The sequence below is a fragment of the Schistocerca gregaria genome, chromosome 4, assembly GCF_023897955.1.
Source record: "Schistocerca gregaria isolate iqSchGreg1 chromosome 4, iqSchGreg1.2, whole genome shotgun sequence".
In the NCBI taxonomy this organism is placed as follows: domain Eukaryota; kingdom Metazoa; phylum Arthropoda; class Insecta; order Orthoptera; family Acrididae; genus Schistocerca; species Schistocerca gregaria.
The window spans coordinates 75,197,464-75,320,212 of NC_064923.1; the positions used below are offsets into that span (position 1 = coordinate 75,197,464).

Sequence of the window (122,749 nt, forward strand, 5' to 3'; positions counted from 1 at the left end):
GCTTCTGAGTTGATGTTGGTCAATAATGCCTTTAAGGCGACAAATACGCCATTATCAACACCTTATTGGTTTTAAACGAGGTCGTCTGAAGGGACTACGAGAAGCTGGATGTTCCTTCTGCGATATCGAGGAAACACTTGATAGGAATGAAGCCACTCTATGTGACTGCTGGCAGAGATGGTCACGAGAATGTACTGCCGAAAGAAGACTGGGCTCCGGACGACCACGTGGCACTGCCTGAGAGGGAAGACCATCTTGTCTGGCGTATGGGTCTGGAGCTTCGTATTGCATCTCCAGCAGCTATTTGAGCAGCAGCTGGCACTAGAGTTACACAACAAACTGTCACAAATCGGTTACTTCAAGGACGCATCCGAGCCAGATGCCCTGTGGCGTGCATTCCACTGGCCCAAACCACCGCCAATAGCAACTACAGTGGGGTCAAACGAGAGCTCATTGGAGGACACGTGGGAGGTGTATTGTGTTTTCTAAAGAAAGCTGCTCCTGACTTGATGTCTATGATGGCCGTGTGTTGGTTAGAAGCAGGTGAGTTGAGGGCGTGCAAAGGACCTGTCTGCGTGCTAGACACAATGGACCTACATCTGGATTCATGTTCTGGGGTGCGCTTTCTTAATCTTTCATCCCTCCTACTCAATAAACAATGGGCTCCACAGGGACCAGTGCTAGCTCCCCTTCTCTACAACCTATCTACGAGTGACATGCCAGCAACTTAATCGCAAAAATTCTGTTATGCAGACGACATTGCAGTAGCCACTTAGAGCAAGACATTCCAAGAAGGGAAAGCTACTCTGTCAACGGACCTTCAACTTCTTAACCAGTATTATACGAAATGGAGGCTCTGTCCAAGTCCAAATAAAACTGAGGTAAGCATATTCCACCTGAACAATCATGAGGCAAGACGAGAGTTACAAGTAACATTCTGCAATGAGCGATTGGCGCACAACAGCCATTCAAAATATCTAGGAATCACTCTTGACCAGTCAATAACCTATAAAAAAACACCTAGAAATAAACAGTCAAAAGATAAAAAATCGAAATAACATATTAAGAAAGCTGGTTGTAATCTCCTGGGGAGCTCAAGCTAACACCCTACTCACCACAGCACAATCTCTTGTTTGCTCGGTGGCAGAATACTGATCCCCAGTCTGATACAAGAGCGCACACACGAAGAAAATAGATGTCCAGCTCAACACCACCATGAGGAGTGTCTCAGGAACTCTACAACCAACTCCACTTCCCTGCGTTCATGCCCTTTGCAATATAGCTCCTCCCTCCTCAGAAGGCAACAAGCAGCTATCCGAGAATGTCGGTGAAGATATACCTATCCGAAAAATATTGGATCATCTACCAACTACCCGCTTAAAATCCAAGAAACCTATGTGGGAAGACGAAGTCCTCAAATTCCCAGAAAGGTATGACATAGCAAGGGAATGGAGACAATACTGGTCGCTGAATAATCACCATCCTCTCATCACTAATTTTGATCCTTCGATACCGGTGGAAGGAATGCAAATGCCCAGAAGAACTTCGCGCAGACTTAATCGTGTGAAGACTAGTTACGGCAGGCCGGTGTGGCCGAGCGGTTCTAGGAGCTTCAGTCTGGAACCGCGCGACCGCTACAGTCGCAGGTTCGAATCCTGCCTCGAGCATGGATGTGTGTGATGTCCTTAGGTTAGTTAGGTTTAAGTAGTTCTAAGTTCTAGGGGACTGATGACCTCAGCTGTTAAGTCCCATAGTGCTCAGATCCATTCGAACCATTTTTTTTTTTACTAACCACGGCGTGTGTAAGGCCATTCTCCACAAATGGAAACTCACTGATGACCCACGATGCGACTGTGGTGCAGAAAAACAAACAATCCCTCACCTGATCTTCGAATGTCCTGCGAGGAGGTTTGAAGGAGAATGGAGGGATATCATGAATGCTACTCCACGTACTTTTCAGTGGGTGACCTGCCTAGATGTGGACTTGTAATAGCTGCAGTGGCTGTCTGCCTAATCTTTCGCAGATTATTGTTTGCAATCAATCATTTAATAATATATTTGTAATTCGTTTATTACATTAATTAATAGCATGTGTGCAATTTTACTCTGTAGATGCCATACGCTAAATAAATACCTCTGTGAGATAGGACGATCAATGCCTTCGTGGAAAAATGTTTGCGGTTTCCTATGGAACCGAATTGTATCCAAATGCAGGAACACTCTCGTGGTTATCTCACGCGCCCTAATTACAAATTTGTGTGTCAAGTTTGGTGAGCCAACCTGTTACGGTGCCATTCATGAACAGAATTCCAGGGGGTGTTTTCCAGCAGGATAACGTTCACCCACGTACCGCTGTTATAACCCAACATACTCATGTTGCCTTGACCTGCTCCATCACCAAATCTTCCTCCAATCGACCACATATGGGTCATAACTGGACGAAAACTCCGGCGTCATCTACAAACGGCATTAACGGTCCCATATATTGATCGACCGAGTGCAACAGGCATGGAACTCCGTGCCACAAACTGACATCCAGCGCCTGTAAAACTCAACGCGTTCGCGTTTGCATGACATTTGCAATGGCTTATCTCGCGCTTGCATTAACCTGTGATCTTGCAGTGTTATTCACTTAGATATGTTGCCTAGATGAATGTATTCCTGATATTTCATTACTCTACATTAATTATTTTTGGTGTTGAAATTTTTCCTCCATCAGTGACCTTTATCCCACTGTGAGATAAGACGTTCAGTGCTTTCCTAGAAAAATGTTTGCACTTGCCTACAGAACCATGGTTGTATCTAGGCGTATATACCTCTTCGTCCGAAACAAATCGACATCCACGAATGTCTTTCTTCAGGACTCCAAAAATAGGGGAGGCTTCAGGATGGTAGAAGGATGTCTGAGGGCTTCCTAGGGAAAATTTTAGCCGACAGCGTGTCGCCAAGGTTACTTGGAGTGTGCTGTAGGTGTACACTTGGGAACGATCAAGGTTCAATAGGCAACGGCAAATATTTATCCAATAAGGCACTGATCGTCTTATCTCACGCTGGGATAAATGTATTACCAGTTATGGCGATCAATTTTGAAATAATAAACAATTTACTTACTTTTTTGTAGCTATCTCGTTTTCATTTGACTGCCTTTCATACTAAATATTTGACGTTAAGCACGTGCCGTACAACGACATATTTTGAAAGTATCTTCAGTGGTAAAGCGGGAACTACCACAAAATGAGTAGCGAATAGAGTTAGTAGTAAAGAAGTAATAAATTAAAATGTTATGCTTGATGCTGAAGATTTACTGTATGAACAACGAAGACTTAGTAAGGAATAAAGAGCTTTCCTTTCATTATTTTGTGCGGTCGTAAACCAGAAAAAAATAAGAACAGTGCCTGAAATTATCTCTAAACCACGTTTAAACCGCTTAGCGCTCTCATTATAAAGCGCTAGATTAACAGAGTCTGGCTAATTTGCACCCTGTTTTATGAAAAGCTAGTTTTTGTTTACGAAGGCTAACTTCGTGCACTATGCGTCTTGCAGCGGTATAATTGCAGGTGCATTCAGTAGTATAATTGGTCGCACCAGGCAAAGGCTGGGATGGTTCCTTTGAAAGGGCACGGCTGATTTCCTTCCCCATCCATCCCTAATCCGATGCGACCGATGACCTCGATGTTTGGTCTCTTCCCCCAAATAATCCAATCCAATCCAAACCAGTAGTATAATTGAACACTGTCCACAAAATCCGTTGCGAATAGTAGCAAAGAAGTAATAAAATTGCTACACCACGAAGATGTGCTACAGAAGCGAAATTTAGCCGACAGGAAGAAGATGCAAATGATTAGCTTTTCCGAGCTTTCACACAAGGTTGGCGCCGGTGGCGACACCTACAACGTGCTGACATGAGGAAAGTTTACAACCGATTTCTCATACACAAAAAGCAGTTGACCGGTGAAACGTTGTTGTGATGCCTCGTGTAAGGAGGAGAAATGCGTACCATCACGTTTCCCACTTTGATAAAGGTGGGATTGTAGCCTGTCGCGATTGCGGTTCATCGTATCGCGACATTGCTGCTCGCGTTGGTCGAGATCCAATGACTGTTAGCAGAATATGGAATAGGTGGGTTCAGGAGGGTGATACGGAACACCGTGATGGATCCCAACGGCCTCGTATCACTAGTAGTCGAGATGAGGCATCTCATCCGCGTGGCTGTAACGGATCGTGCAGCCACGTCTCGATCCCCGAGTCACAGATGGGGACGTTTCCAAGACAACAACCATCTGCACGAACAGTTCGATGACGTCTGCAGCAGCATGGACTATCAGCTCGGAGACCATGGCTGCGGTTACCCTGACGCTGCATCACCGACAGCAGCGCCTGCGATGGTGTACTCGACGACGAAGCTGGGTGCACGAATGGCAAAACGTCATTTTTTCGGATGAATCCTGGTTCTGTTTACAGCATCATGATGGTCGCATCCGTGTTTGGCGACATCGCGGTGAACGCACATTGGAAGCGTGTATTCGTCACCGCCATACTGGTGTATCACCTGGCGTCATGGTATGGAGTGCCATTGGTTGCACGTCTCCGTCACCTCTTGTTCTCATTGACCGCACTTTGCACAGTGGACGTTACATTTCAGATGTGTTACGACTCGTGGCTCTACCCTTCATTCGATCCCTGCAAAACTCTACATTTCAGCAGGATAATGCACGACCGCATGTTGCAGGTCCTCTACGGGCCTTTCTGGATACAGTAAATGTTCGACTGCTGCCCTGTCCAGAACATTCTCCAGATGTCTCACCAATTGAAACCGTCTGGTCAATGGTGGCCGAGCAACTGGCTCGTCACAATACGCCAGTCACTACTCTTGATGAACTGTGGTATCGTGTTGAAGCTGCATGGGCAACTGTACCTGTACATGCCACCCAAGCTCTGTTCGACTTAATGCCCAGGCGTATCAAGGCCGTTATTACGGCCAGAGATGGTTGTTCTGGGTACTGGTTTCTGAGGATCTATGCACCCAAATTGCGTGAAAATTTAATCACATGTCAGTTCTAGTATAATATATTTGTCCAATGAATACCCGTTTATCATCTGCATTTCTTCTTGGTGTAGCAATTTTAATGGCCAGTAGTGTAAAATGTCATGCCTGATGCTAAAGCTTTATTGTATGAACACTTGAAATGTAGCAAGCAATAAACTTTTTTCGTTTTGTTATTTTGTGGGCCTGTCAGCGAGTAGAAGCCTAGAAAAGGATTGAAATTATGCTTAAGAGCTCTCATTCTCAAATACTGTCTGAGATGTGGGGTTGATCTGTTATTCTGTTATTTTGCGCAACGGATTAATCTGAGATATACCCTTTACCCTGTGGCTCCTGCAAGATGCAATTTCCACCCCCACACTACTACAGAAGTCAGACAGACGCTCCTAACGTTCTAAAGAGAAATGTCTGAAAAACCTTCAGCAATAAATATCTTCTGTAGTCGTCCGATGTAAGGAAATGACACAAAAATTCACAAAATTTCTTACGTAACTAGTGGGATACTTGGGTACTGGAGTAGTGCTAGTTAGTGTAAAAAAAACATGAAACTAACGAAAGTTATTATTTATTTTCCAAAAGTTCTGAAAAATCACAATGGCATTTTTAGTTATGAATTGAACAAGTTATATGCTGGTTCTTTTCGGAATGTGAAGTTACCTCTCAAGGACAGGATTCGCTAATGAAATTTCTATACAAAGTTTAAGGATTCCTATTCGCCACTAGTCTAACTATTGGCGTGGTACACCAGTCAGATAACCAGTCCACCGCAATACCACTCAAAATACGCTCGCAGGCGTTTAACTATAACTCTGTCCATTCACACTGCACAATAAGTGCGTCAGCCAACACAGTGAACAACACTTAATCACAAGGACTCAATATAGAGCAGCACTTCGATTCGCTCTCCCAGTGAAGTACTGAGGAGAGACTCGTTCCTCGCTCCAAGAGCGACAACGGAACGGCACCTCTCCACGCCATACGTGAAGGGGTATATCTTTCGTTTTCTTCCATTATTCCTTCAGCTCAAGGCGTCAGAAATATCGTCTGCCAACCGGCATTGCTCTTCTAAAACGGGAGAATGACGTTTCGTTTAAGGCGACCAATCCGGAAACCTGTAGCATTGGCGTTTGGCGTTTGCTGTCTCCCTGTGAAAATCTCTGAAACTGCGTGCTATGTGTAAAGAATGCGTGGGCTGGCCGCTCCCACACAATGTAGCGGAATTTGCTTTTAAGCTGAACACAGGACTGTTCTCCCCTTTCACTCGGGTCCACGCTGTCCGCTCTACGGGCGGTCATCGGCCGACATAGGCTGGGTCGTCCTCTGAAGGGACCGGCGTCCCGTTGTGCTGTTTCTCTCCCAAACTAAAAGCTTCTGTGACTGTCATGTCTGGAATGTATGTGTGTAAGGTAGCCTCAAGTATTTCAACCCCAGTGCACTTACTTGTTATTCGCATATCGTTTACATGAATTCATACAACAATGACTTTATCTTATCGAGTTTGGGTTCGAATGAAGCGTATTGATGTGCGGAATATGATTGTGAGGGCGGAATATGTAAGCAATGAAGGTCAGGAGACCACAACGTCTTACAACTGGATGAATATAGTCTGTGTAATTTGTGCTCCTTCATATATGCTACCTCAAGACACATACACAGTTTCTAACTTAGACGACTTACTTGACTTATTAGGTAATGAGTAGATTATGGCAGTATTTTAAATTTTTAAATTATGTCAGTAAATACACTAAGCTGACAAAAGTCATGGGGCACCTCCTAGTATTGTGTCTGATCTCCTTTTTCCCAGCATAGCGCAGAAACTCAATGTGGCATGGACTCAACAAGTTGTTGGAGTCCCCAGCAGAAATACTGAGCCATGATGCCTCTACAGCCGACCATAACTGTGAATGTATTGCCGCTGCAGGGCTATGTGCACGAACTGACTGGGTGCAAGGTGTGTACACAACTCTGCGGGGTTGCGCCACACTCGAACCCTACCATCAGCACTTACCAACTGAAATCGGGACTCATCTGACTAGGCCACGTTTTCCCAGTCGTCTAGGTTCCAACGGATATGGTCACGAGCCCAGGAGAGGCACTGCAGGCGATGTCGTGCTGCACTCGTGTCGGTCGTCTGCTGCCATTAACGTCATATTTCGGAAAGCAGATTGCTATTTGACCTTCTTTCCTTACAACAGTGGTCCCTTAGGTATGAAAAGCTACGAAAACGTGGGCTCAAAGCTATCCGCAATACGACCAAGTAACTAACAGAGTCGTATTTTAAACATTAAAGAACAATAACTTCCTCCAAATTTCAATACGTCACCAACTGGTACAGAAGCTGATCATTCAAGGAGATTTTATATTTCCTAACGGAAACATTCGTCGTACGTTCCGCATTGATTTCTGCAGTTATTTGACGCTGCGTTGCTGGTCTGTTAGCAACGGCAAAGCTACGCAAACGCCGCTACTGTCGGTTGTAAAGTGCAGGCCGTCGGTCACTGCTTTGCCCGTGGTGAGGGGTACTGCCTGAAATTTGGTATTCTCGGCACACTCTTGACACTACAGATTTCGGATTATGGACTTCCCTAGCGATTTCCGAAATGGAATGTCCCATGCGTCTAGCTCCAAGTACCATTCTACGTTCAAAGTCTGTTATTTCCGTCGTGGGGCCATAATCACGTCGGAAACCTTTTCACGTGAATCACCTAAGTGCAAATGACAGCTCCGCCAATTCAGTGTCCTTTTATACGTTGTGTGCGCGATTCTGTCGTCATCTATGCATGTGTATATCACTATCCCGTGACTTTTGTCACTACAGTGTAGATGAAATACTGAAAATAAAATTTTTGTTGTCGTTGGAGGCCATTAGATAGGCAACCGTTTAGGAAAACAGATTTTTAGACCGGGTGCCCTAGCGAGACGTGAAGTAACAGTGAATCACAGAGAGTGTAACCCTACTCCTCAGTCAAGGTCCCTAAGGCAGCGTCGTTCGAGTTTGAAGTAGCTGGTTAGAAACCTGGCGAAAGTTTTACTGCCAGCACTGTATAGTTGTTCTGTGCGTTCTCATATTTCCGCTCCGAGTGATCCATATTCGTAACACTTTCAAAAGAACCACTGGGAAGGTGTTGTAGCCCATACTGGTTTGCTTGAAAGAAGATTATTGTTAATGCAGTAAAAGATCCATGCAGTGGACACCAAGTGAAAACGCTACTCCTTATGTTTCAGATCTAGACTACCATAATAAAATGGGAAGGAACTGTTAATTAGAACTAAGGGAGAAGTTGTAGTCTAATTCACAATCGATTTATTGATCTTAAACTGGACAAGACAACAAAATTATTAAAGAAACATCATACAAAAAATATTTATTTAAGAAAAGCCTTACTAAAACGGGATCTATTGTGGACAATGTGATCTGCTGGGGATCGACACACGACACTATCCGGAACACTACTAGCTCTATCTCACTTCATACACGTGAATCCAGGTTATGGCATCAAACTACGCCACCACCAAGCATCTATATTCTACCATACAAAAATAAAGAAAACTATGGTTCGAAAGAACAGGGTGCCGAGAAACATATATTATAGCCCTACATCGCAGCAGCGAATACTTCACCGTCCTGCTGGTCAAGTCAGCACACCATGATGTGTTCGGCGACTGAAATCATGGACGGTGGCAATCTGTTATTAAGTGTGCATTCCCGAAAAATCTAAGTACGCGGTCTCGCATTCAGTTAATTCAGAACGTAGGTACTTCCCTATGAGCCTCTGAAATCCCGGTGGATTCCAGTGTGCAGGTGGACCTGTTTGCTGCTCTGTCAAACATATTTGACTCTGTGACACGACTGTGCATGTCGGAATACGTCAAATGTTTAGACGGCCAACTCAAGACAAATAAGTACATGCATGCATCATTCGTTGTGACCATGATGGTATAAGCAGTACCTCTGATGGTTCAGAGGGTGTCTGGCACAGGCTCCAAGTCGCACACTAGCGAAGGACGCAAGTCTCACCGTTTAGGTACAGACCTGCAGTTCTTTACTAGCGAAGCGCCACTACAAGACACTTGTACGAGAGTGAACCTTTCTCCTTTCTCTGTGTTTCCTCTTCAACTCTGTTCCAAAACCACATTTCTGTTTTTTTATTTCCCCCACTTTCTCACAAGCCAATCACGAGCTGGAGCCCGGCATTCTAAGCTCGGAGAATGGTCTTTGCACCACAAACTGATTTGACGAATCAGAGAATTTAATTTAGGTAATTGGCAGAAAATGAGAAAAAATTCAGCTTCACGGCCTCTTTCCCACATGTTAGCTGTGTCTTTAGCTAACACAATACAGGGTGGAAGCACAGCCCTCCATAAAGTGCTTGTTATCTCTCCTGTTGCGTCCATTTCAAAGTTTCCAAAGAGTGGCCATAAACCCGCCAAAGTGTCGTGCTTTGAGAAACATGTTTTCAAACAGAATCTGGATGTCTGGACGCCAGTCTCCCTGTCCCACGGAAGTTTGCAGAATCTCTTACATTTGTTTTGGCAGTTTGCTCCCTAACAAAGCACATCATCTGCTTTATTCCTGGCCTACAATGCGCTGTCGGGGACTTTTCGGCGCTGGCCCATATACCTGGACGCCAGCCTCCTGTCTGGCGCCAACGTAATGTGTTCTGCACAATGCGACCACGGCACGTGGCTGTCTGGAAATGTCTTCTCACTGTTCCCCAGAAAAACGCGCTTTATCGGCCCACCAATGCCGTGCCTTTACTGCTGTCGTTTAAGTCGGCACCCTGTTCCTTTGAACTCAGGTAAAGCTTACCGTATTTCCATCTCTAGAGCATGGAAACAAGACCATAAATCAGTGCCCACCATTTCATCATAATTAATGAAATCAAATCGCAGTAGATCGTTTTCCCTACACCGAATCAGAAGTGAGAGTGCCCTGCAATCTCTCATGCTTACGACAAATACACTTCTTGAACTGGAAAAAAGAACACATTGACACCGGTGTGTCAGACCCACCATACTTGCTCCGGACACTGCGAGAGGGCTGTACAAGCAATGATCACACACACGGCACAGCGGACACACCAGGAACCGCGGTGTTGGCCGTCGAATGGCGCTAGCTGCGCAGCATTTGTGCACCGCCGCCGTCAGTGTCAGCCAGTTTGCCGTGGCATACGGAGCTCCATCGCAGTCTTTAACACTGGTAGCATGCTGCGATAGCGTGGACGTGAACCGTATGTGCAGTTGACGGACTTTGAGCGAGGGCGTATAGTGGGCATGCGGGAGGCCGGGTGGACGTACCACCGAATTGCTCAACACGTGGGGCGTGAGGTCTCCACAGTACATCGATGTTGTCGCCAGTGGTCGGCGGAAGGTGCACGTGCCCGTCGACCTGGGACCGGACCGCAGCGACGCACGGATGCACGCCAAGACCGTAGGATCCTACGCGGTGCCGTAGGGGACCGCACCGCCACTTCCCAGCAAATTAGGGACACTGTTGCTCCTGGGGTATCGGCGAGGACCATTCGCAACCGTCTCCATGAAGCTGGACTACGGTCCCGCACACCGTTAGGCCGTCTTCCGCTCACGCCCCAACATCGTGCAGCCCGCCTGCACTGGCGGCATACACTGGTAGCATGCCGCGATAGCGTGGACGTGAACCGTATGTGCAGTTGACGGACTTTGAGCGAGGGCGTATAGTGGGCATGCGGGAGGCCGGGTGGACATACCACCGAATTGCTCAACACGTGGGGCGTGAGGTCTCCACAGTACATCGATGTTGTCGCCAGTGGTCGGCGGAAGGTGCACGTGCCCGTCGACCTGGGACCGGACCGCAGCGACGCACGGATGCACGCCAAGACCGTAGGATCCTACGCAGTGCCCTAGGGGACCGCACCGCCACTTCCCAGCAAATTAGGGACACTGTTGCTCCTGGGGTATCGGCGAGGACCATTCGCAACCGTCTCCATGAAGCTGGACTACGGTCCCGCACACCGTTAGGCCGTCTTCCGCTCACGCCCCAACATCGTGCAGCCCGCCTGCACTGGCGGCATACACTGGTAGCATGCCGCGATAGCGTGGGCGTGAACCGTATGTGCAGTTGACGGACTTTGAGCGAGGGCGTATAGTGGGCATGCGGGAGGCCGGGTGGACATACCACCGAATTGCTCAACACGTGGGGCGTGAGGTCTCCACAGTACATCGATGTTGTCGCCAGTGGTCGGCGGAAGGTGCACGTGCCCGTCGACCTGGGACCGGACCGCAGCGACGCACGGATGCACGCCAAGACCGTAGGATCCTACGCAGTGCCCTAGGGGACCGCACCGCCACTTCCCAGCAAATTAGGGACACTGTTGCTCCTGGGGTATCGGCGAGGACCATTCGCAACCGTCTCCATGAAGCTGGACTACGGTCCCGCACACCGTTAGGCCGTCTTCCGCTCACGCCCCAACATAGTGCAGCCCGCCTCCAGTGGTGTCGCGACAGGCGTGAATGGAGGGACGAATGGAGACGTGTCGTCTTCAGCGATGAGAGTCGCTTCTGCCTTGGTGCCAATGATGGTCGTATGCGTGTTTGGCACCGTGCAGGTGAGCGCCACAATCAGGACTGCATACGACCGAGGCACACAGGGCCAACACCCGGCATCATGGTGTGGGGAGCGATCTCCTACACTGGCCGTACACCTCTGGTGATCGTCGAGGGGACACTGAATAGTGCACGGTACATCCAAACCGTCATCGAACCGGCAAGGGAACTTGCTGTTCCAACAGGACAATGCACGTCCGCATGTATCCCGTGCCACCCAACGTGCTCTAGAAGGTGTAAGTCAACTACCCTGGCCAGCAAGATCTCCGGATCTGTCCCCCATTGAGCATATTTGGGACTGGATGAAGCGTCGTCTCACGCGGTCTGCACGTCCAGCACGAACGCTGGTCCAACTGAGGCGCCCGGTGGAAATGGCATGGCAAGCCGTTCCACAGGACTACATCCAGCATCTCTACGATGGTCTCCATGGGAGAATAGCAGCCTGCATTGCTGCGAAAGGTGGATATACACTGTACTAGTGCCGACATTGTGCATGCTCTGTTGCCTGTGTCTATGTGCTTGTGGTTCTGTCAGTGTGATCATGTGATGTATCTGACCCCAGGAATGTGTCAATAAAGTTTCCCCTTCCTGGGACAATGAATTCACGGTGTTCTTATTTCAATTTCCAGGAGTGTATATAGTCACCCAGTCTGTAATCGATTTCCAGGTAAATTAATTAGAACTATAGACATACAGATTATAGCACTATAAGCAATTATCGACTCTGATATATGAAATGAACGCTCATACTTACAAGTCAACAGCATTTACTTTAATTTCCTGGAAGGTGTCAGTTTAGATCTTGTGTCAATCAGGCCTAGTATTCATAAATGTGTAGGACAAACACTGGATTGCGTCATAGCATGACAATATGACAACAAAGAGCAAATGCTTTCTTTACTAACGATGATTATTTGCTGCAGTATCAAACAGAACCATCTGGTAAAGATTATGACCGCGACACTTTCAGTCACACGATCTTGTAAATGCTACTGCATTATACTGTGGGCGCCGTCACCTGGGTACCCCAGGGCCATGGGGTGTTAGGAAGCATGGGATCCGGCGACGACAAGCAACATGCACGGCGCTACAGTGCACACCAAAAACGCTTACTTAGCGGTGTACGTGTATTACAGTATCAGCCGAGATGTCTATAAAAATGCGAGATGCGGCTGGCACAGTTCCCAAGCTACACAGCTGCATGGAAGATTGTGATAATGCAACGCTAGCCTAGAGGGTTATCATAATATATGAATACATTTTATATTGTTTTAAGTAGAACTACGACGTGTGTTTTGGTGAAACAATACGCATAAACTACACTCAGGTCGCGCATATGAACCCTCTGCAGCAGTGCTAAACGGCTCAGAATATAATATTTTTTATACGAGCACTCACCAGAACACGCGTTTATGTAATCGGTTTCCACGTTAGATAATTAAAATCATAGGCAGATGGATAATATTCTGCACATGTCAAACACATTTGGTCGATTATCCAGAAAGATAAGAAAAAATTATGCGTAAAGATTCCAAATGACAGCACTTTCGCTCATAACCTCTAATAGTGGTTGTAATTACACTGTTTTACGTGAATACCGCGATGCTGTATGTAGAGTGGATGCGGTTTTATTGTCTGTAGTCATGACATTCCGCTAAAAGATACCCAGGCCACTTCGTAGCAAGAGGGTAATTACTGAAGTTTTAAAATAGTAATAATAATAACGTATGACGGTAAAATTTGTAATACCAGATGGCTACAGAAGACCACAAGTATGCAGGTAGATACAGCTATTACACGATTCTGACGATTCAGCTGCGAGATAGCCATGATCTACCGTTCAACATGGTAGCGTGGAGTGTACAGTAAACAGAAATAGGGCTAACAGCAGCAGGACTCGTGTGTGTGTCTCTCTCTCCAGAGTGCGATAATTCACATCCAGAACACTACATTGTATATGAGTCGAAAGCAGTAAGTTTCCCACTACTAATACCACCGGATAGAACAATCGAAAAAATGGTAAATGTACGACAAATGGGATTAAAAATCAGATAAACAGCGAGCAATAGTATTAGCACCTATTCTGAGTCATGTAGGTAAAAAGAGTGCTACCCGTGTTGTCCACAAAGTTCTCATAAATTCATCTATAGGATCATAAATATGCAATGGGTATTTTTGATTTTTCGCTTCCGAAATATTTTTTTACGTTTGTAAATATATGACCTGAGAGTAACATGTACTGCGTGGGGAATGCCACAATATTCACACAACTAGTGGAAGCATGTCTCTCAAGAATGCACCATGGTTCCACTGTTGGGGCATAAGTGTTATCACTCCCTCTCTCATATATCGACTCATTACAGTCCCTCTCGACCAGTTACCCGATCTGTATACTGATTTTTTTTTCTAAGCATATCTATAACGCCATGTCCACCCATCAGCCGCGCGGGGTAGCCGCGCGGTCTGGGGCGCCTTGCCACGGTTCGCGCGGTTCGGAGGTTCGAGTCCCCCCTGGGGGATGGGTGAGTGTTGTCTTTAGTGTAAGTTAGATGGAGTTAGATTAAGTAGTGTGTAAGCCTAAGGACCGATGGGCTCAGCAATTTCATCACATTTAATTTATAAAAAAAGTAAATTCATCCATCGATCTGTATAAATAACAAAATCCATACACTTTTCTCCCAAGGGCTTTATGAGGAGCTCTCTCTCTCTCTCTCAACCTTCAGTGCAGATCTCCATCAGTCTGGAGGTAGAGGGTGCTGTGATTGTAATAGATCACTCATCTGTGCAGCTTTCTAGGAAAGTGTACAGGAGACGTCTCCAGACACTTTGATCTAGTGCTTTGACACATACCGACTACACTCTAAGTATAACTGCAGGTGTCATCTTTGACCAGATCATATGTGGATTTTTTACCGAAATTTTGGCATTGTCCACATTTATCATTTTTTTTCATTATGTAAATGTACAAGAGTGTACTTGCTCTTATCGCTTACATAACCAGGCGTGGCTTGCTATTTTTCTATACCATACAAATTTGATGCAGAGTCCCAATCCGGCCAGGGATCGACTTATTCCTCCAATGGGCAACTTTAAGCGCCAAAACCAACGCTAAAACACACATACACACATATACACATGGATTGGAAAGGCATAATCGGAGGCAGCATCCGACCTAACATAGGAGGATTCATTTTTTGGACGTTTCCATGGATGATATGTGGGTGGAACCATATAGAACATAATTCAAGCATTTTTTTATGAAGATAGATCCATCAAACATTAACCAAGCCTGAACACACGTGTATTCGACCCGAACAATATAACCACATGTGGCACATACTCGATGCACAATTAATAACATTCCCAGATGCATTGCATTGTGGATCCACCATTAGAAATATCGAACACATCACGCAGGCAGATCCACCTTTCACATGCAAACTCTGTAGCACATTATTGAGTGAAGTTATGCGAAATGCGTAACGGAAAATAACGTGCTGCACAGAATTACACAATTATGCACATATATACTTTGCATAGAGGAAGAATAAGATATGGAATATGTAATGTAGGAACCAAATTTTGGTTTGTGGTATGAATTATCAGAAATTCCGTTTAAGCTGCAGATTCTTCGATGCACGTCGGTAGGGACCGAACAGCTAGTGTGGGTTAACTGAGTTTTCTGTTTATCATATTACAAATTAACAAGGGTCTACTGTACGATGTCAGTGAGTACATTTGAAATTAATTAACTCATAAAAGTACCTGAGTGTAACAATTTACAGGGATGTGAAATACATAGGTTGGATAGAAAGCGTTGGCAACACTTCCGAACGATGTGCGGCAAATGGCACGCCGCGCTGTCTGCAGCAGATAGCAGGTCAGTTGAAGTAGTGCAGTGAGGGCGACGGCTGTGTTTGAATCAGTTGCAGTAGTGTGTAGTGTCTGAAACTGCACGAGTCGTGTTCAAACATCCTAAAAGAAGGTCACTGCAGCCTACAACTGTAATGGTTCAAATGGCTCTGAGCACTATGGGACTTAACTACTGAAGTCATCAGTCTCCTAGAACTTAGAACTACTTAAACCTAACTAACATCACACACATCCATGCCCGAGGCAGGATTCGAACCTGCGACCGTAACGGTCACGCTGTTCCACACTGTAGCGCCTAGAACCGCATAGCCACTTCGGCTGGCACAACTGTAATTTCTTGCGACATCACGTTCGTCCGACACTGATGAGGAGAAGAAAGCGTTGGCACCGTCTGGCACAGCATCTCATCATCCTTCATGTCAATTCACGATGCCACAAGGCGAACACTGAGCAGGTGCTCTAGCGTACGTATGGGTGAGAGATACCGGAACATCCACCACGCTCACCCGATAGACCTAGTCGCCAAAATTAAGGAACCCCTTCGTCGCACACACCACAAGAGAAGACAATATCCGTGACACAGGGCAGTCCCTGCGAGTCATCGACAGATAATGACGAGCTGACGAGCTACGCGTGGGGGAATGTTATCGAGATGCGGAGCGATTGTACTGAGGACACGTAATACGCTAAACATCCGTCAGTAAAGTCTGGTATGAATTATAACAGTGATGCCACTATTTTGTATCCAGCCCACGTATAAAGATATATCAGATAGTCTCTGGTAGGTAAAGCAGGTTTGTTGGTAGGAAACCGGTAAAATGCAGTCGTTCTACAAAGGAGGCTGCTCCCGCAAACACACGGGCGTCTAATCTTAGAATGTAACCAATAATGTGGGCCATATACCAAATAGAAATATTGTCAAAGAAATGCTGGAAAATCTGAACAGGCAGATGTTTGAAGATAGACGCCGATTACCCGACGAAAGCACTGAGATGTTTAAGTACTCATTCTTCCCACGCTACGTTAATGATTGAAACAGGAAGAAACTCTAACATGTGCTGCCACGCTAAGTACCCTCTTCTCTTCCATGCACTTCACAGTGCTTTGCAGAGTATGTACGTAGCTATAGAGGTAGAGGGACAAAAACATATCAAAGAAACGTACAGCAAAATTCCCAGAGTAATCCGTGTCCAACTTTGTGCCTGCTTCATGGTCGTGACTTTGCGCATCGCTGAATCAAACACCAGTAAAACGTTACAGGATACCTGACTACGCCGCCATGTTGTCTAGACCAGTATTTCAGACGTTGTTGGAAACGACTTCTTGACACTGGTATACTAAACTATTACCAGGAGTATCAAATAGGTTTATAACTACAGAAAGTAAAACGGGACTTTTTTTTCTTTTTAAATGGCCTACAAGCCATCCATCCATTTCTTAGTAATTTAGGAATTTTGTTAGGTGTAAAAATTTAAGGTTACATTTTCACCAACTTCATAATGATTTTATGTTTTTAAAATTAATATACCATTTTGTAGAAGGAGATCGGTTACATTTAATGGATAATGTTTGAAGATATGTGCTTCACTGTTGTAAGAAATACGTTTGTTGCTTTGCCCTAACTGTGTGGAACAAGGCCTTGGAGGGAATGTATCTCTGTATTTGCCCATAATATATTTAGTACCCTTCTTCTCAGTGACGCTTTCCTCTGATATTCCATGTAGCCTTCAGGTCTGATGACAATATAAATGAGCCTTTTTTTATTGAGTGGTTTCCCTAAGTCACCGACCATTTCATTATATTTTATTTTAGCATACACTGCATCCACATAAATTTTACATTCTTCTGGTTTTGTTTTCTCAGTAGTTACCATAATGTCTGTTAACCTGTGAGTCAGTTTCCTTGAGGAGAGGTGGAGGCCTGAAAGCTTAGAGCAAGCTTTTACATTTCTAGCACTTTTATTTTCACAAGTCCGTCTTGATCACAGATTTCTTTACACTTTATGACCGGTTTCGGCATATCACCATCTTCAGATCTGTTGTAAATATAAATATTGTGTAAGCGACCAGGTTCAGTTAATTAAGATTAAATCTACACAAGTCTTAGTGATGCACGGAATATAAAATAGTTGTAGCCATGTATGGCAGTCATACATACAGTTAAAGTATTCTGATATAAATCATCGTCAAGTTAAACATGTGCGTGCTAATACTCAGACTGCGTCAGTATTTGCACAAAAATCTAATGCCAGCAGAGGGAACTTCAGCCAGAGAACATAGTAAACCAGTGTCGCCAATATAAAGATTAAAATGTGATATGCATTGTCCTAAGTTAAAAAAATTTTCTCCCTGGCTAAACGAGCGTCTGTCATTAAAAACATATACTGATATACCATATGTATCGGATCGGAGCGTGGAATGTCAGATCCCTTAATCGGGCAGGTAGGTTAGAAAATTTAAAAAGGGAAATGGATAGGTTAAAGTTAGATATAGTAGGAATTAGTGAAGTTCGGTGGCAGGAGGAACAAGACTTTTGGTCAGGTGAATACAGGGTTATAAATACAAAATCAAATAGGGGTAATGCAGGAGTAGGTTTAATAATGAATAGGAAAATAGGAATGCGGGTAAGCTACTACAAACAGCATAGTGAACGCATTATTGTGGCCAAGATAGACAAAAAGCCCATGCCTACTACAGTAGTACAAGTTTATATGCCAACTAGCTCTGCAGATGATGAAGAAATTGATGAAATGTATGATGAGATAAAAGAAATTATTCAGGTAGTGAAGGCAGACGAAAATTTAATAGTCATAGGTGACTGGAATTCGTCTATAGGACAAGGGAGAGAAGGAAACATAGTAGGTGATTATGGATTGGGGCTAAGAAATGAAAGAGGAAGCCGTCTGGTAGGATTTTGCACAGAGCATAGCCTAATCATAGCTAACACTTGGTTCAAGAATCATAAAAGAAGGTTGTATACATGGAAGAATCCTGGAGATACTAAAAGGTATCAGATAGATTATATAATGGTAAGACAGAGATTTAGGAATCAGGTTTTAAATTGTAGGACATTTCCAGGGGGAGATGTGGACTCTGACCACAATCTATTGGTTATGACCCGTAGGTTAAAACTGAAGAAACTGCAAAAAGGTGGGAATTTAAGGACATGGGATCTGGATAAGCTGAAAGAACCAGAGATTGTACAGAGTTTCAAGGAGAGCATAAGGGAACAATTGACAGGAATGGGGGAAAGAAACACAGTTGAAGAAGAATGGGTAGCTCTGAGGGATGTAGTAGTGAAGGCAGCAGAGGATAAAGTAGGTAAAAAGACAAGGGCTGCTAGAAATCCTTGGGTAACAGAAGAAATATTGAATTTAATTGATGAAAGGAGAAAAAATAAAAATGCAGTAAATGAAGCAGGCAAAAAGGAATACAAACGTCTCAAAAATGAGATCGACAGGAAGTGCAAAATGGCTAAACAGGGATGGCTAGAGGACAAATGTAAGGGGTAGAAGCTTATCTCAGTAGGGGTAAAATAGATACTGCCTTCAGGAAAATTAAAGAGACCTTTGGAGAGAAGAGAACCACGTGTATGAATATCAAGAGCTCAGATGGCAACCCAGTTCTAAGCAAAGAAGGGAAGGCAGAAAGGTGGAAGGAGTATATAGAAGGTTTATACAAGGGCGATGTACTTGAGGACAATATTATGGAAATGGAAGAGGATGTAGATGAAGACGAAATGGGAGGTAAGATACTGCGTGAAGAGTTTGACAGAGCACTCAAAGACCTGAGTCGAAACAAGGCCCCCGGAGTAGACAACATTCCATTAGAACTACTGACTGCCTTGGGAGAGCCAGTCATGACAAAACTCTACCAGCTGGTGAGCAAGATGTATGAGACAGGTGAAATACCCTCAGACTTCAAGAAGAATATAATAATTCCAATCCCAAAGAAAGCAGGTGCTGACAGATGTGAAAATTACCGAACTATCAGTTTAAAAAGTCACGGCTGCAAAATACTAACGCGAATTCTTTACAGACGAATGGAAAAACTGGTAGATGCGGACCTCGGGGAGGATCAGTTTGGATTCCGTAGGAATGTTGGAACACGTGAGGCAATACTGACCTTACGACTTATCTTAGAAGAAAGATTAAGAAAAGGCAAACCTACGTTTCTAGCATTTGTAGACTTAGAGAAAGCTTTTGACAATGTTGACTGGAATACTCTCTTTCAAATTCTGAAGGTGGCAGCGGTAAAATACAGGGAGCGAAAGGCTATTTACAATTTGTACAGAAACCAGATCGCAGTTATAAGAGTCGAGGGGCATGAAAGGGAAGCAGTGGTTGGGAAAGGAGTGAGACAGGGTTGTAGCCTCTCCCCGATGTTATTCAATCTGTATTTGGAGCAAGCAGTAAAGTAAACAAAAGAAAAATTTGGTGTAGGTATTAAAATTCATGGAGAAGAAATAAAAACTTTGAGGTTCGCCGATGACATTGTAATTCTGTCAGAGACGGCAAAGGACTTGGAAGAGCAGTTGAACGGAATGGACAGTGTCTTGAAAAGAGGATATAAGATGAACATCAACAAAAGCAAAACGAGGATAATGGAATGTAGTCAAATTAAATCGGGTGATGCTGAGGGAATTAGATTAGGAAATGAGACACTTAAAGTAGTAAGGGAGTTTTGCTATTTAGGGAGTAAAATAACTGATGATGGTCGACGTAGAGAGGATATAAAATGTCGACTGGCAATGGCAAGGAAAGCGTTTCTCAAGAAGAGAAATTTGTTAACATCGAATATAGATTTATGTATCAGGAAGTCGTTTATGAAAGTATTTGTTTGGAGTGTAGCCATGTATGGAAGTGAAACATGGACGATAACTAGTTTGGACAAGAAGAGAATAGAAGCTTTCGAAATGTGGTGCTACAGAAGAATGCTGAAGATTAGATGGGTAGATCACGTAACTAATGAGGAGGTATTGAATAAGATTGAGGAGAAGAGAGGTTTGTGGCACAACTTGACTAGAAGAAGGGATCGGTTGGTAGGACATGTTTTGAGGCATCAAGGGATCACAAATTTAGCATTGGAGGGCAGCGTGGAGGGTAAAAATCGTAGAGGGAGACCAAGAGATGAATACACTAAGCAGATTCAGAAGGATGTAGGTTGCAGTAGGTACTGGGAGATGAAGCAGCTTGCACAGGAGAGAGTAGCATGGAGAGCTGCATCAAACCAGTCTCAGGACTGAAGACAACAGCAACAACAACCATATGTGAAATTAGACTCATACTTCAAATACATAAAAAGTACAAGCAATATGCTTTACAGCACTTAGCCTGGTTGGGTAACATACAACTTTTATGAATGACAGTATAAAAAGCATAAAATAAAAAATAAAAGATCACAAAATCTTCTATCTTAACATCAGTTAACAGAGAACGAAATCATAATACAATTACTACAGTAGTGACCCTTAGTTAAAAATAGAAAATTGATAATCGTTATTATATTAGAGTGCAGTATCGACGGCGGTTATGTCGTGGCTTCTCTGCGTGACTTCCTTGTTTTCCTGTGGTTGAGCTTACGGAGGACGGCCCAGTCTCATCGTCGCCGGCGGCCGGCACACGCAGATCCGCTGGCGAACTGGAAGAAGAGGGAACTATAAGTCTTTTGGATCTTAGGTTAACTAAAAGAAATGGAAGACATGAAGTTAGCATATTTGGGAAGACAACAGCCACTGATACTACTATAAATGCTAGGTCCTGTCACCCCTGTAAGCATAAATGGGCGTACTTCAGAGGTATGTTTAGCAGGATGCTTAAACTGCCGCTTACCCCTGATGACAAGATAGAAGAATTAAGTGTGATTAAACAAGTAGCCATGGCAAATGGATCGTGACGTAATGAAACTTTATTATAAACTAATGTCAAAAATATGTGACAGGAAGAAGCCAATAGAACCAGAGGGCAAGAAGTTTGTGGTTATGTCATACAATAGTACGTTTTCTGACAACTGCGCAAGCCTTCGGAAAACCTAAAATAAAAATTGGGTTTCAAACGAAAGCTACAGTTTGTTGTAAGCTACGGCACAAAGTTGGCAACGACAGCAATAAATATATGAGATCTGGTGCTTATAAGATTAGCTTCCAGGACTGTGATAGATTTTAGTCAGACAGGAAGAAATTTCCAGACTCTTTTTAGAGCACATACATATAATCAAAATAAGAGTGCTTTCGGTACACATTTGGACACAGAAAGACATTCGGTAGGATGTATAGATTGTAATACTAAAGTTTTGCATAGGGCGCGCCTGCTCGAAGATATGGAGATTTATGTGCACAGGAAACAACAACAGGAATTACTGCTGAATGAACAGAACGAGTTTAACCTGAATGCTTACTCTGATATATTTAGAGACCTACTAGTTCGAGTAGCGTGGAGCACCCCAGCGGATCTGCGTGTGCCGGCTGCCGGCGACGATGAGACTGGGCCGTCCTCCGTGAGCTCAACCACAGGAAAACAAGGAAGTCACGCAGAGAAGCCACGACATATTCGCCATCGATACTGCACTCTAATATAATATCGATTATCAATTTTCTGGTTTTAGTTAAGGGTCACTAATGTATTGATTGTATTATGTTTTCGTTCACTGTTAACTGATCTTAGGTTAGAAGATATTGTGATATTTTATTTTCTACTTTATACTTTTTATACTGGCATTTATAAAAGTTGTATGTTACCCAACCAGGCTAAGGGCTGTATAGTATATTACTTGTACTTTTTATGTATTTGAAGTATGAGTCTAATTTCACATATGGTATATCAGTATATTTTTTTAATGACAGACGCTCGTTTAGCCAAGGGGAAAAATTTTTTAACTTAAGACAATGCATATCGCACTTTAATCTTTATATTGGCTACACTGGTTTACTATGTTCTCTGGCTGAAGTGCCCTCTGCTGGCATTAGATTTTTGTATAAATACTGGTGCAGTCAGATTTTTAGCACGCACATGTTTAACTTGACGATGATTTATATCAGAATAGTTTAACGGTATATATGACTGCCATACATGGCTATAAATATTTTATATTTCATGCATCACTAAGACTTGTATAGATTTAATAATAATTAACTGAATCTGGTCGCTTAGACAATATTTATATTTACAACAGATCTGAAGATGGTGATAGGCCGAAACCGATCATAAAGGGTAAAGAAATCTGTGATCAAGACAGACTTGTGACAATAAAAGTGCTAAAAATAAAATGATCGCGGACTCATATACAGATTTATGTCTTCATTTGATAAACTTCTACATTTCGTCATAATAAAAATATTTTTATTGTACTGTACTGTGTGTAATGCAAACGTACTGGTGCACTTGTAACCCGAGATGGGAAAGAGGAAAGCACAACTCACTCTGGAAACATCCGTGTACACTTCTACATACTCGACGAAGTTATCATTAAGACAGTTGGTTGCTACCTACTTCGTTCCCGCCAATATTCTCGACGGCAAATAGAAAAACTTGGCTCCCACAGCAATGAGGGAATTGAAGAGCAGGATCTCTTGTTCTTACTTTGTCATCAGAAGTAAGGACGAACCAAAATAGTGACCATTCGAGATATGCCAACGTATCCATATTGAGCATAAATTATGGTGAAAGGTGCGGACCGTCCTGCCGGAGGTTCGAGTCCTCCCTCGGGCATGCGTGTGTGTGTTGTTCTTAGCCTAAGTTAGTTTAAGTAGTGGTAAGGTTAGGGACTGATGACCTCGGCAGTTTAGGAGTTCACACACATTTGAACATTTTTTACTTGCAAAAAATAGCCGGACAAACAACGACAGAAACTTGAAATTGTTACCTTCACGAGCAAGGGTGACCGCATGTATGATGGGGATACAGTTAAACCATATCGTCAACAACTGATGTTAGCCCCCAATAATGTCTTATATCAAATTCCTCTTATCCTCAGTCGTTTTCCTGGCCTAAATGTTACCCAACATGGGGGAAAAAATGTCAAAAATAGTGCTGAATGTGAATATGCTTTGATTTTACAGGGTAATCATAGTTGCCATAGGGATTTTCTCTGCCTCGTGATGGATGGGTGTTGTGTGATGTCCTTAGGTTAGTTAGGTTTAAGTAGTTCTAAGTTCTAGGGGACTGATGACCACAGATGTTAAGTCCCATAGTGCTCAGAGCCATTTGAACCATTTGAACTTACGAGGAGTAAAATTCCATAGATCTTGCACTAGGGCAAGAGACACGTAATTCTACTGTAGAGAGAATGTTTTATGTACAAAGCCAACCTATAATGAAAAAGTCAAACTATAATAAACAGAAGACATTTATTTCGGTATTCAGTAGGCGACGCGCCTATTAACTTATATTGAAAAGCAATATGTTTCACCGCTGTAATATTCGCTGACTAACAACAATCTACGTCGTCCATAGAAATTCTAGTTAAGACAAAAGCACGTCAGTCGTGCGGTTCCAAATTTTCGGCTTCACGTCTCACCGCCCACATCAAAATTTTTCAGCCTTCTAAATTTTACAGATAGCAGTACAAGTTTCTCCAACATGGTAAGAAGTTTTTTACTAATGTAATTGCTGTGCGGTGCGCTTCATTATGCATAATGAGCAAAACTTTAGCTAAATCTCGAGATGTGTCTTACTCATACATCCCCATCAACCAAACAAAGACCTTTATCGCCATTAATGGTAAGAATGCACCCTGAAATCGTTTCAGGCAGCCCTGTTTCGCATCATGATGTATATTTTTATGAACGTAAAATTTTTATTTACGGCAGTGGCGGCGTAGGAAGTTGATGTTGGCAACGACCGACCATGAAGTAAATAAATTAATGCTGTTCCTGCTCTATGGTTGACATGTTCTTGTATGTAAGCTTGCTCAGTAAATTAATTGTCCTCGTGAAGCGAACATTTCACAAGCAAACATTTGCATTAGTATGAACGTCGCGTAATTCCCATCATTCAACGGCCGTTGCCAACATCAGCACACTACGCCGTCGCTCCCGTAAGCAAAATTTAACCTTCATAACTTTAACAGTGAGACTTAAAATTGAAGATCGGCTTCGAAATCAGCCTCACAGTTTTCTGTGTAGCTCCAAAATCGTCAATTTGACAGTTGAGCTCGCAGATACATAAGGTGTTTATTTTTACCTTAAGTAAGCAAAATACGCATTTCTGATTATTGAATCGAAATAACTGAGCCAGTTTTCGCTTCGTCGTGGTCTGAACCGTAATATTAAAATTAGATTTTCCAAATATAATTAGCTGTTCTGACCACAATCAAAAGTACTTTTTATGTGAACTACACAAAGTTGTATGTGGTGTATCTCAAACTGTTCGTAAGATTAAACATTTTGTTTTGGGTGCCATTCCGTCTCCAAACAATAGGACTGTCATATTAAATTGAATGTAGGTAGTCTTGTAATGCAACCGTCTCATAACCAGTCATATTTATGGAACAGTGTATCAATTGTCGGTATGAGCAACGTAGTGTCATTACAATTTGGATGAAACAAACACAAGTTTATGTATTTCTTATTAAAACGATACCGGTAACCTATAATGTACCTTCGTCCATGCGCTATTACTTCACGACGTAAACCGAAATTCCTTGCGCAAGCTGTTAACAGTGTTTAGTTAATTTTAATTATTCGATATTTATCGAAAGCCCCTAACCGCGTAACTAATGATTTAAATAATAAAACACTGCACCAGTTTTGTTTTTTATGCATCGCATGACGCGTAACAGTAATTTATTCCCAGTTTCAAATGCAACACCCACGCAGACTTCACACACAGTAACAATTTAAATACTGTACTTGAAAATAGGAATTAGTTCCTGAAGCGTGTCCGCCACGCATATAAAAATGTAACTAGTTGAGCGTTTTATTATTTAAATCATCAGCGTTTAGATTGTTGCACTTTATGAGCGAAAACAGAACTGTGTTGTTTGCACTCATTCTGAGCAGTCAACGTTTCCGATTTTCACTTTGTGTTGAGCTGATCGAATTCCTGACAACGAATACAACCGAGACCATCGCTTGTAGCATAATGTCGACAAGGTCAGTTGTCAAACTACAGTACTGGTAAACAATTAATATGTATCTGCAACTGGTGGAGACTACTTCGTACATTATCCAGTAGAGGTCATGCTACAGCACTTATTTATCATTGCCGATTTTCCTTCCGTTTGAGTAATGTTCATCCGGAACCGAACCACCTGTCAATCACGTCGGGAAGATCTCTGACAGTACAAATATAAATATCTTTTTCTAAATGTTCAAATGTGTGTGAATTCCTAAGGGCCACACCCATGCCCGCAGGAGGACTCGAACTTCCGGCGGGAGCGGCCGCACAATCCGTCACATAGCGCTTCAAACCGCGCGGCAACTCCGCGTGACATCTTTTTCTATCTTAAAATATTTGCTATTTCGAAAATGTAATAGGATGTAACCTAAAACTGAAGCATTCGGTGCCTGAAGTAGGCTAGCTATTGTCTTTTGGGTTCAAAGCTTATTTCAAAACCAATGTTTTAATTTTAGCTGCAAGCAGATGTTTGTTGTCAAGTTATTTAGTATTTGTGTTCTTGGAAAAAAAATGTGTACGAAGACTTTTTCTGAAAGAATGAAACGACAATCGATGTGTTAAAATACTGCCCCTTTTGACACCATATATTCCTACTTCCTGCACTGACAACTTGTGAAATACATTACCACCATCAGGTGGCACTTGACGTGTACAGAATGTAAGTCCTGATAGTACTTTAGTACACCGAAGAGGCTCGGAAAGAATTTTGATGTAGTGCATTATAACAGGGACAATCTTCCGCGATCCGGTTTTCCCCAGTTGTATCTTCACGAACCACTTGCCAAACAATTTCACTATCTGTGACTCAGAGGTTCATGAAATCTTGAGGACACTGAAGCATATGAAATCTATTCAAGCTAAAGAATCCCTTGTCTTTTCCGATTTACTTGAAAATACTGCAAGCAATCCATTGCATCTACCCATGTCGTAAAGAAGATCCATGACTCTCTCCTTCACCCACAGGGCCTAGAAATGTGAGCTGTGCATCAACGTATGTAGAGGTTAAGCACAGCCGAGAAGGTTCCTGTGACCCTTTGCTCCATCCCTGCACATGCACTACCTTCAGGGCTGAGACAACAGGTACTCTATCATTAGGATGAGGTGTCCCTACAACAGAGCAACAACAAGCATCGGGTGGTGAATACAATACCCACATGCACAGACCTTTCCAAACAATCACAAGAACCTCGTAATATGTGAATATCGCCCATATTGCAATGAACTGACGATTTCTCACATACTGTCTATAACACTACTCCGTAGCCTTCCCGTGTCACCGAGCGAGGTGGCGCAGTGGTTAGCACAGTGGACTCGCATTTGGGAGGACGACGGTTCAATCCTGCGTCCGGCCATCCTGATTTAGGTTTTCCGTGATTTCCCTAAATCGCTCCAGGCAAATGCCGGGATGGTTCCTTTGAAAGGGCACGGCCGACTTCCTTCCCCGTCCTTCCCTGATACGACGAGACCGATAACCTTGCAGTTTGGTCTCTTCCCACAAACAACCCAACCCCCTTCCCGTGTCACAATCACATCATCGTCTGAGAGGCAAGACTTTTACCGCGTTACCAGACATGACACAAGTAAGATAGGGCTCCCGAACCCCTTCTTGATTGTTGTGACAGACTGACTTGCAACATATCCAGGGTGTAACTTAGACTATAATGTGGCAGTGTGGTTGTGAATTGTTACAAAAAAGAGAAATGTCCATATCCAACAACGGCGCTGATATTGAAGTTGAACATCTTCACCTATTACTTTTTCACAATCAGTACCATCATACAGCCACAGGGATTTAGTCATTCTAACTGACCGCTCGATTGGATATTGTCCTCTGACACACGATTGCCTCCCCCAGGCCCATTCGAAAGAGTGTATCCACTTCATTTATGAGAGAGCAGCTACGTTTTCATTGGTGACTTGGCATTTGTTTGAGGGTGTGTAGAAAGTGGAAGAAAGCATTCGGCAGTTTGTCATTTATTTGAGTGCATGTGTATAGTGGGAAAATAGATTTACTTTGATTACGAGAAGGCAACCCCTAAATTGGGGACTAATATTTTATTTTGAATGCGTGTTTTTTCTTCTCATCCCACAGGTGTTGACAGGAACAGTATTTTCCTGAGATTGCTTAATACAAACCATTTCAAAATTTTTCAATTCCATCTTTAGACAAATTTTCGAAGAGCTTCACATCCTCCTCTACCTTTTTGGAGTTACTTGCTGTTGTGAATTTCGTTCTCTTTGATTAATTTGCTATATATTTAAATACTACAATGCGAGTCACAGTGGTTCCGCCCTCGCGCTCTCTTAAACCAAATTATAACAACAAATTAGCTATTCGCAAAAGGCAAGCAAACCGTGCAGAATTAGTACATGCAATGACATTAGCACTGGCAGAAAGTGGCAGTTCAGGAGTGTCACTGACTGACTGACGCGATGCCACAATCCCATAGGGGCTTCAACTGTCAAATACCTAAGCACACAAAAGTCTAGCTGCCACTCAGTCATTTTATGTTAATAAATGCATTTCTATTCTATGAGTGTTTTTAAGAGAAGTCTTTAACTTTGTCAAATGAAAATAATTTTTAAAATACACATATGTGCCCATTCTTCCACCAATTTATCAGAAAAATTCTGCATTTGTGAATAATCGATGCCTGTTGGTTAACGAATCGAAAACTGCAGCACCACAGATCGCTGTAGAGACAATATCGATACTGCCTAACAGACAATTACTATCAGCTGATTCGCAAGAATCGTACATGCAGACTGCTCAAACATAATTTCCTGTTTTGTCGTACAGGTGTGGAGTTTAAATGCAGTTATAGTAATATAGTGAAATACAAATGTATGTACACCTTACAAGAGGTATGTGGTACTTGCAGTAGCCCTACTCCAAAAGCAGCATTGATCAGTTTATCCATACCTCTGCCACGAGCGCTTCCATTCTGTTTTGTTTTAATCACTTCATTCACGCTCCATACCTCCAATTCGATGACGAATCAGGAAAGAACGCACGACAACATCTGATTTGGGAAGTATGATCTTGTAAGTACTGCAATCGTTAAGGTATATTGCTTCAAGAAAATGCTTAACATTTTGCCAAGTAATCTACATCTGCATCTACCTCTGTTCTCGGCGAACCACTTGGAAGAGCAGGATAGAGAGTACGTCCCACTGTACCAGTTACTAGTTACTTCCAGTTCCATTCTCGTATGGATCGCGGGAAGAACATGTTGTTTACATGCCTTCGTCTGTGCTGTAATGAATCTAAGCTTGTCATCACGATCCCTATGTGTGCGATACGTAAGGGTGTAGTATATTCGCAGAGTCCTCAGTTAAGCGGTTCTTGAAACTTTTTTTAAATTTCTCTGGAAAGTTGACGTCTTATCTTCAAGAGTCTGCCGTTCAGTTTCTTCAGCATCTCTGTTTTACTTCCCAAAGGGTCAAACAAACATGTGACCGTTCGTGTCGCCCTTGTCTGTATACGTTCAATATTTCCTGTTAGTCCTATGTGGTATGGGACTCACACATTTGGGCAATATTCTATAATGGGTTGCACGAGTGATTTGTAAGCAATCTCTTTTGTAGACTGCATTTCTCCAGGTTTCCTACCAATAAAGCGACGACTACCACTCAGCCTATGTGAACATTCCATTTCATATTCCTACAACGTATCGCGCACTGTATTTGTATGAACTGACAGATTCCAACGATGACTCACTGATACATAGTCATAGGATCCTACGCTTTCTTTTTGTTTTGTGAAGTGCAGAATTTTAGATTTATGAACATTTAAAAGAAGTTGCCAATCTTTGCATCACTTTGAAATCGTATCAAGACCTGACTGAATATTAATGCTTCTTTCAGGCCGTACTTCGTTAAAGATAACTGCATTATCTGCGAAATGTCTGAGATTACTATAACATTATCCACAACGTCATGAATATACAACACGAACAGCAAAAGCCCCAACACGCTTGCCTACGGTTACATCCGAATTTACTTCTAAATCTGACGATCACTCTCCATCCAAGATAATGTGCTGCATCCTCCCTGCTAAAAAATCCTCAATCCAGTAACAAATTTCGCTTGATGTCCCATATGATCGTACTTTTGACAACACGCGAAGATGTGGTATTGAGTCAAATGCTTTTCGGAAATCAAGAAATAGTGCAGCTCCCTGACTGCCTTGATCTAAAACTTCCAGGACATCATGTGAGAAAAGCGTGAGCTGCGTTCTGCGTGAGTGATGTTTTCGGAATCCGTGCTGCTGGGGGTGGAGTACATCATTCTAACCGAGACACTTCATTTACGACTCTTATGATTCTGTTGGTCGTAGTTGTCTGTTACATGGATGGCGTTGTTTCTTCAGCGACTTGTGCTTTAGATTCGCTCATACGTTTGTGCGCTCAGGTCCACAAACGAGGATGAAAGTTTGACGTCAACATGGCATGTCGATAACGTCATCGGGCAAACCCTCCGGTTTGTGTCGTAAACCGTAGTTAGCGTGTCCCCCCCCCCCTCCCTTTTTTTATGGGTGTGGAGCGTGTGGCACCCCAACTCCAGGGTTTTACCCGCCTGCCTCCCTGGTTGCTCCAGAGGCCCAGCGTCCTTTTAGACTTGTCAGAGTACCGGAGGAGTTCCACTCCTGTGCTTGTTTTTACCTCCTTATTTTACGATATTTTAAACCAGCATCCCGACCATGTACCAATATTTACGGATGGCTCTAAACATGGGGACTCTGTTAGTTGTGCTGTTGTTTTTCCTGATCGAGTCGTCACGTTACGGCTTCCTGCGGCGTTTACCATCTTTGATGCCGAATTGTTTGCGATCTTGCGGGCATTGGAGCAGATGAGATGTGTTCCCAGTCTTAAGTTCCTCATCTGTTCTGACTCCCTGAGTGCCCTTCAGACCATGCAACACTTGTACGCAGCGGATACGGTCGCCCAGAACATCCATGATGCCCTTCTCCACCTGCAACGCCAGGGGAAGGAGGTTTCTTTCTGCTGAGTGCCGGGGCACCAGGGTATTAGGGGAAACAAACTGGCGGATGTGGCTGCCAAAGATGCATGTTACCTCCCTCACGTTGTTGAATGTGCCGTCCCCCTCCATGCTGTTACCTCCCTTTTGCGTTTTCGTGTTATGCGTCAATGGGAAGAGGAGTGGCTGGCAGTTGGTAAAAATAAGCTGCGTCTGGTCAAGGCCACCATGCGGCCGTGGCGTACGTCCTACCAGTCATGCAGGCGGGATGAGGTTCTCCTCACTCGCCTCCGCATCGGGCACAGTCCCTTAACGCGCGGCTTTCTACTCCGGCGGGAGGACCCCCAATCTGCAATGCTTGTGGCGTCCAGATTACTGTCCGCCACATTTTACTTGACTGTCCTTTATTCTCTGATCAGAGGGCGGTGGTTTCCTTGCCACCGAATTTGCCCTCTATTTTGCAAGACAGCACAACGACTGTGGTTATGGTCTTACGATTTTGTGTCCTGTCCAATTTGTTGCCTCGGATTTTAGGGAGAGGATTTTAATGTGCTGATGGGTGACTGGCTCACCAGGTTTTAGGTAAGAGGTCCGCCAGTCACGATTACCTACTTGTTTCACTTCGATTTCTGTTCTCTTTTCCTTGTGTTTCCTTTCCTTTTTAGTGCGTTTCTTCTCCTCTAGTTTTGCCTCTGTATGTGAAGATTTGGAACTGCGTCAGGTCTGTGTCTTTTAGCCATTCTCCTTGTTCGCTGTCCGTCTTCGTCCCTTCACCGCAAGTGTTACTGTTTCTACGCGTTTGGGCGCTGATGACCACGCTGTTCAGCGCCCGGAAACCTCAAACAATACACACACATTAATGGGAAGGTGCTGTGTTCGCAGCGGGAGTGCGTGTCGGTGCACATCGGGCAGGCCGGCGTGCAGATCGGCAGCGCGTGCTGGGAGCTGTACTGCCTGGAGCACGGCATACAGCCCAACGGCCGCATCCCCTCCGACAAGGTGGCCATCGACACCGAGTGCTACACCACCTTCTTCTCGCAGACCGAGGCGGGCAAGATCTCGCCACGCGCGCTCATGATAGACCTCGAGCCCACCACCATTGGTAAGTCTGCCTCTGTCATGATGCTTCAAAATCTTTAAAACTTGCATGAATACATTGTGACGAATCATAGAGCGGATTCTGCTGTCATTCTTTAGAAAAGTACCTGGTATTTCCACTCGCGCAGTATACAGGGTGGTCCATTGATCGTGACCGGGCCAAACATCTCACGAAATAAGCGTCAAACGAAAAAACTACAAAGAACTAAACTTGTCTAGCTTGAAGGGGCAAACTAGATGGCGCTATGGTTGGCACGCTAGATGGCGCTGCCATAGGTCAAACGGATACCTACTGCTTGTTTTTAAATAGGAACCCCCATTTTCATTACATATTCATGTAGTACGTAAAGAAATATGAATGTTTCATTTGGACCACTTTTTTCGCTTTGTGATAGATGGCGCTGTAATAGTCACAAACGTATAAGAACACGGTATCACGTAATATTCCGCCAGTGCGAACAGAATTTGCTTCGTGATATGTTACCCGAGTTAAAATGGACCGTTTACCAATTGCGGAAAAGGTCGATATCGTGTTGATGTATGGCTATTGTGATCAAAATGCCCAACTGGCGTGTGCTATGTATGCTCCTCGGTATCCTGGACGACATCATCCAAGTGTCCGGACCGTTCGCCAGATACTTATGTTATTTAAGGTTCAAATGGCTCTGAGCACTATGGGACTCAACTGCTGTGGTCATTAGTCCCCTAGAACTTAGAACTACTTAAACCTAACTAACCTAAGGACATCACACACATCCATGCCCGAGGCAGGATTCGAACCTGCGACCGTAGCAGCCGCACGGTTCCGGACTGCGTGCCTAGAACCGCGAGACCACCGCGGCCGGCTTATTTAAGGAAACAGGAAGTGTTCAGCCACATGTGAAACGTCAACTACGACCTACAATAGATGATGATGCTCAAGTAGGTGTTTTAGATGCTGTCGCGGCTAATCTGCACATCAGTAGCAGATAAATTGCGCGAGAATCGGGAATCTCAAAAACGTCGGTGTTGAGAATGTTACATCAACATCGACTGCACCCGTACCATATTTCAATGCACCAGTAATTGCATGGCGACGACTTTGAACGTCGTGTACAGTTTTGCCACTGGGCACAAGAGAAATTACGGGACGATGACAGATTTTTTGCACGCGTTCTATTTAGCGACGAAGCGTCATTCACCAACAGCGGTAACGTAAACCGGCATAATATGCACTATTGGGCAACGGAAAATCCACAGTGGCTGCGACAAGTGGAACATCAGCGGCATTTTGGGAGGAAGGATAATTGGCCCCCATTTTATCGATGACAATCTAGATGGTGCAATGTATGCTGATTTCCTACGTAATGATCGTCCGAAGTTATTACAAGGTTTCACTGCATGACAGAATAGCGATGTACTTCAAACATGATGGATGTCCGGCACATAGCTCGTGTGCGGTTGAAGAGGTGTTGAATAGCGTATTTCACGACAGGTGGATTGGTCGTCGAAGCACCATACCATGGCCCGCACGTTCACAGGATCTGACGTCCCCGGATTTCTTTCTATGGGGAAAGTTGAAGGATATTTGCTATCGTGATCCACCGAAAACGCCTGACAACATGCGTCAGAGCATTGTCAATGCATGTGGGAACATTACGGAAGGTGAACTACTCGCTGTTGAGAGGGATGTCGTTACACGTCTTGCGAAATACATTGAGGTTGACGGACATAATTTGGAGCATTTATTGCATTAATGTGGTATTTACAGGTAATCACGCTGTAACAGCATACGTTCTGAGAAATGTTAAGTTCATAAAGGTACATGTATCAGATTGGGACAACCGCCGGCCACGGTGGTCTCGCGGTTCTAGGCGCGCAGTCCGGAACCGTGAGACTGCTACGGTCGCAGGTTCGAATCCTGCCTCGGGCATGGATGTGTGTGATGTCCTTAGGTTAGTTAGGTTTAAGTAGTTCTAAGTTCTAGGGGACTAATGACCACAGCAGTTGAGTCTCATAGTGCTCAGAGCCATTTAAACCATTTTTTGGGACAACCGAAATAAAATGTTGCAAACGTACCTACAGTCTGTATTGTAATTTATTAAACCTACCTGTTACCAACTGTTCGTCTAAAATTGAGAGCCATGTGTTTGTGACTATTACAGCACCACCTATCACAAAGCGAAAAAAGTGGTCCAACTAAAACATTCATATTTCTTTACGTACTACACGAATATGTAACAAAAAATGGGGGTTCCTATTTTTAAAAAACGCAGTTGATATCCGTTCGACCCATGGCAGCGCCATCTAGCGAGTCAACCATAGCGCTATCTGGTTTCCCCCTTCAAGCTAGACGAGTTTCGTTCTTTGTAGTTTTTTCGCTTGACGCTTATGTCTTGAGATGTTTGGCCCGGTCACGATCAATGGACCACCCTGTATATGGCAGTACTTCCCAACCTTTCTTAAACCTCTAACCGTGAGTGCAGTAGGACATTAGCTAGCACCCCTGCTCTCCCCTCCCCTCCCCCCTCGTTTCCACACTCCTCCCCGAGTATTATCACCATCTTTAGCACCTAACTCAACTGTAGAAAAGTAGACTTTTCCTAGAACACTTTTATTTTTTTAGTTTGTTTGTTTGTGTGTGTGTGTGTTTTAGAATGAATGACGAAGGATCGCAAGTGCTACCCATAACTCCTCCTGAGAAAACAAAGCTAACTATCCACAGTGAGCTACACACTTGTTACACAAAATACTTCCCCTGCATTACTCCTCTCCATTGCGATACATGCTTGACCTGCACACTGCAACCCCATTTAAAATCAGCCAAGTTCAAATGTGTGCACTATATTTACTGTTCGTAAATCACTCCATTGCTGCATTCCGTACTTCTGAACGGGCGGAAATTGAAAGATTTCAGGCTGTTAGTGCTTTGTGTCTGAGTACAATCACAAACAGTAGTAGCAGTAATAATAATACTGTGTATAGCGCTATAATAGCCCTTGTTGTTACTGCTGTGTGGTGCTGTCAATTAATTGATTTATCTGTTTCGAAGCGAGTAATGACGCAGTTTCTGGACTACTGCAGGTTCAAATGGCTCTGAGCACTATAGGACTTAACGTCTTAGGTCATTAGTCCCCTAGAACTTAGAACTACTTAAACCTAACTAACCTAAGGACATTACACACATCCATGCCCGAGGCAGGATTCGAACCTGCGACCGTAGGAGTCGCGCGGTTCCGGACTGAGCGCCCGGAACCGCGAGACCACCGCGGCCGGAGATTACCACAGGTACTTTCTACAAATTGGAGAAGACATTTTCGTGAGAAGTTTAACATTTGTTACGTATATGTCTCAGTTTTATCATTATCGATGTAGAGGACGAAGCACAGCACATGTCTGTAGTGGATGGACTACGTGAGAAACCTGTAACTTCCATCACATTAATGCTGCTAACTATGAAAAAGTAATTATTGATAACTTGTGTAATCACTATTAGTCTTACAAAATTGTGTAAATAGTAATGACCTTTTAAAAAAAATTATCTTCCAGACTGAAACACAATCTAATCGTTTGGTTTTTACCCATCAGAAAATTTCATTTTGCAACTCAGGGGATAATTACCCCCAGGTTGGAAACGTTTCTGTAGTTGTTGTGGTCCTCAGTCCGAAGACTGGTCAGATGGACTCTCCATTCTTCTCTATCCTGTGCAAACTTCTTCATCTCCGGTTAAATACTGCAACCTACATCCTTACGAATTTGCTCACTGTTTTCCTCTCTTGGTCACCCTCTACTGTTTTTACCCCATACACTTCCCTCCAGTACTAAATTGCTAATCTTTTGATGTCCCAGGATGTGTCCTATCGGCAGATCTCTTCTTTCGGTCAAGTTGAGCCCCCAATTTCTTTTCTACCCAATTCTATTCAGTACCTCCTCATTAGTTACACGACCTCTTCAGCATTCTTCTGCAGCACCATATTTCGAAAGCTTCTATTCTCTTATCGTCTAAACTGTTTGTCGCCCATGTTTCACTTCCGTACATGGCTACACTCCAGACAAACACCTGCAGAAAAGAGTTCTTCACACTTAAATCTATATTCGATGTTAACAAATTTCTCTCCTTCAGAAACGCTGTTCTTGCCATTGCCAATCTACATTTCATAACCTCTCTACTTCGGCCATTATAAATTTTATTGTCCAAATAGCAAAACTCATCTACTACTTTAAGTGCCTCGTTTCCTTATCTAATTTCCTCGGCACCAAATGGCTCTAAGCACTATCGGACTTAACATCTGAAGTCATCAGTCCCCTAGACTTAGAACTACTTAACTCTAACTGACCTAAGAACATCACACACATCCATGCGACCGTAGCAGCAGCGCGGTTCCGGACTGAAGCGCCTGATCCTCCAAGTCCTTTGCTCTATGTGACAGAATTACAGTGTCATCGACAAACCTCAAAGTTTTTATTTCTTCTCCCTGAAACTTAACTCCTACTCCATATTCTTTGGTTTTCTTTACTGCTCGCTCAGTGTACAGATTGAATAACACGCGGGATAGGCTACAACCCTATCTCACACCCTTCTCAACCGTTGGGTCCCTTTCACGCCGCTTGATTCTTATAAATGCCGTCTGCCTTCTGCGTAAGTCCTAAATAGCCTTTCGGTCCCTGTATTACCCCCGCCTACTTTAGAATTTGAAAGAGAGTCTCGTAGCCAACATTGTCAAAAGCTTTCTCTAAGTCTGCAATAGCCATAAACGCAGGTTTGCCTTTCCTTAACCTATCTTCTAAGAGAAATCGTAGTGTCAATATTGCCTTGCGAGTTCCTGCATTTCTTCGTACTTCACACTGATCTTCCCCATGGTCGCCTTCTACCAGTTTCTCCACTCTTCTATAAAAAAAAATCCGTGTTAATATTTTGCAACCATGACTTATTAAACTGATAGTTCGGTAATATTCACAGCTTTCAGCATCCGCTTTCTTTGGAATTGGAATTATTAGATTCTTCTTAAGGCTTGAGGGTATTTCTCCTGTCTTATACGTCTTTCGCACCAGATGGAAGAGTCTTGTCACGGCTGGCTCTCCCAAGGCTATCAGTAGCTCTAACGGAATGTCATCTATCCGCAGGACCTTGTTTTGACTTAGATCTTTGAGTGCTCTGCTAAATTATTCTAGCAATATCATATCTCTCATCTCCTCTTCACCTTCGTCCTCTTCCATTTCTATATTATTGCCTTCAAGTTCACCTCCTTTGTACAGACCCTCTATATACTCCTTCCACCTTTCTGCTTTCCCTACTTTGCTCTTGATGTTCATACAGCTGCCTCTCCAAAGGCGCCTTTAATTTTCCTGTAGGCGGTAGCTATCTTTCCCATATTGAAATATGTTTCTAAATCCTTACTTATATAATACTTTATTTAATAAAACTCGAAGTCATAAGAATATACGTTAGGTAATTTTTATATTTTTTTCACCCTTTGCGTTTTGATCGTTTAAATTTTTGGAGCGTTGTATGAAATTTTACTGCAAACTAAAGTCGTTTTTCTGGCGAAAAAATTTTTATTAAGTCGCAAATGGTTATGAACTTGAACTTGTCCATCAGTTCACATAGTCTGTCAAAGAATCGATCAACTTGTTCCTTGTTGTAACCTGCTGCCCGCTTCAAACTCGTGGATTCAGCTGTCGTCAGTCTTCATGTATTTTCATAAAATCATAGCAGAAGTCTTCTCCGGCTTTCATTTTGTCTTATTGCACCGATGCTTCATTTTCAGTTGCTCTGCATATTTGCAGAGATTTAAGAACTAATATGCACTCGAAGGCACAAGCTGGCAATCTAAATTTTTATCGTGTTAGTACAGTACTATTACCTGAATCAAATTTTTACTCTGCAGCCGTGTCCACTGATATGAAACTTCCTTGCAGATTCAAACTGTGTGCAGAACCGGAACTCGAACTCATGGCTTTTGCCTTTTGGACCGGCCATCCTGATTTAGGTTTTCCGTGATTTCCCTAAATCGTTTCAGGCAAATGCCGGGATGGTTCCATTGAAAGGGCACGGCCGACTTCCTTCCCAATCCTTCCCTAACCCGAGCTCGCGCTCCGTCTCTAATGACCTCGTTGTCGACGAGACGTTAAACACTAACCCCACCACCACCACCACCGCCTTTTGGATGCAAGTGTTCTAGCTTTCTTCCAGGATTGAAAGTGCCGCAAGTTCCGCAGGAGAGCTCGCGCTCCGTCTCTAATGACCTCGTTGTCGACGGGACGTTAAACACTAACCACCACCACCACCACCGCCTTTTGGATGCAAGTGTTCTAGCTTTCTTCCAGGATTGAAAGTGCCGCAAGTTCCGCAGGAGAGCTCGCGCTCCGTCTCTAATGACCTCGTTGTCGACGGGACGTTAAACACTAACCACCACCACCACCACCGCCTTTTGGATGCAAGTGTTCTAGCTTTCTTCCAGGATTGAAAGTGCCGCAAGTTCCGCAGGAGAGCTCGCGCTCCGTCTCAAATGACCTCGTTGTTGACGGGACGTTAAACACTAACCACCACCACCACCACCGCCTTTTGGATGCAAGTGTTCTAGCTTTCTTCCAGGATTGAAAGTGCCGCAAGTTCCGCAGGAGAGCTCGCGCTCCGTCTCTAATGACCTCGTTGTCGACGGGACGTTAAACACTAACCACCACCACCACCACCGCCTTTTGGATGCAAGTGTTCTAGGTTTTTTCCAGGATTGAAAGTGCCGCAAGTTCCGCAGGAGAGCTCGCGCTCCGTCTCTAATGACCTCGTTGTTGACGGGACGTTAAACACTAACCACCACCACCACCACCGCCTTTTGGATGCAAGTGTTCTAGCTTTCTTCCAGGATTGAAAGTGCCGCAAGTTCCGCAGGAGAGCTCGCGCTCCGTCTCTAATGACCTCGTTGTCGACGGGACGTTAAACACTAACCACCACCACCACCACCGCCTTTTGGATGCAAGTGTTCTAGCTTTCTTCCAGGATTGAAAGTGCCGCAAGTTCCGCAGGAGAGCTCGCGCTCCGTCTCTAATGACCTCGTTGTCGACGGGACGTTAAACACTAACTACCACCACCGCCACTGCCTTTTGGATGCAAGTGTTCTAGCTTTCTTCCAGGATTGAAAGTGCCGCAAGTTCCGCAGGAGAGCTCGCGCTCCGTCTCTAATGACCTCGTTGTCGACGGGACGTTAAACACTAACCACCACCACCACCACCGCCTTTTGGATGCAAGTGTTCTAGCTTTCTTCCAGGATTGAAAGTGCCGCAAGTTCCGCAGGAGAGCTCGCGCTCCGTCTCTAATGACCTCGTTGTCGACGGGACGTTAAACACTAACCACCACCACCACCACCGCCTTTTGGATGCAAGTGTTCTAGCTTTCTTCCAGGATTGAAAGTGCCGCAAGTTCCGCAGGAGAGCTCGCGCTCCGTCTCTAATGACCTCGTTGTTGACGGGACGTTAAACACTAACCACCACCACCACCACCGCCTTTTGGATGCAAGTGTTCTAGCTTTCTTCCAGGATTGAAAGTGCCGCAAGTTCCGCAGGAGAGCTCGCGCTCCGTCTCTAATGACCTCGTTGTCGACGGGACGTTAAACACTAACCACCACCACCACCACCGCCTTTTGGATGCAAGTGTTCTAGCTTTCTTCCAGGATTGAAAGTGCCGCAAGTTCCGCAGGAGAGCTCGCGCTCCGTCTCTAATGACCTCGTTGTCGACGGGACGTTAAACACTAACCACCACCACCACCACCGCCTTTTGGATGCAAGTGTTCTAGCTTTCTTCCAGGATTGAAAGTGCCGCAAGTTCCGCAGGAGAGCTCGCGCTCCGTCTCTAATGACCTCGTTGTCGACGGGACGTTAAACACTAACCACCACCACCACCACCGCCTTTTGGATGCAAGTGTTCTAGCTTTCTTCCAGGATTGAAAGTGCCGCAAGTTCCGCAGGAGAGCTCGCGCTCCATCTCTAATGACCTCGTTGTCGACGGGACGTTAAACACTAACCACCACCACCACCACCGCCTTTTGGATGCAAGTGTTCTAGCTTTCTTCCAGGATTGAAAGTGCCGCAAGTTCCGCAGGAGAGCTCGCGCTCCGTCTCTAATGACCTCGTTGTCGACGGGACGTTAAACACTAACCACCACCACCACCACCGCCTTTTGGATGCAAGTGTTCTAGCTTTCTTCCAGGATTGAAAGTGCCGCAAGTTCCGCAGGAGAGCTCGCGCTCCATCTCTAATGACCTCGTTGTCGACGGGACGTTAAACACTAACCACCACCACCACCACCGCCTTTTGGATGCAAGTGTTCTAGCTTTCTTCCAGGGATGAAAGTGCCGCAAGTTCCGCAGGAGAGCTCGCGCTCCGTCTCTAATGACCTCGTTGTCGACGGGACGTTAAACACTAACCACCACCACCACCACCGCCTTTTGGATGCAAGTGTTCTAGCTTTCTTCCAGGATTGAAAGTGCCGCAAGTTCCGCAGGAGAGCTCGCGCTCCGTCTCTAATGACCTCGTTGTCGACGGGACGTTAAACACTAACCACCACCACCACCACCGCCTTTTGGATGCAAGTGTTCTAGCTTTCTTCCAGGATTGAAAGTGCCGCAAGTTCCGCAGGAGAGCTCGCGCTCCGTCTCTAATGACCTCGTTGTCGACGGGACGTTAAACACTAACCACCACCACCACCACCGCCTTTCGGATGCAAGTGTTCTAGCTTTCTTCCAGGATTGAAAGTGCCGCAAGTTCCGCAGGAGAGCTCGCGCTCCGTCTCTAATGACCTCGTTGTTGACGGGACGTTAAACACTAACCACCACCACCACCACCGCCTTTTGGATGCAAGTGTTCTAGCTTTCTTCCAGGATTGAAGGAAGGGACGCCTTATTGCTTGAAAGAGCACTTTTCTATTCAAAATGTCAAATTTCCACTGGGCTTTTTTCCCTGAAGATCTACAATTACTATCCAGTGAAGTTTCTCTTATAAGTCACTGTTACAAATAATCGCGTTAGTCTACGATCACACAATCTGTTGCAAAGCAGTAGTAAATGCATGTACAAATTTAGTATACCTCGAATGAAAAATGAGGGTTATTCTGTATTTCTTCAACTCGTTAGAACCATGTTACACAAGAGGAGAGAATCGACTGTTACAAAATTAAATCAATTTTTAACTTTCCAGTGGCTTTTCATACTATTACTTTGAAAGCCTGATGTATCAGTACTAATGAAGACTTGCCAAAGTGTACTTTTGGTAATCTCGGTGCTTCAACTTTTCATTAGCTGATTTGTAAATTCAGCTGACGGAGATAAAATGCTGAGACGTTTCACTTGAAGAAAAATAACTATTGAGTCTTTATGTCCTGACGTTCAGTGATGATTGTCTTAATTACAAAGCAATTTTCTTCATAAAATTTGAATCTCTGAAAAAATCTTGCTGCAATTGTTTTCAAATAAGGATCATTACATTCGAATCATACAGCGGCAACTCAGAAAACTGAGCAAGCAGAACGTTCAGCTGGGCAAAAGTTCTGTTTAAACTGTCTCGCGGAACTCCGTAACAGAAGGTGCACAGTCCATAGTGTTCAATTAACTTGCTGTATTACACAGTGACCGCAGTTAATCACTGAATGAGAGCACTTGCCCAAAATTTTTGAAGTGCCACTGTAACATTTTGTCGTACTTCTTTCAAGAGCCTGATACTCATCATCATTCAGTAGTTTAGCAATCCCTCATACAAAATTAGTTCAAAATGTGAGATGGGGACCATTAGACACTAGACACGGAATCAACGGTAATTTCCAAGAATGATTGCCTATCGGAACGATACAAATCGAACGTATGATCATAACTCGATCATGGGACTCCGGTGGCGGGCGATGTTATCAATTATTTGTGATCGTCGCTTTTATCTGTTTTCCATCGTTACCTTAGTTGCTCTAAATTACATACCTCCGCGAATTATTTGTGAGTTACTAGGGAAACAAAGTTGATTTATGTCGTTAGTGTGTGGGATGTCTGGTGTTCTTGACGTTTCTTCGGCTGATTCTCTCACATGGAAAAATCTAATTCCATATTTATCCAGCGTAGAAAATTGTTTGACTTTTGTCACTGCCGGTCGAGAAAAGAAGGGACTGTGTAAACTGTGGTGGTGTGAAGTGTGTAAAACTTCACAAGATCAGTTCCGATGTTGAAATACCGTTACAATTTCATTGCGGAAAACGAACGAGTATCAGGAAGAATGCATGTTCAACTCTTCCAAATTGTCCTTCCACACCACCGTAATGGACTTTAACATGACGGCAACACCGACGACGAGTAAGGTAAGTCGTCTCCTTTGCAATTGCAAGTATTTTTGTAGCGCTCTTCCTTTGTCGTTGCTGTCGTGACCACCGTAAACATACTCATAACGCCCGCCACCGGAGTCCCATGATCGATTTACGATTACTCGTTCGATATGTATCGTTTGGACCCATCGACTTTGATAGGCAATTATTTTGGAAATTACCGAATCAACCACCTACATTGAGGACGTATCCTGGATACGATGTGATAACTCGATAGAGGACGTATATAAGACTTGAAATTTGTTGCAGCTACACTGACGGAAAAAAATTCGCTATACCAAGAATGATTCGTGCGACTTAAACGAAAGTTGATAGGCGTGTTTCTACATCTGAAAGATGTCTATTCGAAATTCGCGCCAGTCGCATAACAATGGCGCTAGTAACGCCACTATGAGGATGCATAAATTCAAATCGTAGCGGTTGTGAGCGTTAGCTACTTTTGAGATTGGACGCTGTGAGTTGATGTTAGCCTTTAAGGCGACAAAGGTGCCATTATCAACACCCCACTGACTTTGAACGAGGTCGTGTAATAGGGCTACGAGAAGCTGGATGTTCCTTCTGCGATACTGCAGGAAGACTTGGCAGGAATGTCAGTCGCCCTATAGTGTGCGTTCAACCGATCCCAAACCACACCATTTGCGACTTCAGTAGTATCGAGCGAGAACTCAATGGAGGACAGGGTGGAGGTCTGTTGTGTTTTGTGATGGAAGCTGGTTCTGCATCGGTGCCAGTGATGGGCGTGTGTTGATTAAGAGGAGGTCAGTTGAGAGCATGCAATCAACCTGTCTGCGTGCCAGATACACCGCATCTATACCTGGAGTTATGGTCTGAGGTGCGATTTTGTATGCCAGCAGGAGCACTCTCGTGATTATACCAAACACACTGAGTGCAAATTTGTATGTCAGTCTGGTGATTCGACCAAAATGCACTGCCGTTCATGAAGAGCGTTCCAGGGGGTGTTTTCCAACAGGATAACGCTCGCCCACATACCATTGTTGTTACCTAATCTGATCTACAGAGTGTCGATACGTTGCCTTGGCCTGCTCCATCAGTCTTCCATCGAGCAAATGTGGGACATCATCGGACGACGACTCCAACGACATCTGCCGTAAGCATTAATGGACCCTGTATTGACTGACCTAGTGCAACAGGCATGAAACTTCATCCCGTAAACTGACATCTGGCACTTCTACAACACAGTCCATGCACGATAGCACGCTCGCATTCAATACTCTGGCCGTTATTGTACCAGCACTTCACATTTGCAATGGCTTATCTCGCACTTATTCATCTTGCAATGTTAATCACCTAAATACCTATACAAATGTATTCCCGAAATTTCATTGCTCTACATTATTTTTTAATGTCGCGATTTTTTTTTCATCAATGTGTATCCTCAATAGTCATGAAAATTCGGTATATTAGAATTTCGCAATTTTTATGAAATTCACATCACATACTGGCGGAGTATCATTTTGAGTAGGGAGTCATATCCAGAAACGGTACAGGAATAAACAAGTAAAATCCCGTATTCCGCTCCTCCGCGTCTGCTGTGCGAAAAAACAATAGTAATTTGTTTTATCTCTGGGTATTGTTACATTTTTGCGCACCACCAGTTCAGCGACGTACCGTACGGACGATATTTATAATGTTTTTTTTTGTCAAAAACTGACATTTTGAGACCCGTGGCTGTAATACGTAAAGTTTAAAAATGAAACAGCAATCAGCCATAAGCATCATTTAACTAGGCTCATTTGGATCAAACCATGACCAGTTTCGGATTTCTTACAAATCCATCTTCAGATGGTTGTTATATGTTTCGGTGTTTTCTTGCTAAGGCCTCATTTTGTATCCGTTCATAATTTTCTGACTGATCTAGATTCCATCCTTATCTTCACGTTCACATGCTTGTGATGGTGGTGTTCTGTGTATTCTGTAATGCGATTAGGAAAAATTACTCTGTTCAACTCATTCTACGATGTAGAGGGTGACCCAAAAGTTCTTTAACATTTGAAAATTCAGTACTGCACAGAATAATGTAGGTACAGAGGTAAAAACTGCCACACTTTCTTGAAATGACATGGAGTTCTATTGAAACAAAATGCACAAAATGGCCGAGAGGTCTGATGCAAAAGGAATATTAGCATAACAATCGATTTTTAGCAAAGACGAAGTTCATTCTAACAAGTGCTCAACATGTCAGCCGTCATTCATCAACAATACCTGTAGTCGAGGAACGATGTTGTGAAGAGCAGATGATGCTGTAATTTACCGTCTAGTAAGGTCATTGGCAGTTGCAAAGCGATTTAGAAAAGATTGCTGTATGGTGTGGCAGGTGGCAGTTGACGCTAAATAACGAAAAGTGTGAGGTGATCCACATGAGTTCCAAAAGAAATCCGTTGGAATTTGATTACTCGATAAATAGTACAATTCTCAAGGCTGTCAATTCAACTAAGTACCTGGGTGTTAACATTACGAGCAACTTCAGTTGGAAAGACCACATAGATAATATTGTGGGCAAGGCGAGCCAAAGGTTGCGTTTCATTGGCAGGACACTTAGAAGATGCAACAAGTCCACTAAAGAGACAGCTTACACTACAGTCATTCGTCCTCTGTTAGAATATTGGTGCGCAGTGTGGGATCCTTACCAGGTGGGATTGACGGAGGACATCGAAAGGGTGCAAAAAAGGGCAGCTCGTTTTGTATTATCACGTAATGGGGGAGAGAGTGTGGCAGATATGATACGCGAATTGGGATGGAAGTCATTACAGCAAAGACGTTTTTCGTCACGGCGAAATCTATTTACGAAATTTCAGTCACCAACTTTCTCTTCCGAATGCGAAAATATTTTGTTGAGCCCAACCTACATAGGTAGGAATGATCATCAAAATAAAATAAGAGAAATCAGAACTCGAACAGAAAGGTTTAGGTGTTCGTTTTTCCCGCGCGCTGTTAGGGAGTGGAATAGTAGAGAGATAGTATGACTGAGCCGGCCGCGGTGGTCTCGCGGTTCTAGGCGCGCAGTCCGGAACCGTGCGACTGCTACGGTCGCAGGTTCGAATCCTGCCTCGGGCATGGATGTGTGTGTGATGTCCTTAGGTTAGTTAGATTTAAGTAGTTCTAAGTTCTAGGGGACTAATGACCACAGCAGATGAGTCCCATAGTGCTCAGAGCCATTTTTAGTATGATTGCGGTTCGATGAACCCTCTGCTAAGCACTTAAATGTGAATTGCAGAGTAGTCATGTAGATGTAGATGTAGAAGAGCACTGTATAATAGGTACGGCGAGACACTGCCGTCGGATATCGTCTTTTAGCATTGCTAATGACGTAGGATGATTGCGGTAGGCTTGCGACTTCAGGTCAATCGTAAATCTTCAACCCATGTGTATGTGAAAACTTATGCGACTTAACTGCTAAGGTCATCAGTCCCTAAGCTTACACACTACTTAACCTAAATTATCCTAAGGACAAACACACACACCCATGCCCGAGGGAAGACTCGAACCTCCGCCGGGACTGCAGCGCCTAAGACCGCTCGGCTAATCCCGCGCAGCATCAACCAATAGTCACACAGTGTCATCCCGCATCAAAGTGGTACCTTCCTACACGTGTTTAGCCGCTAGGCTAGCGATGATGCGATTCTGTAACATATCGTCGTACCTCGCACCTGACGCTGACAGTTTGAAAAGCTGCAAACCGAATATCCTCGAAGGAAAATAGATCACGATTGGTATTGTAAATCCACACCATACCGTGACTTTCTCGTCAGGCAGTGGGGTTTCCACGACAGTTCTAGGATTTTAGGTAGTCCAGATTCTGCTGTTGTGAGTGTTGCTGTCCAGTGCCATCTGTTGACCGGTTTCTGCACTCGTTTTGGTGTCAATAAATACCCATGTAATTTCAGGCACAAGTGTCAAGTTTTATCTCTGTCTACATTACTCCGTGAATTGGCGCATTTTCAAAGGTTAACCGATTTTTGGGTCCCGCTGTACAATGGTACACTGGTTATAATATATTAGGACTCTTTTGAGGAAATAACCCACGGCAGAAAAAAATAGTATAGCATCGAGTAAGATGTACAAACAGATGTTTCAGAACTTCGACTGACTACAGTTTTCGTTGCGAAAAATTTTCGCTGTCTGGGACGGCGTCGTTCAAGACTCAGATGTCTTCTCCGGTTTTATACAGTAGGAACACAGCACAGCGTTTCTGACATAGATGCTTGTCGTCTTTAACACGATAGTTCGACCCTTTTACATACAGGTGTGTCAATTTCGTCTTCCTTTAGACTAGTACCTACCTCAACGGAAACCATAAAACTTTAGATGAAAATAAAACTTTGGTTAAAAAGTAGGGAGTAATCAAGTAACTTGAAATGCGGAAAACTGATTTGGCAACACCTCGTTCTTACGACAGAGACGATAAAGCCCGACGTTTTCCTCTTCTGTTTCTCTTAGCTCACTCATAGAGTTATTCAAGTAACAAAGACTTCACTGCTGTTCCTTATGTCCGGTTCACACGAGTAGCAAAAGAGCTCGTGTTCCTTCTTTCTCTGAAGCAGGTAGGGGCGTCTGTTTACTCAAACAGTTCGCATGCAGCGTCCGAGTGCCACAACAGCTCAGTCCTTTTCCATCATGGCTGTTGTACTACGTTTGTTCAGCCATAATAATATTTTCTTCAGGATGTTCACACTAGCTTTACGTCGCCATACTGTTGTTTGCCAGAACACTGCCAATTGTCAGGCCAGTGCTCACAGTAAAGTTCTCTGTCACTATTCCTTTGTCTTGGGATCTATTACTCCTGAGATTTTCAAGTACGCGTCATGGACACTGTACAGGACAAAGGTCTCTTCCGCAGGAATAAATATCTTTGTAGATATCCGAGATGCGTAATGAGTCCTAGCTCAATCCATAGATAACCGATTCGAATCAGATCGTGTAGGAAATGTATATCGCAGTAATTCAGCTCTGTAAGGAGAAAAGATGACGTGCAGTTCCTGATCACCATACTCGACTCTACTCTCGTTGCTTTATTTCTAAACCTGTCTGCTAGAGACATAATTAGAGACACATGTGCTTATCTGGCAGATTGGACGTGAAGACTACCAACAGTCCAAGTGAATCACTGTTTAATTTACATACTTTCACCCTCTAACATCTTGTGACATATGTGATGACAACTTTGTTCACGCACGGACAATATTTGCACATCAAAAGCGAGACAGCTAAGCCACATATAATAGGCCCCATACAGCCCTCTCTTTAACAAGCCGGGTACTATTACACGGCATCGCAGTGCATTTGCTAGCTTATGAGGTTTATGGGTGTTTCAAAAGAAATGGAGTAATCTATCCAGTGAGCCCAGAGAGAGGAATGGTCTTTGTTGTGAACACTTCCGAAACTGCTATTCAAAAACAGGTGCTTGTGAACACATCCGAAACTGCTATTCAGAAACACGTGCAGCGTTTGTGACATAAATCTTCCGCAGATTCCCCCAACAGCTAAAAGCTATTATACAGTATGTTCCGGCTTTCAAATACCCACTGAAGTTTTCAGCCTAGCAAACATCTTCTGTTCTCCGCAGTAGTTCATCAGGAAAGAAGGAAGGAGGGAAGATGGTTTTACGCCTAGCAGACGACAAAGTTATTAGGGACGGAGCACAAGCTCTGTTTGAAGAGGAAATCGTCCGTCGCCTCCTCAAAGGGACCGTCCGCTATTTGTCTTAATTAGTTTAGGGAAACCATGGAAAACCTAAATCTTGATGGCCGCCCGGAATTCGAACCGCTGACCTCCCAAATGCAAATCCAGTATCTTGGACATCTCGCTCGGTAGAAGTGTTTCAGTTGCACTTAATAATGTATCTGATTTGTCACTGATTTCAGTGTATGACACCCTAGAGATCCAGAATGAATTGTCGCTCTGCAGCGGAGTGTGCGCTGATGTGAAACTTCCTGGTAGACTGGAACTGTGTAATGGGCAGGGACTCGAACCTAAGACTTTTGCCTTTCACGGGCAAGTGCTGTATCGATTGAGCTTTCCACAATCTGTCCTCACATGGGTCCCAGGTTCGACTGCCGGTCAGGCGCATTGTTTTAATCCTATAACTGTTCATACAAAATTACTTCAGTTCCACTTGAGAGTGTACAGTATTTGTCACTTGAGAGTAACATAGTATTTGTAACTTACTAAAATGTGTTTCGTGTTAGGAAAACGGCCCATGTCAATATGATTTAAACCTGTTTATATGGTCCAACCACCTCGATTTGAGTTTGCCGTGGTTTACCTCCGATCATTTCAAATGAATGCTGGGTTGGTTCATAGCACTAGACCGTAACTGACATGTCCACCTTCCTCACTCATTTTTTTAAGTATGTCAAATCAAGTAAAGTCTCATGTAATTGGTTATTAACTATATTCTTCATTGCAATTTCACATACACTGGTGCTCGTTAGAATGGAAAATAAGTCCCAAGTTACCAAAAACTGAGAAACAATATTTTCACTTTTAATCTCCACTTTCACCGAATTTTCTGGCTGCCCTTGTCCTGAACGGTTTATCTCCAGATTTCTACTATAGTGCCCAGTTCCCATAGACCTCCATGCCTTGAGGAAACTGACTCCTGTACTAAAATTGATGGTTGAAGTTGCTAAAGGAAGGAAGAAAGATTGGTTTTAACGTCCCGGTCGGTATTAATGGAACAGATGCAATATGTCACAGTATCTATGATGGTGCCGTCTGCTCAGAGTGTTTATTTTCTCCCAGCGCTTTAGGTTTAACTTGTTCTTTCGTCAATAAGATGCGCACCGCGATAATCTAGGGAGCACTGTGCCAGAACTGTTCGCTGATATAAAAATGCTCGGCCCCAATACACTCGCTGCTAACCATTTTCTAGCACATTATGATGACACTTTGCTGTAATTATGTTCTTTATCGCCCAAAATGGAATTATTTCCTCTTTTGTTTGGAAGATACCATATTTCGTCCGTCCTTGGTACCATAAAGTATGCGTATAAGGTTTCTTACGACTTACAAAATAGAACATTATCTTTTTTTCGATTTGTACGTCCTTTGTACCTGGAGCTGAGGAGACGTTATAAATAACTTCCATTTAATTCAGTATATCTAGACTTTGACTCTGTTGTTGGTTCAATGGTTCTCGTCGGCTGTGTGCTCATAAGTTCCTGACAATGTTGTCACAGTACCGTTCCAGCTTTTTTGACATTTTACCAGCTTCAAGCCCACCAATGTGTCTTCTCAGATCTTCAGTCTTGGTCATCAACCGCTGTTCTCATGGTGACGTAGGTCTGTCGGTATTTTTCCTTGATAAAGCACCTTATATCAGAACAGCAGCTGTCCCACTTTAGACCACAGGGTGCAAATCCCTTTAGCTGTTGCTGACTCTCAAATATGAAGGGATTAGCTCTCAGTTCATTATAATTATTCAACAGCTGTTCTATTTTATTTTTTATTTTTCAAATACACATATAGCCTAGGTACTCACAAGTCATTTCGCGAATCTTTTACATCGAATTCAGTCACTATCCTAATCATTTGTTCTCTGATCTGCTACGAGCTTTCCCGTTTCTGTCGTGTCAAACGCCTCATTTGATTCAGACATGATTGTTTGGTTCTCAGTGATAATTTCTTCATCTTCTGTTCTGGGGGAAATGTGCTCGTCTGGCTGAAGATTTCTTTCCACTTCCCGCTAATAACGTCTTGTCTAGCTTCAGGTATCATATCGGTGCTCAGATTGAACCTCACGTTGATCTGTCACGTACAATTATTTGTGTTTTTTGTATTTAGGTATTTATGAAGAATTCAAAGTTGCGCTATGAATCGGAGCCACGTTCAACTGTTGATCCCACTATTACTGCCTAAGCAAGCTGTTTCAAACATCTGCTGAATGCATGAATTTATTTATTTGTTGTTTTCTTCAAAGGTTCATTAGTCTTTCGATTTTGTTTGTTACAGCTCCCACGACTTTCTCTCTTTTGACACCCTCTTCATTTCAGAGCAGCATCCATCTTACATCGTCAATTATTTGTTGGATGTGTTCCAGTCTCCATCTTCCCCTACAGCTTTTACCCTCTAAAACTCAGTCTAGTACCATGGAAGCTATGCCATGATGTCTTAACACATGTCTAATGCTCCTATCTGTTTTCGTTAACGTTTCGTAAACATTCCTTTCGTATCTCATTTTGTGAAGAAACTTGTTGTTTCTTATTCTATCAGTCCACCTCATTTCAGCGTCCTTGATCTCTGATTTTCTCACAGAACGTGACTCGCTTCCATACAGCGCTGCAATACAGACTTCATTTTTATCAGTTTCATTCTCAAATTAAGGCCAATGCTTGGTTCTAACTTTTTTTTTTCGAGGAATGTTGTTTTCTCTTATGCTAGTCTGCTTCTTATTTCCTTATGCCCTTATTTCTTCTGACGTAACTATTTTGCTTCCACAGTAGTAGGAGTCCTTGACTTCTACTATATTATCCCCAATTTTGATGTTAAATTTGTCGTTAAGCTCATTCCTGCAGCTCCCCAGTATTTTCGTCTTCCTTTGATTTATCTTTGATGCATATTCTTTCTCAGTTTCTCCATTTCAAAAAGTCCTGTAATTCATTTATTCACTGTCACTGAGGATATCAAAGTCATCAGCGAATCGTAACAATGATATTCTTTCATCTTGATTTTTAGTCCCAAGTCACTTTTACTCACTCGTTTCTTCTATATACAGACTGGACAGAAGAGGAAATAGATGGCACCGTTACCTTGCGCCCTTTGTAATCCGAGCACTTCTCTTTAGGTCTTCCAATCTTATTGTTCCGTATTGGTGTTTGAACAAATTGTATATAAGGGGCAATCAAATGAAAACGAGAGAATGGAGACAAAAGTAAGTAAACTGTTTATTATTTCAAAATTAATCGCCATAATTATTAGTATATTTACCCCACTGCGAGGAAAGCTGGTCAGTGCCTTAATGGAAAAATGTCTGCGATTGCCTACGAAACCATGATTGTACCCAGCTGTGCATCACGAATGTCTTTCTTCAGGGCTCCAAAATTATGGAAATGGGAGGGGGAAGGATCGGGACGTATGCATGATGTGTGAAGGCTTTCCAGCGAAACGTCTGCAGCGTACTCGAAACAGCCTTGGCAATATGTGTGAAGAAGCTTCGTTTTCACTTTAGTCCCTTCTCCTTGTCAGTGTTTTCCACATATTCCTTTAATCTCCGATTCTGCGCAGGACCTCCTCATTCCTTACCTTATCAGTCCACATAATTTTCAATATTCGTCTGTAGCACCACATCTCAAATACTTCGATTCTTTTTGGTTCCGGTCTTCCCACAGTCCATACAATGCTGTACTCCAGACGTACATTCTCAGAAATTTCTTCCTCAAATTAAGGCCTATGATTAATACTAGTAGACTTCTCTTGGCGAGGAATGCCCTTTTTTCCATTGCTGGTCTGCTTTTGATGTCCTCTTTGCTCCGTCTGTCATTGGTAATTTTGCTGCATGGGTAGCAGAATTCCTTAACTTCATCTACTTTGTATCATTAATCCTGATGTTTCTCACTGTTGTCATTTCTGCTACTTTCGTCTTTCTTCGATTTACTGTCAACCATGATATGTGCTCATTAGATTGTTCATTCCATTCAGCAGGTCAAATAATTGTGCTTCACTTTCACTCAGGATAGCAATGTCATCAGCGAACCGTATCATTGATATCCTTTCACCTTGAATTTTAATTCCACTCCTGAACCTTTCTTTTATCTCCATCATTGCTTCTTCGATGTACAGATTGAAGAGTAGGGGCGAAAGGCTACATGCCTGTCTTATACCCTTTTTAATCCGGGCATTCCTTTCATGGCCCGCCACTCTTATTATTCTGTCTTGATTCTTGTACCTCTCTCCCTAGAACCTACCCTTATTTTTCTCAGAATTTCTAACATCTTGCTCCATTTTACATTGTCGAAAGCTTTTTCTACGTAGACAAATCCTATGAACATGTCTTGATTTTTCTTTACTCTTGCTTCCATTATCAACCGCAACGTCAGAGTTGCCTCTCTGGTGCTTTTACCTTTCCTAAAGTGAAACTGATCGTCATTTAGCACATCCTCAATTTTCTTTTCCATTCTTCTGTATATGATTATCAGCAACTTGGATGCATAAGCTGTTAAGCTGATTGTCCGGTAATTCTCGCACTTGTCAGCTCTTGCAGTCTCCGAAATTGTGTGGATGATGCTTTTCCGAAAGTCAGATGGTATGTCGCCAGACTCATATATTATACACACCAACGTGAACAGTCGTTTTGTTGCCACTTCCCCCAATGATTTTAGAAATTCTGATGGATTGTTATCTATCCCTTCTGCCTTTTCTGATCTTAAGTCCTCCAAAGCTCTTTTAAATTCTGATTCTAATACTGGATCCCCTAACTCTTCTAAATCGACTCCTGTTTCTTCTTCTATCACATCAGACAAATATTTCTTCTCATAGAGACTTTCAGTGTGTTCTTTTCACCTATCTGCTCTCTCCTCTGCATTTAATAGTGGAATTCCAGTTGCACTCTTAATGTTACCACCCTCGCTTTTAATGTCACAGAACGTTGTTTTGACTTTCCTGTATGCTGAGTCCGTCCTTCCGATAATTATTTCTTTTTCGATTTTTTCATATTTTTCATGCTGCAATTTCGTTTTAGCTTCCTCTTTATTTCATTCCTCAGCGACTTGTATTTCTGTATTAGTCAGTTACCCATGGTTTCTTTACAGTTATCTTCTTTTTACCTATGTTTTTCTTTCTAACTTCAGTAATGGCTCTTTTTGGAGATGTCAATTCCTCTTCAACTGTATTGCCTACTAAGCTATTCCTTATTACTGTACCTAAAGCCTTAAAGAACTTCAAGCGTATCTCGTCATTCCTTGGTACACCCATATCCCACTTAATTGCATATTAATTCTTCCTTATTAATGTCTTAAACTTCAGCCTACTCTTCATCACTAATATATTGTGACCTGCTCCTGGGTACGCTTTACAATCCAGTATCTGATTTCGGAATCTCTGTCTGACCATGATGTAATATGATTGAAATCTTCTCGTATCATCCGGCCTTTTCCAAGTACACCTCCTACTCTTGTAATTCTTGAACAGAGTAGTCGTTATTACTAGCTTAAATTTATTACAGAACTCAATTAGTCTTTCTCTTCTCTCGTTCCTTTTCCCAAGCTTATATTCTCCTGAAACCTTTGCTTCTATTCCTTCCCCAACAAATGCATTTCCCTTTACGCACTACATTACCCTTTTAATATCTTCATATGCTTTCTCTACAGATGTACCGAGCGTAAAAGTCATATAAGCCTGCTACAGCCTATCAAATTTGCTACTGCATAACTTTGCCTTGTCACTTATCATCCTATGGAATATAACAACATGGAGATACTGGTAAGCACTTCCAGATATTGGGATAGTGTTAGTAAGGAAACAGTTGAGATTATATTAGCGAGTGGCCTTAGAAATAGAGACGGAGGTTTTGCCTAAATTCTGCTGAGACACCTGCTCTCTCACTGATTAAACAATAGAGGGACACTGTTAATGCAATCTAACCCAATGGTAATTAATATTTTATGGATAATCCCTGTGTTGGTCATCTTTGTTTGTGTGGTGACGCTAGAGTTTACAGAGTGTGTGTGTGTTTGTGTGTGTGTGTGTGTTGTTTTTATGCACATTCCCCACATATCGAGGTTTTAAATATCTTTGGTGATCTATCTCGTTGCATTTGCGCTCTGGAAACGGTGGGCTGTGCAGCTGTCGAAATATCGGTGGTTGTCGACGATATCACCTGATCTTATTCCCGTAGATTGTTTGAACATCCTAAGTTACGATTGTAGTGGGCACAGAGTGAAGGAGACTGGACAACAGATCAATGAAAATGTGTTGCTTGGTTGGACGAATCACGTCCCTTGTTTCATCAGGTCGATGGTCGCGTCCAAACTCTCCGTCTTCCAGGCGAATGGCTTCACCGCGCCATGGATGCAGCCCGGTGGGGACAGTATAATACGATGGAGGACTTTCACCTCGGCTCCCATAGGACCTGTGAACCATTCCATACAACCCTTTCTTCTACTTTTTTTCCCATTTTGCAATTATTTCTTCAGTTTTGGACGCATTCTCGACACTTTTTATATTGTTTATTATTATTGTGTTTCGCTTATGGGTCAGCTAGGAATTACTGTAAGATGCATTTATGACTCTGACATTTGTCCATTTTCGTTTTGACTCTGCTTCTTTTTGTCAACATGCTGTGCATAACGTAGTTCATCTGCCCATTTTACACAAGTTGGCCATTTCACATACCAAGGTACCGTGACAGCTGTGGACTACATGAATATTGTTGGTGACCACTTGCGCCCCTTCATGCTTCTTGTCTTCCCCAATGGCGACGGCACTGTTCGTATCACAAGGTCACAATCGTGCTATAGTGGTTTGAGGAGCATGAGAAAATGATATTGAACTAACGGTGACGTTTTGACCACCAAATTTGCCTGACCTGCATATAATGGACACATGTTGGACGATATCAGATGCCGGCTTAGTGCTCACAGGTCAGCGGCTTGTAGTTTGCGGAACTGCACGACCTGTGCACAGACATCTGGTGCTACATACCTCCGGAAACTTTTCAAGGACATGTCAAACCCACATCACCCAGGATCGCTGCTGCGTTTGCGTCCAAAGGTGGGTTAAAAACCCATTAGCCAGGCAATTATAATGTTTTGGTGTTCTGTCTCTCCCTCTCTCTCTCGCTCTCTCTCCTCTCTCTCTCTCTCTCTCTCTCTCTCTCTCTCTCTCTCTCTCTCTGTGTGTGTGTGTGTGTGTGTGTGTGCGTGTGTGTGTGTCAAAAAAAATGCTTCAAATGGCTCTGAGCACTATGGGACTCAACTGTTGTGGTCATCAGTCCCCTAGAACTTAGAACTACTTAAACCTAACTAACCTAAGAACCTCACACACACCCATGCCCGAGGCAGGATTTGAACCTGCGACCGTAGCAGCAGCGCGGCTCCAGACTGGAGCGCCTAGAACCGCACGGCCACCGCGGCCGGCGTTTGTGTATCAGATGTCGACCTTAGTCGTAGTGTAATTTGCGTAATATTCCGTTTTCGATCTTCGTATAAAGAAGCTGGCTGAATAAATATCTGGGGCCAAATGAAAAAATAAAAATATTATCCCCCGCCCCTTTCTTGCCCCATAATACACTACTGACCATTAAAATTGCTACACCAAGGAGAAATGCAGATGATAAACAGGTATTCATTGGACAAATATATTATACTATAACTGAATGTGATTACATTTTCACGCAATTTGGGTCTATAGATCCTGAGAAATCAGTACCCAGAACAACCACCTCTGGGCGTAATAACGGCCTTGATACGTGTGGGCATTGAGTCAAACAGAGCTAGGATGGCAGCTTCAACATGATACCGCAGTTCATCAAGAGTAGTGACTGGCGTATTGTGACACCATTGACCAGTCGTTTTCAATTGGTGAGAGATCTGGAGAATGTGGTGGCCAGTGCAGCAGTCTAACATTTTCTGTATCCAGAAAGACCCATACAGGACTTGCAACATGCGGTCCTGCATTATCCTGCTGAAATGTAGGATTTTGCAAGGATCGAATGAAGGGTAGAGCCACGGGTCGTAACACATCTGAAATGTAACGTCCACTATTCAAAGTGCCGTCAATGATAACAAGAGGTGGCCGAGACGTGTACCAATGGCACCCCATACCATCACGCCAGGTGATACGCCAGTATGACGATGACGAATACACGCTTCCAATGTGAGTTCACCGCAGTGTCGCCAAACACGGATGCGACCATCACGATGCTGTAAATAGAACCTGGATTCATCTGAAAAAATGAAGTTTTGCCATTCGTGCACCAAAGTTCGTCGTCGAGTACACCTACGCAGGCGCTCCTGTCTGTGATGCAGCGTCAAGGGTAACAGCAGCCATGGTCTCCGAGCTGATAGTCCACGCTGCTGCGAACGTCGTCGAACTGTTCGTGCAGATGATTGTTGTCTTGCAAAAGTCCCCATCTATTGAGTCACGGATCGAGACGTGGCTGCACAATTCGTTACAGCCATGGGGGTAAGATGCCTGTCACCTCGACTGCTAGTGATACAAGGCCGTTGGGATCCAGCACGGCGTTCCATATTACCCTCCTGAACCCACCGATTCCATATTCTGCTAACAGTCAATGGATCTCGACCAACGCGAGCATCAATGTCGCGATACAATGAACGGTAATCGCGATAGGCTACAACCCGACCTTCATCAAAGTCGGAAACGTGATAGTACGCATTTCTCCTCCTTACACGTCATCTTCGTGGTGTAGCAATTTTAATGGCCAGTAGTGTATTTTGAAAAATGGAGCTAGTTGGACATCTTGTTAGCCGTTTTTGTAATTTGTGGTAAACGGTGTTAACGTGCGCAGACGAGGTGCGGACGGGCAGCCACCGCGACCTGTACCACCCGCAGTCGCTGGTGGCCGGCAAGGAGGACGCGGCCAACAACTACGCGCGCGGCCGCCACTCGATCGGTGGCGAGATGATCGACACGGTGCTGGACCGCGTGCGCAAGGTGGTGGACGGCTGCGAGAGCCTGCAGGGCTTCCTGCTCTTCCACTCGTTCGGCGGCGGCACCGGCTCCGGCTTCACCTCGCTCGTCATGGAGAAGCTCTCGGAGGAGTTCTCCAAGAAGAGCAAGCTCGAGTTCGCCGTCTACCCGGCGCCACAGGTACGGCTCCCTACTCCAGCGAGAGCATCTACATCTACATCTACATACATACTCCGCAATCCACCATACGGTGCGTGGCGGAGGGTACCTCGTACCACAACTAGCATCCTCTCTCCCTGTTCCACTCCCAAACAGAACGAGGGAAAAATGACTGCCTATATGCCTCTGTACGAGCCCTAATCTCACTTATCTTTGTGGTCTTTCCGCGAAATGTAAGTTGGCAGCAGTAAAATTGTACTGCAGTCAGCCTCAAATGCTGGTTCTCTAAATTTCCTCAGTAGCGATTCACGAAAAGAACGCCTCCTTTCCTCTAGAGACTCCCACCGGAGTTCCTGAATCATTTCCGTAACACTCGCGTGATGATCAAACCTACCAGTAACAAATCTAGCAGCCCGCCTCTGAATTGCTTCTATGTCCTCCCTCAATCCGACCTGATAGGAATCCCAAACGCTTGAGCAGTACTCAAGAATAGGTCGCACCAGCGTTCTATAAGCGGTCTCCTTTACAGATGAACCACATCTTCCCAAAATTCTACCAATGAACCGAAGACGACTATCCACCTTCCTCACAACTGCCATTACATGCTTGTCCCACTTCATATCGTTCTGCAATGTTACGCCCAAATATTTAATCGACGTGACTGTGTCAAGCGCTACACTACTAATGGAGTATTCAAACATTACGGGATTCTTTTTCCTATTCAACTTCATTAATTTACATTTATCTATATTTAGAGTAAGCTGCCATTCTTTACACCAATCACAAATCCTGTCCAAGTCATCTTGTATCCTCCTACAGCCACTCAACGACGACACCTTCCCGTATATCACAGCATCATCAGCAAAGAGCCGCACATTGCTATCCACCCTATCCAAAAGATCATTTATCAAGATAGAAAACAACAGCGGACCTACCACACTTCCCTGGGGCACTCCGGATGATACCCTCACCTCCGATGAACAATCACCATTGAGGACAACGTACTGGGTTCTATTACTTAAGAAGTCAGTGGTGGAATGCGTCTCGTTTACCGATAACACAGCAGTCTGTAGACTATGTGGCAACTCTTGTTCGTATTTAGGTAAGGTAAACCTTTCAGTTTTTTTGTACTTATATTTATTTGATTCGTTATGCAGCTTCTAAGCAGTCAACCAGCAGGGATTTGCTATTTAGAAATCCCTCTGTAGCCGAGGTCGCTGAAGTATGCTTGTGCACCTGTGCTCGACTCAGAGGTAGTTGGTTAGAATCCTAATAGCAGGAGGAATTTTCATCCGCAATATTTGGCCGGTAGCAGGTAGAGAGGCGATGGCAAGAAACCTATCAATGTCACCAATTAAAAACTGGCATGCAGATGTAACACTATTGGCCCCAGCAATCGTCGACATTTCTCTGCCTCGTGATGACTGGATATTGTGTGATGTCCTTATGTTAGTTAGATTTAAGTACTTCTAACTTCTAGGGGACTGATGACCATAGATGTTAAGTCCCATAGTGCTCAGAGCCATTTGAACCATTTGAATCGTCGACAATGTTAACTTTCTCTGAAGGGTGGAAATAAACTTCACCTGAACCATTTGAATCGTTGACAATGTTAACTTTCTCTGAAGGGTGGAAATAAACTTCACCTAAGAAAACTAACCTCACTTGACACACTAACTAATCTCTTCTAACACAGTTACTCTCAATATTATACAGTAACTCTCCCTAGCAAACAACACAACAGTTAACCCTTATGCAGAACACAGAATGACCAATAAAGGTAAAGTAGTACACACTGTCTCACAATAACACTGCTGTTGACAAAAACTACTAAAAATTGTTCAGATGGTTCTGAGCACTATGGGACTTGGTGAACGTCTGAGGTCATCATTCCCCTAGAACTTAGAACTACTTAAACCAAACTAACCTAAGGACATCACACACATCCATGTCCGAGGCAGGATGCGAACCTGCGACCGCAGCGGTCGCACAGTTCCAGACTGAAGCGCCTTGAATCGCTCGGCCACACTGGCCAGCACACAAAAACTACTATCTAATGTAATGAACAAATGCAGAAGTGCAGAATATGAACCTAATGACAAAGTCTAACTAGCAATAGTATGAACTACTATTGTTTTAATTAACTGTCACAAAAAATATCAGGATTTCAAACAGTACTTATTACTACAGTCTTCAGAAACTTCCACATGAAGTTAGTGTATACAAATGGGTAGTACTGCTACTATTTATAAGTTTTGGTGCGGAATAAATGATTGTACTGATTGCTACACTTCCTCAGAAGGAACCTCTACTTTCATTTATCACACTAGTTAAGTAGCTTATGGGTCCTTTAAACTGGTGTGGTTTGAAGAACCATAATCAGTTGTAAATACTAACACACAAAATTAAGAAAATGGCAAATATAACTTCTTGGAGTTGTAACTTTAACCAAATATGGCCAGTAATGATACCAAAGTCGACACCGAGCGAGGTGGCGCAGTGGTTAGCACACTGGACTCGCATTCGGGAGGACGACGGTTCAATCCCGTCTCCGGCCATCGTGATTTAGGTTTTCCGTGATTTCCCTAAATCGTTTCAGGCAAATGCCGGGATGGTTCCTTTGAAAGGGCACGGCCGATTTCCTTCCCAATCCTTCCCTCACCCGAGCTTGCGCTCCGTCTCTAATGACCTCGTTGTCGACGGGACGTTAAACACTAACGACCACCACCACCACCACCACCAAAGTCGACAGGCCACTTTAATTCCATCCGAGGCTAATTTACATGTTCGCAAGCTCTTCTAGCCTTAATTTACACCTTTACAATAACCACAATAAGCTGACCAAGGCTGCTTCTGACTATTCAGTAACACAGTCAGAGCTCAATTTGCCACTCACCGCCGGCCGCTGTGGCCTAGCGGTTCTAGGCGCTTCAGTCCAGAACCGCGCGACTGCTACAGTCGCAGGTTCGAATCCTGACTGGGGCATGGATGTATGTGATGTCCTTAGGTTGTTTAGGTTTAAGTAGTTCTAAATTCTAGGGGACTGATATGACCTCAGATGTTAAGTCCCATAGTGCTCAGAGCCATTTGAACCATTTGCCACTTACCACAAAGGAATCAAGCAGCTTGCGCGCCAGGTCCACCTCTTCCAGTCCCGCCAAATTACTTCTGTAGCGGCAGGGCTTTACTATAGGTTATACATTTAGTTTCGCTGCTTATGGACCAGTAAAATATACAGAGTTTTTACAAATTATTACATACACAGACTATTACATACAAAAACCAAGAGGTACAGTTTCTAACAACCCTACCACAACAAAGGTCAAAATTTAATAATGATTGTGGTGTTGCTCACGCTGCTAAATACTGCATTTTTGGGCAACTACAAAGTTATTATGTGGCAGGTGTCATTAGAGCACAGTTGATAAGGTCATTTCATGTAATAATGAATAAACTAGACACTCATCTTTTCATGTTTCCCATGCTGGTCTCGTTGTAAAATCATGGCTCAATCGTCGAAAATCTAGGTGGTGATGATTCCAAGCTTGGATGCAAAGAGGCCTAGGTTTTATTCTGCTATATTCAAAAGTTTTGTAGATGCCCTTCACAAACCATTCTTGGAGATTAAACCTTTCAAAGTTAGCACAATGGTGATGTGAAAAAATAATCAGCACTCCGAATTTAAGTTACACTTCATTTTTACTGTTTTTGTTGCAATATCACGTAACACACAAAACATCACTTCACAATACAAAGCATACTTGAAATATCTTCCTCACTGTTAAAGTTCACATTTTATAAACTGGCTACAATATGCGTCTTTCCAACATGATGTCCAAGACTTAACTTTCTCAAGGTCCGACTCTCTAACTAACTAATAACCGCTCAAGAGTTACAAGTACGTCAAAGACCATAGTGACAAAAGAAAGAATACACATAAGAATAATATCATGGCAATATAAACATATCGATGTATCAAAGTATCTCTATATTAATGAAATCAGATCTGAATGTTGTCTCAGAAATATGTCAACTACTTTACAGAAAAACAGTAGAATATTGCTGGTATCGAGAGGTTGAGTTGAGCTGCCGTAATGGTTACACAATTCAAGTACCATTACAAGTTACAATACAATTTCTTAAAATGCCAAAATAATTAACATAACAACCAAAGATCTTGACTATGTATATACACTAGTGTACAATGTCGGCAGAGAACTTATACACAAAATACATAAACTATTGGTGTTACGAAGTGACCTCGAACGCTAAGAACCGCTGGAAAATGCACTTAGAATATAAATCGCTCATCCCAAAAACACTTGTATCAGCCAATAGCATACAAAGTTACGCTTCTTACAATGAGAGACATTTGAATGGTCAGCAATTCAAGGTTTAACAGAGGACCTTTGGTAACACGAAGAAACAAAATATCGACATAATAGAACCAAAACCACACATATCTCAATGTTGTGACTCATTACTACATTTCTCTCTGCTTAAAATAAATACACTATCTGAACAACCAACTTTTTCTGTTGGTTTGATAGTGTTGTACAGCTACTCAAACTCTGAAGTGAAGTGAAAGCCTGGGATTTCAGTGAAGTGGTCAACGCAAAGTCAAACAGAAAATATGCAGAAGTAACTAAACCTACTTTTTCACATTCAACTTTTGTATTCAACCGGTCCAGTACCAAGCGCCTTACTAACTACATTTTAAAATTATGATATTGATATGTCAGGGTCATAATGTGCCTTCTGTCAAGCGGATTGTAACGTAAGCTTGTACTTTTGTGCAGTTGGTGACATTGATTACATAGCATAGAGTGAAGTCTGGTGATGAAATGACGATGGTGCACCTTTATCGGCGGTTTTCCACATGTAGAGCTCGTCTTGCCTAAAGAAGTATGCATCAAGAGGTTGGCAACATTTTGCTGCCTTCAATTTCCTATTGTATCAATATTTTGTTTCTTCGCATTACCGAAGTTCCTCTCTTCATCCAAATGTTCCTCGCAGTAAGACGCGCAGTTTTACAAGAGAATGGCCCATAAGACTGTTTTTGGATGAGCGATTTATATTCTAAGCGTATTTCGGTGCGGTTTTGAGCGTGTGAGCATCTGAGTCTGCCACTGTTGATGATGATCTGTACACAGGGTGAGGACATTAAGGTCGGCGTTATTCGAGAGGAGTAGGATATGTGCCGTCAGCGGTTTTCACCTTCTCCCTTCTCTCATCACCATACGACACAAATATGACACCACACTTATACATACATCCATTACAGTTGGCATCTTTAACAGATACGGGAAACTCAAGAGACAGCTTTCATACGTTGAAAGGAAAAGGTCCATTGTGCGCAAAGGAAGAAAATCCTTTCCGAGCTGGAGGCTAACTAAACCTTCTTCCCCTAGGGTTTTCACAGTGAAGAATTCCAGACAACTCTTTCTTCCACTTTTTTTTACCATTTTACAGTTATTTATTCAGTTTTGGGTACCTTCTTGACACTTTTTATTTTGTTGTTTACAGCTATTATTATTATTATTATTATTATTATTATTATTATTATTATTATTATTATTATTACTATTACGTTTCGCTTATGGGTCAGCTAGGAATTACTGTGACATTTATCTATCTCACTGGCATTTATTCATTTTCTACACTACCTCTTTTTGTCAACACGCTATGCCTAGCGTAGTTCGTCTGTCCTTTTTGCACACGTTGGCCATTTCACATACTCGATAGCCCCAAAAGTCACAGTGGTCCACGCACTTCCTGTCGTATGTTCGTTTCTTCACGATCTTCCATGACATTCTCGTAAAACGAAAATTTTGTCTTTGACTTCGAATCAAAAATTTTAAAAGGCCTTCCTCGTCCATCAGTCGCTATCCATCCGTCTTATGTTGTCCTGCTTTTACTATTATTGTCATTATTGATATTATTAATAGTCTTTTGCTTATTCAAAATTAAGCACGTAATTTTAATTTATTCGTTCTTAAACAGTGATCATCGTCCTACCTTGTCGCCGTGATTGTTCAATAATAGCAACAAAATATGACACCATCAAACGTAGAATTTTCAAGCTTAGACAGCAGCTCTTTCATCAAGCTGTAAATTACATAAAAGCAGCGAAAGCTACGTAAGTCTTATTGCAGGGTGAATAGGAAAGTTACGATTCATGATCGAGGAATAAAGGCGTCTGCAGGAAAGAAGTAGAAAACCAAAAATGAGTTCCAACAGCAGCCACCCAGAATTCACAGTACAGCCTGAAGCAATCGAGAAATACTGGAAAGAAATCAGTCTGACTGCCCTTACCCAAAAACATATCAGTTCTATGTTACCGCTTTCCCCTCCAAACATTTGAAATTTACGCTGTTTTGTGGAACCGATAAGGTTCCTTTCAGATTATGCTGATACAATAGCTCCCTACTTAGCAATCATATACAACCGCTCGCTCACCGATAGATCTGTACCTACAGATTGGAAAATTGCGCAGGTCGCACCAGTGTTTAATAAGGGTAGTAGGAGTAATCCATCGAACTACAGACCTATATCGTTGACGACGATTTGCAGTACGGTTTTGGAGCATATACTGTATTCAAACATTATGAATCACCTCGAAGGGAACGATCTACTGATACGTAATCGGCATGGTTTCAGAAAACATGTTGTGCAACGCAGCTAGTTCTTAATTCGCACGAAGTAATGGCCGCTATCGACAGGGGATCTCAAGTTGATTCCGTATTTCTAGATTTTCGGAAAGCTTTTGATACCATTCCTCACAAGCGACTTTTAATCAAGCTGCGGGCCCAGTTGTGCGACTGGATTCGTGATTTCCTGTCAGGAAGGTCGCAGTTCGTAGTAATAGACGGCAAATCATCGAGTAAAACTGAAATGATATCAGGTGTTCCCCAGGGAAGCGTCCTGGGACCTCTGCTGTTCCTGATCTATATAAATTACCTGGGTGACAATCTGAGCAGTTCTCTTAGTTTTTTCGCACAAAGATGCTGTAATTTACCGTCTAGTAAGGTCATCCGAAGACCAGTGTCAGTTGCAAAGCGATTTAGAAAAGATTGCTGTATGGTGTGGCAGGTGGCAGTTGACGCTAAATAACGAAAAGTGTGAGATGATCCACATGAGTTCCAAAAGAAATCCGTTGGAATTCGATTACTCGATAAATAGTACAATTCTCAAGGCTGTCAATTCAACTAAGTACCTGGGTGTTAAAATTGCGAACAACTTCAGTTGGAATTACCACATAGATAATATTGTGGGGAAGGCGAGCCAAAGGTTGCGTTTCATTGGCAGGTCACTTAGATGATGCAACAAGTCCACTAAAGCGACAGCTTACACTACACTCGTTCGTCCTCTATTAGAATATTGCTGACCGGTGTGAGATCCTTACCAGGTGGGATTGACGGAGGACATCGAAAGGGTGCAAAAAAGGGCAGCTCGTTTTGTATTATCATGTAATAGGGGAGAGAGTGTGGCAGATATGATACGCGAGTTGGGATGGAAGTCATTACAGCAAAGACGTTTATCGTCGCGGTGAGATCTTTATACGAAATTTCAGTCACCAACTTGCTCTTCCGAATGCGAAAATATTTTGTTGAGCCCAACCTACATAGGTAGGAATGATCATCAAAATAAAATAAGAGAAATCAGAGCTCGAACAGAAAGGTTTAGGTGTTCGTTTCTCCCGCGCGCTCTTCGGGAATGGAATGGTAGAGAGATAGTATGATTCTGATTCGATGAACCCTCTGCCAAGCACTTAAATGTGAATTGCAGAGTAATCATGTAGGTGTAGATGTAGATGCAGTTGAGGTTCATGATGTTGTTTGACTTTTGTAAGTGTTGACGGTTGGCTATATTTGACAAGAGTTCGGAAAGTAGTAGCTAGAAATCTTGTCATGGGAAAGCTGATTAGACAACTGTGACGATTTGCTGCGGTAACTACGGTACGTTGCCTGTAGCGATTACTACCAGTCGCCTAGTAATCATTGTAGTGATCTAGATACATGCAAAAAAATTATTCGATTTATTCAAACAGATCATACTAATTGCGGTCATATACCTAGATGACTCCTAATACAATTCGTAGCAAAGTAGTTCGAATTTCTTTCCAGTATTATTATAGTGTGTTCAGTTACATAAATGTTGCCGCGTATTATTGGTCTTTTGTACTTAGACATGTTGTACAGAAAGTACTAAGAAAGTTAGTATAATTAGTATAATTAAACAGTATAATTGTTGTTGTTGTTGTTGTCTTCAGTCCTGAGACTGGTTTGATGCAGCTCTCCATGCTACTCTATCCTGTGCAAGCTGCTTCATCTCCCAATACCTACTGCAACCTACATCCTTCTGAATCTGCTTAGTGTACTCATCTCTCGGTCTCCCTCTACGATTTTTACCCTCCACGCTGCCCTCCAATGCTAAATTTGTGATCCCTTGATGCCTCAAAACATGTCCTACCAACCGATCCCTTCTTCTAGTCAAGTTGTGCCACAAACTTCTCTTCTCCCCAATCCTATTCAATACCTCCTCATTAGTTACGTGATCTATCCACCTTATCTTCAGTATTCTTCTGTAGCACCACATTTCGAAAGCTTCTATTCTCTTCTTGTCCAAACTAGTTATCGTCCATGTTTCACTTCCATACATGGCTACACTCCAAACAAATACTTTCAGAAACGACTTCCTGATACATAAATCTATATTCGATGTTAACAAATTTCTCTTCTTCAGAAACGCTTTCCTTGCCATTGCCAGTCTACATTTTATATCCTCTCTACTTCGACCATCATCAGTTATTCTACTTCCTAAATAGCAAAACTCCTTTACTACTTTCAGTGTCTCATTTCCTAATCTAATTCCCTCAGCATCACCCGATTTAATTTGACTACATTCCATTATCCTCGTTTTGCTTTTGTTAATGTTCATCTTATATCCTCCTTTCAAGACACTATCCATTCCATTCAACTGCTCTTCCAAGTCCTTTCCTGTCTCTGACAGAATTACAATGTCATCGGCGAACCTCAAAGTTTTTACTTCGTCTCCATGAATTTTAATACCTACTCCAAATTTTTCTTTTGTTTCCTTTACTGCTTGCTCAATATACAGATTGAATAACATCGGGGAGAGGCTACAACCCTGTCTCACTCCTTTCCCAACCACTGCTTCCCTTTCATGCCCCTCGACTCTTATGACTGCCATCTGGTTTCTGTACAAATTATAAATAGCCTTTCGCTCCCTGTATTTTACCCCTGCCACCTTTAGAATTTGAAAAAGAGTATTCCAATCAACATTGTCAAAAGCTTTCTCTAAGTCTACAAATGCTAGAAACGTAGGTTTGCCTTTTCTTAATCTTTCTTCTAAGATAAGTCGTAGGGTCAGTATTGCCTCACGTGTTCCAACATTTCGACGGAATCCAAACTGATCCTCCCCGAGGTCTGCATCTACCAGTTTTGCCATTCGTCTGTAAAGAATTCGCGTTAGTATTTTGCAGTCGTGGCTTATTAAACTGATAGTTCGGTAATTTTCACATCTGTCAGCACCTGCTTTCTTTGGGATTGGAGTTACATTCTTCTTAAAGTCTGAGGGTATTTCGCCTGTCTCATATATCTTGCTCACCAGCTGGTAGAGTTTTGTCAGGACTGGTTGTCCCAAGGCCGTCAGTAGTTCTAATGGAATGTTGTCTACTCCGGCGGCCTTGTTTCGACTCAGGTCTTTCAGTGCTCTGTCAAACTCTTCACGCAGTATCGTATCTCCCATTTCGTCTTCCTCTACATCCTCTTCCATTTCCATAATATTGTCCTCAAGTACATCGCCCTTGTATAAACCTTCTATATACTCCTTCCACCTTTCTGCCTTCCCTTCTTTGCTTAGAACTGGGCTGCCATCTGAGCTCTTGATATTCATACACGTGGTTCACTTCTCTCCAAAGGTCTCTTTAATTTTCCTGTAGGCAGTATCTATCTTACCCCTAGTGAGATAAGCTTCTACATCCTTACATTTGTCCTCTAGCCATCCCTGTTTAGCCATTTTGCACTTCCTGTCGATCTCATTTTTGAGACGTTTGTATTCCTTTTTGCCTGCTTCATTTACTGCATTTTTATATTTTCTCCTTTCATCAATTAAATTCAATATTTCTTCTGTTACCCAAGGATTTCTAGCAGCCCTCGTCTTTGTACCTACTTTATCCTCTGCTGCCTTCACTACTACATCCCTCAGAGCTACCCATTCTTCTTCTACTGTATTTCTTTCCCCTCTTCCTGTCAATTGTTCCCTTATGCTCTCTCTGAAACTCTGTACAACCGCTGTTTCTTTCAGTTTATCCAGGTCCCATCTCCTTAATTTCCCACATTTTTGCAGTTTCTTCAGTTTTAATCTACAGGTCATAACCAATAGATTGTGGTCAGAGTCCACACCTGCCCCTGGAAATGTCTTACAACTTAAAACCTGGTTCCTAAATCTCTGTCTTACCATTATATAATCTATCTGATACCTTTTAGTATCTCCAGGGTTCTTCCACGTATACAACCTTCTTTCATGATTCTTAAACCAAGTGTTAGCTATGTTTAAGTTGTGCTCTGTGCAAAATTCTACTAGGCGGCTTCCTCTTTCATTTCTTAGCCCCAATCCATATTCACCTACTATGTTTCCTTCTGTCCCTTTTCCTACACTCGAATTCCAGTCACCCATTACTATTAAATTTTCGTCTCCCTTCACTATCTGAATAATTTCTTTTATTTCATCGTACATTTCTTCAATTTCTTCATCATCTGCAGAGCTAGTTGGCATATAAACTTGTACTACTGTAGTAGGTGTGGGCTTCGTATCTATCTTGGCCACAATAATGCGTTCACTATGCTGTTTGTAGTAGCTTACCCGCATTCCTATTTTCCTATTCATTATTAAACCTACTCCTGCATTACCCCTATTTGATTTTGTGTTTATAACCCTGTAGTCACCTGACCAGAAGTCTTGTTCCTCCTGCCACCGAACTTCACTAATTCCCACTATATCTAACTTTAACCTATCCATTTCCCTTTTTAAATTTTCTAACCTACCTGCCCGATTAAGGGATCTGACATTCCACGCTCCGATCCGTAGAACGCCAGTTTTCTTTCTCCTGATAACGACATCCTCCTGAGTAGTCCCCGCCCGGAGATCCGAATGGGGGACTATTTTACCTCCGGAATATTTTACCCAAGAGGATGCCATCATCATTTAATCATACAGTAAAGCTGCATGTCCTCGGGAAAAATTACGGCTGTAGTTTCCCCTTGCTTTCAGCCGTTCGCAGTACCAGCACAGCAAGGCCGTTCTGGTTAATGTTGCAAGGCCAGATCAGTCAATCATCCAGACTGTTGCTAATTAACCAATGTTAATTATACTATTTTAAACCTATTTTTTCTGTATACAGTTCATCTCTTCATCCTTTGAAACTGCTCATCAAACTATTACTTCCAAACGTTCTGGCCGCTGTCAGAAACTTAAATAACTCATTGTTCAACACGAAATTTCCAGTTTGGGCCGTCCCACTGGATTGTCAGCATACGTCCACAGTTCATTCACTCTTCGCACCGCCTACGCAACCGCATGCTTAGGACTTCTGTAACACAGGTATCTACGGCGGTGGTGGAGCCGTATAACGCGGTGCTGACGACGCACGGCACCATGGAACACTCGGACTGCGCCTTCATGGTGGACAACGAGGCCATCTACGACATCTGCCGTTCGCGACTGGGCATCGGCAGGCCACGCTACATCAACCTGAACCGCCTGGTGAGCCAGGTCGTGTCCTCCATCACGGCGTCGTTGCGCTTCGACGGAGCCCTCAACGTCGACCTGACCGAGTTCCAGACCAACTTAGTGCCCTTCCCGCGCATCCACTTCCCCCTGGCCGCGTACGCGCCAGTCGTGTCCGCGGACAAGGCCTATCACGAGGGCATGTCCGTGGCGGAGATCACGGCCGCCTGCTTCGAGCCGAGCAACCAGATGGTCAAATGCGACCCGCGGGCAGGCAAGTACATGGCCTGCTGCATGCTGTACCGCGGCGACGTCGTACCCAAGGACGTCAACGCCGCCATCGCCACAATCAAGAACAAGCGCGGCGTCCGCTTCGTCGACTGGTGCCCCACTGGATTCAAGGTAAGCCTCCGGTCATACCAGAATATCTCTTCCTGTACACAGATCTCGCAGGTTATCCGCATATGTTTATAGTTCCTCACCATGTGTGAACCAATTCGCTCGTTTACTGACTCTAATGTTCAAAAATTTTTGATTTTGTTTTTTACTTTATTGGCCTTGCGGTACAGGACAGCCACATCAAAATTACGGGGTTGCCATTACATTGAAGACACTAATCGTTCATTACCACAAATTGATGAGTAATTTAAAACACAGGTTTCGCTGACATTAACGGTACAGTACCACAATGTAACAATCTTAGATAACTTCAAACCTTACCTCATAATTCTTCAGTACCTTAGATTCCACTTCTTTCCACACTGATTCTTCCATATGAATCTCTAAAACTTCAGTCTATTCTTCTTTCTTCATTATTACTAAACTGTGTTCGGACGATGAGACACCTTTTACTTGAGTGCCCCTATTTTACTCCATTACGCGCCCGTCTGCAGCTGTCGCCTGATATATCTTCCATTTTAGCAGATGACACGCGATCAACCGATCGCGTTCTCGAGTTCATTAGTGCCAGTGAGATGCCGTCAGTCATTTGAAGCTCTATTTGGGGACAAACAACCCCCCTTCTATAGTGGTTTTTCAAGCTTTCCCTCTGTTTTTGGTTACCCCACTTTTTTTTATTTTTCTCCCATTGCTGCTGGTTTCCAGTTTCGTTCTTTTAGCTTTTCCTAAGTCACAGACCGGGCGCTAATGACCGTAGCAGTTTTGCGCCCTAAAAACATAACAAAAAAAACTAAGTCTGTATCTGCTCCTGGATGTCTCTTATAATCAGATATCCGATTTTGCAATCTCTCTGACCATGATGTAGTCCAGCTGGAATCTCCCCTTTCTCTCGGGGCCTTTTCCACACATCACTCCTCTTGTGATTTTTGAACAGTTGTTCACTATTACTAGCTTAAATTTATTGCAGAACTAAATTAAACTTTCTGCTCCTCATTCTTACAATTGAGTCAATATTCTCTCATAACTCTTTCTTTCCCTCCCTCTACTACAGAATATCAGGCACCACACAAGCCTACTAAATTTCATCTACCTTTACATTCAGAAGTCCACGTCCATAGCTGTGTGGTCAGTGTAGATGGCTGCCATGTAGGAGACCTGGGTTCGATTCCCAGTACTGGCAAGGATTTCTCCTTGGTGGGAGGAATTCTATGGAGTGCAATGAACCTTGTGATGTCAATTGAAGAGCTACTTGTATGAGAAGTAGTGGCTCCACAGTACGGAAAGTCAGCAAAATGAACAAGAGGGTGGTGTGCTGACCCTCTGTGCTATGGCATCTCTTGGGCCTATAGGGCCTGCATGAGTAGCTCGTTTACATAAATAATTACACATTCAATATCCTCACATACTTTCATCTTCTGCTTGTACTATTAGCTCGTGTTCTTGAACTGTCATTGTTGGTGTTGGTTTGATGTTGAGTCTTTTGAGAATAATTTTACCTCTTAAACTGTTCACAATAACTTATTCTCTGTCCTATGCCTGCTACACCATTTTTGTCAGACTATAAATTCTTATCTTCTTGCACTGACACTCTCTATATCTACACTGAGCCTTTTATTTTCCTTTTCAGATTTTCTAGCTTTCGTACCACATACAGACTTCTGACATTCCACATTCCTACTCACAGGATCTACCTTTTCATTCATTATTCAGCCTTTTTCTCATTGTTACCTGCCCCTTGGCAGTGCTCTCTTGCATATCTGAATAGGGGACTAATCCTGGATCTTTTGCCAATGGAGATATATTGTGACACTCCTCTACATCTATATCTACATAAATATTCCACAATCCATCTTATTACATGTTGTGGAGGGTACCCCATACCACTATTAGTCATTTCTTATTCTGTCCCACTTGCAAATAGAACAAAGGAAAAATGACTATCTATATGACTCCATATGAGCCCTGATTTCCCACAGCTTATATTTATGGTACTTATGCAGAATATATGTTGGAGGCAACAGAATCATTCTGCTGCCAGCTTCAAATGTCAGTTCTCTAAATTTTCTCAATAGTGTTCCTTGAAAAGAATGTTGCCTTCCCTCCAGGGATTCCCTTTGAGTTCAAAAGCATCTCTATAACACTTGCACATTGTTCAAATCTACCACTAACAAATCTAGCAGCCCGCCTCCAAATTGCTTAGACATCTTCCTTCAATCTGACCAGGTACTGGCCCCAAACACGCTAGCACTATGCAAGAATGAGTTGCTCTAGTGTCCTATTTATGGTCTCCTTTGGATATGAACCACACTTTCCTAGAATTTTTGCAATAAACCAAAGTCGGACCATTCAACTTTCCTTCTACAATCCTCACATGCTCATACCATTTCAATTCCTTTGTAACATTATGCCCACATATTTCACCATGTGACTGTGTCAAGCAGGACACTACTAATGCTGCATCCGAACATTACAGCTTTTTTTTTTTTTCTTACTCACCCACATTAAATTACACTTTTCTATATTTAGAGCTCACTACCATTCATCACACCAACTAGAAATTTTGTCTAAATTATCTTGAATTCTTCAACAATTATTCAATGATGACACCTTACTGTACACTGCACACCACAGCATCATCAGCAAACAACTGCAGATTGCTGCCCACCTTGTCCACAAAAACATTTATTTTTACAGACAATACACCTGGCGATATCCTTGTCTCTGATTAACATTTTCTGTCAAGTACAACACACTGGGTCTATAACTTAAGAAGTCTTTGAGCCAGTCACAAATCTGCAGACCTGTTCCATATGCTTGTACCTTCTTTAACAGCCTGTAATGCAGCACCATGTCAAAAATTTTCTGGAAATCTAGAAATATGGAATCCGTCTGTTGTCCTTCATCCATAGTTTGCAATATATCATGTGAGAAAAGGATAAAGCTGAGTTTTGCATGAGTGACGCTTCCTAAAAGCATAATGGATCATGGATATAAGCTTCTCAGTCTCAAGTAAATTTCTTTTATTTCACCTGAAAATATGTTCAAGGATTCTGCAGTAAACCAATGTTAGGGATATTGGTCTGTAATTTTGGCAATCTGTTCTTTTATCTTTCTTGGAGTCACTCATGCTTTAGTCCATTCACTTGGTACTTTGCACTGGGCAAGGGATTCTCAGTAAATGAAAGCTAAGTAAGAAGCCAATGCCATGGAATACTCTATCAAAAACTGAAAAAAACAAATTGGGATTCCTTCTGGACCTGATGACATATTTGGTTTCAAGTCCTTCGGTTGTTTCTCTATGCTAGGGATGCTTATTACTATGTCGTCCATACGGGAATCTGTTCAGTGGCAGCTTACAAACCTCATTATCAAATCATGGTAGGTCTTTTCCATCCTTAATCCACTTACTAGACACATAATTAACAATCTTATTAAACTTTTCCCATAATTCCTCTCTGTTCATTTTACTGCAACTAGGTGATGTCAGTTCACTATCTAAGTAAGATGCTAACAACTGCTTATCTGCTCTTTCTAGCAGAAATACTCTTCTAGCCTTCTTGACTGATTTAATAACTTTAGTAACCATAGTTGCTATAATGACATCATGATTGCTAATCCCTGTTTCTATACTGATGTTGTCGATAAGGTCCAGCCCATTTGTAGCTGCAAGATCTATGATATTTCTGTTGCATATGGACTGCTGAACTAGCTGCTCCACACAGTTTTCAGGAAATATGTTCAAAAGTACTTTGCATGACTGTCTGTCTGTACCCGCTGCAATGAATCCATAGACATCCCAGTCTATACACGGACCACATTTCTTGTGGATACATACTGAATATCTTTAGTGCAACGGTTTCCATTACCTTCTGCATCCTCACGCTGTTGATCATTGCTGTTTCTTCCACCTCTTATGGGCAGTTCCCCACCCTAGGTGCAAGAGGGTGCCCTGACCATCAGTCTACTCTTATCCTGTTTGACATGGCTGTTGGCAGAATGATGATGACTCTCTATACTGGAAATCTTCATTGCTATTGCTGTTGATTTTTATTCAAGATTTAAGCAGTGGCTGGGATAGAATATGGGAGTCAGGGTGCTTCAATTACTAGTCAGAGAAACTGCACCTAGATGTCCACTAAGAAAATTTCCTGGCTGTCAATGAGAATGACTGAAAGAAACAACACTCCCCCATATGTACACACTCATATAGCTCGAGTTACCAGACCTAAGCTCATGGTTGTAGTGCTAAGTGAAAACTGATAGTGGTGAGGGCTCACTTCTATTTTATATTGTGTAAATTATGGGATTGTCAAAGTTGTGAGGGTTTTTTACTATTATAGTTCTTAAATAAATTTTGTACCACATGTTCTTCAAATTTTCATATATTAGCTTTCCAAATGCTATATTTTTATAAATTTCAATTTTATGGATGTTATAGTAAAGTGACAGACTAAATACTGATGATGATTAAAAATTTTTTATTATAGTAAAACATTTTATTATTATTATTATTAAAAATAAAGAACTCTGTGGCATGTTAAAAGTGTGGGTGACCTATAGTAATATGTGCAGAAAGAGGGAAGGGACGTGGCAGACAGTAACAGGCTTTGACCCCCAAGAATGTAACCCTGGATTGACCCCTGAACAACAAGTAGGAATGAAGTATAAAATGTCCACACCTCATTGCAGAATGAAGCAGGATCAGGAACATCCACCTTACTGCGGATGCATGCCGGTAGGGGCAGTAATATGTTATACAGGACATTCATCTTGGCTTCCATATAACCTTTAATAGTAATGGAAGGAAACATGACATGTGTGGATTTTGTGAACATTGTCGTAGGCCACTTGCATCACTTCACGTCTTCCCCAATGATGATGGCATCTGTCACAAGGATAGAATCATGCTACAGTGGTGATAATTTGATATCTTTTGTACCAGCTTCACCTAATTTGCACTACTGGAATGCTTCTGGGCTGGTATCCCTGCCCACAAATCACATTGATCAGCACAGCTGAGTGCCAGCCAAGAGCCCTGGGTTTGATTCCTGACTGGGTCAGAGATTTTATCCACTTGGGAACTGAGTGTTGTGTTGTCCTTATCATCAATTTATCATCTAAAATGCACAGATCGCTGAAGTGGTGTCAAATAAAAAGACTTGCACTAGATGGACAAGCAACCCCAGATGTGGTCTCCCAGCCACTAACGCCATACAATCATTTCACTTCATTTGAATTCTAAAGATGGATCAACACATTTGTAGTGATTTGGCTCATCATTGTGAGTGTTACGATAGTGGATATCACTGCAGGCAATTCGGTTGATGTGGAATGGACACCACTAAAAAGATATTAGAAGTTGGGCAGAGAAGAGTAAGTACAAGGGGGGTAACTGTATAGAGAACCTTGTGTAATAAAAGAAATGTTTCAATTGAATGATGAAAGAAGTAATAACAAAAATATTCAGGGAAAGACAGCCACTTAAGATTGAGGTAAATAGGAAATAAAGAGACTCCAAGGGGAAAAGGCAGCAGGAAAAATGTGAAGAAATTGAAACAGAAATGGATTGGAAAGGCTGTTTCAGCATTTGGGTAAGACAAAAAAACCATCAGTGAAACTAAAATCAGAGCCAAAAAGAAGCAAACAGGTAGAAAAAAGTACATTGAGGTCCTCTATGAGGTGAAGGAACTGTCTGATGAATGGATAGAAGAAAAAATCTTGAGTCAACATGGAAGACATAGAGCATCCAGTATCAGAGTCAAATTTTGACACAGTTTTTGAAAATTTGCAATCAAAAAAGGCAGAAGGCTTGGGTAAGATTACTCTGGAATTTCTAAAACCACAGGGGAAAGTTGCAACCAGATGACTACTTAAGTTGATTTCTAGAGTAAATGAGTCCGGAGACTTACCACGAAAGCTTCAGAAAAATATCATCCACACACTCCTGAAGATAACAAGGGAGTCATGAGTTCCCACATAATCAGCTTAACAGATCATGCATAAAAGTTGTTGAGAAGAATAATACACAGAAGAGTGGGAACATACTGCTCAATTTCGATCAATCCGTATTTAGGAAAGTTAAAGACAAAAGACATGTATTTCTGTCATTGTGCTTATAATGAAAGCAAGACTTCAGAAAAATCATGGCACATTCATAGAATTAGTGGTCTCACAACAAGTGTTCAATAATATAAAATGGTTTGATGTTCAAAATTCTGAAAATAGTAGGTGTGAGCTATAGTAAACAATACATAAAATACAATATGTACAAGAACCAAGAGGGAAAAAGAAGAATGGAAGATCAAGAACACTGTCAATATGTACATCAAAGAAGCAATAATGGAAATGAAAGAAGGATATATAGTAGGAACAAATTTCAGAGTGAAAGAATATCAATGATAACATTTGTGATAACACTGCTACCTTTGGTGAAAGTCAAATTAGGGAATGAATATTGTAATGAGCACAAACAGTGGATTGAAAGTAAACTGAAATAAGACAAAAATAATAAGAAGTACTGAAACTAAGATAGCGATAAATGTAACCTTAAAATTGTGAACCATGAAGTAAATGAACTGAAGCAATTGTGCTGTCTTGTTAAAAAAAGAAAAAGAAAATCGATCTTAATTTCAGGAAGAAATTTCTGAGAACCTACATTGGCAGTATAGTGTGTATAGAAGTGTATCATCAATTGTGGGAAAACTGGAAAAGAAGAGAAAGCATTTGGGATGTCATTCCTTAGAAAGATATTGGTAATTACGTGCACTGTTAAGATAAGGAATGAAGAGGCTCTCCACAGAATTGTTGAAAAAAGGAACACGTAGAAGAAACTGACAAGAAGAAAGAACAGAATGATGAGAATGTGTTAAGGCATCAAGGAATAACTTTCATGGAGAGGCCCTGTATGGGGCAAAAACTGGAGGGAAAAGTCAGAGATTGGAAAATATACAACAAATAATTCATGTTGGATTCAATTGCTTCTCTGAGATGAAGAGACTGGCATATGAGAATAATTTTTGGTGTGTCCCATAGAGTGAGGAAGACTAGTAACAAAAATCTGGAGGACCTTTCCTTTCCATCTACCCTGACTTCCTGTGGTTTATTGGTCCTACCTATGGATTTACAAAACATGGTAGATTTTTTGTTGGTAGCAGACAGTCACCCTGGGAATAAGCACCTTACCTAACTAGAACGTTACCCATACATGTGGGCAGGCTCTCACATGAGCAGCTGAAAAATGTCGTGTTAAATGTAACTTTTAATTTATATAATTCCTTATTTTCAAGACACTTACTTTTCAAGCTACTTTATTCTCCAAAAGCTATTCATGAATTTGGAACTTGAAAAAAATATAAAAACTTCTACTGCCCTTTGTCAACATTGATTACTGGTATATCAATGGCTTATTGGTTTGTAGCCCATGCCACCACTAGAATGATATCCCATCCATCTCTGCCCTGCACTTACCATGAACATATACATATCACCACCAGACTTCATTCAGTGTTGCAGTGGCCATTGGTTATAATGCACACGCGCACACACACACACACACACACACACACACACACACACACACACACACACACACACTGATTAACCATATTTTAATGTCAGTTTTCAACAGGAATTCATCCCTGTATGTATATATTGCATTAGTGGCTGGGAGGTTCCATCTGGGCTGGGAGGTTCCATCTGGGATTGTTCAGCCACCTGGTGCATTTGATGCCACATGGCCGATATGCACATTGATGAAGATAAAAATGTAAATGTTGTGTGACTAGGGCCTCCCGTAGAGTAGACCGTTTGCTGGGTGCAAGTCTTTCGGTTTGACACCACTTCAGTGACTTGTGTGTTGACGGGGATGAAATGATGATGATTAGGACAACACAACACCCAGTCCCTGAGTGGAGAAAATCTCTGACCCAGCTGGGAATTGAACCCAGGACTTAAGGACTGACATTCTGTTGCACTGACCACTCAGCTATCAGAGTCGGACATTGATGAAGATGAGATGAAATGATAAAGCTAACATAAACATCCAATCCATGAGTGATGAAAATCTTCGACCCTGCTGGGAATGGAACTGGGGCCCCATGATCTAGAGGCAGCAACACTAACCAGTAGACTGGGAGCTGTGGACATGTAAAGAGTTAAGTGCCAGCCACTAAATTGATTGGCAATCCTCTGCAGGTCTTCCTGCATTTTGTCACGGTCATCTGATGTTGCAACCTTCCTACATATCCATAGCAAAATAGCATCACAAAGCCTAAAAGGATATCTAATAGGCCAAAATATGTATTGTTGACAGTAATAATGGTGTCACACTTCCTTTGGATATTCCTGAAATTACCTTTACATTTGTTGATTTCATCCCATAAAGAACCGTGTGTTCACTGGCTAGAAATTGTCACATCTATAATCTGCTATCAGTAAGCTTGTATGCTAAGCAACAGTTGGAATTGTATCAAATGCTTTCTGAAATAAACAACACATATTTCAACAACAAAGACAAAAAACTAGAAAAATCTCTTCCACAGCATACGAAACATAAGCTTGGATGGATATGGCATCTCCTAGCTGTCACACGTACTTAGCTGTGATATAGCACATCTCTACAAATTAATTGAGTTTTATAATCAGCCAGTATAATGCTTGAGTGAGACTTATTCAGGAACCTGGAAGGCTCATTGGCAGGGACTGATTACACATTGTTCATAATTATAAGCAGAGTTTTCATAAATTTGGACCAAATTTGATATTTGACCTTGAACTTTGGTGATAGTGATGTTGACATTACATCATACTCCCCTCCCCTTCTTGCACCTTTGTCATAGGTGTATTGATTGAATGAATACAGAATGATGTAAGAGGTACTAGTGTAACCTACAGTGTATGACACAATGTGTGCTTATATTGTTCAGTGATTCAATACATATCTGTTTCAATGATAAATTTTTCCTAATCAGATAAACAAGCAGTTGATTTCCTCACACTGCATGGTCTGTGTGGCAGGTAGCAGTGTGGTTCCAGTGGGGATGGCACACACCACTTTGACATGTGCAGTGACAACAAGCCCAGTGGGCCTTAATGTGAGGGTGACACAATGCTGCACCAGCAACTGCAATGGGAGTGGCACTGCACTGCAGTCAGTTGGTGTGGTGGGGTGTGCTGTGGTATGGGGGCAGAGAAAGTGGTAATGTGCGAGTGCATAGGCAGGTAACATATGGTGGGTGGCGCACTGTGCACTCCACCTGCATGGTGTACTGTGCAACGTCGTGTCTCAGTGCTGTGGGTATAAGGTGCTGTTGCCCTGCTTTGGTAGGCTGGGCCACACATCACCACAGGCACATGCACCAACATTGTTGTGGTGGTGACCACTCTCTCGACACCATTGGCGCAGCAATGCTGCCTGGTGATTTGGGCACAGTGGATGAGGACGGGTCAGGTGGCAGCGACAGGGTGGCAGGCATTGGTAGCAGCTCTGCTGGAGTGGATGATGGCCGTGCAAACAGCAGGGCAGCTCTTACCCTGGGGTTCCACAGCCTGCCACTTGGGTCAACACTGTTGGCCAAGGTGCTATCACTGTGGCTCAGTGCCTCATAATTCTCAATGGGCCAGTGGTGTCAAGGTCTTTGTGGGTCAAGTATGTACACCAGCCTCAGACGATCAGTGGAGATTGTGATGATGGCATCTTGGAGACAGGTGGAGAGCACCTTGGTATTGTGTGTGAGTATGAGGTGCAGGCCCGGATATTGTCGATGGAGTAGCAGTTGGCATGCATCCACCCTGAGCATCACATGAGTACATATGCCGAGGTTCTGGTATGGCTGGTGCTTGCTGTGATGCCTGGTGGGAGGCAGTGCATGCAGCTGTATAACTGAGTTGTGGAGTTGCTGCATGAAGCCCAAAATGCAGGTTGTGGGCAGTGGGGTGTGTGGCTTGATGAGGTCACCTGGGACAGCAATCAGCTGCCCATAAATGAGCTTGGCTGCAGATGTGTCCATATCAACTTTGTGTGCTACCCTTAAACCTAAGATGACTATAGGCAAAACGGCAGACCAAGTTTCAGGGTGGCGTGTAAGTGTAACTTTTGAAGACATGTGAAACTGCTCCATCATGCCACTGGCAGTATGGTGCTAGCACCACCATGTCCTAAATTACACATGTGTGCCACCAGTTTCTGCTATGATCTTAAGTGAACAAGACAGGAACTGCTATCCACAGTCCCTGGTGACATGGTGGAAGCACCCAAAATGTGAGCCCCGCATGTTTCTAAAGGCCTAGGCCACTTTGCCTACGATTATGTCGGACAGCGGCCAGCTTCTTCCCAGCTGATGAATCTGTCAATGACAGTAAAGAGAGACTGGTAGCCATTGGATGATGGCAGGGGAGCGTACAACATACTTGTGCATGTGCAAGAAGTGATGATCCACTGAGCGGAAAGAGGCAATGGTCATGCTCGTGGCTGCCATCTTTTGAATCCTGGCACAGGACACAGGTGTGGGCCCAGTTGGTGCAGTTGCACTGGGTACTAGGGCAAATGAAACACTCCTTAATGAGCACAGCAGATGCAAGGACACCAGCTTGAGGCAGGCCATGCAGGTATTTGAAGGCTTCCTTTCTGAAGTCCGGGGGAAGGGAGAGCCAAACTGTGCTTCAAGGGAGCACCAATGTCAAACCAGACAGGTTTGTGGATGCCTGGTATCCTTCACGGCTGCAGGCCATATTTTTATCACTGCACAATTGCAGGAGCTCAGGTTGTATGTTTGGATGCCAGGCAACTGCTGCACATCTGTAGTAAACTGTACAATATATTCTTGCTGTGGGAACTGATGGAGTGATATCTGCATGCCCTTCTTGCAACTTACACCTTTTGTCAGGGGGCCAGCGGTCAGTAAAAACTGTAAAGTGGTGCTCCTCCACAAGGGGGAAGAAGTACTTAAATGCCTCACAGACAGCTAGGAGCTCTCAGTTGTATGTGTCACAATGCTGCTGTGGCTCTGTGAGCTTTGCTGAGAGAAATGCCAGAAGCTGCCAAGTCTCGATGTGTTGCTGCAGGATTGCTCCTATGCTAGGAGGAGGAGAAGATTACTGTTTAACGTCCCGTCGACAACGAGGTCATTAGAGATGGAGCACAAGCTCGGATTAGGGAAGGATGGGGAAGGAAATCGGCCGTGCCCTTTCTAAGGAACCATCCCAGCATTTGCCTGAAGCAATTTAGGGAAATCACGGAAAACCTAAATCAGGATGGCCGGACGTGGGATTGAACTATTGTCCTCCCGAATGCGAGTCCAGTGTGCTAACCACTGCACCACCTCGCTCGGTGCTCCTATGGTAGAATGGCTGGTGTTGGTAATAGTTGCAAGTGAGGTGTTTGGGTAGGGTAAGGCTAGGTGGGTGGTTTGTGAGGGGTCATAATACAATTGCTCAAAGCTTGTTGCCTTTTGTGGCCATGAGTGGCTCTTGCAAGCTCCCAGCTTTCTTCAGTTGGCACCTAAAGAAATTCACCATTCTGAGGTACCTGCAGCATTCCTTGTATGTAGTGGGAGACGGGAACATAAATACAACCCAGATGTCTCACTGAGGGGGCAAGAGCCTGCAGACAGTAGTCTGTGCCCCCAAGAAGTCAGTCTCTGGAACACTGAAAACACACTTCTTGATAATGATACCTGCCTTCTTGAGGCAAGATAATACCTCCAGGAGACAACAGCAGTGATCTGAGAGGTTGTGTGGTAAATCAGGATATTATCCAAGAAGGTGAAGTGTACCAAAATGCAGAGGAAGACATTTTCAAGGAAAGCACTGCCACATTTGGGCAGCATTTCAGAGCCAGAGTGGCATGAAAACACTCTTGAAGAGGCCAAAATATGTAATAATGGCCATCTTTCGCATGTCATTGGGGGCAACCGGTTCTGCATAAATGCTTTTGTGCAGTTCACTTGGCTAAAAATGGTTACACGACACGGGTCTGAAATGACCTTAACCAGGATAGGTCACAAGAGTCAGCACACAAGACCGGAGTGGAGGGGGTTTGCCCAGTGACAGCAATATTACTGACAGCTTCAATTATAATAAAAATTTAATTTATACAGATTTTGATCAGTTACCATACGGGCCCAAATTAAGAATTTTTTTTAATGACAAAGAAACAATAAGAAACATACAGGCTCACATCATATTATTTAGAAATGGGCCACAACATTCACTTAAATTACTGATTATCCAACAAAGATTAAATTCACATGGATATTGTCCAGAACTTTTGTGCGAACACTAATTCAAATAAGGTAAAATATTTTTAAAAAAATGGGCTACACGATTCATAAAATTACTAAGTAGCCACATGAAATCTGTCCAGAACCATTTAAATAAAATTTTGTATTTAAGAAAAATGCATCACAGCACCCATTCAAATTATTAATTACTAAGCAAATAGTTGGCCAACATGAAAATTCATCAAGAACAATTTGAATGAAAATTTTGTATTTAAGAAAATTCCATCGCAGCACTCTTTCAAATTTAATTATTAAGTGTAAACTAGGCCCAAAATTTTACTCTTAGCAGCCATACAAATAAAATGAAATATGTTTCAGAAATGACACACAAATTCAATAAAATAATTAGTTGCAGTTTTACAGCTTTGTGTGTCTGAGAAGTGACAGCTTCTGCGAACGATCTCAGGGGAGCTCGGAAGCCATCCATGTGTGCCTGCAGGTAGGACAGGGAGGGGGGGGGGGGGTGATGGGGTTGGGCTGTCAATAGGGACTGAAACCACTTGGAACAGTGTTCTCTTCATTAGCATTGGCCAGGTGGAGAGTTTGGGAAAGCTGTGTGATGCTTGCAACCCAGTGTTGCAAGTGATAGCTGGGTAGTTGAGAAGCATGATGCTGACAACTGATTGGTGCAGTCAGCCATGACTAGGTGCAGGCTCAGGAGGGGGAATGGGTGGGGGGGGGGGGGGAGGGGTTGGAGGACATCCTGGGTTACCTGTGTGGGAAATACATTCCTCACTGTCTTGATACACATGAACTCAACTTGTGCTGCACACTGGTGTGCACAGGACTGGGTCTGCAGACTGAAATATTACTGTGACAAAGAAATGTTCTCATGATTCCTTTATTGGAAATGGACACAACTACATATAACATACTAATTCCCTCACCCCTCTCTTTGTCCTTCTCCTCCTTTTCCCCCCTCAGTGTCCTCCTCCCCCATCCCCAAAAATTTCTCTCCATCTCTTCCTCACCCCTCTCTGTGTCCATCTACTCCTTCCCCTTCTCTCTGTTTGATTTCTTCACCCTCCCCCCTCTGTCCATGTCCTCAATTGGGAAATGCAGTCACTTAAAACTAATGTGTATATTGGCTGGGATCATTAATATAAGGGGTACAGGAAAGAAGTCTCTAGCTGCTGTAACTTGAGGATAGTACCTTAAAAGACAGTTTTCTCATATTTTTAATGTGAACAATACATTAGTATTCTCATAATAAGTCGATAAGTGATAAATACAACATTCCTCTAACCTCCAAAAACTGAACGTAGCAAAGAAAACAAAACAGCTCATTGTTGTGTATACAGTTTTTATTTGAAATTATGTGTAAGGAGATACATGGAAGAAACAATTTGGCTAAAGGTTTAAATGCCCTGATATCTAATTTAAAAGTGACCATGAGAAAGAAAGTGCTGTGCTATGGAAATGTGTAATTTCGTTTCCTGTGCTGTGAAAATGTGTGGATTCATTTTCTTTCTTGCAATTGATTTTAGCAAAAAATCAATACATTGCTGTTTAAAAAATACAGGATGTTTCAAAAAGAATATATGTACTTTGAACATATATCTTTATTAAACTGTAAGACATACTGTGAAACTTCGGACATATATTTACAAATCTCTCAAGTTTAGATTACAGACATTAATTATGTCCTCTACCAGCAATAAGAATATCATCACATCAACCCTTGAATTCTTCACATACTCCATCATTACTGTCATGGCAGTATGGTTCCAGTTCTTCAAATCTTCTAGGCCCCATGATAGTGTTGGTGCAAAAACATTGTTTTCAATGACAATTTAAAGGAAGAAGTCTCAAGGCATCAAATCCAGTGACCATGGAAGCAAACTGGAAAGTGTTAAGTCACAGGCTGTTTGATGGTCAATCTAATGGTTCAGTAGAGTTTCCTTCAGATATTCACTTCTGAAGTCAGTGAGCAGGTTCCCCATCTTGTTGAAAAATGAAGTTGTCCTTGTGATGCCTTTGAAACAACCAGGATTGTAATGTAGGAAGATACTCATGACCTTTAACTATGTTTCCATTGAAGAAGAATGGGAAAAGATGAGTTGGATAGCATACTAAACATACTGACTTTGGGTGAGTGTCGTACATGTTCAATGTGTGCATGACAGTTCTGTAGTCCCCGGATTTGAGCTTTTTTCCCCCAAAAACAAAGGTGTACAGTCGCTTCATCACTGAACATGATGCTTTGTGCAAAAGTGAAAAGTGTTGTCATTGTCAATAGCATTCTGAAACTCGTCAGAAAATGCCAAGTTTGTATTTGTCATTATGACATAGAGCCAGTAAAAGCTGTAACTTTTACAGCTTTGTAACCAAGCAACATCTCAAAACATGCCAAATTTTCAATTGTAACTCCTGACTCACACAACAAGTTGATTTTGTAGTACTAAGTTGGAAATCTGTTTTAGTTTGTGCGACATTTTCTTTGGAAACTGGAGGGCAGACAGGTCTCTTTCCTTTACATACTCATCCTGTTTCTACAAACTGTTGATACCATCTGCAAATGTTCCATCCATTTGGAATTACACTTCACAAACTTGGGAACACAAAATGATTTCTCCCACGAAGTAGCCATTTTGCAACAAGTAATGGTAACAAAGCAAACAGAAGGCAATCAACATCTAGTGGCAATGAATATTAACTAAACAATGGATTTGTTCCTCCAATAACCAAACAGTGACACAGCAATAGATAGTTTTCACAGCATAATACTTTGTAATATGTATATTTGTATAAAGTGATGGGAGATTTTAATGCACAGGTAGGCAAAGACAGAAGGGATTTGAGCAAATATTGGGATGTTTTGGATATGGAAGCAGAAATGAAGAAGGTGAAAGACTCCTGGATTTGCGCCAGTGGAATGGAATGAAAATAGCAAACAGCTGGTTTATGAAGAGAGAAAGTCATGTTATCACCAGATACAGTTGGGATGGAAGAACCAAGAGTGTAATTGATTATATTCTAGTAGACAGAGAATGGGGAGAGATAGTAGCAAATGTGAAGGTAATTCCAAGTGTGAGTGCAGTTGGAGACCATAGATTACTGGTGGGACAATGGAAAATGAATCAGTGTGTGAAAAATAGACAACAGAAGAAAGTGATGGGGATACAGGATTTGAAACTGAAGGAGAGTGAAGGAGCTGAAAGTATAGAGAATTAATCACACAAAAATTTCCAAAAGAAGTTGTCTGTGATCTAGAAAAAGAATGGAGTTTATTCAAAGACACTTAAGTCGAAGCAGCACAAAAAGTATGTAGTAGAACATCTGGAAAGGAAAAAGTAAGAGAGACAAGTTGGTGGGATGATACCAGAATCCAAGTAGTTAGAAGAAAAAATAGAGTGTGGAGAAAATGGTGGAAAACTAAAAATGACGAGGATCATAAAATACATATAGGGGAAAAGAAGAAGTGCAAAGAAGTAATGGAAACAACAAAGAAAAAGTCATGGGAAGAGTTTACAAAAATACTTGAAGAAGTTGTGTAGAGCAATAAGAAAATGTTCTATAAAATGACGAAAAATAAAAGAAAGGTTTCTAAAGTACCAGGAAAGATGGAAACAGAGGATGGTACTGTGATTGAAGATCCAGGGAATATAAAAGAAACAGAGAGAATTTGAGAAGCAGAATTAGGACAAATTGCATGGGACGAAATGGAAATAGATGTGAAGAAGATGAATGGGAGAGGGAGGGGGGGGGGGGGGGGGGGGGGGAAGCCCCAGGACCTGATTAAGTATCAGTGGATGTGATAAGAGCAGCAGGTCCAGTGGAAATACAGTGGCTGTACAGATTGTCATGTGTGTGGAGACGATTGGAGGAGACATTGTTCCCATCTTCAAAATAGGAATAAAAGACTTTGTAAGAACTACAGAGGAATAACTCTTAAAAGTCATACAGCCAAGATTTTTGAAAGAATTTTACTTAACTGAATAAGTGAAAAGACAGAAAAGGAGCTGAGCGAAGAACAGCATGGGTTTAGGAAAGGAAGAAGCACGGTCAACCTGGTATTTTCTATCCGTCAACTGATAGAAAAAAGTTGGGAGTATAACAAAAGGGTGATAATAGTTTTTATGGACATTGAAAAGGCATATGACGCAGTTAACAGGGAAAGAATCTGGCAAGAAATGAAGAAGATAGGTATAGAAGGTGGATACATTAATGTTATACAGACAATGTACAGAGGACACAATTGTACAATTAGAACACCATTGGGAAACTCTGAATACTTCAGAATAAGACAAGGACTTAAAAAAGGACATATTCTATCTCCTGCACTTTTTAATGTTGTGATAGAGGGAATGAATAGGTCAGTTAAAGATATTCTAACAGAAAAAGACAAAGATGATTTTTGCAGATGATATGGTAATATGGGCGATAAAAAGGTAGATGTACAGTTACAACTTGATTTTTGGAAGTAAGTAATGAAAAAAGGTATGGATTAAAAATAAATAAAGATAAGAGTGTGAAGTTATGGTATTTGGAAGAGAGAAAGGGATCAATGAGAATATTACTTTGAATGGAGAACCCCTCAAAATTGTAGACAGTTTCACTTATTTAGGGAGTGTAATATCTAGTGATGGAAGAATTACCAACGAAATTAATAGGAGGTTACAGGAGGGAAGCAATATCTACCAAACAATAAAACACCTGATTTGGAATAAGGAAGTTTCAGAAAAACCAAAACTCCTTATGTCTAAGAGTTATTACTTCCCTATTGTCACCTATGGAGGAGAACCATGGACAATGACAGAGACTAGAACAGACTGTAAGTAGGGAAGATGAAATTTCTCAGAGCAGTTAAGGGAAAAACAAGAATGGACTGAGTAAGGAATGTAGATATTAGAAAGGACCTTAAACAAGAAAGTATGAGAGAAGAAATATAAAAAAAGAGAGATTAAGATGGTACGGGCATGTTAAGAGGATGCGTGGGCAGAGACTTCCTAAAATTATGGCAGAACTAAAAATAGATCAAAAAGACCTAGACAGCACCCAAGAACACGGTGGAAAACAGGAGTGAGAATATTGGTGTAAAGGACAGGTGTGACCTGGCAGGAAGTGGAGGAAGAAAAGTAGTGGGAGGACCGAGCCAATGGAGAGGTCTCGTCAGCATCCAGACCTGGCAGTAGCTGGAGCAGGATCCCGATACAACAACAACAATACTTTGTAATACATATACTCTTTTTGAAACACCCTTTATGTGGTCAGTGTCCATCTGAATGTTAGTGTGGAGTATCATGTAACAATATGACATAAAACGGTCTGAACTATTCATGATTTTTGCTAACATTGTTTCATGTACTTATATATATTTAAAAAATGTACAGCCAATGTTTGTCTGAATGCTTATTAGAGCATCAGGTAAAAATCTGAAATAAATTGGTCATGAACTTTTCTAGATTTTTGCTAGTATCATTTCCCCAATATGTCTTATTTATTCATTTACCATATATTTTTAAAAAATATGTAGTCTATTTCCACCCAAAAATTTATTAGAGTACCATATAAAAATAAGAAATAAATTGGTGAAAAACTTCTCAAGATTCCCATTTATGTATTACATACATATTTATGTACCACGTACATTAAAAGATATGTAGCTTATGTACATAGAAATGTTTATTAGAGAATTGTCTAAAAATCTTAAGTAAATTGGCAAAGAACTTTTTGAGCTTTCTGATAATGTTTGCTCTTTATGTATTATCTGTACACACAAAGAGCCTATGTCTGTCCAAATTTTTATGAGAGCATTGTGTAAAAATTTCAAATAAATTGGTCAACTTTTCGAGATTTTTGCTAACAACATTTCCCTTTTATGTATTACAATTATATTTATATACCATACATATTTAAATAGTTTGTTGCTTATTTCCATCTGAAAGGTTTTTGCAGTGTAGTGCAAATACAGGATAAATTCAGTAAAGAAATTTCCAAAATTTTTTATTAACAATGTTAAACGATAACTTATTTTTATATACTAGTGTAGATATAGATTTTTTATACATTATATAAATGCAAATATTTGAAGTAAATCAATAAAGAATTTTGCTAACCACATATATTTTTTAAAAAGCAGCATATGTCCAACCATATTTTTATTAGAACAATGAGTAATAAAATTAAGTAATTTCAAGATTTTTGTTAACAACCTTTCCCATTTATGTAATGTAGATGTGTTTATATACCATATGTATTTAAAAATGTGTAGCCTATGTCTGTCCAAACATTTATTATAGTATTGTGTAAAAATCTGAAGAAAATTACTCAAGAACTTTCCAATGTTTTTAGTAACAGTGTTACACTACAACTTGTCTTAGAACTTTTCGAGGTTTTTGGTAACAATATTAAACTAGAACTTGTCTTTATATAGTAGGATAGAAAGTAGGATTACATAGGATAATGTATTAACTTGAGCTGTAAACAAAAAACACTACTTCTCTTCTCATGGATACTATTATTCACATGGAACTGGATCTGGTGTGCATACCAAAGTGAAACTAAATACTCACTTGAAGGTGTCCATATAAGCGTATGTGTGGTTATATGGGGCTGCCTGTACTTGGCTTAAAGAGGGCAGATGCCAAACCACAAGTAACTCACAGTGGGTGACACACAGTTGCTGCTCACAGTTTGAGGTGTGGGCACTGTTTATTACAGATAAACCCATTGATAAGTCACTAAGCAATCTGTAGCTTGTGAACAAGCTTGGTGATCTATGTACTCTATGATAAATACACCAACACATAGTTACAATCAGACTTGTCACAAGCAATATTATCATGAAAACAAAACACTATCATGCACTTGTAATACTAAAGGAGGTGGACAGAGTGACCATGGATGAATTTACTCTAAGCTTAATCATGCACAACATAAGCAATATAATTAAATATTCTCACTACATAGGTGAGGAAAATGGCACACCATCTGTGAGGGTACATTTATAGAATAATACTGTAACATATGTGAGACACACAGCAGACAGATAAAAGGACAAGCCATGTATGAATTTACTCTATAATAATTACAATGTGAGCAAGGCAATATGATTAAATCCTCTCACTACCATGGAGAAGAAAATGACTGGAAGGACAGTGCACATGTGCATCCTTTGATAATATGAGTGGCAAGACCGGCAGGTTCCATAAGACCTTAGACATTAAGATTTGGGATTCTGTGAAGCAGAGAGCAGCTGCAAAAATGAAGCTTCTTGGCGGTCCGTAAGGATCAGTCACTCTGCCACTAGCTCTTGATAATGCTTCCATATGTCAGCAATTACAGTTTGGCCCAAGCGTGCGGTTCTGACTCACGAGCATTGTCTTCACTTAACTCTTACCTATCTGGATCATTGTTATGGCAAACTGTCAAATGTTCATTCTTCTAATACAAATTGCTCTGGAATTAGGATACAGTAAATATTATCTTGTTTGAACAAAGATGCGAGTCACCCAGCACCAATGTGGGAAGTGCCTTTCTGGAAAAATTCCAAGCTGCAGCAAAGAAATGCACAGCAGAGAGATATTCCAACTCTTGGGTCCACTTTTGCTCATGTCCCAATCTGGCATTGAGCAACATGTCATCTGCTGCTGAATGTTGCAATAGACAGATGGCGGGTACATACACACGGTAGTGCATCGCCACAATGTGGTACCAACATCTATTCCCGAGCTGAATTTGTTAACTGAGAATGCTGTACAAACCCTCACAAATGAAGTTCTGGCAGAACTAAACAAGATAAATTATCCTGTTGAAATATTCTATGATCTTCCCAAAGCTTTTGATTCTGTTGAGAACAAAACTTTACTTGGCTAAGTAAAATATTAATGGCATGCATTACTCCTACTGCCATGGACAGAGATCTTACTTTGATTACAGAAAATAATGTCACATTTGCAGACTGTACTACAGGAAACAAATTAACCTCACAGTGGGAAACATAACATGTGGAGTCACATAAGAGTTGGTATTGGATCTGCTCTCATTATTAACCTACATAAATGCTAAAAGTAATGTTTGCTGGTGTCACAAATATACTAATCAAGGGTCCAAAATCAGGTTTACTAAACAGTCCTGAAGATAGGTGAACAGGCTTCTCACTTGATAACACCAAACAGTTTGTCTTAACCTAAGATACTTAGTATGCAGTTTCATACACGTAAAGATGACCCACTAGTAACAGGAATATGACTTAATGATCACACAGAAAATTAAACAGTTTTATGGGCACAACTGGACAACACATTAAAATTTAACCACCACATGCATAAATTAGTCAAGGAGCTCATTTTGGCACTTTTAGGTGCTAGAATCATCTCTTAATGAATGTGCAGACCTGTATACAAGAGTGTTGATTTAATTTGCATATTTTCAGATCCTGTGCTTTTATGGAATAAACCTATGGGTAATACAGCTTAAATAAATCAAGTGTTTATTCAACTGTAAGTGTACCGGTACTGTGTAAAGTGGATAACTGAACAGCTTAAAGAGGACTCTTTAATGAGCTTGGAACTCTTCCACTAACTTTCCGGTAGATCTACACCTTAATGGTTTTTGTTGCTGATTGTAAAATCAAATGCAGCTGAAATATGATTTGCACAATTACAATACAAGACACATAATTAATTTCCATGTGGACATTGCTTGCTTGACTAGGGTTCAAAGTGGATTTGTGTGTTCTGGTGCAAAGGCATTCAGTAGGTTCCAATGTAACATAAAACAAGGAATTAGGAGTCCCTGATAATTCAAAACAAAATTAAAATCTTACCTCATTGACTATTCTTACAAATTATCTAGATTGAAGAATTGGAAATTCCTTTAGCTAAAAGCAGTTGGAAGTGTCTGTATAGCTGCATGAGAGATAGCAGTTTATTGTAATAGGCATCTGTTACAGACATATATAACTTTCACTTTTGAAGGTACGAAACTAATCAGATAAATGTGAAGCTACCAGTAGAAGATTGACAACAACTATTTGATATAATTGAAGCAGCTATTTACAGACTGGCATATTTTCTTATAATTTATTAAGTTAAATTTATCTGGCACAAACACACATAGTATTAAGAAATAAAATGGTAATTAATTCTTAATACTTTGACAGGTTCAGAAACTTAAGAGATGCTTCTCTTTTGTTAATGTATCTTTTGACTCATTTGATATCCCTTAAGGTTCCCCTTGACGTGATCTGTGAAAAGAGATGAATGAATTAATGAGATCTCATGACCTTTTATACTTTATTTTGACTTTCATCTCAATCAATTTCATATTCAGTGTTGATCACACAACATATTTACTTCTATGTTGTAAACTGTACTTTTAATAGAATCACAACCTGGAAAATCTTTGCTCATTTGTTGGATATGATGTTGCCATATCTTTTATTTCCTCTTCATGAAACTAAATAAGAAAACACACCATGTCTAGTGTTTTTCAAGTTAGCCAAAGTATTTTTGAGTATCCAACCAGGTTGACAGTTCCATTTTTATGCAAAGTACAGCATGTCTCACTAAGTAGTTCATAAGTTTGCAGTTGTATACAGTTGTACTTTAGTGATATGAAGCTTGGCCCATATATTATCCTTTAGCAAAAGGCATGGGTTTACTCAAAGTTCTGTACGACTTCCATTAGTAAATCTCCACATATCTCACCTCAACTCAGTTTATTACCAAACCCACTACACTATGTCTGGTGCACATCTGCAATGTAGATTATTGTTATGAGTTCAGTGAGTGTAACTGGTAAGGACTGTGTAAAAATTCTTTCTTCATGAATACCCTGAAGTTAAAATCAAAAAGTGTCAACTGATGTGAACAAGGTAGTGATGCAACTGACACAGCTCAGTGTATTCACCAACTTGGTAATCGATCACTGACAGACCATTGACTTTATTAGGGTATTGTGGCAGTGTGCAAACTTGTCGAAATGATACATCCTCATCTACATTTGTGATTAAAAAGTTTTTCAGATATGGGATTTATTGCAATAAATTTAGATGCAACTGCTACATAATGTCATTATTGAAGCACAAAACATTTTCCAGCTCTGTGAGTCATCACAATAAATTTGTATACAGCTTCAAAGTTAAGTCATTATTGAAGCATCCTGTATTTTTATATTGTTGGTGACACCATTAACTTGCTTGGTCACCCAAAATTATATCATCTATACCCTCATTTACTCCTGATCTTAAATAATTTGTCCTTAATGCTCTCTGGTGCTGCACTAGTTTCAAAAATTAACCATCCACATTGCACTACAACATACATTTAGATTGGAATGGTATACTGTCCTGTACTTGGCAAACCAGTGTTCTACAATGAGAGAAATAAAGCTTTACAAGCAGTAATTAAAACTGTCTCTTAACTTTACATCATAGTAATTGAATTCAAATTTTGTCATTGTATTTTTCATTTTTATGTACACCGTATTGTCCTCCTATTTTTGTGGCCATATTTATATTAATTGCCTGGGATCACAATTAAGTCTTTTTACATCATTTTCCTCCAGTAACATGCACGAAATGAAAAACTCTAAAACTTTTTAAACTGATTGCTACAGACTTCAATGATTAGGTCACAATATGAATGATTAATTTTACTCATTAAAGGACTTGTTAATAAATACACTTTTGTTTGCTTTGCAAGGTTGGAATAAACTACCAGCCCCCAACTGAAGTGCCTGGTGGGGATTTGGCTAAAGTGCATCGTGCAGTGTCAATGCTAAGCAACACAACAGCCATTCAAGAAGCTTGGGAGAAACTTGACAGAAAATTTGACTTGATGTATGAAAAACGTGCCTTTGTACATTGGTACACACGAGAGGGTATGGAAGAAACGGAATTCTCTGAAGCCCGTGAAGACCTGGCTGCTCTTGAAAAGGACTATGAAGAGATTGCAGTTGACACTGAACCCACACCTGTTGACAGTGAATACTAACTTTTCCGCATAAAAAGTATGGTAAGTGCAAGAAATAGTGGAATAATGCATTATAATTTTGTGAATACACCCAAGTTCTCTCATATTGATGTCCTTGTTACAGATGCTGCTAAGAGATTCTGACAAATATAATCAGAGTGTACAAACAAAAGAACTGTGGGCTTTACACAAAGATCTGTGCATGCTTCCATCATACTGCATCATGTTGGGTGCAATAGCACAATATCACAGGCTGTCTAGATCTGCAAGCACTCCACCCATACTTTCTCACAGATTTACTGAAGGTCTTATTCCTGTATGCCATTAGTCATGTTTGGCTCATTTACCTTTTCTTGTACTTATACTGTGGAGAGGTGAGACGGAATAAAAACTTTTATCTACATTTTTTGGCAGAAGATAGAAAAGAAATTGTGTTTTTGAGTGGTGATTTTGTGTCCTCTTTTTTTCCTATTAAATCATTAAAGTATATTTCAATTGTAAATTTTGTGTTTTGAGAAATACTATTTTATCCATTATATGTGCTGCATATGCCCTCGACAGCATAATAGTAGCTGCAGTAAATAACAGCCAGAGTGAAAGTCTGGCACAGCTCTGACACGAAAGAAGTACAACATGTCTTTTTCTAGCTAACATTAATAACACACAAAAGAAGAATTGCTCTAATTATTGCACTAAATCTCCCACTGAAAATAGTAAAGAACTCAAACATGATGACACTTGACCTTGACTTTTTAAAAAGGGACCTATATCTTAAATGGAAACATTTAGAGAGACAAAACTGTTTAATTTCCTTTACAATCACCTTATCCAAAGGGGAATGTTATTCTCGAATAATTTATTACATTATACATTATCCCTGCATGTGATGGCAGTATTCTGCTGCACTGACTGACAATCTAATGTGCAAGTTGTGTGTGTGTCATTGCATATGCCCAATGTCAGTATGTGGTTCAATGTCACATTCTTGAAAGTGTTTCAAGAGTCTGACATTCAACCATTTATTGTTACTGGGCACTGAACCACTTTCTTTGAGTCCAGCCACTTAATCCATGAGCCATGTCTCATCATCGACAGGCTATTTGTGACCATATCATTGCTCTTGTGGAAGAAGGGAATCTGACTGCATCAGAGTCTGGGACACAGTCACCTCGTAGTGACTGTTCATCTGTGGCAGTTTGGGACTAGATGAGCTCCCATGGGCTTGAGATGCTTTGTGGGAGACATGGCCAAATTTTTGCTGCCCTGTTGTAACATAACCTTATTTACTTGTTCTAATATGCCTCTGGTGGCTGCGCTTCTGTCAAATCTGGCTCAAAAGTGATTGTCGAAAGTAAAATATTTTAAACGATATGGCTCCACACCAGGTTTACAGTCCAAAACACTTTAATTGCTCTTTGATGTTAAATAACCAGTGCTTTATGACCAGATTGTCTCTTACCTAACATAACTTATGTACAGATAAAGTGTTAATTACATGCTGCACTCAGTTGATACCCTTTTATAATCATCATTTTTCAAGTGCAGTAACCTAACACACACATACTGCTTCACAAGAATTAATGTGTGGCAAGTAAATCATTAACACATTCACCAATTACACTGTCCTTCAAAGTAGTCATATCAAAATGAAAATGATGTGCACAGTAAGTATACTTTGGAGATAACATCACAGTTTACAGTTTGATCCTATTATCATCTACTATTATCAGCGTAGATGATCATTATTGAAGTCTGACAAAGTCCATAATAATACTTACACATTTACTGTCCAGTTAATCATCAGAAACACTAACTAAATTGCAGGATGATCTCTATGATATGAAATTTCGATAAAACTTGGCACATTATACTAGATGTAATTTTTGCTAACTTGTCTGCATACATTGTGCAGTAATTTTGGTCACAGGCCTTTCTCATATTGTAACCTTCTGCAGACTGACTGAAATGGCTTCCAACAGCCACTCTTCTACAAAATAACAATAATTAAAATGACATTGATCTATTGTTGTTCACTGCAGTTTTACAAGTTACAATTAAAAATTTGTTTCTGAACAAATGAGTAGTAAAGGAAGATTCTTCTAAATGTAGACTTTTAGAGAGAACAGTAACTTTTATTGAATTATCCTGACTACTTTGTGAAAATTCTATTTCAGGAACAATGTCTTAACTGTGAATGCTAATTGCTTTGAAAGTAAATGAGTGTAAAAGTTGCTGACGCATTTCCAGCGTTAGCAGTATGGATACTTCATTTATTTATATGTACTTTTTATTTACTTTATCAGTAAGTTAACAATCGGTTATATGTTTACACATGAACAATGATAATGAACTTCTACATCAGTGACATTTCTAATTACCACAGTTTTTAGGTAATCTAAGTATACTTATGAGTTATAATTAACCAAAAGAACATATCAGATAACAGAGTTAAGTTGCCTAAGCCCTGAGTTAATATTCAAGATGTTTGGTACTGTGCCCATGTCATAAAGATAACACTATTGAAGATATATGAAAAAAGAAAAAAAATCAATTGGACAGACGAAAAATAGAAAGGGGAAAAGATTACACCTACCTTGTTGCACAGTATATTCATATTATTTGTAATGTTGTGAATATGACAACTATTATTCTGAGGAAGTTTTTGTTCCTGGCAGGATCAGTCTTACAAGACACAAGTTAGCTAAGATGCAAGCGCAATTTGCACAATGGAATGAGATTTCTCCTCTTGACAGACCTCCCATGCCAGATGTCAGCCCCATTGAAAATGTATGGGCAGAGATGAAACAGATCATGCAATGCAACTGGCCTCATCCCACACTAAGAACCCACAGTAACCTTTGAAAAGTTACCTTAATAGCCTGGGAGGATGTGGCACAAAATTAGACATTTGTTGCTCATCTTTTAGAGATAAAATTCAATCTTCAAATCTAACACTGGTTACTATATCAGCTGCAAATAATGGAATGGAAGAAATTTCATTGTAGGGACTCCTTTCCTTGCAGAATGAAGATGGTCGTAGTTGTGGAATAAAATATTAGGCAGTAAAATAAAACATGCTGTTACTCTTTTGAGAAAGAAAAATATTATTAAGAACTAAGAAGTGAGCATTCTGTAATTTTTCTATTTCTATAGATTAAACAAATTACTTCAGTAAAACAAAAACACAATTAGCAAAGTAGGATACAATCCGAAACCTGCAGTTGTGCAGTTGCCTTTTAGTCAGTCAACTATGTCACCAAACTACAAAGTCTCCATATGAAATGCTATAATATTCACATATTTCTTACTGTCATTCCACACTTGACTTCATGTCATGAGGTCAAGTGCCTTTTCCACATCTGAAATCCAATGAATGACAAGGGCAGAGTTTCTTGTGAGTTTTTAGGGGATGCATGCTTTGGAGTGCCAATGACACTCACAACTGTTTTTAACTTTTATGAGATATACTGTATATTCTGCAACGTGATGGGCTCTGCAGTAACATGGAGAGTAATTGAAATTTTGGCCACCACACTTTTGTACAGTCAAACATATGTTCAACTGCATTTTAAACCGCATAACGCTTTTAAAATGCACTGAGAACATTTTACTGTTTGCTTCAAAATTGAAAGCACATCTGTATGAGTATAGTGCTTTCAGTACCTGCTTCAGGCATTGAAAGCACATCTGTTTCTTTCATTGACTTATACACTATGCTTCTTGGATTTAAATATTTAATAAGGGCCAGAATTTTCTATCAAATGCAATACAAGTACTAGCCAATTTTTGAAGATTCACATGAAGTATGAACAGTTTTCAGATACCCTACATGTGATGATTGAATCCCAAGAATATACTCGATCTTCTGTCAGGTGCACCAGTCATCACCTAAACACAAAATGTTTTTAGTTGTGGCTGTTGCTACAACAGTCAACAAAAGTTCATTCTTTTAGCCTTACCTTTATCCCATCACTTACGTGATACTTACATGATGATACAGATGTGCTTTCAATTTTGAAGCAAACAGTAAAATGTTCTCAGTGCATTTTAAAAGCATTATGTGGTTTAAAATGCAGTTGAACATATGTTTGACTGTACAAAAGTGTGGTGGCCACATCACTTACATGATAAATAATTACTTCATTCATTCAGTCACTTGTTAGTGCTACCTGGTGTTGCTGTTACACAATCTGCCACTCACAGCTGTGTCTTCTGCCAACAGCCAACACTGCATTCTGCCAACAGCCAAAACTGCAACTGATTATTCAGCCTTTGCAAAGGCATACTATTACTTGGTTTCTCCTTTTGCACCACTTTGCTGTATCTTACCTGCCTGCTGAGTAATATTTCCATTTTTTCGATGACTGTGTTGAGCAAGAATAAGTAATCAACAAATGAATACAAGATTTCAGTTGCTTACCATCCTGTTGCAACTGCACTAACTATTTTAAGTTAAACACAAAATTGAGATGTTACTCTCATAGCTGAATCAAAGATATGAAATTTTGGAACTTTATATTGCTAATTACTTTATTTGAAAATTGTAGTCTAGACTGTTATTATTCTCACATAGAGCTTTCTTGTCATAAATGTTCTTATGTTAATTACACATGTCTATGTCTAATCTGTATTTAAAAAAAGCACCTTTTGTTTATTTCATACGTTCTTCAAATAAAATTCACTTTCCCTGTGCCATTAATTAAAAAATTCTGCTTTTCAGTGTTCCATGAAATTCTTTTTGAAGGAGTCCATATTTATTGTCTTTGGCCACTTCATTGCCCTTTGTTGAGTAATGTAGCAACTACTCTCCACACACTGCTCTGATGTGGCACTCACAGAGCCTTCTTTGTCTAGTCATAATATTTTTTCCAGCCAGTCAAATCACTGCAATTGCACAAATAAAATATGAATTTCAGAAATAAAATTTGTATAATGCCATTTAGAAGAGAGAGCAGATAATTAAAGACTCATTACATTTCATGAGACACACATTACCTCCTCCAAAATTATAAGTCTGAACGTTTTTACAGGCAATGGAGGCTGCTGTCTCTAAGATGAATGTTATCAGGTATGACGTTTGTATTATTCTGTATGCTTAAATGTTGTACTCTTATTTTCAGTGATGTGGTGAAAGATCTTTGCTGTGTAGCATCTACATCTGTCAGTAAACAAGATGCATGTAGTTCAGTTGGTACTTGTCAGATGTCATTCAGGGCAACAAGGAAAGAGAAACAGGTGTCAGTATCACCTTATTGGTATAAATACATTGTAAATTAATGGCAGTATTATCAAATAAAGTACTAAAAAAGTGTCACCCCAGACTCTCTCTCTCTCTCTCTCTCTCTCTCTCTCTCTCTCTCTCTCTCTCTCTCTCTCTCTCTCTCTCTCTCTCAGTTTCCTTGTGGCCATTCGTTTGAGTGGGCAGTTAGATGGTTGGTAATATGCAAAAGTTACAGTAGAGCCAGCATATAGCATTACTACTTTCACAAATGCTCCTACCTCTGACAAGGTAGGATACAATTTCTTGAGCTTGCTCAGTGAATCATTATAATGTAGAATCAGGTGTACTGCCAGTGGTCTCTGTCTTCCCAGCATGGTATTTTGATGCTGTAACTTGGCGTCTTTATCAGGTGTTTCCTGAGTCTGACTGCTTTGCTGACTTGAGTCCCTAGGTAGTGCCTGGTGTTCACTATGGCATCCTTGTCTCCTGTGGCTGTTTCTTTTGGTGGTACACATCTCCAAGCATTACTTCTTCCATCCACTCCATTGTGGCTCTCTTCCACTGTCGCAGCCATCCCAAGGCTCTCCATATTAGATCTCTGCCCACCAGGCCCATTCATAGCACTGTTGTGACACTGTAGACATTTCATAAGCTGTTCATGACTACTGTGGCTTTCTGTCATGGCCACATCATCCCTCTGACATTCTGTATTTAGTATATGCCTGCAAGGTACACTTTCTGCAGCATCAGGCTGGTGTTGGTGTTGTGTATTATATCCATGCACACTGCAGCAATTTCTTGTGATGGGAGCCAGTGTCTTGTGTTCTGTTTTATGTCTGCTCACAAGTTGCATGGTTCTGAGGTTTCAGGTGATTGATAGTGTCCCCTATTTTATCTGTGACCACTGTGGCTGTCTCCTGAGGAGGTAGTTTCCACCTCATACTCAGTACGAGTTCTGAACCTCTTAATTATGCCCCTTGTCAGCTGAGGTTCATTACCTGAGAAGGGAATTATTTATTTTTTTCTGTAGTAGTTCCAAACCCAGATTGCACGCCATACTGAGCTGGTACCCTGCTTCCAAGTTGATCAGGTTGTCCACAATCTTTATTTCAAACAGATTTGTTGATGATGCTATCCCAGGATCTGGGGATTTGAGATAGGATCTTGGTTTTGTCATAACTCATAGTGTGTTCTAAGCAATCTTCTGTTACTCCTGATTTAGTGGTCTGGTATTTCTTCGGTGTTGCTGATGTCTTATGTCTGGTGGTTTGACCCATGTAAGACCTACTGATTCACAAGGTGTATGATACATACCTGGTTTTCTTAACCCCATATCACCCTTGACATTCCAAGGAAGAGGCTCAACTTTGGACTCCTAGAGACCTATGATTTCCAGCTTCATCAGCTCTGTGGACCAAGTAGTCAACATTCTACCATCAAGTGTTGCTTAAGAGATTCAAAGAGATACATGCAGGGCACTAACCATAATCAGGTCACCCAAAATGATCATCTCAAGAGATGAAAAAATGGTCCTCATTGTGGGAAGATAATAACTTAGTGGTCTTACTGGCAGACATGGGGAATTCTGCTGTCATGCTAAAGAAGACTGACTATGACCAGAAGATCTGTCAACTTTTAGAGGACACTGCTTACAGTCCACTCGAGAAGTGGACAGGAAAACCAAGGCTCTTCTTAAGTAAACAGGATGGCTTGAGAAAGCTGTCAAGCAACTGAAAGCTAAGACACCAATATCATCCAGACTACATGATTTACACAAGATCCAAAAGAGGTGTACTCTGCTTTGTCCATTCTTGGGCAATATTGGTGCAGCCACCTACCCTACAGCCACCTACTTTAACAAGATGTTGGCACCATACATGAGAAGGTGCATCCACCAAATCCTTAACTCTCCAGACTTCATGGAACATCTTAGAAACCTGTGAATCTCGAACACAAACATGATCAGCTATGATGTTGCATGTCTATTCACCAGGGTACCACATCAGGACACAATCAATCTGATCACAGAGATCTGAAGGAGCTCTGTTGTGTCTTTTCAAGCATATTTTAATATCAATGTACTTCCTATGTGGAGGCCAATTCTATGAGCAGACTGAAGGAGTGGTAATGGGTAGCTCCTTATCTCAGTAGTGACAAATCCATTTGTAGTGAAATTCAAGGATGAGGCCCTTACAACTGCTGCCTGCCAGCCGACATGTTTCTTTGGATGTTTTAATGATACATTCTTCATCTGGCCACATGGCTAGAAAAGACTGAATGAGTTGCTGGACCATCTGAACTCAAGACATCCCAACATTGTGTCCAACATGAAACTAGAGAATGCTGGTCAACTCCTGGTCCTGGATGTTCTGATGAAGAGAAAGTCAGATGGCACATTCAACCATGTAGAGGTAGACCAAGAGGTGAATACACTAAGCATATTCGGAAGGATGTAGGTTGCAGTAGTTACTCAGAGATGTAGAAGCTTGCACAGGATATAGCATGGTGAGCTGCACCAAACCAGACTCTGGACTGAAGAATAGGAAACCAACACACACTGACTTATATCTACAGGCTGACAGCTCCCTCCAACCAGCACAGAACAACATGGGACCAATGACCTCACTGTTTAGTCCCTTCGCCCTGAACAACCAACCAACCAACAAAAGAACATAGTGCTCAGAACACCTTTATATTGACTCAAGACACTCTCTAACCCAGCAGCTTGACAGCTGAGTTAGAACATCCACAAGTGTTCACAGACAATGGATATTCAACCAGAGACACCTGCAAAGTGTTAACATGCCACCAGATGACCTGATACACTGGAAGAACAAGAAAAGAGACCCAGAAGGTAGCCTTTCTGCCATTTGCAGAGTCTATCTCCACTAAGATCAGCAGAATCCTGAAAAAACACAATCAAAAGCAAAAAAAAAAAAAATCGAAAACAAATATAACTGACGTACTTTTTAATGAATTTGGAGATTCCTCAGAAGATGAATTGATGAAAGATCTTGACTTTGAGTCAGATGAAATTCCCAGATATACTAATGATAAAGTCCAATTTTCGGAAGGCATCGACCTGATACCTTGGTGGCATGGACGTGAAAAAGTCTATCTGCATCTTTCCAAACTCGCATACTTCCTGCACTGCATTCCAGCGTCCAGCGCGCCATCTGAGAGAAGCTTCTCTACTGCGGGACAAACAATGCAGGACCGACGCACGTCTTTGAAACCACAGACGATTGATGATATCATGTTCCTGCACAGTAATCTTCCAAAGTAAAAAGGTACTTGTACAGATTCTTTTACTTCAATATATTTTTTGGGCATATCTGAATTAGTTACAATTTTTTTTTCATATGATTCTTTCTTTAACAGAATTTGAATCAGAAGCAAGCAGAAGATGAAAATATTTAATCTGAAGCCTGTGAGTTTTTATTGTAATATTTATAGTAAAGAATTTCCTCAACATATTGTTAGTATTTTTACTATTCCCAACAAGAACATTTAAGTAGCATTAGATAAAAGAAGGAAAAATTTAACAAACAATTTGTTTTGTTGTAATTTTCATATTAAAGAGCTCAATTTTAAGTTTTTACTCTTCACAACAAGAACATTCAACAGCTAACACGTCAATATTATTAACTAGGTAATGATGATCTCATAAGTGCCTACCTAAATTTTAGCGTGCACTACAGTAACATTTGCAGCAGCCGAGCATTGTCGCTCTTTGTGAACAGTGAAACAGCCTGGCCAGAGCGGTGGCACGGCGGGCCTTGTAATTAATTACAAGTGGGACTTCAAACTACGGCTCACGACCACCAAGCTGTGACTGCGATAGCCCGTGAAAGATTATTCTGATCACATTGAAAACTTACAAAATATTCAAATCATCCAAAATGATAATGTGTCTTTTAATTTACCATACAATTAGTAAAGATAAGGGCTGAAATTCGTAACAAAATTGAACATTTTAACTGTAGCTCGGTATCGCTTAACAGGGAACAGTGCCTAACATTTGAAATTATGGGACAGTGGTTTTTATATAGACATCCTGAAATCGTTTGCAGTTCCATTAAACACTGAAAAAATTATTTTTCACATTGAAAGTATTAACTGTGAAATCTACTGCAAATTTTGTCTTAGTAATTTAGACCAATGTTGTGGATGTTTTAAAGTGTGAAAAACTTTGTTTAGTTGAGAATGAAACAGACATTTCATTTATCGCTAGGTTTTAATTCGATAATTCAGCCAAAAGGTGAGGTTCGAGATTTCAATCGTATTTTTAGCTAAAGCTAAATGGACTAATTTCTATAACCACTGATTTTGTTGTCACTCTTCTAAAGACGAGTTACTTCTTCCAGACAATGTCAATTCTTGATGGCTGTTTAACTTTTTCACAGGTGCGCCAGCGTTTTGCAGTGTATGCCTAATGTTGTTGTTGTGGTCTTCAGTCCTGAGACTGGTTTGATGCAGCTCTCCATGCTACTCTATCCTGTGCAAGCTTCATCATCTCCCAGTACCTACTGCAACCTACATCCTTCTGTATCTGCTTAGTGTATTCATTTCTTTGTCTCCCTCTATGATTTTTACCCTCCACACTGCCCTCCAATACTAAATTGGTGATTCCTTGATGCCTCAGAACATGTCCTACCAACCAATGCCTTCTTCTAGTCAAGTTGTACCACAAACTTCTCTTCTCCCCAATCCTATTCAACACTTCCTCATTAGTTATGTGATCTACCCATCTAATCTTCAGCATTCTTCTGTAGCACCACATTTCGAAAGCTTCTATTCTCTTCTTGCCCAAACTATTTATCGTCCATGTTTCACTTCCATACGTGGCTATACTCCATACAAATACTTTCAGAAATGACTTCCTGACACTTAAATCTATACTCGATGTTAACAAATTTCTCTTCTTCAGAAATGCTTTCCTTGCCATTGCCAGTCTACATTTTATATCCTCTCTACTTCGACCATCATCAGTTATTTTGCTCCCCAAATAGCAAAACTCCTTTATTACTTTCAGTGTCTCATTTCCTAATCTAATTCCCTCAGCATCACCCGACTTAATTCTATGCCTAATACAGTAAATATTTTCACCTGGAAATGACGAGGACTGAACGCGTAAGCTATAATATAATCGTCAGCTGACATGAATGGCTTCAAAATTTGACACATCCAAGCAAAGAGTACAAAAAACTGTCTGAAAATGATGCAATGTGCTAGGAACAGTTTAAAACCATCGTCATTTTCAGCTGCCTTGGCACAAGAGCAGCGAAATATAATTGTCTCTATACACGTATTTTCATCATTTAATACTATTACATTGAATTTCATTTTTTTAAATAGCATTTCCAATCTCACAAGATCCGAGCCGCTACTGCGTGTGCTCTGGAGCGCCAATGCTTTCCTGTTTGGAATGGTCTGCTTTAGAGTAGGTATAGAGAATTTCCTGTGATTTAAGAAGTCAAAAGTAGTTAAGTTGTCGCAGAAATGGCACCCTAACAATAACTATGTCATTACATACCACAAGTCTAAGTACTACTGTATTACTATTAATTATTCATTGAAAACTTAAATATATGTGGATGCAGATAAGGAACTTGCGGATGCAGATTAATGGCTGCGGATGCGGTGCGGATTGTTCTTTTCTTATCCGCACAGACCTCTACCAATATCAATACATTCAAATGTTTATACATGAAACGCATGTGGGGCCTAAAGATGGCTTACTGAATTACTAAAATTGGTTGTCAGAATAAAATAACTTCTCTAATCGCAAAGCTATTTGGCAATTTTTCCATGTTAAAAATTATTCCCTTTCTGTCCTTGTGTTTTCATGCAAATCTTCTTCCATAACTATCGTACACAAATGCCTAATCCTCCATTAAGGTTGATATGATAAATTATTCTTAAGAAAATTTCTTCCGCCAATGCAAAGAAGTTTCCAGAATTGAGTTCTGCTGAGAGCCAACTGAGGAGGAAATTATTTCCTAGAAAAATTTACACCTCCGCCAAGTAAAATAATCTTAAGAGAATATCCTCAGTGTAGCAAAGCAGCTTAAACCATGTAATAACAACAAGTCTTTCAGTCCAGATTGCATACCAATTACATTCCTTTCAGCATATGGTGATACAGTTGTATTCTTGGCAATACTATACTACTGCTCACTTTACAAAGGATCCATGACAAAAGACTGGAAAGTTGCATAGGTCACCAATACTCAAGAAAGGAAACAGGAAACTAAATTACAGACCCACATCACTGACATTGATTTGCAGTAGGATTTTGGAACATTTACTATGTTATGAACTAGCATGAAGAAAATAATCTGTTGAGACAGTCAGCACAGATTCAGAAAATATCATTCTTATGAAAAATAACTAGCTTTTTATTCACACAAATTAATAAATGCTGTCAAGAAGGGATCTCAAACTGATTCCATATTTCTAGATTTACAGAAGGCTTTTGACACCATTCCTCACAAGCGGCTTCTAATCAAGCTGCTTGCCTGTGGATGTTGATGTGCAAAGTATTCTTAGCAAGAGGAAAAAAGCAAAAACAAAAGATAACAAGAAAAGACACAACATACCAATGCAGCAGGAGCCAACTGGCACCTGCAAAGAACCATGTTTCATAAAGTGAAATATGACGGTCCGAACAGCAGCAGCAGGGGCCATAAATAGATGAACAAACTAGTTACCTATTGTCAGTTCATGTGTAAAATTCTGTGTGTGATAATATTCAGTCCTGTTGGCTCTTTGCCAAGTTGATAGTGTGTGCATGTTAGACTTACAAAATGTCACCATATTTCGATGTTTTGCTCTTTCTTCTCAGTGGTATCAGATTTATTGTTGTCAAGTGAATATAAAATGTATGTCCCGTCAAAAATGTGAGGTTTGAAGCCTAATTTGTTGGAGTGACATATCATGTTGGGAAATGCATACCATTCATATTGGTGCATTATCACATAAACGATGAACATCACAGTTACTATACTCTATAGTTCTGACTTGATGCACTACAAGCACTGCTGTCACTGATCTGTTCACGGGCTCGCGTTTATCCCATTTATTGTTTGTCATCTTCTACGGTACTGCCTCCTCGTTTTCTTATTCCATTTACTGGCATCACTAACTTCCTGCCTGTGAGCGGCAGCAGCAGCGCGTATTGATAAGCGCACTGTCGTACCATCTCTGGAGTGACCGGTAGTATTTCCGGGTCATCGCATGTCTGGCAATCAGTTTGGGATGGACCAGCAGTGCAGTCGGGACACAGCAGCAGTGAAGTTGGGGACGGAGTGCTGGTGAGACACTGACAGCCAGTGCTCGTCGACTGCTGGTGACACACATGAACTGTCTGACAGAGGAAGATTGGAGCGGGACACAACCATTGGTTGGTCATTCGGTTGGTCGTCTCATCGGCCAACGTATATTTGTTCCTTTCACTGTTTCCGGGCCTGGGAGTCGGTCGGTTGGCGTGGAGCAGTGAGGAATTCTCTGTGGGACATAGTTTGGCTGGGGCCACTGGCAGTCTCTACGCAGCGTCAGAATGAGTGGGGCTGTTCTCATTGCTACGAGGTCCATGGTTCACCTACCCTGGACACGAAAGCTGAGTTTTGATTTAATCTACAAGCAAGTCAAGACTGTTCACATTGTGTCATTTGGAGTTCGTTGTCAGCTGTTGGGATATTCCTGTGAGCAACAATGTGGTTTTCAAGTTGTAAAATTCTAGCCAACCTTCAGTGGAGTTATACTGTATTTGGTTATTTGAATTGAAGTGCACCAGCGGAATCTTCTGACTTGTGACCGTTAACATTCCAGTTACCTGACCTGGCCGTTGACGTAAATTTCAGGCAGTGTAGTTTCCTCATCATGTTGATCCTGTCCGGCATGGTGTGTAGTTTGACAGCTCCATGTATGATTGGTTGTGGGCACCAATATCTTCTATGTTGTTCCGTTGAACTCCCTGTTGTGCCCTGGTCGGGTGAAGTGGAAGTTATCTTGCAGTGAGTCCATTGACTGTTGGTCGGTTGGGTTGTCGTCAGATCGCGAACATCTGAGCACCCTTGGGTGTACTGCCAGTCTTTCTTTTTTTTTAAAAAAAAAAAAAAATTGTTGTAGTTGTTTGCACTTGTATGGCTTCTAGCCATTTTTTTTTTTTCCTTTAATTAAGATTGTTTTGCCCTTAAGGTGTAAGGTTGTCCACATGTAGTTAACAGGATTGGCCGTCAAAGTATTAAGAGCTGTATTCTTGAAACTAATGTTTTTTGGCACTGCACGCACTTTCTGCATAAATCGATCTAATGCTTCAGTATTTGTTTCTTATTAATTGCTCCTTTGCTGCCGCTGCATTGAATGGTGTGGAGTCAATGATTTGACTATTTCTGCCAGACCTATTTTCTGGTCTCTCATATTAATTTGCATCACTATTTCTGCTTATTTCTTATTTAATAATGCTCCAAATAATTTTGTCTTATTCTTGGAGTGTGTCATTTTTTAGCAGTTGTTTGTGTGTATATGATGGGCAAAAATCTAAAAGATCATCAGTGATGGAAGTGTGCTCTGTGTACTTTCTTCATTGTTGTGGTAAAAATTGTCCACTCTGTGCATGAACTCACAAGTATAATGTTTCCAAATATCTATTTTCTGCAGTTTGGAAACATGTACACTCAGCAACTTAAAGCACATCTCAGTTTGATTCCATCAACAGTTGAGAATTTCTTTCCAGACTGCATACTCATACTGCTAACAGTTTCAGTGGCACATTAAAACTAGCAGTCTAGTCTCACAGCAACAGAATTGATGATTCCTGAAAACTGTTGATGGCCAAAAATTTAAAAAGTATAATTGTATAGTGTCGTTTACAAAAACAGACATATTAAGGTGTGTAGGTGGCTGAAATGATCTTAAGATCATTCCATCACAAATGCCTCAATTTTTTACTTGAGGAAAAGGCAACTTTAAGACCAAAAACTACATTACATTATCACAATGCTGTGTCTCTCAAAAACCCATTTGCAACCATGTTTCTGTAACAGCCTAAAATTCACTTCTATGGCAACCAGCCCACCCTAAACATTACTGCTCAGCAAGCAATCACACATTGTATAAGTTCCTACATAGTTACTGGGTATTGGGTTACTTGGTTGGTTTGTGACTTTGTAACATGTCCAATGAGACAACTCTAGATCCACACAGTCCCAGTGAGGCAGCCACCCTGACCACAACCTCCCCTTCCTGGGCCTGCCCTAACATATTTATGAAATTGGAAACTTTGTAGAAGTTTTATGCTAATTATTACAAGAAATTCTGCTTTATTCTAACAATACACTGTAGATGTTAAGAACTGTCTAAGAAGAAAGAATTGCCATTATTCTGTACGAAAAAACTGTATACATTTTGGCAATTTAACTATAAAAAAATCTTTTCACTGAAGTTTGATATAAATAGCAGTTACAAAAATGTTTGCAAAATTTGTTACACCCACAAAAATTGGTCCAAATAAACAAATATGTCAATAATGTGACATATAGTGTATCCGAACTAAATGACAAAGACTGCACAGACACTGTACACAAGATGGCACAGCAGTGCGCCTTTCATTTGAGCAGGAATGACAATGTTAAGTCACAGTCTAATACAAACAGTCACAACGCTCTCTGGTGCAAAAGTTGTTACTGTCTGACAGCTGGAGCAACATTAGCACTCCAAGCAGTGAGAAGCAGACAGTTGCATGCATCATAATGGTTACACTTTGTAATAATGTAATAGGCGTATTTAAACTGTTTTAGCATGTAATTATCTGAACTGTTTCTTATTTAAATTGTTTTGTTAATTAAATTGCATTGTGTATTATTGAGAAAGAGCGGGAAACCGCGCATAGATACATTTTGAGAAAGAGCGGGAAACAGCGCGCAGTAATACATCTGTAATGGTAGCAGGGATTGTCTGCACCAAAAACCATTGTTGGCGGCGAGACCGCACTTTTGTAGCATTGAGCGTTGGAAGCGAGCAGTTGCGAGTAAGATGTGAGACGAGGCAGTCGTAGCTAGCGAGACATGAGAGGAGGTCGCTGTAAGCGAGGTATGAATTAACACTTTGAAAGAAGCGGTGTGCTCGCCAGCCACTCGCTATATGTAGCGCAATGCTAGTTTTTAAGAATTTTTGTAAAGAACTATGCCCCTTGTAATTGTTTGTCAAGATCGTTCTCAGAATATAGTTATGTAATTTTGATGGAAAATTAGGTATGTAGCGCAACGCTACTTTTTAAGAATTTTTGTAAAGAACTATACCCCTTGTAATTGTTTGTCAAGATCGTTCTCAGAATATAGTTAACTTCTACCAGATTAAATGCATTAAGAATTTTCTATCCCAAAATCATTCACGTAAATGCTTTACGGAATTTATTGTTATCTTAAAAGAAAAGTCTAAACTGAGCTTCAGCTTTTATCAAATCTAAATTAACTTCAACTTAAAGAATTCCAGTCACAAAGTATTATGAAACTCCACCAGCAGCTTATAATTATGTTAAAGAGAAGTAAGTATATTCATTCCACAGTTTGCTGTAGCAGTCAGATGGCGATCCAGTATAAATAATTAAAGGTAAGAATCAGTCTTAATAATTTCAGGTAACGACTGAGGGCCACGGCGACAACACATTTTGTGTTTCGTCGTAATATCAGCAGGTAGTCTTGACAGAGCAGCAGTTAAAAGATTTTAAGACACGCATATTGGATGAACGTTTGCTTGCTGACTGAACGCTGCGTGTCTTAAAATCTTTTAACTGCTGCTCTGTCAAGACTACCTGCTGATTATTACGACGAAACACAAAATGTGTTGTCGCCGTGGCCCTCAGTCGTTACCTGAAATTATTAAGACTGATTCTTACCTTTAATTATTTATACTGGATCGCCATCTGACTGCTACAGCAAACTGTGGAATGAATATACTTACTTCTCTTTAACATAATTATAAGCTTCTGGTGGAGTTTCATAATACTTTGTGACTGGAATTCTTTAAGTTGAAGTTAATTTAGATTTGATAAAAGCTGAAGCTCAGTTTAGACTTTTCTTTTAAGATAACAATAAATTCCGTAAAGCATTTACGTGAATGATTTTGGGATAGAAAATTCTTAATGCATTTAATCTGGTAGAAGTTAACTATATTCTGAGAACGATCTTGACAAACAATTACAAGGGGTATAGTTCTTTACAAAAATTCTTAAAAAGTAGCGTTGCGCTACATACCTAATTTTCCATCAAAATTACATAACTATATTCTGAGAACGATCTTGACAAACAATTACAAGGGGCATAGTTCTTTACAAAAATTCTTAAAAACTAGCATTGCGCTACATATAGCGAGTGGCTGGCGAGCACACCGCTTCTTTCAAAGTGTTAATTCATACCTCGCTTACAGCGACCTCCTCTCATGTCTCGCTAGCTACGACTGCCTCGTCTCACATCTTACTCGCAACTGCTCGCTTCCAACGCTCAATGCTACAAAAGTGCGGTCTCGCCGCCAACAATGGTTTTTGGTGCAGACAATCCCTGCTACCATTACAGATGTATTACTGCGCGCTGTTTCCCGCTCTTTCTCAAAATGTATCTATGCGCGGTTTCCCGCTCTTTCTCAATAATACACAATGCAATTTAATTAACAAAACAATTTAAATAAGAAACAGTTCAGATAATTACATGCTAAAACAGTTTAAATACGCCTATTACATTATTACATATGCCGCTACTCGGCTTTCTTAAAATTTACTACGTTGTTGAGTCATATGGACTCAACATAAGTATAAAATTTGATTATAGAAAATAGTTTGAACAAAGTGTATACACAAATGCTGTCATACGAAATGATTTGTCTATCTCTAATAAAGAGAATATGTAAATAGAAAGGGTTTTAGTAGGAATTGTACATCAAGTAAAATTTGGTTCCCTTAAATTTAACAACAAGAATAAGAGTAAATGTGAAAATCAATATACAGATCATATGAAGGAATTGAAAGTTTACATTATGAAACATTTAATTCAAATTGGCATCTCCTAGTACCACAATTAAGGAAGGTACAAAAGGAATTGGATAGCATGGTCAAAGCACTGGCAACTGTCTGGGAATGCACTCAAAAGTCTGTTCCTTTCCCTCACATAGCACAACACCAGGTTTCGCCATGTGGTTCCATCATCGCCTTGCTCCATAGTTTTAGTGTACCCAAACACTAAGTACGTCGTCGAATAGCCTGAGTTGCCGCAGCCACATCAGGATTAAGTTCCATCTCCAATGGTCCATTAAGGTTGGTGGTGTGCATCTTGGTATGCAAACACCTATTGTCGTACATCATACTGTGGTGTGTATCTAGGTATGCAGGCACCAATTGACATACATCGGGCTGTGGTGTGCATCTAGGTATGCAAACACCTCGTCGAGAACATCATTGGTTGAAGTCACGTGTTTCACAATTCACTGATTCTGTGCTCAATAACCATGGGCATGCACAGGAATTAAGGTACGGGTAAAATTGTTTTGGCAATGGGTTCACGGACATTGTTGGTACCATAATTTGACTACCAAATAATTTTCCCTATGACAAAATATGTTGTGTCGTAATTTGTAACAATATGTAGTTTTAATTTAAGAATTCTTCCAGAAAATTATTCCCATATATAAAAGACATAAAAGTTCCTACTTATTCAGTATTTGATAGTATACAGATTTGTTATAGACAAGTACATTATTACTTATTCTGTATTTACATATCTTAGTTTCTTACATCATTAATTATAAATTTTGTTGACAATGCATTTCTTGACTTATTGTCCTAAAATTTTATCTTCCATTCAGGGGTGTAGTCGTCAGTTATGAGTCGTCAAATGTCAGGTCATAATATACAATAAAATTACTGTCATAAAATTATTTAAAGTATTCTTTTGCAGCTAAAAATTAAGGTAAACATTATTCTGGTTAGACATTGTAATGTGTGGTCCCCATCCATAGTGTTGCAATGTGTCACATGCTAGCAAAATTATTTCTTAACATTATACATTTCTTATATACTAACATGACATACACATTCTTCTTCTGCATCTGTGTCAACTCTCTGCATAACCTGTTATAAACATTCAGCATTAATTAACGTCAGCGCACGGCATGACTTATTATAAAACATTCAGTATTAATTATCGTCAGTGCACGGCATGACTTCAATAAACATCTTCTGGTACTTCTCGTCCGCTCCTGGCATGACCTATAAAACACTTTATCATAATATTAACTGCTGCAAAATCACGTCAGCTCCCGGCATGACCTATAAAATTTCTGTAATGACAATTAGCGTCAGCTATCTGCGTGACCTAAAGATTCACATCCTTATTCTAACTAAAACTACGTTTCATTTTGATGACGTGTGACAACAATGCTGCATTCTGGAATAAAGAGTACATGTTAATGTTACCACTAAAATAATTGATTAATGAACGATCTATATTATCAGTTTAGCTATTGCAAAAATCGACATTTTCTTAAGTAATTATGTCACGTTATAAAAAAAAAATTTCTTTCATTTATGAGCTCTCAGTGCACAAATTCATACGTCGTGTCGTTGTCTGTATGTTCTCTTTAAGTTAGGAAATGTTTCTCGTGTTTTTATTTGTCTTGGCTGGTGTAGCATCATTAAGTACTGCTGTGTTCTTTAAGGTACGGTGAAATATTAGCGGCCCGCTGCGTGTCGCGGCTTTGTTTGTTACTGAAGCGCGCTGAAACTACCATTGTTGCATACTTACGTGTCACGCCGTCCTTTCGTCAGCTGAAATGCAAAAATTTAAGTCAAGAAATGTTTCACGTTGGATACATGATGATTCCCTAATGATTTCTTCTTACGTAGCGTTTCCACATGCACTACATTAGCGTGTGGAATATTACGAACTCTGTAAGGGCCTGCATACAGAAGTTCGAATTTACGGCATCTGTGCTTACCTTTGTTGGAAAGAAAATGAGTGCGAATCAGTACTTTGTCGCCAATCTCGTACTTCTGTAGTCGACTTACCTGCTTCTGTTGTTTCTTCCGCCGATCTGCAGCTCTTTTAGTGTTTGCTAATGCTGTGTCTATTATTTCACAATGTCGAAGCCTACGCGTCTTAGGAAAAGTAATTAGTTCGGTAATTTTGTTCGGTGGGTCTTTATTTGTCAGTATTACGGTTGGTGATAGCATCGTAGATTAATTGGGTATTGCATTTATCACTTCTTGAAACTGTAAAATATATTTATCCCATGTTGTATGTCTTTTATGACAATAAATTCTGCATAACTTCCCGATCTCTTTCATTATTCTTTCTGATGGGTTGGAAGAACTGTGATATCTTGATATGTAAATAGGTGTTATGTTCTTACTTTCTAACATTTTCTTCCATACGTCTGATCTAAACTGCGGACCGTTATCCGAAATAACCTTCTGTACACGTCCTACTACTGATAGAAAATCCCTTACAAACGCTCTTGATACTGTTCTTGCTGTTGCTTTCCTTAGTGGAGAAAATGTTACAAATTTGGATGTTAGTTCTACAGCTACAAAAATATAACTATAACCATTATTTGTTCTGGGGATTGGACCGAAAAGATCCACTGCTGCCATGTGTCTTAACTTGACCGGTATGATGGGATACAATGGTGGAATGTGTGACACTGTTGATGATTTAGCTTTTTGACATATCTTGCATGATGCTATTACTTTTCTTATGTGTTTTTCCATGTTATTAAAGTGGCAATTTTGTCGCAGAATCAGAAAGCATTTCCTCGCTCCGTAGTGTCCATAACTTAGATGTGTATACCATATCAGTTTATTTACGATCCCTTCCGGAATGCATAAAAGCCAATTATTACCGTCTCGGTATGATCGAATAAAGAGTATATTTTGATGTACAGTGTAATGAAGTCTGACTTTAGCGTTACTTCTGTCTTTCCAAAGCGTTACAATCTCTTTCAGTGTTTCATCTTTCTGCTGTTCTCTCTCTATATCCTGTAATGCTGCTGATATAAAGTTTTCGAAAGCTACTTGTTTAATATACATAATACTATGGTTGTTGTAGCAAAAGGTATTTTCTTTCTCCATGCGTTTATTGTGAATGGACCTCGACAATGCGTCGGCAACAGTATTCTGCGTGCCTGGAATGTGTATAATGGTAAAATCAAACTCTTGTAAGTATAATTTCCAGCGGCTTAATCTATCGTGCGTAAGTTTTGCTGACAATAAAAACTGGATTGCTCGGTGATCGGTATATATTGTTGTATGTCGGCCATATAGAAAATGACGGAATCGCTTAAAAGCGTAAATTACACATAGTGTCTCTAATTCTGTTACAGAATAATTGCGCTCTGCTGGAGAAAGTATCCTGCTTGCAAAAGCAATGTGTTTCACGACTGTCTTATCTTCTTCCTTTATTTCTTGGAAAATATGTACTCCTAGTGCTGTGGTTGAACTATCTGTTGCAACGGAAAAGTTTTGTGTTGGGTCTGGGTGTGATAACAAAGGTGCTTTTAATAATGCTTCTTTCAAGTTCTCGAATTCAGCTTCAACGTCTTCATTCCATGACCAAAGTGTGTTTTTACTTGTAAGCTGGTATAGCAAGGGCGTGTCTAATGCTTTGTAGTGGATAAATTTTCTAAAATAATTGATAAGACCTAAAAAGCTCCGAAGTTCCTTTTTGTTTGTTGGCACGTCGATGTCTTTCAGTGCTTGCAATTTGTCAGGGTCTGGTGCGATACCTGTTTGTGAGATAATGTGCCCTAGAAATTTTATTGACGCTTTACCAAATTCAGATTTACGCAAGTTTATAGTTATACCATTCTGCTCGAATGTATTCAGTAATTGTTGAAGAGTATGATTGTGTTGTTCCCAGTTTTCTGCTGCAATTAAAATGTCATCGACATATGTAGTAATTTTGTTTTTCAGATCTTGTGGTAGAATAGTATTCATGCCTCGTACAAAGGCGGCAGACGAAATCGTTAGTCCAAACGGAAGTTTACAAAATTGATAGCATTCCCCAAAGCAAAGGAATGCCGTATATTTTCGGCAATTTGGGTGTAGTTGGATTTGCCAAAACCCTGATTTGAGGTCGAGTGTAGTATAAATGGAGGTGCCATGAAATTTTTGCAGTAACTCTTCTAACGTCTGTGGTCGGTCGGTTTCTGTAATGATTATTTTATTAACTTGACGTGAATCTAAAACTAAACGTAGTGATCCATCCTTCTTTTCAACAATGTGTAGTGGATTTATATATTGGCTGGCTGCTGGTTCTATTATTCCTTGATCGATCATTGCTCGTAATTCTTTCTTAACTGCTTCTGTGTGTATGTGTGGGATTGGATAATGCTTTGCTTTGAAAGTCTCGTGTGGTTTCACCTGAAATTCGTACATAAATCCTGTCATTGTTACTGGAACATTGGCAAAAACTGCTTTGTGTTGTACCAGAATATTTTCAAGTTCTGTGCGTTCTGCGTCGCATTTTGCTACACTATTGTCTACCTTGCGTGTAATTGTCTCGAACATATTGTACTCCTGTTCCTCTACCAAGTCATTATTAAGTGTGTTCGTGTATAGTGCGATATAACAATCGTTATCTTGAGAATCAGTAATAATCTCGATCCTGTGCATATTTTGTTCTTCGGAGGATACTGTGTTTTGAAATCTTACGATCACTTCCCTGTTTTCCTTTTGTAGTGTGAGGTATGACGATTTGAAGTCAATCTTCGCATCGTACTGAACAAGAAAATTTATTCCTGATATCATGTCTGTTGTTAAATTCGGAACTATCCAACAATCACTGTGGAACGTTTCCCCTGCAAAAACAAATTTTAATTGTGTCTGTCTTTTAACTTCAATGCCTTTTCCTGCAAAAGCTCCCTTGACCTTCGTTCTGTTTAAAGGAAATACTGGGTAATCATTATTGCTATTGCATCTGTTAAATGTGTCTTCGTTAATTACGCACATAGGTGAACCTGAATCAATTATCGCTAAAATATTGTGCGACTGTAAATTTATCTCTATTATTGGGTGATATATTGTTTTCTGTAGGATTGGTTTTTCCTGTAACAATGTGTCTCTCACGTCGTCAAATGTAATGGCATTTTCGGTCGTTATGTTTTCTCTGTGTGATTTCATAGTATCGACATTAAGAGATTCATTGCAGGTTTTCTCTAGTCATAATTCTTCCGATATGTGATTTTCAGCTTGGGAGTTTGGTATGTGTTCTATCAACTGTACAGTTCTGCCGTTTTGATTATTAGCAGTGTCTGGTGGATGAAATCTGGTGTCTGGTACATTCATACGGTAACGCAGCTGTTGGGCCCTGTTGTAGTTTCCGTTAAAATTGTCAATGTGGAACGTCCTCGGCGGTCTGTGAAAGAAGCGGTGTGCTCGCCAGCCACTCGCTATATGTAGCGCAATGCTAGTTTTTAAGAATTTTTGTAAAGAACTATGCCCCTTGTAATTGTTTGTCAAGATCGTTCTCAGAATATAGTTATGTAATTTTGATGGAAAATTAGGTATGTAGCGCAACGCTACTTTTTAAGAATTTTTGTAAAGAACTATACCCCTTGTAATTGTTTGTCAAGATCGTTCTCAGAATATAGTTAACTTCTACCAGATTAAATGCATTAAGAATTTTCTATCCCAAAATCATTCACGTAAATGCTTTACGGAATTTATTGTTATCTTAAAAGAAAAGTCTAAACTGAGCTTCAGCTTTTATCAAATCTAAATTAACTTCCATTCCACAGTTTGCTGTAGCAGTCAGATGGCGATCCAGTATAAATAATTAAAGGTAAGAATCAGTCTTAATAATTTCAGGTAACGACTGAGGGCCACGGCGACAACACATTTTGTGTTTCGTCGTAATAATCAGCAGGTAGTCTTGACAGAGCAGCAGTTAAAAGATTTTAAGACACGCAGCGTTCAGTCAGCAAGCAAACGTTCATCCAATATTAGACGGGAAGGTTTCAACTTCTTTTTAATTATTTTCTACTTAATTAATGAAATAGTTGTTATATTTTTGGGTTCTATGCATTAGAAAATTACCAAGAGTCATGAATTGTCATCATGTAAAAACAGTCAAATCACATTGATTCAATGGGATAAGATACAACTTATTCCGTGGCATAAGTTACAACTTATTCAGGAAGAGACACCTTCAAATATGTGCATATCTCCAGCTGACTGTGCTGAAAGCGAGGGATATAAACACATATTTCATTCATGAAGTAGTATATATTTCTGTTGTTATCTGTTATCAGACGTACTTTCCTTCACACTTAAAAAAGTCACTTCACCTGTCTTTCTAATGTACAAATACTTTTGTAAATGTAATTACTTTTGCATCAAAAGTGAATGGATTGAAGATGCTTCCCATTGGTGGTTCACATTTAGCAACAATTAAGGAATTGGTTTCTTTTGTGTTGGGAGACTGTTTTATTGCTTTTGACAATTTATTATTATGTCTGTGTGGTTTTCTCTTGAGCTACAGGTAAGGTGTCTCATTTGGTATGTTAAATAATATATGTATTACATTCCACAAAGGTTTCCTCTATTGCACATTTACTTATTTGGCTGAAAGTATAGTGAACAAAACTTCATTTCATTGGGTAGATATATGTCTTTCTGCAAAAGACATTCCACAAAGATTCCTTCCATTGCACATTCACTGATTTGACTGTAAGTATAGTGAACAAAATTTCATTTTGTTGAGTAGATATATGTCTTTCTGCAAAAGGTCAGGTCCTTAGGTGTTTACTAGCAACTTTTTGTTACTAAATAACAATGACATTATTCAGTACTTGTCTGCATGTTACAAGAGTATCATAAATAAATGGTCCTGTAATGAACTGTTTAATACCTCCCAAGGTGCACAGGAAACTAAACAATGAGAAGCCTTGTATCACTTTTCAGTTATTTTTGATTTTTATGACACTACATATAGTACCTACTGTGAAAATTGTGTTACAAAACAATTTAAAAGTTAGTATTCACATTCATCTGGTATTAAAAACAAAGATTCCAAGACTTACCAAGCGGGAAAGCGCCGGTATATAGGCACAATAAATAAAACCACACATGTGCGGATGTGTGTGTGTGTGTGTGTGTGTGTGTGTGTGTGTGTGTGTGTGTGTATATGCGAGTGTACACCTGTCCTTTTTTCCCCCTAAGGGAAGTCTTTCCGCTCTCGGGATTGGAATGAGTCCTTACCCTCTCCCTTAAAACCCACATCCTTTCTTCCTTCCCTCTCCTTCCCTCTTTCCTGAAGAAGCAACCGTCAATTGCGAAAGCTAGAAATTCTGTGTGTGTGTTTGTGTGTTTTATTTATTGTGCCTATCTACTGGCGCTTTCCCGGTTGGTAAGTCTTGGAATCTTTGTTTTTAATATATTTTTCCCATGTGGAAGTTTCTTTCTATTTTATTTACATTCATCTGGTATGGTATTCTTAAGTGTGGCTTGCTGGCCACTTGGTGTGCTGCTATTACAGTGGGTAACAAAAACAACATGGAGTGTCATGACTGTTATGTTTGACTCTGGTTATGGCAGGTTCAGGCAATGAAGAGCAAACAAACAAAGTGCATTCATGGAAGGTCGGTATGTCTCTCTGATTTAAAAGGATGCAACACAAGCATAAAACTGACATCACACGTGAGCAGAGTAATTCTTGCCCGGGAAATGGGTCAGTCATACAATGACATTCAAAGCACACAAGCCAACTGCTATGACAATGTGTGAAGTCAATGGATAGAGGAGATTGTACAGAGGCACTGAACTAAGCAATGTGGTAACTGTGCAGAATGACTGTTACTTTGAATGCATAGCTGTAATAATCATACAACTTTGCCCACAGTGTTTTCTTGATTCTGGGGCACTGCCACAGTTATGAGCAGAACAATAATGTGTACAACCTTCCAAATTTTTTATGTCATTTAAAAATTTCACATATGCAGCACTACAATATGGTGTCAGAGAGATACCTTTTATAGGCTAGAATCAGAATCCAAGCACCTTGTTCAGAAAGAAGTTAAACTAACAGAAGAGCTATACAGAATATTTAAGAATGCATATAAAAGTAAGTAAGATTAGCGTATTTTATCAGAATATTAGAGGACAGAGCTTTGTGCTCATTCAGTGCTACTGTATATTTACAGTGAAAAGGCTCCATTCTGACAATGACATGGATACATGCCGGAAGATTTTATAGTCTATCATATTAGTCGATACTACTATATAAGTCAAAAAACAAATCCATTGCACATAGTGAAGAAAGCTGCACATTTTTAATGAGTTTTAAAATTACAAAAGAAAGCCATTAGATTCAAGTGGACACTTATCATGGTAAACCTGAAAAAATAAATTTAAACAACTCAAAATGTTAATGATACCCAGACTCTGTTAGATTTTTTGTGAAAACATTCAGACAGGAAACTACCTCAATACTACTCTGACCACAACAGTAAATTGCTACATCCTGTATAATAGAGGTAAAATTAAACCTGCACTCTCAGTATGATTCCATAAAGCACACACATCTATCATGAACATAATAATATAGCTTGTATGAACCATTCAGTATGTCAACTGATTGCAAATTGTTATTTCAAGCTTACACTTCACAAACATTGGCATTTTATGGCAAGAAGGGTTGTCAGGATGAGAAGTCGCTCAACAGGCTGGCCTACACCACACCAACTTCATTTGAACATTAGACTAATACTAATGAGACACACAGTATTGGAGATGTGTCTTGCAGTGGTTGCCCAGTCAACACCTGATGATGGTTGCATACAGTGAGAACAACTGGACTGGAACCAGGAGTAATGGTGTTGGGTTCTCTTCACAGTCAGATGCAGAATTTGTCTGATCAACCCTGTGGAGTTTTCGACACCTTCTTCATAACCCTACACTATCTTATCTAATGATGGAAACATATATTAGGTTTCTAAAGGCCTGCAATTTGTTGTCACTAAATAAAAAGAATTAAGAGTTTAGTTTGTAAGGTTCAAGTATTGTCTATTTCAACAAATTTTGTGGAGCAAAGTTTGGGCACAGAACAGTGTACACATTGCCCAGAAGCCACTGGCTGAGTTTCTTTAGTCCATTACTCTTGATATGTTTCAGCTGGTTGGGAATACCCACAAACCAAGAATTTTTATATGGCAGCAGGGATTCTGAAAGCCCTACCCATGGCACACTAGCCAGAACCTGAAGCTTTTGACAATATAAATGCAGGCATCTGCAAGTTGGAGCAAGAGTGGGCATTTGACCTCTCCTGGACTCTGGGTACTTGTTTTTTTGTTATAACAGATTTCCCTTAAATTTCTAGCAGTAATTATCTCTCTATTTACCACTACTGAAGCAACTGCAAATGCTGCAGTCGGTAGTCGCAGGCTCACAGGTTCTTGATGTGGTTGGTTAATGACATTTATAGCTGATGATCTGGTTTGTAATATAGTTTTCTCCTGGTGCAGTCAGTGCAAGATATAATTATGAGGGCATGGACACATTGTGTCCTCCTCCACATTATTCACTGCTAGCCATAGCACCTCACTTCTGAACTCCTGTCACACTAAGGCAAGCTAAGCTAAGGTCAAGCATCCTTGTGATACGACTACAGTTTGAAGTCTGTGCTTGACAGTTGCTTGAGGAGCAGAGACTTATTTAAAACATTTTAAATTGGCAATATAATTAAAGATAATTTGAGATGCTGTTCTTGTTTACATTGTCAAGACAACTCCCACCCAGCTATTACCAAGGAGAGAACATATTCTTCCCACAAAATACCATATGTTTCCACTTCTAAAAACTGACATGTCCCTTATATCAATCTTTTCGCCTTGAGGTCCCAGTTTTAACTATTTTTCATCATCTGCTTCCATCTCAATAAAATTTATAAATTTTACATTTCTCCCATGAGACCACTACACTTCAGATTTAACAGCGCAGACTGCGGCAGAAAATTTTATCAGAAACAAAGTAATAAGCTTACATGGCATTTTATTTAATCTCCTTCAAAGTACTGTCCTTGGTTAGCAATGCTCTTATCCCATCATTGAATCCATGACTGGAAGTATTCCCAGAAGGGTTCTTTTGGAAGGTTGTTCAGCTGCTCTGTTGTATACTCCTCAACGTCAGAAATGCTGTCAAAATGATTTTTTTAAACACAGTTTTAAATGTTGGGAAGAGCCAGACATCACATAGTGCTAAATCTGGTAAAGTGGATGTGGATACACAGAAACACCTTTTCCAGCCATAAACTTATGAACCAAAAGCAAGGTTTGACAATGCGATGAAGAAGATTGGCACACTTTTCTTGCCTCTTTCTTCATTCCATCATTTTGCAAACTTTGCAGTATGCCCATTGTAAAATTTGATGTTCACAGTTTTCCCTTGGGAACAAACTCTGATTACACTATGCCTAAAGAAACAGTAGGCATGACTCCAATATTTGATTTTGTCTGATGTGCATTTTTTGGGGAAGGAGATTCACTGATTATCCATTGGGAACTCTGTATTTTCATGTAAGTGTCTAATCCAAAGATCCAAGTTTGATCTACAGTTGCAATTTTGAATGGGAACTCTGGATCTGACTAATGATGCTCCTTAAATGCCATGCAAACTGCACAAGAGTTTTCTTCTGTTTGTCACTCAAACGTCTGGGAACAAATTTTGAACTCACTCATCTCATTCGCAAATTATCAGTTAAAATGCTTTGTGTGGACTTGTAGGAGATGCTAAGCTCTTCAGTAAGCTCTCAGATAGTTTCTTGCCTATTTGAATGAACAATTTTGTCACTTTTTGCACTTTTTCTTTCATTTTTGAGATTAATGGATGTCCCAAACATTGTTCATCCTCATTTCTGCTTTTAAGTCATTCATACCACTTGCAAACAGTATTCAGGTTGATAGCATTATCACCATACACCAATTTCAACATTTCACGAGTTTCTTTGGCACTTTTATGAAACATGAAACAGAATGTAACATTCATTTATTGTTTAAAATCTATGTGCGACAGACACGGTACACACATTCTCTCTCTCTCTCTCTCTCTCTCTCTCTCTCTCTCTCTCTCTCTCTCTCTCTCTAGCACCTCTTGATGTTAACTGTCAAGTCAGTGTTAGTGTTCCAACTTGATGCTGAGTGTCTCAAAAAATCAGGATACTGGACAAAGTACATCAAATGGTTGTAGCATCAGCAAGTGCTGCTAGAAAAATACATTCACTGTATTTTTTTATCACACCTCATATCTTGGCTCTTCTTAGTTGTCAGTCTGTAGATGGAAAATTTACGGATTCCTTGGTGCAGCTGTGATTCACCACTGTTCAGTAGTCAAGTTGCATGCAAGCCTCTACAGAATAGTAACCAAAATAGTGTCATCAATCCCTTTTGTCACTTCCTCGTTTAGGCCTCACTGAGATGCAGAAAGAAGATAGTCTGACATCTTGTTCCATAGCTTTTGTTGCCAATTCCTGACACACCAGAAATGTGGCAGCAATTTACGTGCCAGAAATCTGTCTCCATTTCCCACCGGGACACCCCCTTCATTCAATGCACAACAGAATTGCAATAATAGCCTGTCATTTTTATGTGAACAAGAAAAACCCACGACAGCTTGCTGTCTCTTCATTCAGTTTTTCACACCAGGGCTATAGTAAAAAGGAAGCAGGTTTGAGTTTAAGGACCCGTCAACAGTGCCGTCATCAGAGATGGATCACAAGCTCAGATTACATGAGGATGGGGAAGGAAATCAGTTACGTTGCCCATTTCAAGGGAATACTCTCAGCATTTGCCCAGAGCAATTTAGGGAAATCATGGAAAATGTAAATCTGGATGGCTATATGGGGATTTGAACAGTCATCCTCCGAAATGCAAGAGCTATTGTATTACGTTCTTGAGAAAAAGCCACTCTATACTATAGGTATGTACATTTAGACTTCATCCCAAACACATCAATAAAAAAATTTAAAAATCTATTTTATGAGATGGAAGAAAGTGAAAAAGTATGAAATTCCAAAGTCAAAAACTGTCTCCTTCAGGATTGGGGCCATCTCAAAGTCTATGGGTGACATGTGGTCATAGAGCTACAAATTCTGCATTCCAGTTGACACCATTGCACTATAATGTGATGAAATGGTGAGACGAAGATCACTTTGGCGCAGATCTCATCTGTTAAAAGCTGATTCTGCTGACCAACTTGGGAATGGTTTTGGGAGGCTACCCACATTCATTGTGTCATACACTGACACCTAGTCAAAAATAAGCAGCTTTCAAAATACAAAACATAAAAGTAATATTGTAAATAAATGGTCATATGTGAAGTTTTATTATCAAACAAAGTTTTCTAAATGGCATCAAAGTCCAGTACACTTTTTTTAAGTTTATTCCCTGTTTCTCCACATCAAGACTAAATGCAATATTTTCACAAAGATTGATACTTTTTCCTATTTCCAATTTTTATATTTTCAGATTCAACCTAACGTTATGGAGTTGGCAATAATTTTTTTGTGAAAATTTTCTAGGTCTAGTTCATAATTTGTCAGACACCCGGATTTAATCACACGAGGATACAATTTTCAATTGTTGAGTTAAAAAGTTGCCAGTTATATTCATAACAATAACATAAAATGTGCACTTTGCATATGCTATTGAAATATTTTTACTGTTTGGAAACCAAAGAAATCAACTTTGCAAATATGAAGCACATAACTATTGATCTTTTGAGATATAATCATTTTTGTGTATTAATTGTCAAATTTAGTTTTCGGGCCATGTCAAATTTTCAAACTCACCAAATCAGTTATATCAAAGCTGACAATTTGTCGCCTTTTGAAAAACTCATGTAGTTTCCCACAAACACAGGAGAACAGCACTAAACCTATGCAGAACAATGTTCATCCCATTTTCACTGCTACCTCTTTGTTCATCACAGTGTCAGTGCTAAGACTTCGCAGAGTAATGCTCATCACATTTCAACCGAGTGGATATATGTTTCTGTGTATTAGAGCCAGTGATGAACTCAATCTTCTCTTGTGTGTGTAGCACCTTGAGTCTCGGGTCATTATTGTTGTTTAGTGGGTTGTCAGTTTTGTGTCAGTGACGATTAATTTACATTTAGACCATAGGATAGCAGACTTTGGCCCACCACAGTGTGTGCATTGGAGGAAGTTAGTCGGTGCTTCTGTTCCTTCATTTTTGGTGGCTGTTTGAATTGGTAAGGTAGCCAGTCTTGTTTGTGAGATGAACGCGGAGTTCACAGGAGGAGGGAGGAGGTCCGTTTTTAACATCCTGTCAACAACGAGGTCATTAGAGATGGAGCACATGCTCAAATTATGGAAGGATGGAGAAGGAAA

At 41.0% G+C, this 122,749-nt stretch overlaps 1 protein-coding gene across 1 annotated transcript; it reads left to right on the top strand.

Annotated features, from left to right (window-relative positions):
- Nucleotides 1-23,733: 23,733 nt before the first annotated feature.
- Nucleotides 23,734-92,639, top strand: LOC126266866 (tubulin alpha-1B chain-like). Its single transcript, XM_049971488.1, has 6 exons — nt 23,734-24,077; nt 31,476-31,695; nt 56,510-56,811; nt 68,416-68,943; nt 91,868-92,179; nt 92,262-92,639. Exons 1-5 carry the CDS (start codon nt 24,075-24,077, stop codon nt 92,156-92,158), a joined length of 1,344 nt encoding a protein of 447 aa, XP_049827445.1. The 5' UTR covers nt 23,734-24,074; the 3' UTR covers nt 92,159-92,179; nt 92,262-92,639.
- The last annotated feature ends 30,110 nt before the right edge of the window (nt 92,640-122,749 follow it).

What these genes read in the sequence shown, in the direction of transcription:
- LOC126266866 (XM_049971488.1), top strand. An exon ending in CCTCGAGCCCACCACCATTG is followed by an intron (nt 31,696 to 56,509) that starts GTAAGTCTGCCT and finishes TAACGTGCGCAG; the next exon opens with ACGAGGTGCGGACGGGCAGC. An exon ending in CCGTCTACCCGGCGCCACAG is followed by an intron (nt 56,812 to 68,415) that starts GTACGGCTCCCT and finishes TCTGTAACACAG; the next exon opens with GTATCTACGGCGGTGGTGGA.